This window comes from Schistocerca americana, chromosome 5 (assembly GCF_021461395.2).
Source record: "Schistocerca americana isolate TAMUIC-IGC-003095 chromosome 5, iqSchAmer2.1, whole genome shotgun sequence".
Lineage (NCBI taxonomy): Eukaryota > Metazoa > Arthropoda > Insecta > Orthoptera > Acrididae > Schistocerca > Schistocerca americana.
The window spans coordinates 45983034-46127212 of record NC_060123.1 but is presented as its reverse complement, the minus strand read 5'-3'; positions in this window follow the sequence as shown (position 1 = coordinate 46127212).

The following is a 144179-nucleotide window of genomic DNA, read 5'->3' as shown; positions in this document are numbered from 1 at the left end:
TCAATATTAGCAAGGTGTACCGGTTTCTTAGGCTCTTCGTTATATCAGCAGCTGAGGTGGCTGCTTGTTAAATTGCCTTAAACAGATCTTTTATGCTGCAGTGTTGTCATTAAAATGACAGGGTCGCCACCGGTCGAAATATTGACGGTTGTCGGCGACGTTACCCGGCTGCAATCATGTAATACATGTGGACATTTTTTATCCAAGCAGAAACTCACGGTAATATCATTGTTTGATCGAGAAATATGCTCATGTGAATAGGAACCCAGATCTCCTGTCCAGCGTTTATTAACGCACTACCTTACGATCGTCAGAACATTTATTTTGCATTTTTATCTACGTCTACGTGATTACTCTCCTATTCACGATAAGGGGCATAGCAGAGGGTTCAACGAATTACCTTCAACTATTTCTCTACCGACCCACTCTCGAACGGCGAGCGGGAAAAAACGAGCACTTGAAATTTTATTTACGAGCACTGATTTCTCTTGTTTTATCGTGATGATCATTCCTCCTTATGTAGGTCGATGCCAACAGAACGTTTGCGCAATAGAAGAAGAAAACTGGTGATTTGCAATATTATGAATTACGTCACGTCCTTGTTTAATTTAGTATATAATCTGGCTCTTTTATCAGCATTTTGGAGGCTACAATTTAATTACTTCAGAGATTCAGGGCCATTTTAATATATCCAATCAATGATTTATATTTCTAAGCTACCACCTCCAATAAACGCCTGAAGACAACAAACATCTTCAGGAAAGCATGTATGTAAACACACCATAAGGTAACTTGTGGAGTCTACGTAAAAATAGAAAAATGCGCTGTACATGTTCACAAGCGCGTTATACGATACTTAAATACATCACGAGTACTGGGAGAACAAAGTCAGGCATATTATGACTGACACTGGTCCTTCTTGGAAAACGATCACTGTAAACAGAAAATATTTCGCGTGTGCGAAAATTTACCGTGCAAGTCTCTTTTGTGTGTCACGTTTCGTACACAGTAGTTTCCTGAGGTGCTCGGCAAATCCTGTCTAGTAACCCGTAACAGACTGCCATAGAAACGATTGATTTGGAGGAAACTTTGCGTGGCATAAATACACTGTTGAAGCCAAAAGCATTCACGCAAAATGGTTCAAATGGCTCTGAGCACTATGCGACTTAACTTCTGAGGTCATCAGTCGCCTAGAACTTAGAACTGATTAAACCTAACAGACCTAAGGACATCGCACACATCCATGCCCGAGGCACGATTCGAACCTGCGACCCTAGCGGTCGCTCGGCTCCAGACTGTAGCGCCTAGAACCGCAAGGCCACTCCAGCCGGCAACATTCGTACACTAATATAGCAGATTCAGTAATGTGCAGAGTATGATTTCTCCTTCTTGGTGCTTGGCATATTAGCAGCTGTTAAGGTTAATGATGGGCCACAAGTGGCTTATATCGTACGCCCTCATACTTCATCTAATCTTAACTTTAAGGATAGACGTATGGAAAGAACGTGTTAACAGGGGAGTTATAGTGCTGTAAAACCCATACGTTGCGTACAGACGTACTCATTTCATGAGTGATTGTGTCCCACGTAACGCGTAACTGAATCGGTTGAAAATTAACACCTCAGATGCTGTTGACAGAACTCGGAATGGCTATTGGCGTAATTAACTTATATTCGGTCCAAGTGGTAATAAATTTTCACTCTACTGTCACAAATTACGCAGTCGACACTTGCGTAACCTAATCCGTCTCGACAAACAATAGTCGTATGCAAGTACTGAAGTCTAGCACGAGTTCCAGGCCCTGCGTTCCGCTTCAAACAGTACACCGCACCTTTGTGGGGTGGATTTCAATCCGAGTGCCCGGAATGCTGCTCGAACCAGCTGCAGCTGCAGTAGGGCTTTTTCTCGCAATCACGGCTCATGCCTTGTAATTACGTTTCCAATCAGGCGGTGTTTACACTGCCACCCGCTGGGACCATAGCTGCCCGCTACCGGCGCCGCCTGCACCCTCTTTTGATGGAGTCTCGCCCGCAGGTGGCTGGCTGGTCGGTCACTGGCGGCTGGCGACGCCTAAAGCCCCATCTGGAGCCGTGATGGGTTGGCGTCTCGTGTACTTTGGCTCCGTTTCGTCCCAGTGACAAAAACCTCACCGTTGCACCAAATAACAGGAAACGCAGCGCATTGGCCACCCTGCGGGCTCATCTCCACCTTACATAATTTCAGAGATAATTTAAGGGTATGTTGAAATATGTCTGGTAATGTTACCAATAACAGAGCCAATAAAGCGAAATTTCTAAACACGGCTTACCAAAAGTCTTTCACCAACAAGGGCGAAATAAATGTTCGAGAACTTGAACTGAGAACATGACAAGAAACGGTAATCAAAATATCCACGGGTGTGCTGCCGGTCAATAGTGTCCAAAGGGCACAATATCTCTGACACAGAGAGTCTACCCCAGGAATTGGAACATCTGAGAACTGTATTTCGGAAAAATTGGTACTCAGAGTGGCAGATTCAACGTGCTCTCCGCCCAACCACTGCAGCACAACCTGTTGAGATGGATGAAGTCACGAGAGAGGAGGTAGGCACTGCATTTATTCCATACACAGGCGCACTCTCGGGGAAAATCGCCCGCATTCTGAAGAAACACCGAGTAGGAACTGTGTTTTGTCCTCCAAATAAAACTCGTGCACTGGTGGGGAGAGCCATAGATGACCTCGGTTTGAGGAAGGCCGGCCTGTACCAGATTCCGTATCAATGTGGAAAGTTGTATATTGGTCAGACGACGCGTACCGTCGAGGATCGATGCCGTGAACACCAGAGGCACACTCGGCTGATGTATCCGAGCAAGTCGGCGGTCGCTGAACATTGTTTGTCGGAAAATCACGCCATGGAGTATGACCGCACGAGGATTCTGGTACAGACGTCGAGATACTGGGACAGCGTTGTTAGAGAGGCCATCGAAATTCGCACCAATGACGACCTCATAAACCGTGACTGTGGCTATAATCTTAGCAAGGCTTGGGAACCAGCGATTGGGTTAATCAAGAATAAATCCAGCAAACGTATGGTTGTGACGACCACGGTGGACAGAGCCATCACACCGACGACATCTCAGACGCCGTCGCAATCTGTTCCACCGCGCGACCGTGGCGCGGGGCGCGGACGGCGGAGGGAGCGTGCCGCGGGCGGAGGGTATTTAAATCGGCCGCCGCGACCGAACCCAGTTTCCTCTGAGCAGCCATAGCGTACGGATCTCCGTGCCGGCACGTTCACAGGAGCTCAGTCCGTCAGTTCACCTGATGATGGCGACATGTATGATCGCCGAAATATTGTGCCCGTTGGACACTATTGACCGGCAGCACACCCGTGGATATTTTGATTATCAAATACCCCGGGAGAAACTGAAGAATCACATGACAAGAAACGGTTTATTAACGAAAGGTTTTAAATAGATGTAGTTCAGTAAAGCACGATTCGTTTGGAGCTGCCTTACAGGTCATCACCAGTTGGTACGTCCGCAGCTCGTGGTCTAGTGGCTAGCGTTGCTGCCTCTGGATTACGGGGTCCCGGGTTCGATTGCCGGCCGGGTTGGGCATTTTCTGTTCCCGGGAACGGGATGTTTGTGTTGGCCTTATCATTTCATCTTCATCATCGTGATAAGTCGTGACAGTGGCTAGACTGGTAAAAAATTGGACTGTGTGAAAATTTGGACTTTCTACGGGCGCCTATGACCGAGCAGTTGAACGCCCCATAAACCAAACATCATCACCACGTGGTATGTGTATACGTTGATTTTTGTTGTAGTTTTGTGAGGCTTATTGTCTAGCTGCGGCAAGACAGAAAAAGCCTGCAAACAAGCGCTGCATGTGGCACGGTTTCATGTAATATTTACAATGTATGTTCTACGTGAAGGTGTTACTTACAGTTAACAGTGTCCGCCTGCTTAGCTGGGTGGTAACGTGCTCGCCTCCCATGCAAGCGGGACCGGGTTCGATTCCCGGCCGGGATGGAGATTTTCTTCGTTCTGCGTCTGGGTGTTATGCCGTCCTCATCATTAGTTCCCCCTCATCACCGGCTTGCAAGTCGCCCAGTGTGGCGTCGACTAAAATAAGGCCTGCACTTGGCGGCCGAACTTCCCCGGATAGGGACCTCCCTGCCAACGATGCCATACGCTCATATCCACAGTTAATAGATTCTGCAGATGTGTATTTGCTATGCGTAGCACTTTGGATAACATTATTTACGTTTTATAATTGCTTTCACACTTTATAGTTAACAGACGTTGCCACAGACACCAGCTACACGTATTAGAAATTGTAAACAATTTAAGAGAGTGATTAAACTACAGGCTGAGAGATTTTGTGTTGAACCGAAGACGTTGTTGGTTGACACTCACGTCGATGTAGGTTATATCTTACTTGCAGGGAATATGAATGCCAAATTAAAGTAATATACTTTTTTCATTGATGAATGTAGTATCTGCCTTCTTCTGTGGTCATCAGTCTACTGACTGGTTTGATGCGGCCCGCCACGAATTCCTTTCCTGTGCTAACCTCTTCATCTCAGAGTAGCACTTGCAACGTAAGTCCTCAATTATTTCCTTGACGTATTCTAATCTCTGTCTTCCTCTACAGTTTTTCCCCTCTATAGCTCCCTCTAGTACCATGGAAGTCATTCCCTCGTGTCTTAGCAGATGTCCTATCATCCTGTCCCTTCTCCTTATCAGTGTTTTCCACATATTCCTTTCCACTCCGATTCTGCGTTGAACCTCCTCATTCCTTACCTTATCAGTGTACCTAATTTTCAACATTCGTTTATAGCACCACATCTCAAATGCTTCGTTTCTCTACTGTTCCGGTTTTCCCACAGTCAATGTTTCACTACCATACAATGCTGTACTCCAGACGTACATCCTCAGAAATTTCTTCCTCAAATTAAGGCCGGTATTTGATATTAGTAGACTTCTCTTTGCCAGAAATGCCTTTTTGGCCATAGCGAGTCTGGTTTTGATGTCCTCCTTGCTCCGTCCGTCATTGGTTATTTTACTGCCTAGGTAGCAGAATTCCTTAACTTCATTGACTTCATGACCATCAATCCTGATGTTAAGTTTCTCGCTGTTCTCATTTCTACTACTTCTCATTATCTTCGTCTTTCTCCGATTTACTCTCAAACCATACTGTGTACTCATTAGACTGTTCATTCCGTTCAGCAGATAATTTAATTCTTCTTCACTTTCACTCAGGATAGCAATGTCATCAGCGAATAGTATCATTGATATCCTTTCACCTTGTATTTTAATTCCACTCCTGAACCTTTCTTTTATTTCCATCACAGCTTCCTCGATGTACAGACTGAAGAATAGGGGCGAAAGGCTACAGCCTTGTCCTTGTCTTTTACTCTTCTTAATACGAGCACTTCGTTCTTGATCGTCCACTCTTATTATTCCCTCTTGGTTGTTGTACATATTGTTTATGACCCATCTCTCCCTATAGCTTACCCCTACTTTTTTCAGAATCTCGAACAGCTTGCACCATTTTATATTGTCGAACGCTTTTTCCAGGTCGACAAATCCTATGAAAGTGTCTTGAATTTTCTTTATCCTTGCTTCCATTATTAACCGTAACGTTAGAATTGCCTCTCTCGTCACTTTACTTTTCCTAAAGCCAAACTGATCGTCACCTAGCACATTCTCAATTTTCTTTTCCATTCTTCTGTATATTATTCTTGTAAGCAGCTTCGATGCGTGAGCTGTTAAGCTGATTGTGCGATGATTCTCGCACTTGTCAGCTCTTGCAGTCTTCGGAATTGTGTGGATGATGCTTTTCCGAAGGTCGGATGGTATATCGCCAGACTCATATATTCTACACGCCAACGTGAATAGTCGTTTTGTTGCCACTTCCCCCAATGATTTTAGAAATTCTGATGGAATGTTATCAATCCCTTCTGCCTTATTTGACCGTAAGTCCTCCAAAGCTCTTTTAAATTCCGATTCTAATACTGGATCCCCTATCTCTTCTAAATCGACTCCTGTTTCTTCTTCTATCACATCAGACAAATCTTCACCCTCATAGAGGCTTTCAATGTATTCTTTCCACCTATCTGCTCTCTCCTCTGCATTTAACAGTGGAATTCCTGTTGCACCCTTAATGTTACCACCGTTGCTTTTAATGTCACCAAATGTTGTTTTGACTTTCCTGTATGCTGAGTCTGTCCTTCCGACAATCATATCTTTTTCGATGTCTTCACATTTTTCCTGCATCCATTTCGTCTTAGCTTCCCTGCACTTCCTATTTATTTCATTGCTCTGCGACTTGTATTTCTGTTTTCCTGATTTTCCCGGAACATGTTTGTACTTCCTCCTTTCATCAATCAACTGAAGTATTTCTTCTGTTACCCATGGTTTCTTCGCAGCTACCTTCTTTGTACCTATGTTTTCCTTCCTAACTCACGTGATGGCCCTTTTTAGAGATGACCATTCCTCTTCAACTGCTCTGCCTACTGTGCTATTCCTTATTGCTGTATCTATAGCGTTAGAGAACTTCAAACGTATCTCGCCATTCCTTAGTACTTCCGTATCCCACTTCTTTGCGTATTGATTCTTCCTGACTAATGTCTAGAACTTCAGCCTACTCTTCATCACTACTATATTGTGATCTGAGTCAATATCTGCTCCTGGCTACACCTTACAATCCAGTATCTGATTTCGGAATCTCTGTCTGACCATGATGTAATCTAATTGAAGTCTTCCCGTATCTCCCGGCCTTTTCCAAGTATACCTCCTCCTCTTGTGATTCTTGAACAGGGTATTCGCTATTACAAGATGAAACCTGTTACAGAACTCAATTAGTCTTTCTCCTCTTTCATTCCTTGTCCCAAGCCCATATTCTCCTGTAAACTTTTCTTCTACTCCTTCCCCTACAATTGCACTCCAGTCGCCCATGACTAATAGATATTCGTCCCCCTTTACATACTGCATTACCCTTTCAAAATCCTCATACACTTTCTCTATCTGTTCATCTTCAGCTTGCGACGTCGGCATGTATACCTGAACTATCGTTGTCGGTGTTGGTTTGCTGTCGATTCTGATTAGAACAACCCAGTCACTGAACTGTTCACAGTAACACACCCTCTGCCCTACCTTCCTATTCATAACGAATCCTACACCTGTTATACCATTTTCTGCTGCTGTTGATATTACCCGATACTCATCTGACCAGAAATTCTTGTCTTCCTTCCACTTCACTTCACTGATCCCTACTATATCTAGATTGAGCCTTTGCATTTCCCTTTTCAGATATTCTAGTTTCCCTACCACGTTCACGTCTCTGACATTCCACGCCCCGACTCGTAGAACGTTATCCTTTCGTAGATTATTCAATCTTTTTCTCATGGTAACCCCCCCCTTGGCAGTCCCCTCCCGGAGATCCTAATGGGGGACTATTCCGGAATCTTTTGCCAATGGTGAGATCATCATGACACTTCTTCAATTACAGGCCACATATCCTGTGGATACACGTTACGTGTCTTTAATGCAGTGGTTTCCATTGCCTTCTGCATCCTCATGTCGTTGATCATTGCTGATTCTTCCGCCTTTAGGGGCAATTTCCCACCCCTAGGACAAGAGAGTGCTCTGAACCTCTATCCGCTCCTCCGCCATCTTTGACAAGGCCGTTGGAAGAATGAGGCTGACTTCTTATGCCGGAAGTCTTCGGCCACCAATGCTGATTATTTATCAAAATTTAGACAGTGGCGCGGATCGAACCCGGGACCGAAGATGTTTTTGATTATGAATCAAAGACGCTACCCCTAGACCACTGGTACATCCAATGTCAGTCTTAAAGGAAATATAAATGCCAATTTAACTCAAATTAGTAAAGACAGAGCCGCGAATTAATATGTGTATTTTAAAAGGGGTGTGAAATTATATTCTTAGATGATATTTCTGTTACAATAAATCTGGATTTATTTTTGATGATATTTCTGTTACAATAAATCTTATTTCATATAATTTGTAAATTGGACATATTAATTAGGAGCTCAGTTGTTACCAATTTCAGTTGACTTGGCTTATATATTTCCTGTAAGAAAGATACAATCTTCACCAGTGCAAAAAATATACTGCTCTAAATTAATTTGGCATACATATTCCCTGTAAGTAAGTTATAACCTATATCGATATGAGTGTTAAGCAACAACGTCTTTGGTCTAACAAGAAAACTTTCAGCCTGTGGTTTAATCACACTCTTTGATTTGTATACCATTCCTAAAAGGTGTAAATTGGTGTCTGTGGCAAAGTTTGTTAATTTTAGTGTGTGAAATCAATGCTAAAACGTAACTAATGTTTTCCAAAGTGCTACACATAAACATACATCTGCTGAATCCATTAAGTGTAAGTAGTGCCTTTAAGTAGAACTTATATTGTAAATATTACGTGAAACTGTACAACATGTAGCGCTTATTTGGTCTCGTTTTCTATGTTGCCACAGATAAACAACAAACCTCACAAAGCTACAATAAAAAGGTGCTGAATGTATATACGTACCATCTGATGATGAGCTTCTGGGCAGCTCGAAATGGATCCTGCTTTACTTATACACATCTACTTAAAAAGGAGAATGGTGGTGGTAATTTATGAATACATTTTTATATCACAGTCTCAGTGTTCCACATCCACAATGGATCAAAGTTTTGTTTTGTTTTTTATTCTGAGGGTTCCCGACGGTCCACGCTTCGCTTCCATGTAATGCTGTGCTCTAGACTTTCACAATGGGTAACTTCTTCCTCGTTTCAGTGTCAACATAGTATAGCCGGTGAGCTCTTCTGCTAAAGACGACTTTATTTGCCGGTGCCAGACTAATTGTTCAAGCCTTCCCGAATAACGGTGCTCCGGCAATGAAAGAATTATGTTTCGCATCTTCGACTTGCATCTTTTTCTCAGCTCTGATGTTAAGGATTTCGTTATTCTCTCTACTAGGCCTACTATTTGGCACGTTCATCTTACTTTAAATAATTTCTGTGCGCTTAGATCTCCATCCGTTTCAGTGGGTCTCCTTGGCCTTCCTTATTTCTGGGGAAAATGTTGATGTCAACCTGTAATAATTTAAATTTGTATCTGGCTGACACACACTTTCATTCATTTTGACAAATTTATTTCACTTTTCCTCGTAAATTGTTCGACTCCCAACTTCAACAGCTGAAGTGGTAAGTTGTAATCTTCCGTTACCCATTTTTTGTAAAGGATGTGTCTTCTTTGAGCTGCCACTTATATTACTTCCACTTTCGTTATGTACTGGACAGAAATCGTTGGTTACTCTCGGTTCTTAAGCAGCAACTTGCACATAGATGGTGAATATCTTATTGCCTCGTTCATTACCGAAGGCTGTCTCTAGGTTTCCATACTCGTAGAACATATCCTGATTTCCCTTCAATCTGTCTTCCACTATTAAGTGCAACATAAGATATGTAATTATATTATTGTTCATATGATTACTCACTCTTCAGAATTTCAGTTGTTTTTTCTAAAATTTAGCAAGAACTTGTTACTAATATTTCAATAGTTAGTACTTCCAATGATGAAATGAAAAGGCAGACAAGGTCCACATGAAGTCTACAGGATGCAGAAGATGCCGTACAGAGTAAAACAATAAGACAGGACTTTTGTTTTATTTATTTTAAATTTTTTTTAGTCATCAGTCTTCTGACTGTTTTATTGCAGCTGGCAACGAATTCCTCTCCTGTGCCAACCTCTTCATCTCGGTATGCACTTGCAACCTGCGTCCTCAATTATTTGCTGAATGTATTCCAATCTCTGTCTTCCACTACAATTTTTACCATACGGAGCTCCCGCTAGTACCATGGAAGTTGTTAATTGATGGCTTCACTGATGTTCAACCACCCTGTCTTCTTCTTGTCAATATCTTCCATGTATTAGTTTCCACTACGATTCTGCAGAAAACCTTCTCATTTCTTACCTAATCAATCTAATTTTCAACATTCTCCTGTAGAAAAAACTTCAAATGTTTCATGTCTTTTTTTACCGGTTTTTCCACAGTCCATGTTTCACTACCATACAATCCTGCATTACAAACGAACATTCTCAGAAATTTCTTCCCGACAATAGGTTCTATATTTGATACTACTAGAATTCCCATGGCCAGGAATGCTCTCTCTTTTGTCACTCCTAGTCTGCTTTTTATGTCTTCCGTGTTCCGTTCGCCACGGATTATTGTGCCTCCTAACAGCAGAATACCTTAATTTAATTTACTTTGTAATGTTTGGTTTCTCACTGTTCTGATTTCTGTCACTTGTCATTACCTATGTTTATTCGGTTTACTCTCAACCCACATATTGCACTCATTAACCTGGTAATTACATTCAACAGGTACTACAGTTCTCCTTCACCTTCACTGAGGACATCAATGCTATGAGCGATCTTATCATTGAAATCTTTTCACCTTGAATATTAATTCCATTCCTGAAACTTTGTTTTATTTCCGTGATCGCTTCTTTGATGTACAGATTGAACAGATGGGGAAGAAGACTATGTCCTTGTCTTACGCCCTTTTTAATCCGTGAGAAAAAACAAGGCACAACCAATAATTTTAAAATACAGAAGAACTTATAAAGGACTTTCACAAATTATACTGCGTAAATACTACAACTTCAAGCGCTTTCTATATCGTCCTCTACATTTTTACAGCATCGGCTACTGCAAACAGTAATTTCCTCCAATTTTAGTAGATATTTGAAACAACTGCATTTTACAGCCAAGATTTCACTGATGCATTAATAAAACCGAAACAGCACTGATTGGCATTTTGGATGCAAGTTGTGTATATCATGAGAAATACATTTTTAATGTAGCTATGTGTCAGCTCCTTATACTAGAACACAAACAGTTCTATGTCGTAAATACACTCGTAACTAGAGTACACTTCGGAAACAAGTTTATGTTAGGTATCGACGACTCACTCTCTCTGAAACGACTGTAATATTCTCTCGTTCACATGTGTAGAAAATTTTCGGCCACCAATTGTTTTACATGTGAGAGTTAAACATTCTTGCGAATAAAACAATAGTCTCCTCTTGGAGACCTATTATTAATATCCTCTATTGCCTGATTTTTGTGAATATAAAGCGACATATATTCTCTCTTACCCAATATATAAGGCACATTTGACTGCTGTTAAGGAGGTTGACAATGGTTGAACCGATGGTCCGGAATCTTGGCAGTAGATCTATCTTGCAGTTATTCTGGTGAAACAGCACAGTTGCCACAGATCTGTTAATGACGCGTTTGCACCCTATATAGGAAGGGAACAGCTCTCTTTCCAACACTGACAGCCTTTGTGTATTGTACTCGCCAGACTTTTCAAGTTTTGTATCATGGAATTAATACTTTTACATATTAGAGTAAGTAACCTAAAAGTAGAGTATGTTTTTGTATAAATTCCTCTTTCTGCACTAAGCTTTTTTTTTCGAAAATAGCGACTTAGGTATTGACTCTGCAGGATCAAATGGTAGCTACTAAACGAGTCTTTTTTTCAGTCTTTATAGGTCTCTATGCTAAGTTACTAGAAATTTATTATTTCATGCGCCGAATCGGGTACTGTGCAAGAAACATTGCCAGAAACACGTATTCCTCACAAAACAGGACATGCAAGAAAAAGCGAGCAGAAACTTTCATAACGTTATCCCAGTCAGCTGTTTCTTCTTCGGACTACAAGGCTCTACTGAGCTATAAGAGGCCTTCTCCACATTGTGATTTATTTTTATTGCCAAGAGACAATTCTGCGCACATAAAAATTAAATACAAGAGCTCGTGTGTCGGCGTGGTAGTATGTGCGGCAACGTACTTGTAAGAGGTAACATAAAAGAAGAATCCTAAGGAAAAGCAATCCGAAAACAAAGGAAGTAGGTTACAGTACGGTTGTTCGCCCACTGCTTGAATACTGCTCAGCAGTGTGGGATCCGTACCGGATAGGGTTGGTAGAAGAGATAGAGAAGATCCAACGGAGAGCAGCGCGCTTCGTTACAGGATCATTCAGTAATCGCGAAAGCGTTACGCAGACCATAGATAAACTCCAGTATAAGACTCTCCAGGAGAGACGCTCATTGGCTCGGTATGGGCTTTTGTTCAAGTTTCGAGAACATACCTTCACCGTGGAGTCAATAAGTATATTAGTCCCTCCTATGTATATCTCGCGAAGCGACCATGAGGATAAAATCAGAGAAATTAGAGCCCACACAGAGGCATACCGACAATATTTCTTTCCACGAACAATACGAGACTGGAATAGAGGGAAGAACCGACAGATGTATTCAAAGTACCTTCCGCCACACACCGTCAGGTGGCTTGCGGAGTATGGATGTAGATGTAGATGTAGAAAATGTAACATATTAAGCTAAGATTTCATGTATGTTGATGAGATGTTCTTGGGTTTCCGTCCAGATGGCTGCACCGAAGAGCCCGAAAAGATTTCATCAACAATATCAGCCGGAAATGTCTTCATTCATCTCTGTATATAAGCTGAAAATCCTGACTGACCGACTGATTGTCGGACCGACAGACTCACTCACCATACCCCTGCCGAAACCGCTAAAGACAGAAATCAGAAATTTGAAGAAGGTCTTCACTTCATACTTTAGATGTTGTTTAAGAAGAGATTTTTCAGGAACATAACGCTTAAGTGGGTGAAACAGTTGATGGAACTTTGTTTTAAATATGTCGCTATTAAGGTAATTTTGCTGCAAGAATGAGCCGTTCTGGGGCTCGTGTTGGTGCTGTTTGTAGGTTTCCGCCCTCTGTTGGAGACCAGACCGTATCCTTTAGTTGGCATGGTTGCTGTTGTTTGTCTTCTTCTCGTCTTGACTGACGCCACTCGTTTCGTAATCGTTGCCTGTCCGCTAGTGGCAGTTATCGATATGTAGTAACTGTTGCCCTATCTTTGGGGCGACGTAGTTGTTTTTCCAAGTCGTGTGAGTGTGGCAGTTCGGTTGCGGACTCAGGGAGAGCCAGGTCCGTGCAGTGCGCCAACACGCCGGGACCGCTGGCGGAGCGCATGGACTGCCAGATGGAAGGGCTGCGGTGTGGAGGGTGCAAGACCTTGTTGGAAACTAGATTCTGCAGGCTTTAAGATGAGTGCACTTCAATTCAGGTAGAGAAACCTCTACCATTGTGACATCTCGCGATTCTACAGTGACTTGGGATCGTGTTGCTGCTCGTAGTGTCACCGGGGTGAAGAGCAGCGAGTGGAGGGTTTGAGGAAAGCAGATCTGATTAGCTTACTTCGACTTCTTATTATTATTTACTGCATTCATCTTGTTACAGTTCATTAAGTTCAACCAGGGGTATTTTTCCTGTCTGGTGGCCGGTAACGCCCCAGTTACCAGCCCCGGGGTTTAGTGTATGTAACAAAAGTTTACGTGTCCTCGCTTTGCACCTGCTGTCCGGCAAGGCGTGTAGCTTTTACAGCTTTCTTGATTGTAAGCTGTTAAGATGTAAGATGTTAAGTCCCATAGTGCTCAGAGCCAATAGTGCAAGCCAAGTTGGCCGAGCAATTCTAGAAGCTGCAGTCTGGCACCGCGCGACTGCTACTTCGCAGGTTCGAATCCCGCCTCGGGCATGGATGAGTGTGATGTCCTTAGGTTAGTTAGGTTTAAGTAGATCTATGTTCTAGGAGACTGATTACCTCGGATGTTAAGTCCCATTGTGCTCAGAGCCAATTGACCCATTTTTTTAAAGGTATTGTTTTATTCGCAAGAATTTTTAACTCTCACATGTAAAACAAATGGTGGCCTAAAATGGTCTACAGATATGAACGAGAGAATATTACAGTCGCTTCGGAGAGGGTGCTTCGTCGATACCGAACATAAACTTGTTTCCGAAGTGTACGCTTGTTTCAAGTGTATTTACAACATACAACTGTTGGTGTTCTAGTATAAAAAGGTGGCACATAGCTACATTAATAATGTATTACTCATAATACAAACAACTTGTATCCAAAATGCCAGTCAGTGCTGTTTCGGTTTTATTAATGCAGCAGTGATATTCTGGCTGTAAAATGGAGTTTTTTCAAATACCTACTCTAATTGGAGGAATTTTCTGTTTGCAATAGCCGAGCAGAAGCTGTAAAAATTTGGAAGACGATATTGAAAGCGCTTCAAGTTGTAGTATATAAGTTGTGAAAGTCCTGTATGAATTCTTTTGTATTTTAAAATTATTGTTAGTCTCTTGTTTTTTCTCACGGATTAAAAAGGTCGTAAGACAAGGACTTAACCTTCTGCCGCAACTGTTCAATCTGTACATCGAAGAAGCAATGACTGAAATAAATCAAAGTTTCAGGAATAGAATTAAAATTCAAGGTGAAAAGATATCAATCATAAGATCGCTCATAGCATTGATATCCTCAGTGAAAAGTGAAGAAGAACTGTAGTACCTGTTGAATTCTGGTGGTAGTGATTCCTTTCACGTTCCGGGTGCTCTAAGCACAGTATTCCGGGTTGTGTAGTGCAGTCCGCCAGTTCCAGCTTTGGTGTGTTCTTCCATTCTTGCATTTGGTTTGTTGAATATCAGGTAGCTTCAGCAAGATTATCATTAGCCACTCGTTACACTGCCACTAGTCTGAGCTACCATCTTGTGATGTGAATGCATTTCTTTGCTTCCTATCTCATCGCTCGCGAAAGTGTTTGTTGCCGGTCGTTCTCAGATGTAGATTCCTGGACCACTGTCTGAGACTGGTCCTTGTGTTTTATTATTGTATTATTTATTACAATGCCTTGGAATGCCTACATTAAAGGTTATTTATGTTTAATTAATGTTTCTGGTCGCCTTCTGGAATAAATGTAGCAGTGTAAGGATGGTGTTACATGGTTGATGATGAGGACGTTGAAGTCCCAGACTCCGTAGGGAACTATGCGCGAAAAACACACCGCCGTATTAGGCAAGATCCTAGCGAAGGTGGTTTGCCATTGCCTTCCACCTACCGTAATGGGGGTTATTATCACCATATTTCACACTTTTGCTGGTCAGTTGCTTGCTTCTTTCAGTTAACCTTTGCTTGTATTTGCTGTTTTACAGTAGGTGTCTAATTTTTTTATATAATTGCCATTCCTGGTGTGAAAGGTGTTCAGCCTTGATTGTGGTCATTTGCTTTGAAAAAAATTATTCGATATTAGCATTTTAGCAGTACACCTTAAAACCTTATTTACTGCCATTCATGGCGTCTGATAGCTTCTGCTGTGTTTGCGGTCACTTACTTTTTAATATTTCAGTACCTGTAAGTCGCAATTGCGGCTAGTTTTGAAACATTCATAATTTATTGCCATTCTTGCCGCCTAAGGCCTTCAGCTGTGATCACATTGGCTTGTTATTTTTTTAGCATTATCTGCACCTGTATGTTATGGTGATTCGCTAAATTGTAAGGCACTGAAATCACTATTATTTACGTAGTTGTTTACTACTTAATTAACAATATGTGAAATTTTTTTATTTATTGTTGTGTCTGAAATTACTGTTCTAAAAATAAATGTGTGTCACTGTAAAAGACAACCAATAGTAACAGATTACGGCCCCGTCCACAACCGAAACCGAATCCTGCCTTCCCTTGATAACCAGGTTTCTGGAAAACTGTTTATTTGGTTCCTTGGTTAGAAATAAAAAACTACATGCTTCAGCGTTTATTTGGAAACTGAACCCTTACAGAGTTGAAACAGAGGGCGAGAGATTCTTTTAAATAGGTCATTATTAAGCAGCTAGTAAAGAATTTTGAAAGTTGCATCAATGGAGATATGTATTCGTCTTCTCGGTTGGAAATAAGTTACACATGTTTCAATGTTTTTAAAAATTCAACGCGTAAGGTGGTGAAATAGGGCCTCACTGAATCGCGAGCTTATCATCGCTGAGCCCAAACTGCTAGGGTTAAAACTTCATATTTGAAGAGGGTATTGATCTTAACTGTACACATAGTATAAAGAGAGGTTTTTAGAAATTCCACTGCTAAAGCATTGATGTAGACGATGATTAGCTTTATTTATTTATTTAGAAAATATGTAGATTTAAGGTAATTTTGAAACTAAAAGTAAGAAAATTTGTATATAAGTTACGCCGTTTGACCGTGTGTATATTTACATACGAAAATGTGGGTAACAACATAAAAATTCGATTAAAGTATAACAAAAGAATGGGGTACCATAAGGAATGTATTTTTATACGTGAAAATTGCAGTGATTTCATTGGGTTGTTGTGCAATTGCTGTCCGTTAATACCAAAATTTTCGAAAACTACTGAATGAATTGGCGTCAGTTCCAGCGAATATTACTTTCACGAAAAATATAACATATTAGCCTGTATTTTGATGCAGTTGCCTATTTATTGCAAGGACTTAAGTGGCGTATTACTGAACACTTGCTACCGGCCCGTACTGCACTGTAGCATATGCTGACTTTATCAAGGAGGAAGAGGGAAACCCGCTGTCTATTACGACGGTATTAGTTTACACATGTGTAGCAAGTGTGGTGTCGTACTTGCTTCCCAACATGCTGCCAAACCGATGTTACTGAATACGAAGCAAACAGTATGAAAAACGGTGTGTTCTTCATTCATAAGGACGTCCACCAACTGGGTACATCAAACGTAGTTACGATTCTCATTAACGTGCAGAAGAAATTGCAATACGTACCTTGCTAGATATACGTCAACACACAAACGTGTTGACACTGATCAACAACGTCCTAAGTTTAGAATAAACAACCAAATAATTTATATGAATCAAAAACTGGAGAACGTATTTCATTAACCGCCGGCTACTGAAGAAAACACGGAAAAGAGTTAAACAGCCATTTCGCGGAATACGAAAATATATTTTTGATACATTTTTCCATAAGGTATTGTGATTCTTGAAAAATTGCGCAATATAACGTTAATTCGAGAAGTGGCGAAAAAGAAAATGATATCTACCCTTTTTGCAATGGAAGAGAATAAAGCATAGAGGTTAACCGTTACGACGCGATTTTCTCTAAGCAGGGGACTGGGGAAAACTCGTGACCCAGATTTAAGAAAAATAATGCAACAGGGTAAAGCAGCGTTATGTGACAAAGGGCCCCAAAAGGACAGTAAACATGGATTGTGACTGTAAAATAATAAAATAAAGAATACGGCTTCCCCGTTTATCTAGTGGGTCGTATAACGAACGGACCAGAGCTATAAACCACAAAGAAAATGGAACACTGTAGCCATCGGATGTATAGACGTACAGAGGTTATTAACTGCTGTGTGTACCTTTCTATTTTTTAGGGTTTCTCTCTCTGTCTCTCTCTCTCAACTGAAAATTGTGGTAGTATTGGACTGTGTGAATAGTATTAATCTTCTGTGGGGCCTCCATTAGCTTTTAAATGTTTTGTGGCAAAACTAAGCACTGATGTCATACTTATAAGCGAATTTATTAAATTTACCAGAGATACTGATGTAACACGCGGCCAGTTATAAACCAAAACCTGTCGCCTTACAAGCTGAAATTACTCGAACAGACCTTCACACTCTAGTTATCTCTTTGCTCGGTAGGAGCAGAATGACCAAGAGCGGCCAAAACAACCCCTTTACACTTCTCCTAAGCCCTGCAGTATACATAAAATAAAGAAATTAGACTACTATTTAAAGTACAAATACTATTTACATGGTGAGAATAGCACTACGTTCCACCCATTTTTCCCAGACCACCTAAACGCAACATGTAATTGAAATGTAAATTCTATGCACACACACTCAACATAAATGGTGTAGAAAACATTTTAAAAAAGAATTTGTAATGAATGTGGTCAGCTTAATAGAAGTGACACTTTCACTTCTATTCGATGGTGGTGTCACGTTTTACAGAAGTAGTAGCTCCTTCATGTGCCTAAGTGACAAATATATTTACAACACTTCAAATTAATATTTAATTACTTCATTTAACCAATTAATCAATCAATAAGGATAAAAAGTATATCTTTAAAAAACTGATGAACAGAGTATGGTTCGGGGTACAGTATGCTACCTTTGTAGTAATAAGTATGTGTGTTGGTGTGTGTGTGTGTGTGTGTGTGTGTGTGTGTGTGTGTGTGTGCGGAAATCATCGTTCTGATAAATATGCACAATTTTTATTAATTAGAGCATGTTGTAATTAGCAATAGTAGTGGAACAAGTCTTTTACTAACGAAGTCTGTATTATGACAGATCTCTCCAAAGGTCGAAGGCCAAATTGCACCCTCCCTATCCACCTCCAACCGTTTCTGAAAATTCAGTGGCATAAAAACGGAGGGAATTCTAACATTAGTGTTTCTGTTGGCTGTAGCAATGAGCTCAGCAGGCGTGGTTGACCGATTTGTCCTCCAATCAAGGACTATGTGTGCGCTGTTCCCCATATCTCTTGGACAACTGTGTGTCGTAAAATCGATAACCTTTTACTTTTATCAGCACTATTTATTACCCAATCAATGTAATTAATAACCTCTTACATTCATTACTACTATTTGTTACCAAATGGAGGGAAAGCCGTAGGTGGTGCTGCAATAACTTTATTTGCACAACTTACCACTTTCCCACTACTTACCCAGGCATACATCCATCAGATGCCGCAGTTGTGCTTTGTGTACTGTAGTGATGCTTCAGGAAACACCATACCACCTATCCCTCTTCCCAGACGACCAAACACAGGGTACAAGACATAGCTAAATTAACATTTCTTACTCCAGAGCTAACCCAAGATAGAGGTATAGATCATTTGAATTACAAAAAATTTCGAGTTGTGTGCTATTGGTTATTATCCGGTTATTTTGCAATAATTTACTTCATAATTTAATATCCCTATATAGCATAAAATAGTTACTCAGATGAACACGAAATGAAAACTTCGGAACAGTATTTCATACACGTACCATATGCACGTTGACAGCAGCTCATTCTTCCACCCGCCCTGGTTTATTGCTCTGTTATTCTGTGATATTTTATTTCCAAGTTTATAAAATGCCATTATCTTCACAGTGAATGTGTAGCCAGTGAAAATATAGGCCATAAATTCATTCCACACTTAATATTTTTTTTCATAATGTGGGGCCACGGTCATAATATATTTCTTAAATGTCAGTACCGCCATTAGACTGTTTTTTATTTGCAGTGTTGCATTTTAAATACGACAGTATGAAATCTTAGGCACTCTGTAACACTCAAACACTTGATAAAGGTACTTTGAAGACGAAATCATGATCGTGTAAATGTAACACTGCAAATAAAAAACAGGCTGATGGCGATACTGACTTTAAAGTCATTCCACACTGCCTGCATCCACAAACTGCGCATAGGACATCAACCATCCTGTTGCCTCTCTACACTGACACAATGTACAGCCCAGTACTATATCAAAAACAGTGGCTACAGCAGATAATATCAAGTACATTCTTTCCACAACACAACATAACTACAGGTCACATAAGAGACATCGTTAAAATGGCATAGCTACGAGTACCAGAGGTGTTTCTTCTTAACGCAGTCGCGCTGCAACGTCTCGTGTGTAGGATAGTTATCAAATGGATGTATACAAATGGATATTTGTTATGAAGCTACGATCGCTTGATTTTAAGGCCTTTATTCCAATTGCCGGTTTCTACAGAACCGTGCTGTCATCGTCAGATTGGCATTACACTGTGCGTATATCTTCACATACATGTGTCGTCGACGTTTTGACAACAAAGTGTAAATACATTTCCTGAATGAGATTTTCACTCTGCAGCGGAGTGTGCGCTGATATGAAACTTCCTGGCAGATTAAAACTGTGTGCCCAACCGAGACTCGAACTCGGGACCTTTGCCTTTCGCGGGCAAGTGCTCTACCATCTGAACTACCGATGCACGACTCACGCCCGGTACTCACAGCTTTACTTCTGCCAGTACCTCGTCTCCTACCTTCCAAACTTTACAGAAGCTCTCCTGCGAACCTTGCAGAACTAGCACTCCTGAAAGAAAGGATATTGCGGAGACTTGGCTTAGCCACAGCCTGGCGGATGTTTCCAGAATGAGATTTTCACTCTGCACAGGTTTCTAGCCTTGCGCCTTCTCCATGTACAACTGCATTATCAGTGATTAGTGTTATGGAATTTCTGACGTCATGCACTATATCTGTATACAGCACAGTCTACACTTACTCCCGTATGCGTCAGGCCGCAACGCAGTACATTTTGGAGAGTCCCTTTACCACTACCATTATAGTCGTTTGCTTTCTTTCCTATATGCATCAGAATGAGCCCTGATTTCTCTTGTCTTCGTCGTTATTACGCCCTGATTTCTCTTGTCTTCGTCGTTATTACGCCCTGATTTCTCTTGTCTTCGTCGTTATTACGCGAGAAGATCATCAGGGTCAGTAGAATTCTTCTGCAGGCAGTTGGAAATGTTAGTTCTGTAAACTTTCAAATAATGGTTCGTGAAAAAACAATATAGTCTACCCTCCAGGGATTCCCATTGGAGTCAAAATTCTTTCGATGTCTTCCTTTAATCTGACCAGCTGGGGATACCAAACCCTCCAGTGTATTGTGCACGCTCTCCTTTGGATACAAACTACACCAACGTGTCTTCCCTACAACGTATGCATTTATTTATTTCTTAATTCATCTGCAGACAATTTTCACTGGATGTGGTCACTTCTGTAGGTCAGAAATGGAAAAAGGAGGAGTTGCCACATTCATCATGAAATGTCATAAATTTAAGAACGTAGCCATTCATTAATTTTGCCTAGAACAGCATATGGAAGCATGTGCAACAGAAGTAGAATTTCACAAAAAATCCTTCATAATATTAAGTGTATATCGAGCACCTGCAGGACACTTTAATCCGTTTGTAAACCACCTTGAAGCTATACTGGCCAATTTAACAACCAAAAACAAAGAAACAGTGGTTGCTGGTGATTTAAATGTATATTTCGTTAACGACTCTTCCAATAAGAACTTATTTGAGTTAGTAACACTATCATTCAACTTAATTCCACTGTAAAGTTCCCTACTAGGGTAGCCAATTGCTCACAAACAGCCATTCATAATATATTTATAGCAAAGTCCAATGAACAAAATTATATTACAAAACCAATAGTCAATGGGCCCTCAGATCATGACATATGACATGCACCTCCTTCTGTTAAATGTTAACACTGAACGGGATATAAAATCTCTTAAATCTGAGCTCAAGAGGGTAATCAATAAGCCAAAGATTGACTATTTTAGGCCAGTCCTCAGAGACATTCACTGGACTGATGTTTACAGTGCTCATGGCATGAACGAAAAATATAACACTTTTGCTAATAAAGTGCTTACCTTATTTGAACACTGTTTTCCTCCAAAACTTACCAGGGTTAGAGCAAAGTCTACAAAGAAGCCATGGATTACTCAAGGAATAGGGGTATCTTGTAAAACAAAAAGAAAACCCTGTCAATCCGAAATAGTTCCGATGTTGATGATATACCACATTACAAGAAATACTGAAAAATATGAAAGACTAATATGGACATCAAAGCAAAGATATTACAAGGAAAAGATAGTCATATCAGACAACGAAATGAAGACAATATGGGATATAGTGAAGGAGGAGACCGGTAGAACGAGGCATGAAGAGGAGCAAATAGCATTAAGAGTAAACGATACATAGGTAACAGATGTGTATGGTATTGCAGAACTTTTTAACAAACATTTCATAACTATTACTGAAAAGATGGAATTGTCAGGTTCTGTAGATGCTGCTATGAAATATCTCAGACCAGACATTTCAATTAACTTCCATAATAAGAATTTGACCCTCACTACCCCAGCAGAAATAATGTCCTTCATAAAATGTTTAAAATCAAAAACATCTAGTGGGTATGATGAAATATCAACTAAGCTAATTAAAGAATGTGATTATGAGTTAAGTAACATATTAATCTATCTGCGTAGCCAGTCGTTTATCAGTGGAATATTTCCTGAATGGTTAAAATATGCTGAAGTTAAGCCATTGTTTAAGAAGGGAGATAAAGAAATTGCATCAAATTTCAGTCCAATTTCACTTTCGCCAGCATTCTTTTTATAAACATCTTATCTCAAATAACGTACTGTCAAAGTTTGGATTTCCAAAGGGTTCTGATATTGAGAAGGCTATCTACACTTACAGTAAAAATGTGCTTAATTCATTAGATAAAAAATTGCAGGCAACTGGTACATTTTGTGACCTGTAAAAGACGTTTGACTATGTAAATCTCAATATCCTTTTAAGTAAATTAGAATATTATTGTGTAACGGGAAATGCGGCAAAATGGCTCAAATCTTATGTCTCTGGCAGGAAACAAAGGGTGTTATTAGGAAAGAGACATGTATCAAACTATCAGGCATTATCCAACTGGGAACTAATTACATGTCGGGTCCCACAAGGTTCCATTTTAGGGACCTTACTTTTTCTTGTGAATATCAATGATCTTTCATCAGTAACATTACCAGATGCCAAGTTCGTTTTGTTTGCCGGTGATACAAACATTGCAATAAATAGCAAATCAAGTGTAGTCTTAGAAAGATCAGCTGATAAAATATTTGTGGACATTAATCACTGGTTCCTAGCCAATTCCTTGTCACTAAACCTTGAAAAATCAAACTACATGCAGTTCAGAACTTGTAAGGGGTGTCCCACGAGTATATGCCTAAGATATTATGACAGGCAGATAGAAGAAGAGGACAGTGTTAAATTCTTGGGATTACAGCTTGATAATAAATTAAACTGGGAAAAGCACACCACAGATCTCCTGAAGCGTCTTAGTAAATCTCTATATACAATGCGATTTGTGTCAGCCATAGGGTATATAAAAATGAAAAAGCTGGCGTACTATGCTTACTTTCATTCCATATAGTCATATAGGATTATATTTTGGGGTAATTCGTCATGCCAAGCTAAAGTAATCTGGGCACAGAAACGTGCAGTTAGAGTTATATGTGGTGTGAACTCAAGAACATCCTGCAGAAGCCTGTTTCCCAATATATTTATTCTTTAATGAAATTTGTCATTAAAAATATATCACTCTTTCAAACCAACAGGTCAATACGTGGAATCAATACTAAAAACAAGAATAATCTTGACGCTCCCAGCGCTTAGTGCAGGTACTTGGGGTAAAGGAGCACATCCACGTGCTGACGGTGACAGAGGACAAATGTAAACATAAGAAGAATGCACACCCGTCATTCCGTCAACCATCGTCAGTTGAAGAGTTGTGTGAGTAGAATGTACACCAACGAAGAGAAAGTAGAAATGCTACTCACCTATGGCGAATGTAAGTGAGCAGGACAGTAACAGAAATAACGTTTTCTTATGTACAGGTACATTTAGTACAGTAGTTTAGTCCTTTTAAATACTATTCTGTAGAGTAGGCATACAGTAAAGGCTGTCCTTCCTACAAACTGCAGCGACATAAAGTTTCTTTTATTGTTCCTATTGAAGATAGGCGTAAGGCTACGCAGGCTGCGGAATTGTATAGAGAGCGATGTCCTTACAAGAATCCACCTTCCTGACTGATATTTTCTCGTCTTGTTGCGACGCTTCAGGAAACGGGAAATATCGACTCACGACAAAGCAATCATCGTAGCACTCGCACAGAAGTTACTGTTCTCAATTCCCTTACTATGAATCCACATGTTTGCACACGACAGCTTGAACACTACATTGGCATTCCTAAAACCAATGTACATCTTATTCTTACACGTCACCTTTTCCGTCTTTACCATATAGGTACATCTACATCAAGAATTGCATTGGAATGATTTCCAGAATCTTGAACAGTTCTGTCAGTGGGCACAGCAGCAGATCCTCGCCAACCCGAACTACTTCTCCGATGTTCTATTTACCGATGAATTTTCCTTCTCAAACAAGGGACAGGTAAATACATGGAACATGCATTATTGATCCAGCGACAACCCACGATGGCTTAGGCAGGAGAAGCATCAGCGTCAATGGAGACTTAAAGTCTGTTGTGGTATGCATGGTACTACAATTATTGCCCTTATTTCATAAATGGTAGACTAAACGGCACAGCGTATATCGACTTCCTCAGACGAATTCTTCCTCCTCTTCTGGATGAAGTGCCACTAAGAACCAGAGTCCTTATGTGGTACCAACATGATAGATATCCAGGACATAATGTCTTGCGTGCACGTCGTGTTCTGAACCAAAGGTGTCCTGCCAGATGGATTGTTCGAGGAGGAACAGTTATTTGGCTTGCTAGGTCTCCTGATTTAAATCCTCTCCGTTTTGTTCTTAGGAGATGCATTAAAGTCTCTGTCTATCGCGTTATACCAGCAACTCCAGAGGACATGCAGGAACGTATCGTGCTTTCTTGTAATTCTCTCCAGCAGGTGACACTGGGAGCAGTAAATAATTCCTTCATTCAACGAGTGCCCCAATGTGGCGGTGTCAAGGTTCATCACTCTGAACAACTTTTAATGTTCTACTTCTGGGCAATGGTCCAGTAGAGTGAAAATCAGTTTTGTGTTATGTTTTTGCTTGGTTTTCATTTGTTGTCCGGCAACCAGCAAGTGGTCGAATTTGTAACTGTTCCAGTGAATGGTACACTGCGATACATTTCTGAATAGGTCTTTAGGAGAGGAAATGAATTACCGAATAAAAAATACAGGGTTCCGTTTAAAAAAGTCACACCGCTGTTCATATCTTTGTAAAATACAAAGCTACAACGAAGGCAATCATGGTGATTGATGTCCCCCTGATGGCTTGAAACATTTTGTAAAAATCTCATCTGGACAAACAGTTATTTTGGGTGGTCAAGATAAACGGGACACCCCACATATATATATATATATATATATATATATATATATATATATATATATATATATGTATATGTATATATATATGTATATTATGTATATATATATATATTTACACACACACATATATATATATATATATATATATATATATATATATATATATATATATATATATATATATATACACGTCAGTAAAGTACACCATGGACTGAGTGCTCTATAACGTCTTACACTCTGGTAGCCTCATTTTGTAATATCATCTCTTTCAAGAAGCCTGAAACAAAAAACCCAAGCAGTAGCAGGATCATTCTTATATAATAAGACAGTACATGTATTTTATATTCGTGCTAACTGTCTTATGGATGGATACACTTCTTATGACAGCCTCTCTGTTTGAACAAGTTCCTCTCTACTGCTTAGTTTCTAGGTATTGATTTAAACTGTATAGGGCAAAGCTGAGTATACAACCTTTTAATTTGGTTCTGAAAGCAGATGTATTTTCAGGGATTTTTATTATGGGTGGCAATTTGTAGCTTAAAATTCACCAAGCAGTTATTGGATCTTTTTCGGATAACTTGAGCTGCATACTGTGTAGATGGATTATTCCTATTTATGGTATTGTAATTTTGTTTATCTCTATTCAGCTGGATAGCACTATTTGGTTTCATGTGTACAATTCTTCGAATATGTATAGTGAAGGGACTGTCATGATACTAACTTCCCTGAATTTATTTCTGCAGGACTGTCTTAGAGGCAGATCTACAACTCATCTGACAGTAAAATGCAGTATGATAGAGGGGGGGGGGGGGGTTACACCAAACCATTATACGTTGTTAGTAGTATGTCTATGTTTACTGTCTTAGATATCTTCTTCACTGAGAATATGTTGTTGCTAAATTTTGAGCATATTTTGCTGACATAGTCCTCTCGTATCAAATGATTATCCACAATCATACTCAAGAATTTGTAGTTCCTTACCTCTATGAGATGTGCATCACCCAGTACAAGGGAAATATTGTCTGTGTTAGCAGTTTTATTTACTTGTAGTTTTAAGTATGTTTACTTACTCGCATTTACAAGCACGCTTTTTCACAGAAATATTTGTAAGCCTCACTCAGGTTTGCTGAAGCATCTGACTCCATTTCTTTTACTTAGTCACTTTTTCCTATGAGTGGAGAGTCATCTGTAAACATTACTACATTGTCACCCACTGCTTATGTCTTATCATTTATATATGGAAGGAAAAGGAGACACAAAACTTATCCATGAGGTATACTACACTTATCTGTCTGTAAATTAGAATATATGTTTACAATAGCGCCTCTCATTTCCTACTTCTATACATTGCACTCTGTTTTCTACAAATTATTTCATAATGTCTGCTGCCTTACCCCTGGCACAATAACTGTTCACCTTGTGAATTACATTGCAGTGACACACACAATCAAATACCTTTGAGAGATCAAGGCAAATACCACAGACATTTCTGTGCTGATCTAAGGCTCCAGAAATATTGAGTAAAAGTTTAGCTTTGGCTGTGGTGGTAGATCTATACTTTTTAAAACCATACTGTGCCTCATTTAATATGTTATTCTTCTCTATAACATTTAATGTTCTGCCTTTCAAGAGTCTCGCCACAATTTTAGATGAGTGTGTAACCTCCCCACACAAAATTCTTTCCAATTTGTAACCTCCCTACAAAATTCTTTAGTGTAACATCCCCAAAAAATTCTTTAGTGTAACCTCCCAACAGAAAATATTAACACAAATAATATTCACGTTTAGTGTAACCTCCCCACAAAAATCGTTCCCATTTTGTAACCTCCGTACAAAATTCTTTCTCATTTAAACTCCCCACAAAATTCATTCACATTTAACCTCCCTACAAAATTCTTTCTCATTTAATCTACCCACAAAATTCTTTTCTCATTTAATGTAAGTTCAAAGCAGAAAAATTCCTAAACCTCTCAACAGTAAAAATTATAATTATGTCGTTCACATTCAGTATAATGTCCCAACAAAAAAAATTAATTCAGTAATCTAGTAATAATACAATCTAACTAACCTCTCAATTAAATTGTCGCTCATTTATAACTTTTCAATAATTGACTGTGAATTTAACCTGGTAAATTTTGGACGTCAGCAGTGCTGCGTCATGGCCCTGAAAGATCATTCTGAATAAAAAGGAGAAAAATTGTTACCTCAATAAAGTCGCCGGATAACGCATATATATCTGCTCTTAAAATAATGTTTTCTGGCACAGCCCTGTGCAATGCTGGCCGATAGATTTGTCATTTATGAAAGGAAGCAACTGATTTTTCTTTTGCAACAATCGGGATGATCATGGATGGGAGAAATTAGTAAATTCTTTAAATTGAAATGAATGGTTGTTAAAAGTTACTTTTTATGAGAAAGATTATTACTACGAGATTTTTAAAACATTTACATTACTACATAGGCGTGAGGCTGCTTTTTACCTTATACAATAATACTCAGGCTCCGGCATCGCTGCACCGCGACCAGCCACATAACACGAGCAGACCAGAGCAGACTGCGGACTAGCAACAACTTACTGCTACAGCTACACAGTTCCTACTGCAGTCAACACTGCCTCCGGTCAGAGATTCTCTTATACCTAGCATATCGTAGGCAGCGCATGAGCAATACATCGAAATTACATCTGCTTGGACCTCTTACATAACCCTCCACTGGGGGGGCAAAATTCTGACAGCGATGGTGAGTCAATTGGACTTGCCATGAGCAAAAAATTTTTCTATAATCTACTTAATTAACTAAGTCTACAGTCACAGAGTATATACATATATATAAGTGCAGGGCATGAAATGAAATAAAGTGCACATGCGCTGAGTACAGAACATATCAAGAAATGACAAAATGTATACGCAATGAGTACAAAACATATTAACAAATGACATAATGTATACGCAATGAGTACAAAACATATTAACAAATGACATAATGTATATGCAATGAGTACAAAACATATTAACAAATGATATAAAGTGCACACACACTGTATATATTTTTTACCATTTCACAAGAACTAGGAAAGGAAAGGGAAGGGTTGCATCATGGTTGTAGCACAGTAGGTTGCACGTAACTGCACTGAAAGTCTATATCTTTCTACAGAAGCACAACACCAAGTGAGACAATCTGGAGTTTTCTTCCCTGAAGTATTAATCAGTGGAGCGAAGACACTGAAATGTTGTATTAATGTTCAATGTTATCATTTTGGTAGTGCATTAGGTACACCAAACAGTAGGACCGTAATAACATCTCCATCGTTCAAGGTGGTGGACAGAATGATGTGTCAACACCACACTCTTGCAGAATCCATACTCTTTCACCAACGTAGAATTAGTGCTAAATCCAAATATAGTGCTCCATGATCATGAGGATAAATGGATTTTGCAGTAATATCTGGCAATTAGGTCGGAAGGTGAAGGACATTAAGTCTTATGCTAGTCATAATTGAGAAATACACTAGTCTATCAACTGATTTGAGTAATTGTTGGCACTCATTGCCTAGTTACTAAACATTTCTGTACTATGTATGGAGTATTACAGAACATTATTCACAAGTCATTTGATTACAGTAAACATTGTAACTCATTGGCCAGTTACAAACCATTTTTATGCATTGTTCAGAAGTCATCATTCAAAACAAGAGTTAATTAATGGCATAGCATTTACATAATTCATCTAATTATAGTAATCATTGGCACTCATTGGCCAGTTACAAACCATTTTTATGCGTTGTTCAGAAGTCATCATTCAAAACAATAGTTAATTAATGGCATAGTATTTACATAATTCATCTAATTATAGTAATCATTGGCACTCATTGGCCAGTTACAAACCATTTTTATGCATTGCTCAGAAGTCATCATTCAAAACAAGAGTTAATTAATGGAATAGCATTTACATAATTCATCTAATTATAGTAATCATTGGCACTCATTGGCCAGTTACAAACTTTACTACACAGGTAAGTATCCCATAAAGACACTCCGATTTTTTTCCTTTAGAATGTGTATTGTTTTTGGTAACTTTGATTCACTTGTTGGCATCAGAAAGGTACGTTCTATAATATTGGAAGTGTTATACGTACTGCTTTGCTTTTCGCACCTGTTGTTATGCTTTATTAGTTTTTACACTACTTCAGCATTATGTAGATTAAAAATATTGTTCATATCATTTAGATGCCTAAATTTTTTAGTATTGTTCCCTAAAACTACATTAATACCGTCATTTCTAATAGACGGTATCCTGCACCTATTTATGTAAGTCCACACAGTCTACGCATTGTTTATAGAAGTTGAAACTTCATTCGAGTAAAATCTGTATTTAATTTCTCTTATAACTCTATTATTGCATCTCATCTTCTCCTTCTATGTGTCTATGTAAGTTGTGGCTTTGTTTATTCAGCTGTTTTCATCTGCCATTATTAGCACCTCACTTGATTTTATAATATCTCAGATGATCCACTTCGTAGTAACTCCCGTATTTAGACTTTTGGATACAATGGGGAAAGCAATATTTATATAATAGTGTAGTGTTGAACTCTCGTCAACATCGTATGTGGAGTATGTCTCCTTCCACTCTTCTCCCATTAGCAATGTTTGTAGTCTACTCTAATTTTCTAGGTCTAGCTGTCTAGACTGTGGCAGAATATTTTCATATTTAACATTAATTCCTACTCTTTCAAGTACTTTCCATAGTGGTCTGAGGTAGAAGTGTGATCACTTGCACTGTTTGTGTGCTCTGAGAAATATTTTTAATTACATGGGCTATCAGTGTTTGTGGTGCCTGACAACATCTTTTCGCGCTTTTTACACAAAACTGGGGATTGTAGGCATTGATCTCATCTCATAAATTTCTAGTATAACATTTATCTTTAAAAGTATGAATATTTAGATCCCCCACAACAACATTATAGGGATTCAATTTATTAATTATCTATAAATACTTCTAGTTCCTTAAAAAGCTAATTATTGTTGACTTAGGTGATCTGTACGGCCCCCTCCCTGCAGCTTTATTTGCATAGTTACTGCTTCGAAAAACATTTCTGAATTCTTTCCGACTGGCCACGGAGGTATCCCGTTCGTCTCATTGCTTACGTATGCTGCAGTTCCCCCTCTCTTATGTTTACCTGTGCAGAAATAGGTTGATTTTAATAAAGTTGTCGAGATTATAAACATACACTCCTGGAAATGGAAAAAAGAACACATTGACACCGGTGTGTCAGACCCACCATACTTGCTCCGGACACCGCGAGAGGGCTGTACAAGCAATGATTACACGCACGGCACAGCGGACACACCAGGAACCGCGGTGTTGGCCGTCGAATGGCGCTAGCTGCGCAGCATTTGTGCACCGCCGCCGTCAGTGTCAGCCAGTTTGCCGTGGCATACGGAGCTCCATCGCAGTCTTTAACACTGGTAGTATGCCGCGACAGCGTGGACGTGAACCGTATGTGCAGTTGACGGACTTTGAGCGAGGGCGTATAGTGGGCATGCGGGAGGCCGGGTGGACGTACCGCCGAATTGCTCAACACGTGGGGCGTGAGGTCTCCACAGTACATCGATGTTGTCGCCAGTGGTCGGCGGAAGGTGCACGTGCCCGTCGACCTGGGACCGGACCGCAGCGACGCACGGATGCACGCCAAGACCGTAGGATCCTACGCAGTGCCGTAGGGGACCGCACCGCCACTTCCCAGCAAATTAGGGACACTGTTGCTCCTGGGGTATCGGCGAGGACCATTCGCAACCGTCTCCATGAAGCTGGGCTACGGTCCCGCACACCGTTAGGCCGTCTTCCGCTCACGCCCCAACATCGTGCAGCCCGCCTCCAGTGGTGTCGCGACAGGCGTGAATGGAGGGACGAATGGAGACGTGTCGTCTTCAGCGATGAGAGTCGCTTCTGCCTTGGTGCCAATGATGGTCGTATGCGTGTTTGGCGCCGTGCAGGTGAGCGCCACAATCAGTACTGCATACGACAGAGGCACACAGGGCCAACACCCGGCATCATGGTGTGGGGAGCGATCTCCTACACTGACGTACACCACTGGTGATCGTCGAGGGGACACTGAATAGTGCACGGTACATCCAAACCGTCATCGAACCCATCGTTCTACCATTCCTAGACCGGCAAGGGAACTTGCTGTTCCAACAGGACAATGCACGTCCGCATGTATCCCGTGCCACCCAACGTGCTCTAGAAGGTGTAAGTCAACTACCCTGGCCAGCAAGATCTCCGGATCTGTCCCCCATTGAGCATGTTTGGGACTGGATGAAGCGTCGTCTCACGCGGTCTGCACGTCCAGCACGAACGCTGGTCCAACTGAGGCGCCAGGTGGAAATGGCATGGCAAGCCGTTCCACAGGACTACATCCAGCATCTCTACGATTGTCTCCATGGGAGAATAGCAGCCTGCATTGCTGCGAAAGGTGGATATACACTGTACTAGTGCCGACATTGTGCATGCTCTGTTGCCTGTGTCTATGTGCCTGTGGTTCTGTCAGTGTGATCATGTGATGTATCTGACCCCAGGAATGTGTCAATAAAGTTTCCCCTTCCTGGGACAATGAATTCACGGTGTTCTTATTTCAATTTCCAGGAGTGTAAGTCTCAGTTTTAAGAACTTTTAATTTTTAAAAGAAATGGCAAATTGTCTTTATTACTACAGTCTTTTAATTCCAAGTAAATGATTGAATAGGTGACTTTGACACTCCAGACAAAAAGTTTAAATTGGAATGTTTCCATCACTGGGAGGCTTTCATTTTTTCCACAAACTACGACACTCGGTAATCATAGTTCAAATGGAGAGGAACCTGAGAGGTGTTGTGATAGGGAAAAAATCAAGGTAGGTACTTGAATTCAATTATAAGTTACCTTATATTTGAGCACACTAACACATCCAATAAGCTGATCCTTCACTGTACATTATTATGGTATTCCCTTACAGTGATTGCGCGATGTGGTGGCAACTGCATGTTGGTAGGTGGATTTGCAGGCAGAATTGCTGGACTCTGTCCCTTCTTGGTTGCGATGATGGATCCCAATTCCAGAATCGTTCCAGCTATTTACCCATCCATCCGAGGCATTGGAAAGTGGCAGGCCTCTCTCGGAACCAGCACAATATACTACTTTTACATGGGCAGTTCACAGTTTGGTAGCTCGTCCCCGACTGACTCTTGGTTCCACCTTTTCTACCTAGGCCAACCACAATTTGCGCGCGCTACTGAGTTCCTTTCCCGAGGGGAACCACGCTGCCTCTTACACACAAAATAACTTAGAATCCTAAGTGACGGTCAACAGTTAACATAACAGCAAACAAACATTTTAAATAAAACAGAACATTTGCACATATTAGTATTTCTACAAAAAATTACTCACCCAAATTCCAAATGTCTACAGTAAGTTTTGTCTCCCTGCAATTGAGAGAAAGAATTTAAATGACAGACATACTACATTGCATAGAATCAAACCATGACATCAAAGTTTTTACAAAGAAAGGAGTATACAATTTTATTTTATCGATTCAACCCTACAACCTTTACAGATACTCAATGTTATAACATCAAACCAAAACAAAAGGCAAAATAAACCCGTATGGCATTAGAGCTATGGTGTTACAGTATGTGCGTCCGCTTGATTTCGTGTTGTGCACTGCATAATGAAGTTCTAATTTTCCTAACACAGTGTTCTCTTCTTGCATTAGTGCACCAGTCAAAATATCGGCTATTAGTGAAGATGTCAGCCAGATGCATTCCCATAAAGTGTTTGAAAATCTAACTGTCTGAAGAAGCTCAAGTTTCCAGGCAGGAGAGGGAAAATTTACCTACTACACGATTGAATCAGCTATGAATTAATTGCTATTTCATGCCGTACGTAGATTACAAAGCGGAAGAAAGCTTGCATTTTCACGATCCTATATAACCATATTAGATTGTGCTGCAGCTTGATACTGTGATGCATCGCAAATTAAATAGCCGATTGTTGACGCTTCATGACTTACGTTGTACATGAAGGCTTAAACATTTCATTGAACTGCTAGTAGTTACCGACAGTAGGTATTCATGCGACGAAAAAGTGGCTTTCTACGTTACTAGGTTTCGGCGTGTAATCCTCATGAGTCTCTCTGTAGTTCGGGAACAGTGCCAGAAGGGACATCTGACATGACCTTCTGGAGCTGGCGACCTTCATGACGTTACCCAACAGCGCACCCTCCGTGACCGAGGTACTGTGAAGGCTGCGCGTGTGGTCGGGGCCGTTAGTCATGCTCAACGAACAGCATGGCTGCACGATGGCGCAGACAGTTCCCGAAATCCCGATACGATGTGGAAGACGAAATGCGGCAGCGGCCATTGGGTCTCCGTTACGACAGAAAAGCTGTACCTTGGAGTGTTTGCCGTCGCGCTGCGGAAAGCCGAAGGTCGTAAATATATCTCATAATTCATGCTCTCCTGCGCCCGATTCTGATTCTCCACTCGAAATATTTTGCAGTACTGTACGAAACCACATTAAGAAACTTCGGTGCCACGTAACTACTACCTTTTCGGCTCGGGGTTGTTATTCATCCTCTTCTTCAGTCACTGCACTTCGGTAATTAGCCGCTGTCGTAGAAACAATGATGCCTCTTCGCTTGCAGTTCTCATACATAGCTTCCTGCTATGTCATGTGGCATAAGTGATTTGTGAAGTATGTCTTACAGGAAATTTGTTGACACTTATCTCTAGCAAAATACCGTGCATTCAGTGTATTCAAAGGTTAGTGCATGCAGTTTCTGGCACGGATTTATTGTAGAAGCAAATTTTATGGTGATGACATGACCAAATAATACGTAAAGCCGAACAGCGTAAATTATTAGGACTGAAGCAAAGATGAAAAAGTAGCTTGTAAGTACTTGGTTCGGATGTTGTGGAGTAACTAAATCCTCCCAATTTTATTACAGAATTAATCCCCATTACCTATGAGACTGGAAAAGGAACCTATCCTTATAAAATTTTAGAACTTGGTGCAAAGCGTTGTTTAAGCATCCTGGTTTCCTAAGTTCCTTAACTCTACATTCATATTTCCAAACCAAATTTCTTGCTATTAATGTGGACCAATTCGAAAAACCTGCCGTAGACTCTCAATGAACGCTACCTGGAAAAACGATTCACACTTGGATACCATTCGTCTAATCACTATAGAGAATGGAGAGCACTTTTCGTTTATTTCATTACTAGCACACTTCCTTCAGAGCTGGAAAATGTGGATGTTAAACCCCATACTTTCAGATCAAAAATCAAAGGCTTCCTTCTGGTGAATGCATTTTTTCCTGTAAAAGAGTTCCTAGCCACACTTTACAGTACTGCACTGTTACACATAGTACATACTACTGAAAAATGCGTTTTGTGGTTTTCTAATTTTAATACACTACTTTTCTGGTTTTTAAATTTTTAACTAGCTTTCCATACAATACCTAGTGACTCACTCCTTGGTTTTGCTCCCGTCGTCCCTCACAGCCTGATGAATTAAAAAAAATGTATTGTTTGCAATTAAACGAAAGGCAGTTTCTTTTTACCGTAAGATTTTCGGTTCTAGTATTTGTAGGTCTCTTCAGTGGCCTATAATAGGTAGATGTTTCTTTATTGTACACGATAAATGCGTTATGACGTAGCTACAAGTAAGTTGTTGCATTACGTTTTCTCTTGCTATACTCTCTTTTTCCACGTTAAAAATAACTTAAGTAGTTTCGTGATATTAAATTATGTTTCAATTTCCGACATTTTCAGTCCATCTGCGTCGTCCAGGAAACGTAGTTACTCAGCCTGCGTTCTCCAGATGCCTGACACTCGGCGTTTTTACAAGTAAATGTACTTCAACACTTCAAATTCCCACTGTGTATTGAATATGCATATATACAATGTTTAGAGTTGCCAGCTGTCACTGTTAACTTATCCTTCGTTTTTTGTGTTCTTGTGTGTATATGTTGTTCTACATTTGATTATTTGTTATGTATGTGTGAGTGTGTGTGTGTGTGTGTGTGTGTGTGTGTGTGTGTGTGTGTGTGTGTGTGTGTGTGTGTGTGCAAGAGACTGACACAGTCAGACACAGAGAGAGAGAGAGAGAGAGAGAGAGAGAGAGAGACAGAAAGCAAGAGAGACAGAGACAGAAACAGAATAATTTTTTATTTCGTCTGGCTATGATTTTTCATATCTGTTTGTTGTTGTTTTAGTGGCAAACATGATGAGTGAGTTATTACTTAAATTAATTTGGTTATTAATCACTTTATTTTTCATTGACAGTGCTCTACGCATAAAAAAAATTTCCTGTAGTATCAGGAGACTATTGTTGTAATTGTTCACTCTAATAAATTTCAAGTCTTCTGTGATGTTGGGTTGTTCGTTTTGGTATTAATCAGGTATTCAGCGAAGGTAGAATGAATATTTTCATATTTGTAGCTTCTTGTATGTTCTTGATATCCAGTTTTGAAGCTCATCCCTGTCATTCATAGATAAGCAGAATCACCAACTTGACGTTCTAATTGGTAAACACCTTCATCTTGGTATTTATCCGATTTGCCTGTTGCTGTTTGTATGTATGACTCTACTGTGTTCTTTGTTCTGTAAGAAATCTGCAAATTTTGTTTCTTTAGTATAATGAAATTCCGTGGGTTGTGTTTGTTCGTTAAGTACCATTTCTTTCTCATAGTAATGTCGTGATTGTTATTGAAGGGACTAAGAAACGACGGAAAACGAAAATGTAGGTTCCTCGAATAACCTCCGTCAAATGCGGGATAGCTAAGCCGTTTATCCTGTCCTATCGTTTGAGTTAATACTTGCAGTTCTCGATTAAAGATGTAACTTCTAATTTGTGGTCTTATATGTTTGTGATCTTATATATTTGTGTTCTCTTATACTTGTCTTCTTTCTCGGAAGAAATAAATCATTGGGAAGTAGTAAATTGTATATATATTGATTGTTGCCGTAATTTAATTTCTTAATATACCTTAAATGGCAGGAGAGAATTATCAGTATAAATGTTAAAGTGGGGCTGAATCGAGTCTTTAATAGATCTTAATGCCTCGACATTTAAAAGTATAGTTATATCCATATGTTAGTCTTTATATGAAGGATTCTTCCAGTTCACAATAATTTTGGAGTCTTGTCCACAGTCTTTTTATTTAAACAACTGGATCCTTTTTCGGAATAAACAGACGCAGAGTGAGTCTCTAGGTACGACTAGAACATGTTTTCTACAATTTTATTCGACATCGAAACATCTATATGAGACAGAACTTACATAAAATTGCTATGTTAGGAAAATATGATACGACACCCACTTTATTACCAAAATTTAATGTAACCTGCAGTTGGTTTATCCCTGAGTAATTGTCACAGTTGCTACCAGCTCTTTCTACTGAAATGAATATAGCTGAAAGGCTTCAAATTATCTGTATGTATTTTCCCATACTGATGAGACAGGTTAAGGAGTTTTTAACATAGGAAATTATCTCCATAATTTAAGAAGCGTTCAAGACTGTCTATTAACTGGACTGTTTTTCGACGACTATAGGATAATTTAATTATTTCCTTCTTGTTCCTCTTCTTCATCTACTGTTTCCTGCTGAATGCATCTAAAATTATTGCAGATTACATTTAAATAAGTTACACCTTTCTATAGTCCAAACTTCATTCATGATTCATTATTTCAAGCACGATATCTCTCTGTTTTTCCCCCAATTTTTTACTAGGTTCTGTTATCACCACGGTAGCTCTATATGGACGACCATTATTTAGTAAACGTCAGGTAGTCGTCGTAAGATACCTCAGCTGAGATCGTATTCTCCTCACTCTTGTAGTCGCTTCATCTCAACGCCTATACAGTTCTATTACTTTTCTGAGGCAACGGTAATGTGATCACATACAGGACGTAAAGGACATATTACGCTTAGAGCCCTTTTTCGCGAGTTCAGAGGAGACTAAAACAAATTTTTATCTGATAAAAAGTTTCCGACAGGGGTCCATGAAAGTTCTGACGCTAGAGACTTTCAGAGACGGTATTCAGAATGCTGAATGCTAAATATTATTTTGGTGAAAATGTCGTTTCTTATCATTAATTGCCAAACCCCACGTTTTCAGATCCTAAATCAAAGGCTTTATTCTCGTGGAAGAATTTTTTCATGTACAGAGTTTCTAGCAATACTTGTACTATAACTAATCTTATACACATACAAATTACATTTAAATAAATAACACCTACCTCTATCAAAATTTTGAATTGCATGCTCATTATTGTCTAACACTGTCGAAACTAGCTAGGTCGGCATCACCTCTTTCAGAGTATCTAATGGTGTCTCATGTACCAAATGCTTCATCTCTCCTCCGAGAAGAAAAAGCAATCAAACCCTTAGGACATCAGCAATATCAACAAATCAATATATATCCCACGGCAGTTTGAACACCATCTCTGAACATCAGTAGTACTATAGTGTTTATGGACGCCTAATGGGGAAACACTGCCCCTGTAACACTTTTGTCGCATAAAAATGGTTTCATTTTATATCAGTTAAAGATTCTATAGTTCTGCATGAGTAGTTTTTCCACGGCATTCGTAACATTACCTTACTACACTTCCGCACGTAAGAGAAAATACCTCTTAGATCAAAGAAGGGATTGCATAATGTATGTTATATACAGAGTAAAGTAACTCAGTATGTACGGAATCACGTCTCCTACATGTCAAGCCAACAGGAGACGGCTTAGTGTATCTGCTAAAATCCGTGGGGACAGAGGCCTTTCATATAACGGTTCAGATCGTGTGTTGTTTGTGTTTGCCACAAAGTATCCCGTCGCAGAGAAGTGGGACGGCACCAAGATCGCGTTCCGTTTGCATTACGCTTGGCTGTGCGTGCGGCACATTACAGGCCACTCAAAAGCATAAGGTAGGGACACAGCTCTAGTTTCGGGGGACATTTGGGTAAAGCGCGGTTCCTCACCAGCCAGGAACAGACACACACCCCCGTTGACCAAAGGGGACTGAAGTTACTGTGAACGCTCCAGGAAGACTGCTGTAGCTATTCGCATCGCTGTACAGGGCGATTCTGAACAGTGTGGTGTAATTCCTGCACTCAGTTCCGTAGGGGACGAGGGTCAAATGTAGCTCGGTAATACACATATTCTCTACTAATAGATTCGTAATTCATGCAAACTTAGGTCACAAATCAGTTGAGGTGCGTAGAGATTTGAAAGTCGTGGCCGGAATAAGATAACTTGTGAAATACAAATTGTTCTGAAGCCCACTCACGACCCAGAGACATTGGACTAAATGACAAAAAATACAGCTGACCTCTTTGAATTCGTCCATATTGAAGTTAGTATCTGTGAGCATCTGTCAGTCGTCCAATTGGTGATTACTATAGTACGGAGATCAGGTAAATGCTCAGAAAGCTTTCAATAAAAGATAACGCAGCAGTAGCTTCGTATTTCTAAGATGAACATAATCATTTCGCTCAGGACAAACGCATGTTGTTGTTGTGTGTTGTTGTGGTCTTCAGTCCTGAAACTGGTTTGATGCAGCTCTCCATGCTACTCAATCCTGTGCAACCTTCTTCATCTCCCGGTACTTACTGGAACCTACATCCTTCTGAATCTGCTTAGTATATTCATCTCTTGGTCTCAATCTATGAATTTTACTCTCTACGCTGCCCTCCAATACTGAATTGATGATCCCTCTTTGTCTCAGAACATGTCCTACCAACCGATACCTTCTTCTCGTCAAGTTGTGTCACAAGCTCCTCTTCTCCCCAATTCTAATCAATACCTCCTCATTTGTTATGTGATCTACCCACCTAATCTCCAGCATTCTTCTCTAGCACCACATTTCGAAAGCTTCTATTCTCTTCTTGTCTTAACTATTTATCGTCCACGTTTCGCTTCCATACATGGCTTCACTCCATACAAACACTTTCAGAAAGGACTTCCCGACATTTAAATCTATACTCGATATTAACAAATTTCTCTTCTTCAGAAACGTTTTCCTTCCCATTGCCAGTCTACATTTTGTATCCTCTCTACTTCGACCATCAGCAGTTACTTTGCTCCCCAAAAAGCAAAACACCTTTACTACTTTAAGTGTCTCATTTCCTAATCTAATTCCCTCAGCATCACCCGACTTAATTCGACTACATTCCAGTATCCTCGTTTTGCTTTTGTTGATGTTCATCTTATACCTGCCTTCAAGACACTGTCCATTCCGTTCAACTGCTCTACCAGGTCCTTTGCTGTTTCTGACAGAATTACAATATTATCGGCGAACCTCAAAGTTTTTATTTCTTCTCCATGGATTTTAATTCCTACTCCGAATTTTTCTTTTGTTTCCGTTACTGCTTGCTGAATATACAGATTGAATAACATTGGGGATAGGCTACAACCCTGTCTCACTCCCTTCCCAACCTCTACTTACCTTTCATACCCCTCGACTCATATAACTGCCGTCTGCGTTCTGCACAAATTGTGAATAGCCTTTCGCTCCCTGTATTTTACCCCTGCCAACTTCAGAATTTGAAAGAGAGTATTCTAATCAACATTGTCAAAAGCTTTCTCTAAGTCTAGAAATCCTAGAAACGTAGGTTTGCCTTTCCTTAACCTTTCTTCTAAGATAAGTCATAGGGTCAGTATTGCCTCACGTGTTCCAACATTTCTACAGGATCCAAACTGATCATCCCCGAGGTCGGCTTCTATCAGTTTGTCCATTCGTCTGTAAATAATTCGCGTTAGTACTTTGCAGCTGTGATTTATTAAACTGATAGTCCGGTAATTTTCACATCTGTCAACTCCTGCTTTCTTTGGGATTGGAATTATTATATTCTTCTTGAAGTCTGAGGGTATTTTGCCTGTCTCATACATCTTGCTCACAAGATGTTAAAGTTTTGTCTGGACTGGGTGTCCCAAGGCTGTCAGTAGTTCTAATGGAATGTTGACTACTCCGGGGGCCATGTTTCGTCTCAGGTCTTTCAGTTCTCTGTTAAATTCTGCACGCAGTATCATATCTCCCATTTCATCTTCATCTACATCCTCTTCCATTTCCATAATATTTTCCGCAAGTACATAGCCCCTGTATAGACCATCTGTATACTCCTTCCACCTTTCTGCTTTCCCTTCTGAACAATTTTGGCACGAGTTTAGAAGAATAATTGACCATGCACTGGAACGTACTCTATGTAGCCAGTGAAATAGTTCATGATGGGACGACCCTCCGCGGTATACAGTGACTGTTCAGCAACTTGAAAAGGAACCTCGACTGTTGCATAACAAGGGTAAAGGAAGTATATATAAATGTAGCTGCGCGACCATTTCAATGACTGCCGCAGAAAACTTTTATCCATATATCTGTTACGTAACACAAAGAAATTCTAGTCATATGTGAAGATTTCGGTGGCACCGAAGTTACCGTCTAGACATTCATGGATGGTAAAAGAAATTGCTGAACTTCGTTTGCAAATATTCCGTGCTTGGAAAGATTCAGAAGAAGTACTGCCTCAAATTAATTCTCTCACACATAGTTATCAAAGTACCTTCGCATTCGGAGAACAAAGATGGAGTGGAAATTTCGTGGGAAGATTTCTCCGGAACGAAAAACACCTTTGTTTTAATGATTTCCACCCCAAATCCTGTATAATTTCATTGACAATCTCTCACCTATTTCGTGATAATACAAAACGAGCTGCCTTCCTCCGAACTTTTTCAAAGTGCTCCGTCAGTCCTATCTAGTAGGGATCCCACACCACACAGAAGTATTCATACAGAGGACGACAAGCATAGTGTAGGGAACCACTTTAATAGATCTGTTACATTTTCTAAGTGCCCAGTCAATTACACTCAGTTTTTGGTTAGCCTTCCCAACAACATTTTCCATCTGCTCCTTCCAACTTGAGTTGTTCATAATTGTAATTCCTAGCTATTTAGTTTAATTTACGGTCTTTAGATTTAACTTATTTATCATGTAAACGATGTGTAACCGATTCCTGTCGCGTGCACATATTTATTCAACATATAAAAGTCGCTACAGATATTGGGTTATGACATGTTCGACATGCCTGCCATCATTGGCCATAATGTGGCGCAGACGAATAGAGAAATTCTGCTTGACGCACTGAAGTACCGGAACATAAAAAAAAAAATGGTTCTGAGCACTATGGGACTTAACATCTATGGTCATCAGTCCCCTAGAACTTAGAACTACTTAAACCTAACTAACCTAAGGACAGCACACAACACCCAGTCATCACGAGGCAGAGAAAATCCCTGACCCCGATCGGAACATCGATGCAGTCGATGTCCGCCTGGCTGGCTGCCTTCATCTCACCAATGGTTTTGGGGTTATTGCTGTACTTCGTGTCTTGAAGATGACCCCACACAAAGGAGTCCCGTGTGTTCATATCCGAAGAATATGATGGCCAATAGAGGCCCATCCCAGTGGCGTCAAGGACTCTAGAACCAGAATGCGATCCCCAAAGTGCTCCTCCAGGAGTCAAACACTCACCTTCTTCGATGGGGTCGAGCTCAGTCTTACATTCGCCACATCTTGTCGAAATCGGGATCACATTCTTTAATAGGGATGAAATTATCTTCCAAAACTGTTCGTTGCATTAAGGTATACCGCAACGCATTTTCCGTGACTGGACATTGCACAGTACAAAGTCATCCGTTGAGGGTGAAGAGCCTTCTCGATTGCGAAATGCGGATTCTCAGTGCCCCAAATGCGCCAATTTTGCTTATTTACGAAACCATCCAAATGAAAGCGGGTTTCGTCGCTGATCCAGACCATACAGCGCACACCAATTGCCATAATGCCCCGCAGCCAACCGTACACTTTGAATGTCCTAATGCCAACCGTTCAGATGTTACGACGATTTTATATCATGTAGTTCACTGATTGTCAGACTCTATTTGGATAGAGCTAATAGACAACCTCAGCGGTACCTGTGCAATAAATATTTGGTGATTTTGGAATGGCGGGAAGGTTCAAAATTTAACCTGTCAGTGAAACATGACTGTCTTTTGCAGCACGCAATAAATATTTGACGATATTGCAATGGCGGGAAGGTTCACAATTTAACTTGTCAGTGAAACATGACTGTCTTTTGCAGCACGCAAAACACAGTTACGGATACAGGTAGATAAACGACAAGCCAGGCTAAATGCTAAGTTCACCCAGCACTATAAATGATAAAGTTTTACATTCGAATACAGGCCACACACACTTTTAAGAAAGCCGCTCGCACTAAGATACACAGTGTAAGAAGAGCATTAGCTCAAGTGCGGCAGTCAACACCATTGTCACTCAATAAAACAGACAAAGAAGACATCAAAGACACCAGAAAGTAAAATACATAGGCTCCTATGTATATGATCAAACTCTTCCCGACCGTGAAGAATCAAAAATAATGCGAAGACTTTTATTTTAGCGCGATGAATTATTAAGGCCGAAGTAGTATACGCTGCCTGAGACAATTGGACGGTGAATTACTATTGCTAAGAATAGTATAGCCTACCTGCGAGAATTGGACGTTCAGTGCAACGCACGTATCTCTCTGGAATAAGTAACCTTTGGGGGGACTGTCTGAACCGAGTACAGAGATCGGACGTGTTTTATGTTGGAGAGATTTTCCTATTGATGTGCGACGCTATTAAGCTCCATTGTGAATGATCAGTTAGTCTATGGCACAATAAACTAATTCAAGAAAATAACACGTATTCAAAGTGTGTATTTATCAATTTATAAAAATTAGACAAACATTCTTCAGGTATCACGAGAGGTAGATCGATCGGAGGAGCAGTGTGGAATGATAGTCCAAGCCTGTATCTTATCAGGGTCAATATTCTTCGAGAGAATATCTCAGAAGCAATAAACTTTTCGTTGATGAAAAAGTTACACACATCAATCCATACGCATCATACAACATGGTACCTAGTTGTGCCGAACGATCTTCGTACCCAAATATACATTTTAGAGATTTGAAGTGGAGCAGTTCCAATGAGGAGTATCAGCTAGATCGACTCTGCGGGACATATATCTAGCACTCCTGTGGTATTTAAAACCAAAGACTTATATTCTTTAGCTTTTAAAAGACTGAAGCTAAAACCTAAACAAAACCACTGATATTCATAAGTAAAACTACCAAAAATGAATAAGAAGCAGAGAATTTTCTTAAACAAAATTCTCAAATAAATTAATTAATTAAAATACAATAAAATGTCGTCCGAGTACAGGACGGTCAAGAATTAAAATTGTATCATAAATTTGTGCATGTTCTAATCCATATATTGTGTGTGTGTTTCATGTACAATGCAATTGGTGGAGTCCGGTCGTGTGGGCTGAGCAGTCCCGAATCCAACCGCAGAATATCAAATCGCCGCAAGCTGGATAAGGCAAGCGCACACAACTATCAGCAATTTCACCTGAATTCGGTATTTTAAGCTGAGTAGTCTCAATCTTTGTAGTGTAATATAGTCGTATATTTTCACTTCATTCCTGTATTTTCTTCAGAAGTAGTCATAGACACTTATTTGGTGCATTCTTATCAGGAGGAATATGAGACAGTATAATTAAGTGTGTACAAAGACATAGCTATTTTATGTTTTCTAATTTTGTTATGGTCAAAACTATATCACAATTTAAAATGTATAAAGAGGAAGTGTTAGATATTCAGGAAATTGGTGAAAATACGAGTGTAGAGGAAATAGCAGCTTCGTCTCAACAGGAGACAAATACTATGGCTCAAATCTTAGAACCACGAAGACTTTTTGATCACAAAAGCGAGCAGACTTGTGTCAAAAAGGAAACAGACATGAAAGCTGCAATTCAGGCATTCGTTAGCCACCAACAACAAATCTCAAATGAGAAAACCGAGTTGCGAGATGCGCAAAAGCAGTTACCTTTGAAAATTAAAAAGGATTACCGAAGAAATGCAAAACATGAAATCGAAGCAGGAGGAAGTGGAAACTTCCGTAGTGGAATTAACAGGAACTGTGACTACCATAGCCTCTGGATGTGATCATTTGATACGAGAGAGTTTCAGTAAACATCAACAGAATTTCGCTAAGAAATTAGATGAATGGGCATCCGCTAAGGAAAACCAGATGCTGCTATGTGTGTACATGCAAGTATGAAAGGAACTTTCAGAAATTTGCCTATTAACAGCTTAAAAATTGCAGAAATTATTAAAGATGACATTAAAGAGGTAAAAGAACAATTAGGGGCGAATTTCAAACAATGAAAAAACAAAATAGTTCACTCTGTTGAAAATACGTCCAGAGATATGGAACAGATGCGAGGGGCAGAAAAAGACTGTAGAAACGAGCTGCGTGAAGTAGAACGAACGCAGGGCTAAAGCCATGAATCATGTTATGGTATAGGGCATGCTTCACCGGAGTAAAATGTAAATTGTAACTGAATGCATGCAGATCTGCAAGCTTATAATGTGTACGATGCAACGCTAATGGAGGAAAAATGGCTGAAACATAGGCAGTTTCAGACGTTCTCACCTGACCGAAAATCCATAAACACAATGGTAATTATACAAGGATTTCGTGGAGTACTACCAAGGACATAGACTGAAAAGCAAAAGATCAGTTACGTTTCAGGATATATTCAAGGTGATGGTGCGTTGTGGGCCACGGATATGACGGATACATGCGAAACGGAAGAGGAATTTGAGAATGCGTTTCTTGCTAAGTATTGGTCACGGGGTGTGCAAGAACGATTAAGAAAAGAGGTCATTAACCCGGAGCCGTTTCATGTAAAAGCAGGAAGTCTGAGACGATGCTTTGAGAAGTATTTAAATAAAGCAAGATACTGGGAAGAACCTGAAACGCACAACGATATTCTGCGGATTATGAAGGCGAATCTTCCGGCTGAGAGAGAAGTTAATACTCCCATCGGAGGAGAATTTAGACGAATTCATGTCAGTCTTGGACTCCACTGATTTGATCCAAGAAGCTATTAAGGCAAGACTAGACAGACACAGCGCGTACTCGCAGTCGAATAGTGGTTACGACAGCCGAGCGAGCAATCAGCTGATTCAGGAGACAAATGCAAATCGCGCTCCGCCGCACTGCAACTATTACGAACAACATCTATTTCCTGTTCCTAGAACGGAAAGGCAGTCTTGCATCGATTTTTCGTCGGTTCATAGAGGATCAGTCGATGAATTCTGTGTCGTTACTACATTTATTAAGGAAGAACGTGCATTGGCATTGGACTGAGGAATGTCAACGAACATTTGAAGCAATCAAGGAAGCTTTGTCGATTGCAATGATTCTCTATCATCCGGATATGTACGTGGAATTTGCATTAATGATGGATACCTCATCTGTTGGTTTGGGCATTTGTTTGTTCCAAATTCTAAAAATAAATCGCAAGCCCACCTCTTGCCCAATAGCTTTCACTAGTAGGACAGTGTCAAGTTGCGAGATATCGTATTCTACTACGGAATAAGAGGCTCTTGCAGTAGTGTGGGCATTTAAAAAGTTTAATTATTATATATATGGAGCAAGAGCCACTGTGTATTGTGACCATCAAGCTCTTAGCTTTTTACAAACATGCAAACTATTACATACAAGATTATGAAGAGTATGAATTTCGCATTGTGTACAAACAAGGGAAGGAGAATATAATAGCAGAATGATTACAAAAAGGCATCATCTTGGATGAAAATGAAGATGAATTTCCAATTTATTTATGAGAGACCAAATAAACTGAAGATACTATTTAGAGTTATGTGGTGATATGACGAGATTCCAAAATAGTGATCGTAGATGGATCAAGATTCGACAGAAATTAGAAGAGCCACAAGAAGATACAATAAACCAGTAGTATAAGGCAGTGAATGATGTACTAGTCCATCGCCAGAGTTTTATGACTCATAATTTGTGTGTATGTATGCCCGAGGAATATGAGGGGAAGTTACTAACGTATACTCGCAACACTTGGGGACGCTTTGGTGTCGCAAAATGTGCGAACAAACTGAGACTGTACTGTCACTCCCCAGATTTACGTAGAAAAGTATGGAGACTACTGAGAAAATGTGTAATATGGCCAAAACAAATCCAAATAACAGAGGCAAAAAGGCCTGTTACATGCCATTATTCCGGAAAAGCCGCTAGCTATTTTATCACTGGATGTATGTGGACCATTACCAAGGGCTAGGGGAGGTTGCAAATACAATGTAGCTTTCTTGGACATATTTACAAAATATGTCAAATTCTATCCAATGAAAACTGCTACAGCAACGCCAATTCTGAGCCGTTTATTCAATGACTGTATTCCGTACCTTGAAAAGACGAACCCAGTGTTATCTGACAATGCTACTAATTTCACTAGATATAGGTGGAGGCATGCATTAGCTCGAGCCAACTTCACACAAATATTAACATCCAGATATAACCCGGGCGCGAACCCGATCGTGAGAACTTTTCGCGAATTACATAGGCACGAGAGACCGATGGACACAGTGTTTATTGATTATGTAGGTCCACTGTCTCGTTCCCAGAAGGGTAACGGATATGTACTTGTCGTCTTTGATGTTCAAAATGGTTCAAATGGCTCTGAGCACTATGAGACTTACAGGGTGTTTCAAAAATGACCGGTATATTTGAAACGGCAGTAAAAACTAAACGAGCAGCGATAGAAGTACACCGTTTGTTGCAATATGCTTGGGACAACAGTACATTTTCAGGCGGACAAACTTTCGAAATTACAGTAATTACAATTTTCAACAACAGATGGCGCTGCGGTCTGGGAAACTCTATAGTACGATATTTTCCACATATCCACCGTGCATAGCAATAATATGGCATAGTCTCTGAATGAAATTACCCGAAACCTTTGACAACGTGTCTGGCGGAATGGCTTCACATGCAGATGAGATGTACTGCTTCAGCTGTTCCATTGTTTCTGGATTCTGGCGGTTCACCTGGTCTTTCAAGTGTCCCCACAGAAAGAAGTCACAGGGGTTCATGTGTGGCGATTAGGGAGGCCAATACACGCCGCCTCCTGTATGTTTCGGATAGCCCAAAGCAATCACACGATCATCGAAATATTCATTCAGGAAATTAAAGACGTCGGCCGTGCGATGTGGCCGGGCACCATCTTGCATAAACCACGAGGTGTTCGCAGTGTCGTCTAAGGCAGTTTGTACCGCCACAAATTCACGAAGAATGTCCAGATAGCGTGATGCAGTAATCGTTTCGGATCTGAAAAATGGGCCAATGATTCCTTTGGAAGATATGGCGGCCCAGACCAGTACTTTTTGAGGATGCAGGGACGATGTGGCTGCAACATGGGGCTTTTCGGTTCCCCATATGCGCCAGTTCTGTTTATTGACGAAGCCGTCCAGGTAAAAATAAGCTTCGTCAGTAAACCAAATGCTGCCCAAATGCATATCGCCGTCATCAATCCTGTGCACTATATCGTTAGCGAATGTCTCTCGTGCAGCAATGGTAGCGGCGCTGAGGGGTTGCCGCGTTTGAATTTTGTATGGATATAGGTGTAAACTCTGGCGCATGAAACGATACGTGGACGTTGGCGTCATTTGGACCGCAGCTGCAACACGGCGAACGGAAACCCGAGGCCGCTGTTGGATCACCTGCTGCACTAGCTGCGCGTTGCCCTCTGTGGTTGCCGTACGCTGTCGCCCTACCTTTCCAGCACGTTCATCCGTCACGTTCCCAGTCCGTTGAAATTTTTCAAACAGATCCTTTATTGTATCGCTTTTCGGTCCTTTGGTTACATTAAACCTCCGTTGAAAACTTCGTCTTGTTGCAACAACACTGTGTTCTAGGCGGTGGAATTCCAACACCAGAAAATCCTCTGTTCTAAGGAATAAACCATGTTGTCTACAGCACACTTGCACGCTGTGAACAGCACACGCTTACTGCAGAAAGACGACGTACAGAATGGCGCACCCACATACTGCGTTGTCTTCTATATATTTCACATCACTTGCAGCGCCATCTGTTGTTGAAAATTGTAACTACTGTAATTTCGAAAGTTTGTCTGCCTGAAAATGTACCGTTGTCCCAAGCATATTGCAACAAACGGTGTATTTCTATCGCTGCTCGTTTAGTTTTTATTGCCGTTTCAAATATACCGGTCACTTTTGAAACACCCTGTAACTTCTTAGGTCATCAGTCCCCTAGAACTTAGAACTACTTATACCTAACTAACCTAAAGACATCACACACATCCATGCCCGAGGCAGGATTCGAACCTGCGACCGCAGCGGTCGCGCGGTTCCGAACTGAAGCGCCTAGAACCGCTCGGCCACCTAGGCCGGCGTCTTTCATGTCTTGGTGCGATTTATGTGGGTGAATAACAGCTCGACTGACGAGTAGGCGTCTTACTGAAGCGGTGTCCATATTTGGGCCACATAAGTGAGAATGCACCTGCTTTTGGGTGGAGGAAATTTAAGAGACATTGCTTTAAGGATGGTATATCTCACACGACGATGATACCTCATTAGCCTTAGTTGTTTTCCGATTACATGAACTGTAATAAGAATTGTGTTCTAATAATATCCCATTCTTGAGCTCAGAAAGGGGCAGGTCAGTCCACTGGTTGAGCCTAGAGTTTAACACCACCACTCATAAGACGACCCCAGCAGCTCAAAACGTTTGCTTACACACTCAATTCGTCCCTGTTGAATCTGCAGTCAGTGAATGACCATCTCTCAGAGCAGGTAACCCACGGAGTCATCCAAGTTAATTGGAGGCAGGCAAAGATTAATATTGATCATGGGCTTCCGAGGGAGGTGGAGTGATACAATCAGGGTAGCACCCCACCAAATACTGAAGATATACAGGGTGTCCGAAAAGTCTTTCCCTGATTACATAAATTGATAACTCAGGCTAGAAGTAAAATACAAATATAAAACTGGTGTCTAATTGTTTACAAACTATCAAAGTTTTTTCACACTTCAGTAAACTTCCGCGTGAGCACCCTTGGCAGCACGTAGCACATCTAGGCGATATTCAATTTCCGTCCACACTTTAGCCAACATCACTGGAGGAATTGATTCAACGACTGTGGTTATCCGTTGCCGCAGAGTTTCAAGATGTGGCACACGAATTCGGTAGACCTAGTCCTTGATATAACCCCATAAAAAGAAGTCTAATGGACTTATGTCAGGGGAGCGTGGAGGCAAAACAATTGGTCCATCACGACCAATCCATCGCCCAGGAAAGGTCATATCGAGATAGGCACGGACGTCCAAGCCCAAATGAAACGGTGCACCGACTTGCTGAAAAAAGACATCGGGGTGATCCTGAAACAGCTGAGGAACAGCATACAGTTGCAACATATCCAGATACACTGCAGATGTGATGGTAGCCTCAACGAAGAAGAATGGCCCGATAATTCGATCGTGCAATGGCGAACAACAAACATTCACCTTTGGACTGCCTCTGGTGCACTCCATGACCTCGCCAGGGGGTTGTGAATCCCAAATGCGCGCGTTATGGTGATTTACTACTCCACTGACAAAAAAGGTCGTTTCGTCGGAAAAGGCAATTCGTCTGAGATAACCATCACCATCCTCAATACGTGATAGCATTTCGACTGCAAAGTCATATCGACGTGTGCTGGCATTGGCCAACAAGGCCTCAACGATTTGCACTTTGTATGCACGAAACAATAAACGTTTGCTTTTTGGCATCTGTAATTCACGTGAGGCCCTGCGCACCGATTTCTTCGGACTTCGCAGAAAAGACTGCCTTATAGCTTCCACCCTGTCTGCTGAGGTTCTTGTTCGACCAGACCTCGGAAGGTCAGCAACCGATACTGTGTTCTTCAACCTCTCATGCCAGGCTTTAATGCTCCTGACATCAGGTGGATTCCTTCCAAATGTTGTCTGGAAGTGTCTCTGCTCTGTGGTTGGTGATCGTCTATCATGGTACCACAGAACACACTGTGCCTTCTCCTGATTGGTTAACATGGCTTCTTGGGCACCGCGAACCTAAAACAGAGAAACACTTTGATAGTTGTAAACAAGTCGACACAAGTTTCATATTTGTATCTTATTTCTAGTCTGAGTTATCAATTTATCAGGGATAGACGTTTCGGACACCCTGTATTTTATTACGAATTTCAGTGTCCATCGTAATGTTGATAACAAAATTACTAATACGTTGCCACTCCATGTTGTGTGACCCTGTAGGGTTACAAAAATCATCAGCTCAGTTAAACTTCTAGTTGAGAACCAGTCAGTAGATAAGATGCAACAGTGCACCATGTTCACTTAACCCATTTTAAGACTGGTTGGTACTTACAATTTTGGAAACTCCATCCTTCGGCCTTTTTTGGTCTACTTGGGGGGAGAGGGGAGAGAGAGAGAAAGAGATAGAGAGTTAGCTGTGCTGGGTCCTATCGATATTGTGTAAGTTTCTGCTCTTTCATTGTTACAAAGCAATGGCTTAATGCATGGCGCCACAAAGGGCATATGTGGCGAGTTATGAGCCTTTTACAGTCATACAAGGCTGGCGAGGTGGATATTGGTGTGGTACTGAAGAGGAAAAACTCCGGCCGACATGCGAGGCACAATCTCCTGTTGGAGCATAAGAAACGAGCGGGCTCCCACACTGTAGTGTTTGACCAGGTGCCTACGTCGAAGCCTACGTGAGTCTGCAGGTATGAGGCGAACAGGGCAGCTGTACGTCAGGCGAAGGAGCCACTGGGCTACTGACTGCAGCACGAGGAAGACTGGTGTACCAATGGCCACCTGGGACAGACCCTGCTAAGCCAAAAGATCTAAATCTGATTAGCCCGCATAAGAACTTTGCTGTTGCTGTGAGTTTGTGACCCGAAGCTGACTTTGACATACATATCAGTCTGTTCAGTGCTATTCGTCGCACCTTGTACCCTACTGAGCTGCTGCTGGTCTCCACTAGGTGTATGTTAGTGTTCCCAACAGACGTGAGAGGATAGTCTATTTATGGTTGCATGGTACATGTCTTCAGACCATTAATTTGTTTTTGTGATCGTGGGTCAGGATTAAAAGTTTTTTGTTTGAAGGCCTGAAATGTTCATTTAAGAGGTTTTTAACGTCTTTGCAAAATTGATTTGTTGTGCTCTTTATTACTTGACTGATTACGTGCATAATTTACTGTTACAAGTACTCTCTTGCTTCTCAGTTATTTCCTTCATCTTATCTTTCGGCTTCTTGCTATCATTAATGATCTTTTTGTCCATCTCTACCTTTATTTCTTCACACACTTGTACGTGACCATTAACTGTTGCTCGGAATTCTCAAAATGTTCCTCATTTTGATTCAACTGTTCTCTGTCCTGCTAAACTGTGCGTCGCCCTTCCGGTTTGTTATTTATTTATTAACGTTTGTGCCGCGAAACTTTCTTTTGTCTTTCGAAGAACTCTTCCATCTTTTTAGAACGTTATTTGTCTTTTTGTAATGCTCTTCCATCCTTTCGTGCTGTTCTTCTCTTCCTTTCTAGTGCTCTGAAATTTGGGGACACTGGTAACTTTCCTCGCACCAAAGCTTGTTTTCCAAAGCCATCTCAATTACGAAGGACTGGAGATCAAAAGGTAGCAGTGATGAAACAGTAACACCATGTTACTCTCTCGCATGGAGTTTTCCGTTGCCTGTGACATCGTCACATACTCTGCACGTAACGACTCTCAGCAGACAGTTCTCTATTAACTTGCATGTTATTTTATTCACTATCTGTCACTACTGACCCTTAAACATTACAATTACGACTTTCCCTAACCTCAGTGCTCTCCGAATTGTCTCGCTCGACTTCCACAGTATATTCATTGTTTGGAATTATGGACAGCATTAGCTACTTGCTTATCGGTTTCCCCTAACTTGCCAAACTACTAGCTCAATCATGATGAACCTCGACATACCAAAATACTGATACAAATGAAGTAGTTCCTCATGTTGCAAACTTTTTAATCTATACACGCCACAGAACATGATGACATCCTACCAGAAACACGTTAACATGAAATACATCCCCCAAAAGTGCAACGTCGCGACGCAGGACAACGATTGACTCCACTTACCTGACTTCATCTTTTGACATAAGAGAAGCACAGATTGGAACAGCGTATCCACATTAAGTGTAATTTAAATGCTTCATGTTAGTTATTGTTGTAGCGTTCATAAGTAATTTCCTGGATTAAAATGTGATCAATGGGCAATTGATTCAAATAGCACGCAGCAAATTCTTATGGACCAACCTATAGAAATGAGCGACAATCATAGGACTGCCAGTGATATGATAAATTCTGACCAAGAGACGACACATGCTCGTGTGAGCTGTCAGTTGAGCTGTTTGGAATGCCTCCGAGATGACAAAGATCCAGTCCATGGTCTACAGGGAGGAAAAGCATGCAAATTTAAAAGAGACGAAGCTGCACAACGGATAATGTCCTATTGTGTGAAAATATCTAGGCGTGCCCCAACTAAGCATGAAAGTATGAGTACCGCACCTCACACAGACATGCCAATGAAACAAAAACTCGTTCTTGGAGAAGAAGGAGTTGTCCAAAGTAAATGATTTTAAGCTGTATTTAAATCTCGATCTGCTACCTGCCAGACAAGTTATGTTGTTGGGAAAATGATCAAAGATATTTGTTGCTGAAGGACTACATTATTGAGCAACAAAAATCTTTTATCATTTTCCAAACAACATAAAGTGTCTGGCAGGTAGCAGATCAAGTTTTAAATACAGCGTAAAATCATTTCTTTTGTACAATTCCTTCTACTCCATAGACGAGTTTCTGTTTCAGAAATCGTAAAAAATATTGTACCTCTAAATGTAGTTGTATGTCTAGAACTAAAAATTTCAATAATATTAATATTAGCACTATTCATTTGTGCATATATATCTCGTAATCAGACTTTTTCCCTATAATATCGATAAAATAATCGGTAAAACGATCTGCGGAACATGACATAGCTAAAACTAAAACTAAAACCAACGCACTACAAATGGAAACTAATGATCACTATAGTAGACTGGTTTATTGCCAACAGATGACAGTAAATAGATTTACCCACTGATAACATTCTTATCAGCGGACAAGTCATTACAAATATCGACTATAGCCTTGGCACTGGTGTGCGACCCTCAGAATTACGTTACAACACTGTTTAACGAATAGGGCCAATGATTATGGAAACTGTAAGTTCTTTAAAGAGGAGTCCTAGGAAAAATGTGGGCGAACACCAAAGCGCTCGCCTAAGCACATGATGGGCGCAACTAACTGGCTGTGAAAATTTCAACTGTCACCTCGTCTCGGTGAATGCATCCATGACATTTGGTTACTGGGCTGGCCGGTGTAACCGAGCGGTTCTAGGCTCTGCAGTCTGGAATCGCGCGACCGCTACGGTCGCAGGTTCGAATCCTGCCTCGGGCATGGATGTGTGTGATTTCCTTAGGTTAGTTATGTTTAAGTCATTCTAGCTCTAGGGGACTGATAAACTCAGCAGGTAAGTCCCATTGCGCTCACAGCCATCTGAACCATTTGAACTTGCTTACCACTCTGAAGCTGTGATAAGACAGAATCAGCTGGAGCACTGGCTACAAATTTTGATTTCAGCTCGGCCTCTGTACTCTTAAGTGAGAGACATCTCGCTCTGAAGCTCTATGACCCTGCGTACTGTCATAGACAGAGTCCCGGAAGCGACTCTCTTGTAACTTTTCGTTATAAAGGATAGCTCGTTCTGCCAGAGTGGGAATCTCGCCAGCCATTTGCAACACACCATGCATGTCTCGACCAATGATAATTTAATCAATTTCAACGGATACGTGCCCGTTTGATTGTATCATGGATAGGCAGTAAGACGTGTTTCTCCTATGGTGCGGGGAGGAAGGCAGAAAATTTCTTGCTTTACGAAACGGATTTTCAGTGCTGGCAAATCAAAATACTTGCGTATGCACGTTTTCGAAATCGCCCATGTAGCCATAGAAATTACTATGAGCCAACCAGAGGACCGCTTACTACAAATCCAACAAACATTTCAACAGGCTATGCCTGAGCTTAGTGGCTGCTCTGACGGTTTATGGGCTCTTGTTTTCACCTCCGTTTCAGAGACCTGCCTTAGCTAAAAGTATAGCTCGGACTCCTTGCACGTCCCACTTTTGTGGTGTGCCGCCCGACCTCCTAGACACTCAAGCTGGGCTGGGATCGCAGGCGTTCCTCCACTGCTTTCCCCCTGCGCACAGAATGACTTGCAATGGAAAACTGCTTCACAATTATTCCATCTCGCTAAGTGAAAACTTCCCTTTCGCAAGCTAGCTAAAAAAACGGTTCCAATGGCTCTGAGCACTATCGGACTTAACATCTGAGGTTATCAGTCCCCTACAACTTAGAAGTAACTAACCTAAGGACATCACACACACATCCATGCCCGAGGCAGGATTCGAACCTGCGATCGTAGCGGTAGCGCGGTTCCAGACTGTAGAGCCTAGAACCGCTCGGCGACTTCGGCCCTCGCTAGCTAAAATACCAAGCCTACTGAAGTAAGAATAGATCCTCACTGTACTAAGAGTAAAGCCGCGCGGGATTAGCCGAGCGGTCTAGGGCACTGCAGTCATGGACTGTGCGGCTGGTCCCGGCGGAGGTTGGAGTCTTCCCTCGGGCGTGCGTGTGTGTGTTTGTCCATAGGACAATTTAGGTTAAGTAGTGTATAAGCTTCGGGACTGATGACCTTAGCAGTTAAGTCCCATAAGATTTCACACACACTTGAAGAGGAAAGAAGATATGAAGATAATTATTCGTAGAAACGCAGTCATGGGGAGTAGTGTAAGTTGCTTGCATTTTTCATGCTTTGTGAGGGATAAAACTTGACTGGCTATTGGGATCTGCATATTCAATTATGAAAGACATTACAGGTAAGTTTTGCAAAAAAAAAAAAAAAAAAAAAAAAAATGGCACGTAGCTATATCGCCATTGGGGGCAATATAGTGTCACATTAACGAGAGTGCACTTTGTGATTAAAGTTTATCATTTCTTGGAGCTGACGAATACAATGTACCTATTCTGCATTGATTATTTAGGTCTTCGTGCTATTATCAGCTCTACTCGGCAGTTATCACGAAGGAATAAAACATCCTTATTCTCTAGCATTTACTCTGTCATTGACCTCTGATGTGTGCTAATCGGACTAAAAGAAAGGTAATACCTTACGTAATTAAGTGCTTGGGAAGAGTATTCTTGGTGCCATATTGCCTATCCCCATAATCCTAATCAATGAGATATTTAAGGACTTTATAGGAAGGCTGAATACAAGTAGGCTGTTTAGGTTTTAATGTTGGTAACGCCACATAGCGCTCTCTATGAAAATCACTAACTGTGCTGTGTGCAGTCTGTGGCTGATTTTCATTGTTGGAATATTAGCTATTGTAGTATTAGGCAGTTGGATGTGAAAAGCGCGTAGCGTTGCGCAGTTGGAGGTGAGCCGCCAGCAGTGGTGGATGTGGGAAGAAAGATGGCAGAATTTCGAGAGCGGATGATCTGGACGTGTGTCCATCAGGGACAGTAAATTTGTAAGACTGGACGTCATGAACTGATATATATATATATATATATATATATATATATATATATATATATATATATAATGACTTTTAAACACTATTAAGGTAACTACACTGTTTGTTCTCTATCAAAATCTTTCGTTTGCTAACTATGCCTATCAGTACTTATTACCTTCAGTAGTTAGAATCTTTTATTCAGCTGGTAGTATTGGCGCACGCTGTATTGCAGTAGTTTGAGTAACGAAGTTTTTTGTGAGGTAAGTGATTCATGAAAGGTATAGGTTATTGTTAATCAAGGCCATTCTCTTGTAGGGATTTTTTAAAGTCAGATTGCGTTGCGCTAAAAATATCGTGTGTCAGTTTAGTGTTGATCAGAATAAGTAAAGAGCGAAATGTGTGAATACGTTCAGTTCTGCTCAGCTGTTTGAAAATCAAATAATGTAAGAGGTTTATCAGCATAGTAATTCATTAATTTTTCTAATGGGATGTTTCATACCATTACCACTGACGTTAAAAAAATGTTGCAATAATAGCGCGCCGAACATTAGTTTCCTATTTGGCATTAGTTTGCTTTCATAACCATTAATAATTCTTCCATTTAGTGACAATGGAAACTGCACCTCAGATACGAGTTCGTTTCAAAGATTCACTTTAACATCATTTGCATTAAAATCCAGATTTATTAAAATTTAGTTAACATGATCCGACTTAGGCAGTGTATACCATCACATAATTATATTCTGTTCGCTTACTGCATGGTGCGCTGTACTCTCCTGCAGACGTAGTCTCTCACAGCGTCAGGATTCACCGACCTCTTAGACTCAAAGCTGCAACTATCTCTTAGTGAAGCTGTGTAATCGTGCAACAGTTCCAGAGCGCAGCTTACCGTGACTGGCACGTCTCCTTTGCTGTCAAAACAGAAACGCCATAGTCGCATCTGCGTCGCCCGTCACAACATAATATGCACGCCGGGTAGCGTCTGCTTCTGAAGTCTGCATTAACTTGTATAGCACCGTACCCTCATAAACCCTAACCTTAGATATGTACTTATGTTTTATTTATTAAGTAAGGCGAGAAATAATTTTTTTCTGAAACATAGGATTTTAATGTTCCTAGAATACCTTCTTCATCAAGCCTACACTTATTCAGCGCAAGTGCTTCACAGAAAGCGCTATAAAATTTGAATAATCGATAACAGGTATTTTCGTTGATGGAATAAACAGAAATCAGCTGTTCTTCTAGTCAACATGCACAGTGCCTGTACGCCATTGACAGTTATGGGCGTAAAACGCGTCGTTATGTCAGAGTATTGTCTTCGATCTTTGAAGAAATACAGCGATTCTCTTTCGCGCTGGCTTTTTCTAAGATAACTGTTTCAACGTCCGTTTTTTACAACAGAAAGCTACGAATAACTCGAAAAAATTAGTAAAATTTCTTTTCCGTAGCTATCTTACGATATACTCAGCGCTTTTGGTCAAATACAAATGAATTGTCACGAGCATTACACACTGCTTAAAGGAGGTAATTCACCAGTCTGTTTCTTTCTAACTAACCACTCCCGATAACAGTAGTAAAACATTACAGTAAATATTAAAAAAAAAGAAAAGGACATTGCCTAGAGGCGTCATGGAACTTGTCCTCACAACGTCCTTGGCCCGAGTGGCAGACTCAACAGCGGCCAATCTGCGATAACTGGGAGACGAATCCCAGTCGGATGCGACCCTTGCACGTCTCATATGAAATAATAACAAACAACAACTGTAATCAAACCCTTGTGAAGGAAATGTTAAAGATATTTAATAATAGGCCAGTAAACACTGGTATCCATCAACTTTACCACACAGATACATAACGAAGCTAAATGTGACGTTACTTCTGAAAGCTCCAGCAGTACAAGTATAAGTGTTTGAGTCAATACTTTTGTGACACTATTAGTAGTTACTGTCACGTTTTATTATGAGCTCAATATTTCACAGTTCGTCACCGCTTTTATCGAAAATACAGGGGGTGGTCAAAAACATGGAATCATCAAGAGAAATGAATGCATGAACATAAACACAGGTAGTAGCCAAGCCTTTTAATGTCAATGCTAATAATTTGTACCACCAGTGTATACGACAGTGACCGAGATTTATGAAGTGATGAATATCTTTCCAGAAATGACTTTCAAACCTATATGTGCAAACTGAGAAAAGACTTATTATTATATTGTGACTTGTTATTATACTGTGAAATGTACATAGCTTCCAACAACAGTACGTTTTACTATTTTTATGAAGTTTATTGCAAAGAAAAATGATATAACAAAAGATAATACCACTAAAATCATAAATTGGCTTCGTATTGTCTGTGAAATTTTTTTTCTTCTATTGTTCTCTATGCTGTATGAAGCGGCTGAGATCGAAGATAAGCTGAGGTCTGTTTTCTAAATATTGTAAAAAGCAGTCGTGTTGTGTGAAGTGCAGGTTATCAAAAAAATACAACGTACAATTTACAAAATGGAGTTCTAGTGTACAGCCTTTTGTTTGTAACTACATAACCTACCATGGATGTTTTATGTTTTTTGTCGGCAGCAAACAGGAATGCGGCCATTGGCGCCTGGTACGGTGATACTGAATTATTGGTAACTGGTGAATAATATTGATATTGTGAACAGTTAGAACAGTGCAAGATTCTGGCATTTATTTCATCCAGCATAATGGGAAAGGTTGATGTTACTCATTTTCTACGAAAAAGTACGTTGGTGAGATTACCCAGTCCAGACTGTGTTTTGTCTGTCGCTATTACGTGAGCGTATGGAGCAGCAGTTTAAAAATGCATGAATAATGAGACATTAATTTTTTGGATCGATATTACTAAATTTGAAATCCAAGGGCCAGAACCCAAAGAATTTATTATTATTCTCTTCTAACAGTGAAAATAACTTAATGTAAATGAAATAGTTTTTGTGGATGGTGTGTACGACTAATTTTTCTCAGAGTAATTTATCAGACACATTAAATAATAACATTTTCGACACTAGTGTTGTTATTGGAAGAGATTGTGGTGTGATATATTAATTATTTGGTGCAAACATTATAATGTCATTTACTGAATTAATGAAAGAGCATTTCAGTATTTATTTATATTGGTAAGGTATGGCAAAATAATTCATTATAGGTGGGCTCAGCAACACATAAATAAGAATTATCAGGTATTATTTATTTCTTGCAAATAATACTGTTATTCTTGTTGCTATATTTTCATACGTTTTACAATAATGCGTACGCACAACCACAACTGCTTTAATTAGAGCAAAGCCCATCACAGCAACCCTGCAGGTTAAGCTGCTGTATTTGACCACGAACTATACCTGTGCAATATCCTCGAGCCCTTTTAATTTTCAGTCCTCGTCAGAACAGTGTTCTGTGTAGGTGTGAGTGCATTACGACATGGCCAAGTAGGTCCGAACGTGAGCAGACTGTTTATGTTAGTATGGCGGGTAGTGTCGAAACCGAGGAAGGCGAAGTGTTAAGAGTTTCAAGGGGCACCGTCTAGAAGAGTTATACTGCATACTAAACAGCGGAAAGTTATCGTACGCCAAGTTCTAATCAGACGGAAGCGTGAATTGAGATGGTCACTAAAGAGGACGTTGACGAAGAATAAGTGGTCAATAACTGCCAAAGTCATTACAGAAATGATTGACGCAATCGTGAATAATGTCTGCACCAAAGCAACACCTATGGAGCTCTATAAGCAGAGAACAGTAGAGCGAGCTGGAATCCCAAAACCACTCTTTAGTGATGCAAATGGCCCTAAAAGAGCAACGGGGTATCAAACCCTTAAAACCTGAACAATACATCAATGGAAGAATGTCTTTTGGTCTGATAAGTCTTGTTTCATACAGTTTCCAACTTCTGGCCATGTTTACATACCAAAACCGAAACATGGCGGAGGTTCGGTGACTGTATGGCCAGACATATCGTATTCCATGGGCCTCATGATTACTATGCAAGATCGCATTACTGCCAAAGACTTTGTACCAATTTGTCTGGTCACGTGCATCCCATGGTACAATGATGACAATGTTAGAAGACAAAATCTCCGTTTCACACAGCTCGCATAGGCCAAGACCGGTTTCATGAGCACGGGGATGAACTGCTGCATTTCTCTGGTCACCACAGGTACCAACTGTCAGTACCATTAAACCTTTGTGGTTTACTGTGGAGAGAAGAGACCGTGATCGCTATCAATCTACGTCACCCTAACCTGAACATGCCACTGTTTAGGCTCACTGACATGATGCAAGTCTTTCAATTGGACATGCCACTTCGGTGATTAACTTGTCCCTAACCTATCCCAGTTACTCAGCAGGGCAAAGGGGACGTACATTTTAACGGGTAATCTGAACCACGTGTCGTTTCTCGCGACTCCTCGCATCGTTGAGAGGTGAAGGCCAGGTTAAAACGCAAGCTCGGAAGTCCAAGGTCCGAACGGGAATCGATTTCGCTTTGCTGCTGCCCGACCCTCCCCCCTCCTATTCATTTGTTCGTCATTGTTCTCGACATTTGGTGTGGGCGGGCGTCACGTGATATACCTTCTAGCTCGTCATCGAATACTTAGGTTTCTAAATAGCTACCGGCCGCAGGCTATATTTCATTATTGACTAAATAGTGTCATGTACGTCAGATGTTCTGAATGGAGACTCACTGATTCCTGAAGATGAGCTATGCAAGCGAAACATTTAGTAAGTGTTTTGTTGAATTAGCGTCTTATACTACAAATATTATTTTTACGCCACTGGTATTATTTCCCTGTTCCGACTTGATTTGACCACTAGGAACGGCAAAGGACATGCAAGGAAAGGCCTTGGTCCCGAGTTCGAGTCTCTGTCCGTCACACAGTTTTAATCTGCCAGGAAGTTTCATATCAGCGCACACTCCGCTGCAGAGTGAAAATCTCATACTAGAAACTCCTCCGAGGCTGCGGCTAAGCCATGTCTCCGCAGTATCCTTTCTTCCAGTTCTGCAAGGTTCGCAGGAAAGCTTCTGTGAAATTTGGAAAATAGGAGACGAGGTACCAGCTGAAGTAAAGCTATGAGGACGGGGTGTGAGTCGTGCTTGGGTAGCTCAGATGGTAGAGCACTTGCCTGCAAAAGGCAAAGGTCCCGAGTTCGAGTCTTGGTCCGGCACACAGTTTTAATCTTCAGGAAATTTCTTATCAGCACACACTCACGCTGCACAGTGAAAATCTCATTCTGAGGTTCTCTGATTCCTGTCTACCACCTAGATGGTGTTAGCAGTACTAGAATTTTAGAAGTGTATATTACACATGCGATGGGGTTGTATGATGGTAGACAGTCTTGTCTTGCTTTCGATCAGTAGCTATCTTTAAGCTGATATTTTGAAAGAGTCATTAGAGTGTAGTTACTGCGTAGGCTGATAACTGTGATAGCTTAGAATAACGGACCAATTAATTCCAGGAACTGATTTCAGCAAAGACATAACTGCAATATTTACATTTTTCAGTTGGGACAACATATATTAAAAAGATAATTCGCGACTCGTCGCTAGTGCTGGTTGCTACATTAGTGTACAAAAGAGGCACTACTTGCTGTATGTACTCGCATTTTTTCCCCGTGAAGTTTAATAAACATCGACCTGTCTCCAATTCAGGTATGTGAACTTTAGCTCCCTCATCCTGTTTGAAATATCAGGTAGATTTCTTCTGCCGTCAGTCTACTGTCTATTGTAATTCGAGTCACCATGATACATCGTCCTTTGACAGCTCTTTCCTTCTGATTGGTATTCAAGCACAACATCCTCAATCGTTGGTGCTTTTCATTCTAATACTAGCAGAAGCCGACTTCGGAGAAGAAAAATTTGCGTTCTGGAGAAATGTCAGGAAATGAAAGGCATATTCTTTAAACGACTAATCTTATAACACAGACTGAAGAAAGGAAAACACACATTAATAGATTTCTTTATATAGAGAAAGTTTTTGATGTTGCTGATTAGAAAAGCCGCTTTCAAATTATGCACATAGTGGGGATAGACTGCGTGACTGGAAGAGTACCTACAATATCCACAGAAACCATGCCCCAGTTATCAGAGTCGAAGAACATGAAAAGAAAGCAGTAGTTGAGAAAGAAATGAAACTGGATATTATTCACTCTGTAAACTTTGCAAGCTGAGAAGGACACGTGGGCAATAATTAGTACAGACTAGAAGATAGCAGAAACATTAGAAATGTGCTGTTACAAGAGAGCAGTGAAGATTAAAAATATGAATCGAATAATAAGTGGAGAAAGGCAATAAGATTAGAGTTGAACTTATGGTCGAGGGAAAGATCGTTAGAGACGAAACACCAGCTCGACTTCTGGAAGCAAGGGGAAAAAGATCGGCCGTGCACTTTTTCGAAATAAATGTCCCGACTTTCGCCTGGAGCAATTTAGGAAATCACGGAAATCCTAAATCTGCATGGCCAGACGGAGATTGCGATAGTTATATTCCTGAATGCAAGTCCGTAGTGCTTCAAAATTACGTCACCTCGCTCTGTGATAACCTGTGAAGGCGAACGGAAGCGAGATGGAGAGAAAAGAGCTTTGTCGCTCAATTTCACTAGAGCAAAGGATAAACTGATAAAATACAGCATGAGAAATCGGGAAAAGCTAATTTTGATAATGAAGGTAAATGTGAGGAAAGGAGGAATAAGTCAATGCCTTATTAGTGTCCATAAAAATTGTTGATTATTAGAGGTGTTATAACGTAAACGGTGATTAATCAATGTGATAAAAAACGACGCCACACCCAGAGATAGTGTACATGTGTCTCAAGCGTTGAAACTAAAAAAGTCAATATTTATAACTGATATGAAGTCAAATACGTAACTACGGCAATATTTCATTTGAGATTTCGACAGAACTCAGACCTAAATTTCTAAATAGTCTGCTGTAGTATGCTATGCAATACTACCATGTAATACTAAGAGAAAAGACAAATACAGTAAGCACATTAGTATATTAAAATTTATTTCTAACTTCTGCATTAGGTTCAAACTGACGGCTGCCAGAAATAGTTTATAGTGTTGTAAGTTGAAAAATTGTGACTGAATGTAGTGTATATTCTATGGTTTAATAAAAAATGAAGTTACTTTCTCTGCCAGCATGAAAACGAGATTTGTTTTATCCAAAGTAGGTAGTTGAATGCATAGCAAGAGATTGAGTCACTTTTCGACTCTTTCTTCAAAGAAATTTTGTATTCGTAAATGCGAAGAGTATGACCATAGGACTTCATTAACTCAGTCACTTTCGTGGTTTAACGGCTGGTGCGGTCATAGAGACGTCAGGTGAGATTACTAGTAGAAGCTGGGAAGTTCTTGGACGGAATGATACAGTGCGCCCAGTTCTGATTACATAATGATCGCTGCAAGGAATTTTCCGTGGACTAGCTGAAGAACTGGTGTCACCATTGGTCATCTGTGATATCAGAGCATCATACAAAACCTCATTCAATCAACGAATACGCAAAGTTTGCTCACACTGCTTCTGTTGGTGTGAGTTTTCATAATGCCCGTGACACAGTGATCGAAGAAATGCAATAATATCATTCAATGCTGTTGGAACTGACGCATGTTTTCGACTGAAACGTTACGTGTACAGGGAGACCGCTGATGTTCTAAATTACATATATACTCTGCAAACCACTGTACAGTACATGGTGGATGGTATATGTCGCCTGTTATGGTAACTTCCTGTCTTACTTAAGCCGGCCGGTGTGGCCAAGCGGTTCTAGGCGCTTCAGTCAGGAATCGCGAGGCTGAAGCGCCTAGAACCGCGAGACCACAACGGTCGCAGGTTCGAATCCTGCCGCGGACATGGATGTGTGTGATGTCTTTAGGTTTGTTAGGTCTAAGTTGTTCTAAGTTCAAGGGTACTGATGACCTCAGATGTTAAGTCCCATAGTGCTCAGAGCCATTTGAACCACTTGTCTTACTTAGTTCACCTATTGAGCGAGGGTAAATGACTGTCTTCATAAAGCGTCCCCAACATCTGTCATCTCGTTCTCATCATCCCTGCGCTAGATACCCGAGGTTTGCAGCAGTAGTGTAGCACATTTCGCCTCGCAATGTAGTACTGCGAAACACTTTTTGGTCGTTGCAAGGCTTCTCTGAATTTGTTCATCTTATGTCACGCCTACTCCAGCGGAACTCTAAAAGTTGATGCAGTGTTTGAGAATTGGTCGCAATAACGTTTTATATATGATTTTATTTATACATAATATGTTCTATCCCAGAGCTCTCTCTATACACTTGAACCAGTTACCATCAACAGAACGGATTTCCGTGTTTGTTCTATTTTATACGGCTTCTTAGTACTACAGGCAATTATTTAAAGAATATGAAGGTCTCAGAAAATTGGTCACTAACTTTTTAATCAGCTCTTTCCGTTTGTTATGGAGCAGACTCGCAGCTCGCGTAGTTTTCGATACATTCAAGATTTTCGTCAAGAAATAATGTAACAGTGATTATTCTGTTCTTGCAATCGCCGAATAGCTGTGTTAAAGACACAAGGCTTCTACTGGACGAGAAAAGGCTAAAATGCATAGCAGCTGAGGAACTGTTTCAGGATCTAACACCGAAATGAATTACATTGGCCTACCAGACGATAATGCTGCACTATTAAAGGGACAGCTGCTCTGAAACCAAAGACTAGTTTCAGTACGACATTGGTTTACCAAGAATACACGACATGCCTTCTTAAACATCGTTATTTTACCTCACTTAACCAGTAATGGGGACTGTATGGATTGACGTGGACTCTGATCCGCATTGCAACTCTTCGTTTTTGACATTACTACCAGCATTTAAAGAAGCGGTTGGCCGACTGAGGAATCAAGCTTGGAGCTTAGGGTTTGCAGCAAGCAACTTTTCGACTAAGATGTCGAATCACAGATGCATTATCACGTGTGATAAAAACAGAAATGACCTCCTGTTCTATATTACTCCCCAGTAAACTCTGTGATACTTCGGTGATTCCGGAAGGCAGACGTATTTTAAGATGTTAATACCGAGTCTCTACTAAATTAAATTAAAAATAAAAGGAATGTAGCAAATTACAACTGTTGGGGATGTCTAACTTACATCTACCTCTGATTCATTTGTTGTAGATGTAATTTTTTTGTGACCTAATGTTCCTTTCTTTTCCCGTTTCTGCATCAGCGTGATTACTCTGCAGTTTACACTTAATTGTTTGACGGAAGGTTCAGAGAACTATTTTGATACTACTATTCGACAGTTCCACTTTCGAATAGCGCATGAGGAGATCTGATTCCTCCCTACGTAATCAGGATTCAGCTAAGAATTTTTGCATTCGAAGGAATAGACTGGCGCGACAGAAATTTCGACTCAGCCAAATTCGCCTTTCGTTTTGTTTCTGGATTGTTACAATTTTTACTTGACAAGCCCCGCTCATAAATGCCAGCATATTTTATAATGTATAAAATGATATTCTTTGACAGGGCATTTTCAGAGAAGTAATGTCAGATCGCTTCATTATTTGGATTTACGATATGAAATTTTGTTACAAGTATTTATGAAGGAGATGGTTTACAAACATCGGACACAAGGTAAAATACTGAATAAAACCACCTTTGGTAGCAACTGGTTTTTCTGCGTTGATTCATTTAACGATTTCTAATCATTGCTGAAACGAAGCCATGTTAAAAATATTGAAGCGGTGTTAAAAATATCAAAATACGTCTTTGTTTTAATGTCTGACTCTACAACTCTGTTAACGTACTCCTGACATTCTCTGCGCCATTTCACGATAATACAAAACTGCTCTTCTTGAACATTTTCAGGTCCTCTATGAACCTTACCTGGCAAGGCCCCATAGTGCATAACAGTGCTCCAGAAGAGGTTGGACAAACTTAGTGTAGAAGTGTGCTCTTTGATTCTCCTTCCCCACATTTTATAGGCTATGGGATGGTTTCAAATTAAATTAATTGTGATTTTAATCTCTAGACACTTAGTCGAATCTAGAGCATTTACATTTTTGTTATTCATCATGTAAGCCGAATTTAGAGTAATTGTGTTAGTACTCATGCGGAGAAATTCACATTTTTATTGTTCGTCATTGCCAATTTTGTATTATGTAGAAATCTTGCTAAATTCACATTGCTATTTATTTTGATTTTTCCGTAGTTTTTCAGTTTTATATGATAGTCACAACATCAATCTCGGGAGAGATGTCACTGAGAATATCATATTGCAAATATCTCACGATCCTGTAACCTCTACTAATATGAAATTATAACGTAAAATACAGACCTTTGTACAGACACAAACGTTCCAGATCAAAGACATTCATTACGAAAAAAAAAAGAAAGAAGAAAGGTCATGGCGGTACCAGTAACTAAGGTGTAGCGTATACACTGAAATGGTACATTTTAGTGGTATGTTATCTTACATTTCTCTTATTGGAATAAGTAGATCAATGAATTGACTCATATGCATTAGTTCTTCATCATTGACTTCCTTTTAATATATTCAGTGAGTTCCATACCATTCTTCCAGTTTCTTCTCACTTGTGTTTCGTATCGTTATGAATGATGTTGGTTCAGTAACTTGTTTCAATTTGTTACTTTATAGTGATGACGATACATTGTTATGCAAATGTAAATCCTTTCTACCTTTCCCACCATTCACTATTTATAAACAATGGAGTCACCTTTCGTGTTTCTGATTGGCAATGCGTATTTTCTTTCCTGTTACTTGAACTGTACACACAAAGAAGAGTTTTAGGGTATTATTATTCGTTTTTAACACAATTTTAGTATTGTTTTATGCCTTTATTAATATGTCTAAGAGAAATGGCATGTCACCTAGACTTATATAAAACACCATTTTTATTCTAATGTCTGGTATTGATATATAATCGAAATAACCGTGCATATTTTAACATCATTTGTACTTGTTTGTACCATAAAAATTATTAATGTCAATGTAAAATGAATGAAATGTAACTACTTTTAATAACTTCATCCTGTATATATATATATATATATATATATATATATATATATATATATATATATATATATATATATATATATATAATGTTTATAATATATTTATTTTGTACACTAGCTCACAGACCACTGATGTCTCACATTGTTAGTTTTATGTATAGTGTTGTTATATTGGGCCTGAAGATGGCGTTGACGCAACGTCGAAACTAGTAGCCAAACTAATATAAAATCTTAAGTACAGTGGAAGAGGTTACATTTTCAACAAAAATTATACCAGCTGCGTCCCACCTTCATCTAATTTAAATATGGATGTACGATTATTAATATATATATACGCTTAATTATGGTTATTATGCTACAATACTTTCTCCATGATCTCAAAGACTTTGGTAACTAATAACTGTTTAGAAAACGAAAAAGGAACGGAAGAGGAATCCACCGATTCATGATATCTTTAGCTGGTGAGTGTTTTGTCACAAATACGTTTGTTGGTGGCGTCCGGAAAGTGTGTCTGACGGACAGAAGTCAGAAAACCCGGATTATAGGAGCCCTCGAGCACAGTGTGATAACCAGTTTTAAGGGACTGAGGGGGGGGGGAGGGGGGAAGGGCTTTGTACGATACTAAATGTACAGGGGGACGTTGCGTAGGATAACAACACTTTCCGAAAGTACAGCAAAGGAATTTCAGCCAGTCCTTCATCCAGTGTTAATAACGACCGAAGAAGTGAGAAAAATTAAACGTCGTAGCAGATCTGAAAGAGAGCCCTTGGACGAAAAACGACGCAAAGTATTTTCCTAGTAAGGGATAAAATTGTTTCGCTGTACTCTACTCTACCTGTATTTCCCTGTCCGGGTGAATGAACATGTAGCCCGCATGGAGGAGTAGCGAAAAGTAGCAGTAAAAGTGACAATGACACAACAGTTCGCCGGAGGAGCTCTCCGGCAGATTTGAGTCGCCACGTTTCGAAGAAGTCGCCGAGGCGCAGCAGGTGAGCGCTTGCCTCTAGCGGCGCCCGGCCCTGGTACTTTTTCTCTTAGCGGGATTTGCGTTCCTCACCTCGCGTCTCAGACCCTCCCTGTCAGGACGCTGGCGCTCTGAATACAAACGCGCTGGCCCGGCGCGCTGCGAGAGAGAGGGGTGGCTGAGGTTGGGCAGAAGACTGGCAACAACGGCTGTAGCAGAAATTCCTTCCGCGTGACTTCTGGGAAGCGAACTCGGATGAAGCCCAGCTCGCTTCGTCGGATGCGAGGAAGAAAGGAGAAAGCAACGAAGCAGCGACGTTCTTACGAAAAGGAAACACGCTCCGTCATGAAATGCGAAGGATTTATTAGAAGGGACGAAATTCGGTAGATGCGATGTACATGCACAGACAAACAAGCGATTACAGTCTCAGAATAACTGTACGATCTATCCAAGAGAAAGAGCTTCATAAACTGTGCAAGTCCTTAATGCGTTGGTCCACCTTTGGTTCGTATGCAATCACATATTCGGCTTGGCAATAATTAACAGAGTTGTAGGATGGCCTAGTGACGGTACGTCGCATAAATATTGACTTTTTATCGATTGTAAACCTTAGTTAAGTATTATTTGAATATAATTAGTGTAAAAGATATAGTTAATATTCTTGAAACAACTGATATGCAGCGATAGCATCTTTATTTAATGTCTATGAAAATAAAAAAGGATCGAAACAGACGCGATTGTACGGCCGAGGAGGAAGGACGTATTTTGTGGGACACACACTGTTTTGTTTCGCTATACGGAAGGCAGCCATTGAGCCGCTAAACATATTTCATGTACGTCATTCGTATTTATTGCCAAAATAAACTTGTTATTATTACAAGATGAATTTCTTTGTAATAGTTGTCACCTCAAATGCTCGCAGTGGCTAATTATTTTTAATAAGCATTTTTTTCAGTAACTTGCGCTGCGAGAACCTCATCTTCAGATGCAGCCTCTCGTCGGCCATTACGCGCCGAAGTATTAATTTATTTTTCAGTGTTAACAGTAATTGTAAATGCGAGAGATTTAGTTATAAGAACCTTTTTAAATTGCAACTGATAATTAATTTACGTTATAGTTCATGTTTTTAAACTATACAGTTTCCATGAGTTCAGTAAGTTTTATCTTGGCCGCCCCACGGCAACAATCGAAATTCTCTCAAGCCTTGCTTTGTAATCAATAAATAGAAATTAACAGAATAACATTCAATTCAGTTAACGGCAACTACATTTTAGTCATCACGTTCAAAATCTAAAGTTGGTACATGAATAATTGAGGCCCTTCAAGAACCCGTTTCATATTTACTTACGCACGTAAGGAAAAGTGATAAGAAAAGACAATATCCCTGAGAGAAAGAATCATGCTGATAAATTATATATATATATATATATATATATATATATATATATATATATATATATATATATAAAATTTTTTGTATACGACGTAACGAATGCCAACGACAACACAGCCACCTGAGAGGTATCGTGCCAAATTCTGTCCAATTGGCGATATAGGTCCTCAAAAGCCCGAGACGGTCGAAGGGACCTACCAATAATGCCCTAAATTTTCACAACTGGTGTGAGGTTCGAGACCCTTACTGGCCACACTGAGGAATGCGAAGGAAGAAGACAAGCTGTGCACGGCCGGCCGTTATCTTGATGATATGTAAGCCTAGGATACTTCCCATTAACGGCAACAACACGGGACATACAATATCACCGACGTACGATTATGATGTAACAGTGCCGCTGACGACAACCTAAGGGGTCCTGCTAGTAAAGAAATGGAACACCAGACCGTCATTCATGGTTGTCTGGCCATATGGCGGGTAGCAGCCAGGCTGGTAGCACACTTCCATCAGGAGCGTATGCAGCCAGGACTTCGTCGCTCATCGGTGTTCAGTTCGAAGTGGAACCCATCAATGAAGACGATTCTACTCCAGTAAAAGAGATTCCAGACCCAATTCGTGTCTGGAGAGGTGCCGGGGCAACATGGTTGTCGCCCGCCATACAGCCGGGCAGCCGAAGGCGACGGTCTGTCATATCATTTTGTAACTTCTTTATTAAAATTTTTACTTAAACTGCAATAACTGGGAAGGCGAAATTTCTAAATTTAATGCTGAAACTGCTGACTGAAATTAAACATCCTAGCGCCTTTCTTATCTTTATGAAAATGGTTCAAATGGCTCTGAGCACTATGGAACTCAACTGCTGAGGTCATTAGTCCCCTAGAACTTAGAACTAGTTAAACCTAACTAACGTAAGGATTCACAAACATCCATGCCCGAGGCAGGATTCGAACCTGCGACCGTAGCGGTCTTGCGGTTCCAGACTGCAGCGCCTTTAACCGCTCGGCCACTTCGGCCGGCCTCTTATCTTTATCGTATCATTTCTGACCTACAGAATTATTCCTGGCAAATGCAAGTCAAACGCAACCTGACTGCTCGAATAATTAACACAAAACTATATCCCTGAATTAGAAAAAATACTAGCAATAACCTGTACATTTCACAAGACACTTACCTCACAAAAATCTTTATTACACGATCTACAGCGACACAGTAAGCATCAATAAAGGCAGCTAAATGAAAGATTCTAACTACCGTAGACTCTAACCACTAATAGGCATGTGTTTAGCAAAGGAAAGATTTTGTAGCAAACAATGTACTTAGCAACCTTTACCTTAATAATGTGACATCACAGTTCAAAAAATTATATAATCATTTGTGACATCCAGTTCCAAAAGATCATATAATCATCAACAATATTACATTTCCGTGACGGACATGTCAAGACCGTCCGCTCGCGCTAACACTTCAAACCTCTAACCTCCATCATGGCTAACTAACGTATTAACTTTCAACCTCCATCACCGCTGGCTGTTCACCTCCAACTGCGAGTCCCACCAGCCACAGAGTCTCCTACACAGAGCGCACAGCGCTGCCAGAGTTATTAATGCAGTCTATCGCGCTGCCAACATACAGACACATAAACAGGCTACGTACAATTTCTCTTCATAGCAGGACTCCTTTGGTTGTCATCCGTGGCACAGTTACAGCACAGCAATAGGTCGACAATATTCTGCGTACCATTTTGTTGCTGTTCATGGCAAACTATCGTCAGCTTCCTTTCCAGTGAAATTACTTGCCCTCTCCGGGCGAGAATTTCTACTGCTTGTCTTCGGTCTCGCCAAACCATATCTTAGCCAGCAAAGTCACCAGATCTCACCCCATTTAAGAACGTTTACAGCGTAATAGACAGAGCCCTCCAAACACGTCGCCTGCCGGAGAGGCCGAGCGGTTCTAGGCGCTACAGTCTGGAACCGCGCGACCGCTATGGTCGCAGGTTCGAATCCTGCCTCGCTCATGGATGTGTGTGATGTCCTTAGGTTAGTAGGTTTAAGTAGTTCTAAGTTCTAGGGGACTGATGACCTCAGATGTTAAGTCCCATAGTGCTCAGAGCCATTTGAACCATATTTGAACCAAACACCTCGGCATGTGACGATACCGCGCCAATTGGACACAATTTGGCACTATGTTCCTCAGCAGGGCATCCAACAACTCTAGTAGTTAGTGCTATGCGTAATAACTATTTGCATAAGGACCACAGGTGCGACGCGCATTATTGACGTGTCCAATTTGTGAAGCTCTATCCGTTGAATAAATGATCCAATTTTTCTGAAACTGTAAAAATTTGTTTTTCTGTGTTTCTACCGCATATGTACCGATATCGTTCAATTTCGGACAATTCCTTGGTGGTGTGTCCTTTTTTTGTGTTAGTGTATTCTGTTGTGGTTATTGCATTTTTAAGACACTGAAGGAATTTTTGGAACTACACGTTATGTTGATGAGTTACAGTTTGTTATATTTAAAAGTCATCTCCAAACACCGCCCAGTCCAACTCACATCAGTGGTAGAGTTGCATTATCCTGAAAGCACATCCTCCTGCATGGTAAATCGGATATGTAGGCCAACTAACTTCGGCTGAAATTTTTACATGCAATTTAGGTGCCATTACATGTCACCGTCACTCTTGGGAGTAGGGGCCTTCTAGTCCCAAATACGTGTACCAAGCAACGTTATAATTGTTCCTATGTTACCCTTTGATAGTGTCAGCCACACTGCTAAAAGATTCAGTGTTAGCAGAACTTTGACCAAACAATCTATCAACTCATTACACTGGTTCCTCCAGTTCTTTTAAACTTACGTGAGCTTTGGGGTGGCTTAAACTATTAATAACATATGTACTGCAGATGTTTGCTCGTCAGTGCTCTGAATTTAGTGGACGTTGATATTGGCACTAGAGAGTTTAGTTTACTTGTTCTCACTATCCGCACCCCCAGGCCAATAAATACACAAACTACGTTATTCTTAACACGAAGCTCTTTGTCCGTTGGTACCTTATCAAATGTGTACAAGTTTGTTTGAATCTGCTGCGGGCCTATGTAATCTCTCTCTCTCCCTCTCTCTCTCTCTCTCTATCTCGCACCCACAAACACACACACACACACACACAGAAGCATATATAAAACAAAATTACGAACACACGGAGAGAACTAGAATTACACTCCTGGAAATTGAAATAAGAACACCGTGAATTCATTGTCCCAGGAAGGGGAAACTTTATTGACACATTCCTGGGGTCAGATACATCACATGATCACACTGACAGAACCACAGGCACATAGACACAGGCAACAGAGCATGCACAATGTCGGCACTAGTACAGTGTATATCCACCTTTCGCAGCAATGCAGGCCGCTATTCTCCCATGGAGACGGTCGTAGAGATGCTGGATGTAGTCCTGTGGAACGGCTTGCCATGCCATTTCCACCTGGCGCCTCAGTTGGACCAGCGTTCGTGCTGGACGTGCAGACCGCGTGAGACGACGCTTCATCCAGTCCCAAACATGCTCAATGGGGGACAGATCCGGAGATCTTGCTGGTCAGGGTAGTTGACTTACACCTTCTAGAGCACGTTGGGTGGCACGGGATACATGCGGACGTGCATTGTCCTGTTGGAACAGCAAGTTCCCTTGCCGGTCTAGAAATGGTAGAACGATGGGTTCGATGACGGTTTGGATGTACCGTGAACTATTCAGTGTCCCCTCGACGATCACCAGTGGTGTACGGCCAGTGTAGGAGATCGCTCCCCACACCATGATGCCGGGTGTTGGCCCTGTGTGCCTCGGTCGTATGCAGTCCTGATTGTGGCGCTCACCTGCACGGCGCCAAACACGCATACGACCATCATTGGCACCAAGGCAGAAACGACTCTCATCGCTGAAGACGACACGTCTCCATTCGTCCCTCCATTCACGCCTGTCGCTACACCACTGGAGGCGGGCTGCACGATGTTGAGGCGTGAGCGGAAGACGGCCTAACGGTGTGCGGGACCGTAGCCCAGCTTCATGGAGACGGTTGCGAATGGTTCTCGCCGATGCTCCAGGAGCAACAGTGTCCCCAATTTGCTGGGAAGTGGCGGTGCGGTCCCCTACGGCACTGCGTAGGATCCTACGGTCTTGGCGTGCATCCGTGCGTCGCTGCGGTCCGGTCCCAGGTCGACGGGCACGTGCACCTTCCGCCGACCACTGGCGACAACATCGATGTACTGTGGAGACCTCACGCCCCACGAGTTGAGCAATTCGGCGGTACGTCCACCCGGCCTCCCGCATGCCCACTATACGCCCTCGCTCAAAGTCCGTCAACTGCACATACGGTTCACGTCCACGCTGTCGCGGCATGCTACCAGTGTTAAAGGCTGCGATGGAGCTCCGTATGCCACGGCAAACTGGCTGACACTGACGGCGGCGGTGCACAAATGCTGCGCAGCTAGCGCCATTCGACGGCCAACACCGCGGTTCCTGGTGTGTCCGCTGTGCCGTGCGTCTGATCATTGCTTGTACAGCCCTCTCGCAGTGTCCGGAGCAAGTATGGTGGGTCTGACACACCGGTGTCAATGTGTTCTTTTTTCCATTTCCAGGAGTGTATAATACAGCCAAACTTGATGTTCACGGCTATTTTATGCATATTTTGGTATACGTGAATAGTTTTCATCCACTGATACCTGCAGAGTAATTGCATTTATTCAGATTTCTTACGCTGTCATTATCTGTGCATCTGTCTTGCATTAAAAATTTAGGCACAAAAGCGCCAGTGTCGATGGTATGCGCGGTCTACCTTGTTTGATAAGAAGCATGATCGATTCTCTCACGGTACTTGCTACTGAAATCACTAGGGTCCACTCTATTATGTGCCTCGAAGTTTGCAATTCAGTGCAGCTTTTTTCTGCCTCGGGTTTATTTTTCCGGCATTTTTAATTGCACATTAACAGTAGGTGTTCACTCCGCAGTGAACATGTTCGATATGTTGAACAATACCATTAGTAGAACTGTGTATTATGAGACACGTTTTTGTGATCGCATCTTACAGGCTTTGTCACTGTAGTGAAGTTATTTTGACATCAACAGATGTAACAGCGGTAACAAATTGATTACGTGATGATTAGACAACGCACACCGTCAACGTTTGCATTGTTGTGCCGACATTTTCCTTCAATACGAGTACACAAACGAAAAGGAAAAAAAAATAAAATACATTGGAAGCGCAAACAGCCAAGGCGTAATGGGTGAAGAAAAAATTTGAATGAAAAAGAAAGAGAAGAAAATGGATGTTCGAAGGACAAATTCTCCTATTACAAAAATAAGAGAACAACCTTGCCAAAAATTAAAAACAAGGATTTAACATTAAGACTGGACCGTGCAAGCTACGGTTAAAAGCAAACGAGCGTGCGGATAGGAGGTTAGAGTACACAGAACGACTCTATGACTTGTAGGACTTGTCTGATAACATGAGTCATGATGAAAAGGGAGCCGATAAGGAATACACATGGGAACCCGTATTAGAGTTTATTAGAGCTTTATAAGAGTTGTACTCGAATATGATACAGGAGATACATAAAATTCCTTCAAAATGTCTGTAATGGTAGCACGAATAGGCATTCAAGCGACTGTTCGAAATGGTGAGTAGAAACTGTGAGTGTGGACACATTCATCCTACATTTTGAATAATGTCATCCGTACACTTCCATAGGCAGCAGGTAAGTACGTGAGCTATCGCACAGTCAGCCTAACGGGTCGTGTATCGAAATCGCTGACTCGACCAATGTATAGGAGGATGGAAAAGAAAAACGAGGAGCTGCCAGATGACAGTTAATTGGCTTTCAGAAGTGTAAAGGCAGCAGAGAGGAAGTTTTGAAGTTTTGCTTAATAAGTAAGGCTGGAGGAAAATCCGAAAACGTTCTTAAACGTCATCAACATGAAAGTAAGAGTACGAAAAAGTAAAATAATGCAAGATGTTCGAAATACAGAGAAAAATTGTAGAAAGCTATTCTGGAACACGGGTAATATACACTACTAGCTATTAAACTTGCTACACCACGAAGATGACGTGCTGTAGATGCGAAATTTAACCGACAGGACGAAGATGCTGTGATACGCAAATGATTAGCCTTTCAGAGCATTCACACAAGGTTGGCGCCAGTGGCGACACCTACAACGTGCTGACATGAGGAAAGTTTCCTACCGATTTTTCATACACCAACAGCAGTTCACCGGCTTTGCCTGGTGAAACGTAAGGAGGAGAAATGCGTACCATCACGTTTCCGACTTTGATAAAGGTCAGATTATAGCCTATCTCGATTCCGGTTTATCGTATCGCGACATTGCTTCTCGCGTTGGTCGAGATCCAATGACTACTAGCAGAATATGGAATCGGTGGGTTCAGGAGAGTAATACAGAACGCCGTACTGGAACCCAACGGCCTCGTATCACTAGCAGTCGAGATGACAGTCATGTTATCCGCATGGATGTAACGGATCGTGCAGCCATTTCTCGATCCCTGAGTCAACAGATGGGGACGTTTGCAAGACATCAACCATCTGAACGAACAGTTCGACAACGTTTGCAGCAGCGTGGACTATCAGCTAGGAGACCATGGCTGCGGTAACCCTTGACGCTGCATCACAGACAGGAGCGCCTGCGATGGTGTACTCAACGACGAACCTGGGTGCACGAATGGCAAAATGTCATTTTTTCGGATGAGTCCAGGTTCTGTTTACAGCATCATGTTGGTCGTATCCGTATTTGGCGACATCGCAGTGAACGCACATTGGAAGAGAGTATTCGTCATCGCCATACTGGAGTATAACCCGGCGCAATGGTATGGGGTGAACTTGGTTACACGTCTAGGTCAACCTTGTTCACATTGACGGCACTTTGAACAGTGGACGTTACATTTCAGATGTGTTACGACCCGTGGCTCTACCCTTCATTCGATCCCTGCGAAACTCTACATTTCTGCAGGAGAATGCACGACCGCATGTTGCAGGTCCTGTACGGGCCTTTCTGAATACAGAAAATGTTCGACTGCTGCCCTGGGCAGAACATTCTCCAGATGCCTCACCAACTGAAAACGTCTGGTCAATGGTGGCTGAGCAACTGGCTCGTCATAATACTCCATCACTAATCTTGATGAACTGTGGTATCGAGTTGAAGCTGCATGGACAGCTGTACCTGTACACGCCATCCTCTATTTGACTCAATGCCCAGGCGTATCAAGGCCGTTATTACGGCCAGATGTGGTTGTTCTGGGTACTGATTTCTCAGGATCCATTCACCCAAATTGCGTGAAAATGTAATCAGATCTCAGTTCTAGTATAATATATTTGTCCAATGAATACCCATTTATGATCTGTATTCTTCTTGGTGTAGCAGTTTTAATGGCCAATAGTGTACAATGTAGACAAGCATCAAGAGCTACCAATAGGACAAAAGAGGAAGAAGGAAATATACGAACTTGAAATGATGTAAGAGCTGAAAGTAATATCTCTCCCCTATTAATCAATCTATATATCGAAGAAGGGACTAGACAGGGCTGCATCAAGAGGTATGAAACATGGAGAGTGATACACTACCAATTAAAAAAGAAGAGACAGTTGTCAATGTAAATACAGAATACGTAATGTACTTAAGCAATGTAGTACTAATTTTATCTTATTTTATTAGTTTTGTTTATTAATAGAAACTGTTATGTAGGCATGCTATTCCTATTTTGTGCTAAAGGTTTTCGTGTCAACTCCATTGTTATATATGTACTGTTCAGTTTTTACTATTTCACTGCAAAGATGTTACTTACTGTATGTTTCTACCTCAGTCTAGATGTGTTGGTTGGTTGGTTTTTTGGGGAAGGAGACCAGACAGCGTGGTCATCGGTCTCATCGGATTAGGGAAGGATGGGGAAGGAAGTCGGCCGTGCCCTTTCAGAGGAACCATCCCGGCATTTGCCTGGAGCGATTTAGGGAAATCACGGAAAACCTAAATCAGGATGGCCGGACGCGGGATTGAACCGTCGTCCTCCCGAATGCGAGTCCAGTGTCTAACCACTGTGCCACCCCGCTCGGTCTCTAGATGTGTTACTTCTCTTCCAATGTTGTCTGCTAACATTTAACTTCTTTGGTGATAATACTCAGTAAATGTCTGAAGATGGACTTGTAAGCCGAAAACCTGTTAGCATTAAAAGTAATATTGTAGAACAAAAGCAAACTGGTGCTTTTCATTTATTATAATGTTGTTCTACCAAGAACAGACGGAAGATTCTGTTAATATAAAAACAGCTCTTATATCTGTAATTTTCTCGTTGTGGTTATTTCGCGAGATGGACAAAGGAAATATATTGCATGACTCTTTTTGGAACGTACACCACCCGATTTTTTCGTTCAACGTCTGTGTGCTGTGCAACGTTTCTGTAGTAACGTTCACCACTGGACTTTAATAAGGGCCGTGAGAAAAGTCTCCCATGCCCTAAACGAACCCGTGACGAAACACGTTGCTGTTCTTTGGCTCTTTTCTGTATCCTATATTAAATCCACGTGGTAACGTCTCTGACTAACGAATAATACTCGAGAATTAATGGAATGAGCATTATCAAAGCCACTACATTAGTATACTTTTCGAGTGAAACTCAGCTTGGTGTCTGTTGGTCCTGAAACTACAGTAATTTTTATTGGTCTTTCCACTTACGGACGCTGCTAACCGAAACGCTGAGAGCTTTTACTGCTGTCTATACTGTAAGTCATTTACCACTATTCGTTTAAAAGCATTTTAATGCTCATTCTAACTTTTTATTATCAGAGTTGAGTCAGAGATTCCAGTTTCTTCATCCTCTTTAGGTTCAAATGGCTCTGAGCACTATGGGACTTAACATTTGAGTTCATTAGTCCCCTAGAAATTAGAACTACTTAAAGCTAACTAACCTAAGGACATCACACACATCGATGCCCGAGGCAGGAGTCGAACCTGCGACCGTAGCAGTCACGCGGTTCCGGACTGCAGCGCCTCGAACCGCTCGACCACCGCAGCCGGCTCTCCTCTGTAGGCCTTCCTCCATTTCGCTCTCAGCAATACCCAGCAAGGTAGTCTTTATATGGTTCACCTCAGCCGCAGATGAAAGTGAAAACTGTTCATTAATGACCAGTCGATGAAGTATTCGCTATACGTAGCGCTATTTCGGCAAAGAGAGGGAGACGGCCGAGCTCTATTAAAGGCACTCATCTCAGCATTCTCATGAAGCACGAGAATGGGTCACCGAGCGAGAGGCGCAGTGGCTAGCACACTGGACTCACATTCTGGAGGAACACGGTTCAATACCGCGTCCGGCTGTCCTGACATGGTTTTTCCGCGATTTCTCTAAATAGCTCCAGGGAAATGCCGGGATGGTTCCTTTGAAAGGGCATGGCCGACTTCCTTACCTGTCCTTCCCTAATCCGACGGAATCGATGATCTCGCTGTCTGGTCTCCTCCCCCAAACAACCCAACCCTAAACACCGGCAATCTTGCATTCTATGTCAGCGGCCTTTAACAAAAATAAAACAAGGGCTTACACCTATATCTACATCTACGTGACTAGTCTGCAGTTATACTAAAGCACTCGGCAGAGGGTCCTTCGAACTATCTACAGTTTTCCTGTAACGTTCTACTTTACAGCAGTGCGTGGGAAAAAATAACAATTAAATCTTTGTGAATAGCTCCAGATTTCTCTTTTTTTTTAGATTATCATTTCACTCTATGAAGGGTGGCCACAATTAAATATATTCACATTCAGAGGAGAAACCTGATGATTGAAATTTCGTGAAAAGATTTTGCCGCACTGAAAACACCTCTCTTTTAGTGGTTGCCACCCAAACTCTCGAGTCATGTCCGTCAGTACAAAGCGAGGGGTCCTTATTTGAACTTTTTCACTATCCTCCGTCACTCCTTCAGGATCCCAGACAGCATGGAAGTACTCTAGCTGAAGAGGAATAAGTTCAGTGTAGGCTGTCTCCTTAGTAGACCTGTTGCATCTTTAAAGTGTTCTGTCACTGAAACGCCGTTTTGGTTTGCCTTCGGGACATTATCAACGTGATCGTTCCCATTTAAGTTGTTTGTAATTGTAATTCCCAGATATTTATTTGAACCGATACGCTTCAAATTTGTACGATTTTACTGTGTGAGCGAAATTTGAAGTATTTCAGTTTGTAATCATTTAAATAACTTCAGACTTTTCCTTATTCAGACAGAACTGTCGTTTTTCTCACCATCCAAATATTTGCTAAATTATTTTTCAATTGGTTCTGATTTTCTGATGACTTTACTACACGGTAAATGACAACATCACGAGTAATAAATCTACCAGAGCTTGTCTCCCAACCCACTTACATAGCTTAGGGGCAGCAGAGTGCCTCTAAAACCTCTTTGGAGAAAGCCAGGCATCATATATGTTTTATTCGATGATTTTTAGTCGGTTACGACGTACTGTGACGTTTCTGACAGGAAATCAAGACACCATCCGCACAGCTGAAAAAATAGTTCACAGGCACGCTAGCTGATTACACGTCTCGTGTGAAGAACGTCGTCAAGAGCCTTCTGAAAATGTAGAAGTATGGAATTAATTTGACATGTAGTATCGATAGCAATAATGAAATAGAGTCAACCGAAGATTAGGAAATTAGATTATGAAATGAGATACTAAAATGATTAGACGAGTGTTGCTATTTTGGCAGCAAACTACCTGATGGTGGCTTATGAAGGAAAGATATAAAATGCAACTTCAATAGCAGGGAAACCTTTTCTGAAAAAGAGATATATCTTAATATCGCAAATAAATTTAAATCTTGCGAGACCTCAATGTATTTATTTGCAGCGTAACACTGTACGGATGTGAAATGTGGACGGTAAACACTTCAGAAAAGAAGAGAATAGAAACAGCTGGTGATTAAATGCGTAGATCGAATAACTAATGAGAAGGTGCGGTACCAAATCGGGGCTAAACGAAATTAACGGCACAATTCGAACAAATGGATAGATCGTTTGTCTGGACACATTCTGTGGCATCAAAGAATGTTTAATTTGGTGATGGAGGGAACTGTGACGGGAAAAAGTGCAGGTTTAGATTAAACCATAAATAAAGTAAGAAGGCTTGAGATCTGCGTGGGCTGCAGTAGTTACTCTGAGATGGAGACACTTGCACAGGATTAACTACCGTAGAGAGCTACATCAATCCAGTATTAGTACTGAAGACCACGACGACAATATTGCACCTCTGTCAGCTCTTCAGTGACGCAGCAGCTGATTTACCGACACTGGGGGGATTACCTGAGATCAGCAAATGGGTTAAAACTGGCACAGTCTCTGAAAAACGTGATGCGGTAGGCGAATCCAGACGAATGGGAGAGGCAGTCAAGTTCAACATGGTTCAAATGGCTCTGAGCACTATGCGACTTAGCATCTGAGGACGTCAGCCCCCTAGAACTACTTAAACCTAACAAACCTAAGGACATCACACACACTCATGCCCGAGGCAGGATTCGAACCTGCGACCGTAGCGGTCGCGCGGTTTCAGACTGAAGTGCTTAGAACCGCTCGGCCACTGCGGCCGGCGGCAGTCAAGTAATCAAATACAACAAGACGGTAGCTGCCACCTTCAAAGTGTATGGGGCAGGAGGACAGCAACTTCCACCTGGATATGAAGATGACGTTTGGTTGTGGTGCTCTCAACTGCGCAGTCATCAGCGCCCGTACGAAGTTCCTGTTGTTACACAGTGCCCTTTTCTTAGACAGTCCAATCTAGCCACTGTCACGAATGATTATGATGATTACGTGAAGTGGACAACACAGACACCCAGTCCGGCCGGGAATCGAACCCGGGATCCCGTGATCCAGAGGCCTCAACGCTAGACACTAGACCACGAGCTGCTGACGCCATCTGGATACGACGGTGTTCAGAGTTTACAGGTCGGCCTTCGTGCTCACCCACTCTGTCGGCAACCTTGTAAGTAGTCACGTGAGCAGACCAAACACGTCCATTGACTGTTGAGGAGCCTCAGATTGAGATTTCTAGTTGGGACAATGCAAATGTTGTTCCCTCATTTATGCAGCGCTGTCACCATTTCCGCTTGCATTAGGTGTACCGTGTTCAGTGACAACGGGAGGGCCTCAGACTCGACTAACTAATTCGTCTCATATTTTGCTGATAGCTTATGTACAACCTAACAAGAACCGCATCGGTTTGGAAATAACCATCTTTAAATGTTCATGACGCAGCATAATATATGGGGGCCGCTAATGCGTACTATGTTCCTAGAGAGGAACGTGACTGTTACAACTACCGCGTATATATTCTTGAAGTAAACGCAGTTCAACGAAATCACCGCTGTTGTAGGGACCAAGGCACCTAGTTGGAGAGCTGAAAAACTGTGCTCGAATTTAAAATACGTTCTGCAGTCTTTATGTGTTTTCTCCGCATCGAAATTGGTAGGCATAGCAGAGTTAGTTAAGGGAACTATTGGTAATGGAAATGCCATGTGGCTATGGCCTCCCGTCGGGTAGACCGTTCGCCTGGTACACGTTTTTCGAGTTGACGCCACTTCGGCGACTTGCGTGTCGGTGGGGATGAAATGATGATGATGAGGACAACACAGTACCCAATCCTTGACCGGAGAAAATCTCCGACCCAGCCGGGAATCGAGCCCGGGCCGTTAGGTATGACGTTCTGTCGCGCTGACCACTGAGCTACCAGGGGAAGACAGGGAACCATTAAGTAATAGTAACAATGTAGACAAAGGAATTTCGGAAAGGACTTTGAGATAGTACCGTTTTGCAACAACTATCAACTCATTACCTTGTTTTTCGCTTACAGCGCGATCTATCACTAAACGGAAGAAATGTTTCACACAAAAGTTACATATTTTTTCACGGAGAATTCAAATCCGCAATAAAAAATGGGGGTTTCTATTTCAGATATCAATGTTACCATGCCATCCGCATACCGGGGATGTTACACGGGGTTCCAGCGTTATATTGGTGGATGCCCATCTTCAAGGTGAACCACGTTATTATCACATTTTTTAATCCGAAGCGAATTACACCAAATATTGCTGCAGACAGTTTTAAGTGCCTCACCCTGTATATCAAACAAAGAAGATATTCACACTTCAAAGTTCTTTTTTACTAACATAAAACGGTCGTACATTACGTTTCAAAGAAGAACAACAGCTCGTCCTGATGAGCACAATGCACAACAGTGATGAAATAAGCTACGGAGTAGACAAGAAACCCAAAATGATGTTGGACTACAGAGCAAGTCAGGGAGCAGTTGACGCATTCGATAAACTTACTGGCACCTACTCACGCAAGTGGAAAACCAGCCGCTGACCAAATGATTGTCTTCTACAATATTATTGATACTGCTGCCCACAATGTCTTTCTACTGTGGAGACAAATAAATCCACTGCTGAAAAATATCTTTACAACAGAAGAACATTTCTGGAAAAACTGCGAAGGTTCCTAGTTACTTCTTACGTTGTAGCTAGAAAAACACTGCCACAAATGAATTGTGAGCGGCCATTTGTAAAAGAATAGAAACCAGTAGTCTGTCAACACCTAGGTCCGGTGGTGGCAACCATATCTGCAGATTGATATTCTGTCCATCAAGATGAGACGATTAGATACCAATGAAGTGTTCATGCTGTGACAAACATGTCCGTAAAGTAAAATTTACACAAATGATCCCTCGGTCACTATTAGTTTTAGTCTTATTGACCTGGTTTCAACACTTCTAAGAGTGCCTTCAACAGTATTAAAACATTTAAAATGGCATATAACATAGTGTAAGACGTATGATTTGCCGGAGATGTGCGAGGCATGACAGAATCTCTGACCAGAGAGTAGTTTATTGTTAGTTGTTGCTTGTCGCGAGTCTGCACTAGTCTGCGCGAGTCGACAGTAGTAGTCAGTCGGATACAGTAGTAGTCGGTCGGCTTTAGTAGCGAGTGGACGGTTGTAGTCTGCGGGAGTCGGCATGCGTCAGCTGTGTGCTCTGCTCGCGACTCTGGTCAGGACTCTGTAGGATGAGTATTGTTGTACAAGGTAAAGAAGCAGCATTGCGCATATCTAATAATGTATGTTAATTGTAATTAATTTGTTCAAAAAAATGCCCCAATAATAATTTTTTTTATGAAGTAACTCTTTTAAAGAAAAACATTCAATTCAATTTAAAGAGCACTTCCAGTGGATCATAACTCCTTTCAATAATCCAATACATATATATATATATATATATATATATATATATATATATATATATATATATATATATATATACGCCAGAATTGCACGAAGCTATGTCGAAGAATGTATATTTAAGAGCAGATATAATTGCAGTTTTATTGAGGTAAGAATTTTTGCTTGTTTTATTCAGAATACAGGGCCAAAGGTCAGCGCTGCTGTCCTTATAAAATTTACCAGATATTATTATTTCTGTTGGGAGGTTACATTTGCTTAATGGTTCATTATTTAATTAATATTATTGTGGGTTTATGGTCAATTTTCATTCCTTAAATTTTTGGGAGGTTACATTTGGGTCCATTATCATTCCTTAAATTTTTTGGGGAGGTTACGCTTGGCTCCATTTTTTCATTTCTTATTTAACATTTTTGCTGGGAGGTTACACTTGTCGACATCCGGCCAGGATCGTATTTCATTGTGAATCTTTTGATAAGTAGTCATATATCTGCTCTTATTTACTTAAATGTAATTAGCATTTGGCGCATCGCATTTACTAATTTGTCACTCTTTCTTCCACAGATCATCGGAAATTTGTTGCTCTTTGTTATAATTGTGTTTGTTGCAATTTGAATTATCTTTGTTTTATTTGTGAATAATTTTGATTAGTGAAAAATACCGCGAAAAACAGTTAACAGTACATCGCGTTGTGTAATGAGTGAAATAGACGACTCAAATAATTTGAGCGATAGTACTTGCGACACGCAGTGTAATGATGACAATCCTCCATTTACAGACAATTAGTGCGTACCGACCACTTGTAATGATTTTGATCCTAATGATGAGCAAATAAATTCAATTGTGTCCTCTGTTAATTTGACGACAATTGATGACGCTGACGTTCTGTTACAATGAACGCTGCCCAGCTTGACACACCCGGTTTGCAAAATTTACGTAATGAACAGACAAATATTTCTAACGAAAATGAACAGTGTAATCAGAGTACGACAGACTTATTTAATTCCGAGGTAGTGACTAACAGTACACATCCGATTGGCAAACCCTTTCAAGAATCACAGAATATCCAAATGGATACACAAAACGTGACAACTGTAGGTACACCATCAAACAGCACAGAGAATAGAGTAGGTAATGTTACTCTGGATCAAGTTATGGCATTATTGCTACAAATCAAGAAAGAACAAGGCGCCTTTCTCAAAAAACTTGATGAACAGAACAAACAACTTAATGAACAGAACAAACAATTCAATGAAAGCTTTAAACAGCCGAACGAAAAACACGACAACGTTAATGAACGGAACAAACAACTTGGTGAACAGATTACAGCCATTGCTGCGCAATGTCATGATACTAAAGAACAGTTACGTGACGAAATTGGGGCTTGTGCTAGTAACAGTAGTGAAGAAATTAGATCTGTTGCACAAGAATTAAGTAATACAGATGCAGCCATAACAGAATCAGTTAGAGAAGAAATTAGTGCAGTCGCTGAACAATGTCCTGAAAACGCAACACAGATACGCGACGCGTTTAATTTATAGTCACCATAACTTTCACACACTCTGGGTACGGAAGTCGACAAGAAATGTGAACAACAGAGCAACCAAATTGAGGAACGTGTTAAAGTAACAGAAACAAAAAATGTTTCAGTCAATAACACGGCACAGCATACGCCACATTCCGAACATTTCTCACACTCGTACAGCCAGTATAACTTAGGTAATTTACAGAGACTACGTGAGTTAAAATCCGAAGTGACACAGACAAACAGATTCTTATGTAATCGTGAACCTCTTCACACATTCAGTGACGAGAACGTTGATTTATTTTTGTACTTTCACTGCCATTACCCGTAATGCAGAAACTAGAATTAGCAAGGATACAGCAATTTGCTTTTGAATTTTCACTGGCGTTGCCTGTAACGCAAAAGCTAAAATTTATTTGCAGCGCGTAATGGACCTCAGGGGATTCATTACGCTTTAATGAATATGTGCCGTAGCGTGCACAGGGCCCCGAGCCGTAGTTTTCTGCACTGCTGCCTTCTCTTCTACTATCCTTTATAACTGTCTGAACAGCTCTTCAACTATTGCTCTATCTAGAATTAAAAATGAGTAAAGAAAAACCGATATGACAAATTTTACCGAAAGTAACAATTTTTTCATTAGACGCTCCAGAAATGATAACCACGAGAACTTAAATAACAGACAAAAATTTAATCATCAGTATGTGCAAAATTTTCAGCAGTCGCAAACACATTTTAGAAATAATAGAGGTTTTTCACCGCAACAGCATGAAAGCCAGCCGGTTAGCATAACTAACCAACAATGCGGTCTACAAGGTCAACCTAGCTTTAATGTTTCGCTGCGTGCACGTATAGTCTCAGCCCCAACAAATAGTAACGAACAGGAACAAGGGAATCAGTACGTACAGAAAACACATCATTTTAACTCGTATCGGAATGCACGGTATAGAAATGACTATGATGACAGACGTATAAATAATGAGCACAATTTTCAGCGTACTTTCAATAACAGTCGATCTTATCAGCAGCAAGAACATTAGCATCAACATATTATCATGAATGAACCAGACAGTAGATATCATCCAGAACGTAATACGTCAGAAGGAAATAACAGAACAGTACAAATAGTGGAAGTGCCGCAGCATCCTCCTGAAAATAATAGCACGTCAGATAGACTTTGACTAGATACAGTACAGGTTGCATCTTCCAGCAATACTTCAGATACACAGAACATTGCTCACAAAAATGTTATTACTTTCGACGACATCAGAGACACTCTTTTGCAGGAAAGACCAGTTGCTCAAAAAAACCATTTCACACCCTGTCATCGAATTTAAAATTGGATCATCGAAATTTTCAGCAGTAATCGATTCTGGATCACCTATGTCAGTTATAAATGAAGAAACTTTCAACGAGTGTAACAAGGAGAATACCTATCCTACGTTACCATTAGGCAAAACGAAAGTCAAAGGAGCAGTATCTAGTAAGGGAGTAGATGTAAAATTACAGACGCATTTATAATTTCACTCAAATTTTTGGATTATTCCCTTATTGACAACAGACGTTATTCTAGGTACGAATTTTCTGGTACAACACGACGCAATTATTGACTTTCTAAATTCCTATTTAATGTTGAAGGATGAAAATGTACAACTGGCTTTAGAATTTCAGCACTCTTTATCTGTGGAAGAACAAACAATTAATCGTACAGAGGTCATTTCCGCATCACGTAACATAGACTGTAATTCCACATTGTTCTGAGATACGTACGTACACAACTATAATACTCCAGACGAAACCGACTACGACGTTATACAGATGATTTCCGATAAAGTTAAAGAGAGCAGTGCAAATACAGACGACGAACGCAAGCAACTACACAAAATTCTTTTACAGCAAGCTCCAGTTTTTGACAACATTCCTGGTACTATGTCCGGTTTTATGTATTAATTTCAAGTTAAACAGCACCACACATTTAAAGCCAAGCATTATCCCATTCCATATATTCATAGAGAACAAGTTAAGAAAGAATTGCAAGCTATGCTTGACCAAGGAATTATTGAACCGGCAGTTAGTCCGTACATAAACCCGCTCCATATTGTTAAGAAAAAGGATGGTTCACTTCGCCTCGTACTTGATTCGCGTCACATCAATGACATTATTATTAATGAAACAGATCGCCCACAGACACTAGAAGAACTTCTACAGAAATGTCATGGTACTGCTATTTATTCCACATTAGATTTGAAATCGGGATTTTTGGCAAATTCAGCTCCATCCGAACTGCAGAAATTACATAGCATTTCTCTGTTTTGGTGACTGTTGTCAATTCTGTAAATTACCGTTCGGTTTAACTATTTATTTAGCAGCTTTTCTTCGTGGTTTGAATACTTCCGACAAAACTTAAAGACAGAATCACAACGTACAGACGACATTCTAATTGCAGAATCTAACTGGTCTGAACACAATCTGATTCTTGAACAACTGTTGCAAACCTTTCGTGCACAAGGACTCACAGTTAATCTCAGTAAATCGCACTTTGGTAAAACTTCTATAAAATTTCTTGGACATGTAATTTCAGCAGAGGGCATTACGCCTGACCCGGAAAAACTTCAAGCTTTACGTGACATTACTGTTCCTACGACGAAGAAACAACTACGCAGTTTTCTGGGTTTAATTAATTTTTTCCGTAAATTTATTCATTACTCTGCTTTAGACACCCCTGGATTATGTCAATTGACAGGTAAAACACTATTTGGTCTTGGGATAGGCAATCACATTCTGAATTTGTGAACCTGAAAGAAGCCTTGTTGAATGCACCACTTTTATCGCACTCAGATCTTACTAGAAATTTTTCCATTGCTACCGACAGTTCTATCACCGCTTTAGGCGTACATATTTTTCAGGAAATTGAAGAAGATGGTTGTACAGTAATTGAAAACATCGCTTTTGCGAGTCGCATTCTGTCACCTGCTGAACGCAATTATTCTGTTACAGAACTTGAAACATTATGTGTTGTATGGGCATTTACGAGATTTCGGCATTTTCTTTATGGAAGACATACCACCGTTTCCACTGACCATAGAGCTATACAGTTTTTACTTTCGGCTAAATTTACACACGACAGATTAAGCAGATGGAAACTTTATTTACAGGAATTTAATTTTACTATTGTTCACATTCCCAGCACACAAAATATTGTAGCAGACGCACTATCCCGTTCTCTTAGCAACAATCAGCAAGACATCGCAACCAACTTCTGCAAAGCAAATTTCAGTCATGTACATTCAATAAGATGCATTTGGAAATTTCATTTCGTCATCATTAGAAGACATAGCACAAGAGCAGAGTAAAGACAACGTATGGAAATAAATTAAGCACCTTTGGCAAGATAGGAATAATGTTACCATTAGAAACCATTACACTGTACGTAATGACATTCTGTTTCGCCGCTCTCATCCTGACAGCAACAATTGGGTATTATGCATTTCTGACGAACTTGTTAACAAATTAATCTGGTATACTCATTTAAGTTACGCACAATACGGAGCCAGAAAATTTTTTCTTAACTGAGACAGAACTATTACTTTACCAACATGGAGAAACGTATTCGACGAGTTTTAGCGTCATGTAAAATCTGACAGAAATCTAAATCAGACACGACTTCACTTATTCCTCTATTACATCCCATTGTACCTGTTAAATTAAGACACATGGCCGCTGTAGACATTTTTGGTCCGAATCCCAGAACTAATAGTGGTTTTTGCTACATCTTTGCCGCTGTTGAACTCACTTCAAAATATGTTACCTTCACTCCGTTACGCAAAGCTACTGCTAAAACAGTTTCGATAGCATTTATAAAACATTTTCTATTTCATGTAGGGCATGTGTTGAAAGTAATTTCCGACAACGGATCACAGTTTCGATCTGCTATATGGACACGTATGTTACGAGCTAGAAACATTTCTCCGATCTATATATCCAGATACCATGCTTCTTCGAATCCTTGTGAACGATTAATGAAAGAAATTGGTAAACTGTGTAGAATTTACTGCCATAAAAAACATATTGATTGGTACACACACATACGCTCATTCCAGGATGTAATTAATTCCATACAAAATGAATCTACTATATATCTACTATATATCTCCGTCTGTTATACTGAAAAATGTTGAACCACCTAACAAAATTAAAGAACTAGTAACCGTTCCTACATCTCGTCGACTTCGACACCATGAAATAATTGACATTGCGCTGAACAACATCAAACGTGCCGCAGAGCGCCGGAGAAGACAACAAAAACAGGTTTATATACGCCGTGACTTTCACATTGGACAGAAGATATTAGTATGTACACACTATTTATCCAATAGAAGAAAAGGTAGGCATAGTAACTTTGAACTTTTATACACAAGTCCATATCGGATTCGCAGTATTCCTCACCCCAATGTAGTTCTCGTCGAAACGTTGAGAACCAGAAAAACCAAAGGGAACCACCACATATCCAACATAAACCTTTTATTGAATGTACATGCGTTATGATTTATCACACTGTAATGCCATTTCCTAATTTTTTTGACCACTTATGCAATTATATTTATGTGACTACTTACTGATGATTATCGTATTTTTTCTTGGCAAGTGCCCGGCAAGATAAGGTTAGCAGGTCGCTCTTCTTGTCGTTACACATTAGACCGTGCATACATTTCCAGATGAACTTATACATTTTTATGACCACTTATGCAATTATATTTATGTGACTGCTTACTGATGATTGTCGTATTTTTTCTTGGCAAGTGCCCGGAAAGGTAAGGTTAGCAGGTCGCTTTTCTTGTCGTTACACAGCAGACCGTGCACATTTTCCATTTTTCATGTATGTATGATTGTTTTCCTGTTTTGTTTGTATGCACTATGAAACAGTTAAGATATAACAAACACCAGTTGACTTTAACATTTTGCCTTATGATATCTCAACGTCGTGACTATTTTACACTTATTTTGTTGCTACATTGTGTTACTCTGTGTACATATTTTGCTTCTGAACACTGTCGACGTTTTTGACGTATTATGTTTTCTGTCATGCTATGCTGTATGCTCAATTATGTTACTATAAACTAGTTTTTATCTAATGGTTATATGAATTAAATGCCAGACATTAATCTTTGTTCATCATTTTCAGAAAGAAATAACGTGTAAACGACAGAAACTAAAGAGAAATGGGAATTTCACCTTCGGAATGAACGAAAGAGGATGCAATACCTCGTGATGAAGAGTAAATGGATCAGAATTAACAAGCGTTAACAAGAATATACTATACACATCGTAGAATAGCAGTCTTAACTATTTTTTTCTTTCAGAATACGAGGCGATTGATGCAGGCTGTCAGACAGAACTACACATCTTAGTTTTAGTGATGAAATATGCAAGCAATAAGGAATAATTGTATAATGAATAATGAAGTGACTTTTTTGCAGATGATAATGAATGGTGATGAATAATGATGAAGAATATGCTACTGTGGATAATGAAGTTTTTCTTTACAGGTGATGATAATAATGGAGTTATGATGATATGGATAATGAAGTTATTTCTTTGCAGATGAGGATAATGTTGAAGTTTATGTATTTATGCTATGTAGTTATTTAAGTATTTGTTGCAGTTCGTTTTGACAGTATGTCCTTATATCGCATGGTATGATGACTGAAGGTTTTGGAAAGGACAGCTAGAGAACATATATATTTTTTATACACATTTCACTACCTGTTAATTCGAAGTTCACTACTTTTAAGCATAATATGCGTTTCTTCTTTCAGTTTAATAATCCGTTTTGTATAATTTGCAGGATAAATTATTCATGAAATTAATGTGCTACAAGCAGTTGTTTATTAAAAATATGTCGTTTATGAATGTGATCACATATACTCTACTTGTTTCATAACCTTGCTACAGTTGACTCATGACGAATGACGTTACACATCTCCATTTGCAGCAAGAACTCAAAAGCAAACAAAGGAATTACCAGTCCCAAATAATGCTACTAGTTTAAGAGAGTTCTGAGTAATACTGATCAGCTCTGAATAGTATGTCACTTCAATAATGGCTTCTGAATAATACATACAAAAAAAAAATGCTTTGTAACTGGCCAATGAATGCCACTGATTACTGTAATAAGATGATGACCTATGATGCCAATGATTACTATAATCAGATTAATTATGTATAAATGCTATGCCAATAATTAACTCATTTTGAATGATGACTTCTGAAGAATACAAAAAAAAATTCCTTTGTAACTGGCTATGAATGCCATTGATTACTGTAATAAGATGACCTATGATGCCAATGATTACTATAATTAAGTGAATTATGTTAATACTATGCCATTCATTAGCTTCTGTTTTGAATGATGACTTCTGATGGTTTGTAACTGGGCAATGAGTGCCAATAATTACTATATTCAGATAATTTATGAACATTATTCTGTAATACTACATACATGGTACAGAAATGTTCAGTAACTGGGCGATGAGTGCCACAAATTACTCAAATCAGTTGTTAGACTAGTGTAATTCTCAATGAAGACTACTATGTGACTTAATGTCCTTCACCTTCTGACATAATTACCAGAAATTACTGCAATATCCGTTTGTCCTGTCTATCCTCATGATCATGGAGGACTATATTTGGTTTTGGCACTAATTCTACGTTGGTCTACTTTACAAGAACATGGTGTTGACACGACATGTTGTCCAGCACCTTGAACAATGGAGATGTTATTATGGTCCCACTGTTTTGTGTACCTAGTGTACTACCAAAATGATAGCATGGAATATTATTACGACATTTCAATGTCTAGGCTACACTGATTAATACTTCAAGGAAAAGAGCTTCAGATTGTCTCACTTGGTGTTGTGCTTCTGTAGAAAGATATGGACTTTCAGTGCAGCTGTGTGCAACCTAAAGTGCTACAACCATGACGCAATCCTTCCCATTCCTTTCCTAATTCTTGTGAAAAGATAAAGACATATACACTGCGTATGCACTTCATTTCATTTGTTAACAAGATCAGTTGTCCTAAAAATGCTAAAGACTTCTATAGTGCGTGTGCACTTTATTTGATTCCTTGATATGTTTATTTGTTGTAAAAATGCTAGAGAGTTTTACAGTGCGTGTGCATTCTATGCCATTCGTTAAAATGATTTGTACTCATTACGTATACATTTTGTGATTCTCAGATATGTTCTGTATTACAGTGCGTGTGCACTTTCGTCATTTTGTTAACATGATTTGTATTCATTGCATATACATTTTGTGATTTGCTGATATGTTCTCAACTACAGTGCGTGTGCACTTGTGTCATTGCTGAATATGATTTGTACTCGTTGCCTATATATTTGTGTTTGCCTGATATGTTCTGTACTCAGTGCATGTGCACTACATTCTATTTCATGTTCTGCACTTATATATATATATATATATTGCGATTGTAAAGTTAATTAATTATGAAAAATTTGTTGCTCATGGCAAGTCCAATTGACTCACCATCGCTGCCAAGTTTTTGCCCAACCCCCCCCCCCCCCCCCCAGTGGAGGTTTATGTAAGACGTATGATTTGCCGGAGATAGGCGAGGCATGACAGAATCTCTGACCAGAGAGTAGTTTATTGTTAGTTGTTGCTTGTCGCGAGTCTGCACTAGTCTGCGCGAGTCGACAGTAGTAGTCAGTCGGATACAGTAGTAGTCGGTCGGCTTTAGTAGCGAGTGGACGGTTGTAGTCTGCGGGAGTCGGCGTGCGTCGGCTGTGTGCTCTACTCGCGACTCTGGTCAGGACTCTGGATGATGAGTATTGTTGTAGAAGCTAAAGAAGCAGCATTGCGCATATCTAATAATGTATGTTAATTGTAATTAATTTGTCCAAAAAAATGCCCCAATAATAATTTTTTTTATAAAGTAACTCTTTTAAAGAAAGACATTCATTTCAATTTAAAGAACATTTCCAATGGATCATCACTCCTTTCAATAATCCAAATATATATATACGCCAGCATTGCACGAAGCTGTGTCGAAGAATGTATAATTATGAGCAGATTTAATTGCAGTTTTATTGAGGTAAGAATTTTTGCTTGTTTTATTCAGAATACAGGGCCGAAGGTCAGCGCTGCTGTCCTTATAAAATTTACCAGATATTATTATTACTGTTGGGAGGTTATATTTGCTCCATGGTTCATTATTTAATTGATATTATTGTGGGTTTATGGTCAAATTTCATTCCTTAATTTTTTGGGGAGGTTACATTTGGCTCCATTATCATTCCTTAAATTTTGTGGGGAGGTTACGCTTGGCTCCATTTCACATTTTTCATTTAACATTTTGCGGGGAGGTTACAATAGTTACAAATATATAGGAAAAGACATTTTTTTACCAAAAGTGTAAGTATTGAGTAACAATAAAAGACAGAGGCAGTACTTACATGTCACGTATAAAATACTTAACAGACCAGAGGGCTTAAGTCACAAAATATATAATAAGGAGTGCATGAAGGCGGGACACTATGGGCTGCTCATACGTGTACAGACACAGGTTGCAACGGACTGAGGCGCCTGCGTTAACTAGTGCGGGCAGGTGAACACGAGACGCTGCAGCGAGAGAGCCACCTAGTAGCCGCAGGTACAACTTGGCTACTTAACATTCAAGTGTAGTAGACAGACGAAAATTATAATGAATATTGTTCAGTGCATAACGTAAAAAGCAATATTTGGTGTAAAAGCGACAGATAAAGTAACATTTTGTCTGCATCAGAGCTTAGAAGTACAGTTTGAAGCACAAAAACTTCATTATAGAAAACACAGGAAGGGCTGAATGACAGAGCTTGCAGAAAGCGATATTACATGAAATACAGCCAGTAAACCATTTTATGAATGAAAAATTATGACTTAACTTAGATGGAAAAAATAACATTTAGGTAAACTGCACAAGGAGACCCGAAATTAAATGTCAAGTAACGGCTTTATACCGTTGAAGAAGTTTTCATTGCGCAACTGCAGCTGTTCACTGTGAATGAAACTATCATTTCGAGAAAGATGTTTAAAAATCTCTAATTCTTCCAGAATATCTCATTTACGCCCTTTCTTCTCGATGTGCAAAATGTTGATATCGCAAATAGCTTTAGGTGCGTTACCTGTAATCAGAAGATGGTCGGCAACAGAAGAATTTTGGGGGCTAGAGCCATTTTTTCTTAAAAGGTAGTCTTTATATCTAGTAGTAAAGGTTTGTCCTATGTAGTAAGAAGACCAGGTATCGCAGACAATCTTATAGACGCCACAACTTTCTAAAGGGGAACGAATCGATTTTAAATTGTGAATCAAGTTTTTTTTTTTTCAAATTATTATTGCTAGAGAATGCAACGTAGCAGTTGTATTTATTACGAAGAAGGCGTTGGATCTGATAGGAGATGGGCCCCACGAAAGGAATAGAGAAATACGTTTTATGGGTTGGATTCAGTGATAGAGGTGCCGAGCGTAGTAACTCTTTTAGAAGTTTTCTTTTTAAGGATGTCTTCTACTATGCTAGGTTTATACTCATTTTGAGTAAACTGATTTCATCGATGAACGTTTCTTTCGAAAGTGGAATGGAAGTAGCTCAGTGAATAGCTGAATGAAAGAAGGCGTTATTATGAGACTGTGTATGAATGGAAGACGCAGGTACGATCTGATCAGTATATGTTTCTTTACGAAAAATATTGAATGAGATTATATTATCTCCTTTCTAAACGTCACGTCAAGAAAGTTTAATTGGCGGGCCTCGTTTTCAAGTTCGATGGTGAAAGATATTTCCTCATAAATATCACTGAAGAGATATAAAAAACTGTCAATGCCACCACCAGGTCCCAAGTAGATGATTAAAATATGATCTTCGTATCTGAAATAGGAGAGAATGCCTAGTGATGTAGCTGAAAAACTGTTAAAAACTTGTTCTTTAGAGAGTACAGGGACATTAGTATAAATATTTTTTATGTTTAATGAAGACAACTTGGTGTCTGAACTGTATTCTAAATCTCTTACTTTTTGGACAAAGACGTGACTGTTGCAACAACTGTTCTCGAAAACGAATATTTTTCTTCAGAATGTCATCTAGAAATTTGGCCAAATCATGGTACGCACTATTCATACTATTACATATCGGGCGTATCGGAAGGTTAGGTTTGTGGATTTTAAATTGAGACCGAAGTTTTGAGTGCTGAGGGTTCTATTAATGAGGATTTTCTTCTGAAAAGGTTTGATTAGATATTCAGCGTTATTGATGGCTGACCTAACATCTTTTTGTAATCCTGGAAGCGGATCATGATGCATTTCCGAAATATTATTTACGCTAAACAAATTTAAGGTTTAGGAAACATATTCAGAATTGTAGGTGATAACTAAACAGCAAACTTCGTCAGACTTAATAATTAGAGCATCTGCTTCTTTAAGTTTATTATTAATGTTGTTGTTGTTGTTGTTGTGGTCTTCAGTCCGGAGACTGGTTTGATGCAGCTCTCCATGCTACTCTATCCTGTGCAAGCTTTTTCATCTCCCAGTACCTACTGCAACCTACATCCTTCTGAATCTGCTTAGTGTATTCATCTCTTGGTCTCCCTCTACGATTTTTACCCTACACGCTGCCCTCCAATACTAAATTGGTGATCCCTTGATGCCTTAGAACATGTCCTACCAACCGATCCCTTCTTCTTGTCAAGTGGTGCCACAAACTTCTCTTCTCCCCAATCCTATTCAATACTTCCTCATTAGTTACGTGATCTACCCATCTAATCTTCAGCATTCTTCTGTAGCACCATATTTAGAAAGCTTCTATTCTCTTCTTGTCCAAACTATTTATCGTCCATGTTTCACTTCCATACATGGCTACACTCCATACAAACACTTTCAGAAATGACTTCCTGACACTTAAATTTATACTCGATGTTAACAAATTTCTCTTCTTCAGATACGCTTTCCTTGCCATTGCCAGTCTCCATTTTATATCCTCTCTACTTCGACCATCATCAGTTATTTTGCTCCCCAAATAGCAAAACTCCTTTACTACTTTAAGTGTCTCATTTCCTAATCTAATTCCCTCAGCATCACCCGACTTAATTAGACTACATTCCATTATCCTCGTTTTGCTTTTGTTGATGTTCATCTTATATCCTCCTTTCAACCAATTTTCTATCGTTATGCGTAACATTATGAAGAGGAGCTATGTTTCTGCTGAGAGCCGGCCAGAGTGGTCGTGCGGTTCTAGGCGCTGCAGTCTGGAACCGAGTGACTGCTACGGTCGCAGATTCGAATCCTACCTCTGGTATGGATGTGTGTGATGTCCTTAGGTTAGTTAGGTTTCAGTAGTTCTAAGTTCTAGGCGACTGATGACCTCAGAAGTTAAGTCGCATAGTGCTCAGAGCCATTTGACAATTTTTTGCTGAGAATGTTAGCTACATCATTAGCAATTCTAGTTTGACGTGCATTATCTATTGTTTGTAAAGCTCCCTTTGGATACCGCTGCCCAAATTCCGGAATACTAAGCCTAACTCTATTTTTATTTTGCCCGTGATTGATAGTTTATACGCTAAGCAAAACTCTATTGCACAACAGTACGTTGATTTACATCACTGTTGAGACTGTTGGCACATAATACTGTAAACGTAGTTTATATTGTAATAAATAAAGCTATATTTAAAGCTACAATAATTTTTAACAAATCACAATCGTAATACTATTCAAACACCATACTGGGTCATTATGATCCGAAAGAGCATTTACGTATAGCTTTTTTAAGGAAGTTATTAAGGTTAAAATTTGAAGCCTTGATGTATGAAAACGATTCGCATCAATAATGCTGCGAATTCCTCTTGAAGGACCACAGACAGCGAGGTACCTAACGTTATTCGGTTTCAAAATTGCAATGTGCTCCCTAGAACCCGGCGTTAATTGCTTAACCGCGTATATGTAACAACGATTCATAATACAATTCATGATCAAATTTCAGCCCATATTTTTGACGCGATGTGATCGTACTCATGGAATTCAGTTAAGATTAATTACCGAGGGAGACAATCGATATCTGTTTCTGCCAAATCTTAGGAAGAAACGATGTAGTTGGGTGAAGACTGCATTCATTACATGTTCTTGGCACCTTGAGTACATTGGCTTCGAATATTTATATGACGAACGCCATCCACGTAATTGTTCGAAGGAGAGGGAAGACATGTAATTGTTTGTGAAAGAGCTTTTGTACAGCAGCCAGAATTAAAATTAATTACCACATTGTTATTATTCCTATTTCTACCAATTTCGATAGGGAAAAGGTATAGAAGATGAAGTGAAGGATGCATTTGCGAATCTAACACAGGTTCTCCACTCCCCAGCCAGAGCCTTTCGTCGCTGCATAGCACCAAGACGTTCTATCTAAGAATACACAAGCGGCCATCGAATCAGACTTTTTCCTCGTTTGCGCCTCCACCTTTGATAAACGATCGGTTTTCAGTTATGTAACGATCGCGCGGATTTTTAGTCGATTACGCCTCATGAAATTTAGGGGCACTTTTCTCAAAAAAGGTTGCGAGCGGGTTGGGGTGGGGGGAGTGTTGACCAAAATATCTTTGTTTCATTTTTGGTACTAAACAGGATATCTGCCAAATACGAGGCAAATCGGTAGGCCGTGCCTAAGGTATTCGCTTTGTGAACTCTGTGGGCCAACAATGGAAGTTGCACAACAAACCGAACCGTAAACCCTCTCATGCAGGAACTAAACTGGTCCTATGACTAGGTACAGCCACGTTCCAGTTCAAAGTAGTGACTGTGCTATCTCGCAATGCCATTACGGAAAGTGAAGTAGTAAAATGCCTTTGCGGGCAACCGCGACAGCTGGATTTTAACGTCATTATGTTTATTGAAGATGATAAGTAGTGAAGGGTGATCTTTTTTCAGAAAAGGTGACTGAACGTCTCAGCAAAACGTTTAAGATGCGTATGTCGATAATGTTCTATTGCTGGCAATAGAAACTCTATGTTGACCGAAGTGGGATTAGACTTCCCTATCGTAAAGAAAACGTAGAGGATTACGGTACATCAAATCAAAATGCCTTTGATGAAATGAGAGAACGTGTTATTAGGCAGCAGTATCTGTGATATAACAAACCATAAAAGGAAATATTAACTTTTTGAAAACTACAGAGATTTTTAGAATCAGGTTCAGAATATTTTGCTATCTATAGTATTTAGTTTTGACAGGAGGCGGAATGACAGACCCACATTTGCAAACGAGACGCCATGGTTTCCAAAAAGGCGAAAAACGTCTTTTTTGTGCGAAAAGTATGAAGCTGAATGTATTTTATTCAGACGAAATGTGGATTAATTTAAAAATTTCCTTTCCAGCAGGCCCGCAGCTAGCATGAGATCGAAGAACAACACATTTAATTTTCAGTATAAGTTATTTGTTCCACTATTTATTTTTATATTTTCCTTTAATTTGCGTGATCTTGTTAAGTTATTTTTCACTCGTTTTTTGACAGCTCCAGCTCTAGCGATGCTATTTGTGTTCAATGAAATATCTATTTCGCGGAAAATCAGTGATTGCGCTTTATTTTTCAGAAATAATATGTTGTCGTTTCTACGTGAATTCTAAGTTTTTATCGCGATAATTTACCCTTTTTCTATTATAAAGTACGTAAATTTATAAAATAATTTTTATGTTTAAAATCTATTAACACGTTAAGGATGTCTTACGTGTATTTTTCTGTAAGAGCTACGCATGTTTTACAGTGGTTTTAAGTGGATATGACGCTTCGGGCTCCCAGCGTCCCTACCCTTCGTCGGGAGATACATTCAACAATTTATAAAAGATTTTTGTATCACCAACTGGAAGACGGTCATTTTACAGCGAGATGGTTGGTGCACCCGCACTGTGCACAACTCAGTTTTTGATTCACAATCTGCCACTAGTCGTCCCTGTCAGCAGGAGCGCTTTATCTTTGCCAACACTGGGAAGTGAAGTAAAGTTCTCTTAGTGCAAGGCAAAAACTTTGACCGATGGCGGCCAACGAGAGCACTAGGCGTGAATCGTATGGTTAATTTGCTTGTCCTATTTCGAATACAAAAACACTCCCGCCACGTTCTTTAACCTGTTCACACATAATCAGGAGCGTCCTTTGATAAATCTTGCGTATTATATACGGATTCATACGACCAGCGACCTTCAGCATAATAATGAGATTACAGCAACCTATGTGCATTCCAGGTGCCTTAAGATGATTGGGAACTGTGATGACACTGAAGGTAGGTAAAATCGTATTCTGTGCAAGTTATCTTTTACTTGTGGGGTTGCCGTTGTTCTCGGTTTCTTTTGCTTCAAAACACGTGGTCATTGGTAACAATCGATGAGCTGGCAGTCAGTAAATTTAAATAACTTACAAAAAGCTTCTCGCACTCGCATACGAATTTCTAAACCACTTGGAAAGTTATTCTATATCAACTTCCTGTCATGATCTTCTGAAGGCAATTTAAATGATTTGATTTAAAGTTTGTTCGTAACCGCAATAACTGATTTGTATATCATACCTAAGGTTTTGCCCAGAGTTGGGAATTGGCGATGTATTATCTTACACCTTTTCTTCGATCACAACCTGTACCACGTCCAAGACTGAGTATTTAATTTTTTTTTTTTTTTTTTTTTTTTTTGCTAACGGAACGTGCTCCATTCACTTAAATAGCAAAATATGGTTCAAATGGCTCTGAGCACTATGGGACTTAGGTCATCAGTCCCTTAGAACTACTTAAACCTAACTAACTTAAGGACATCACACACATCTCTGCCTGAGGCAGGATTCGAACCTGCGACCGTAGCAGCCCGACGGTACCGGACTGCAGCGCCTAGAACCGCACGGCCACCAAAGCCGGCACTTAAATAGCATTCACACCAGACGCAACGCACATCGTACATTTATTTTACGTAAGCATTCCAGTAGGGCGGCGGTGATACAATGTTTTAAGGCACACGACAGCAGGGACGACATCATGGTAAATTAGCCCTTTCACCACATAACCTCACTTTTTCAAGTTATCACTTAGTGTATCCACAGGAGACAATAAAATTTGATCCAGCCCTAAATGGACCTGCAAGCAACAATCTCATACACTTAAAGACAGCGTAACTCAAAGTTTGTAGTTCATATTCAAGTTCCACATTCACTTGTGTTACTTTAGAGTAAACCCCACCCCCCACCTCCTTTTCCACCGTCCCTTTTTCCCTTTCGTTGCGCTTTGTGTAAGCTTTTCCATCTCGTATTTCTATTCTAAAGACGGATGGTGTGTTAGTGGGTCACATTCGGTGTCCGAGGATGTATTACAGAGCATAAATCGAATTCATAATTTTGAATAAGCAATCGGGTCTAGTTTTTAATGGATATGAGGGCTCCATATTCTCTGCTGTAGGTCCGGGTATTCAAGCGGTTCTCGTCCTGTGCTGTGTGTCGAAGTTTAAAAAAAACCTGTTCTACCAATGACACTACTACTGTAGCGTCTATTTTGTCTGCTAATTCTTATCCCGCGGACGCTCAACACAAAAACAGTTGAATAATAGCCAAAGGTCGCGCCAGCTGTGTTCCTGACGTAAATGAAAATTTGTGCCACCAGTTAAGAGAATAAATTTGAATATCATTAGTCGAAGGAATACTGAGTACTACTACAGTCTTCTCTATTTAGTAAAAATGAAGAAATAAATACAGCATACTGAATGGAAGAGACACACAAACACACACACACAAACACACACACACACACACAGAGAGAGAGGGAGAGAGAGAGAGAGAGAGAGAGAAAGAGAGAGAGAGAGAGAGAGAGTACAGACAGAACAATTACCATTAATCTTTTCAAACGAATTAAGAAAGCTCTGAGCTTCGTTTCAGTTAGTGCGAAAGTACATAAGTAGGTTACTGCTTGGGTGAACTAGAAACTTGGAATGATACTGTAAAACGCGCATCATAAATGAGATTAAAACATTAGCTGGTGCTTAAAGTTCCAATATCAATAGAAAGAATTCGGGACGCAGCTCCTGGCAGATAACAATATCTATTGAAGTTGATTCAAAATTTTTCGAAAGACATCACCGCATTGCTTCTCAAGCGAAGTTCTACAAAGTGATTTAGAAAAAAAACATTCCGTCAGTCTTCATCGACTTGTGATTCGCAGAAAAGCGTCTTCTTGCGTTATTCCACTTATTTGCCAACATTCAACAGAATTCCGTAACTTTTCGGGATTGCAACTGGATCACGTCGACTTCCTGCCACGATATTTCGGCTGACAACCATTCATCCATCCTCAGGAGAATGTTTTGCACTGGAGGTTGATAGTTCACATCCCTATACTTATAGCAAAAGATAGTCGTGAAGGCACATGCGTAAAGACAGTATCTGATCGACCTCTGTCGAGTTAGGCGCCCTCTTCAAATACAGTATAAAGGTAGCAATGTCAACTAGCAATCTCCAGCAAAAAACACACACCTGAGGATGGCTGAATGGTTGTCAGTCGATGTATAGTGGCAGGAAGTCAACGGTATCCGACTGCAATCCCCAATACATTACAACGGGAAAATTTCGAGAATCACAACAATATATCTTAAAATAATCCAATCAAAGCAAAAAGTCGGCATGCGACACTTCCCACATGTCGATGAAACATTCGAACAGCTGCCAAGCAGTTTTAGATGCTGTTGCCACTATGATCACAGAAGAGACGTCGTCGACTAATATCAAGTGGAAGTTTGACAGTCGACCACAAGTTATGCAAACTGCTTCTAATTACCTGCGGAAGCACAAGTATCTATACGCTAATGTCGGTCCTGTCAATTTCCAATCATTCGAAAGTTCAGAAATTGTTGCCTTCAAAGCAGTCGTCAAAACCAATGAAAAAAGCAGGAAGACGAAGAGCGCTGCGTTAGGAACCGCATTTACGGAGGGTAGCAGAAATAGAAACGTCTACGCATATCTTCAACTTTCCATACAGAGTTAGAAAATGTTCATAGACGTTCCTTACAGAGGTAAACTTGGGGCGCTTACTTGAGGACTCTAACATGTACGCAACAACTGCAGCTGCGGATGTTTGTGCATCAGACTTGAGAGAGATCAGCTCATGGTGAATGCGTAATTTCGACGTTATTTTATGGAGTGCAGGTGTCATTTACAGAAATAAGCGACAACAGTCTCCCCTCAGGAGACACCACCTTAACGAAGCACTGTCCGGGTGGGCGATGGGGTTTGTGTGATCCATTGAAGTGGAGGGCCTTGCCTGCGGTGGTGTAACTACCAGCAGTACCTCCCAAGCCGGAAAGGTCTCTATAGAGGATGAAGACAAAGTGTGTCTCACAACGTCCCGTCTAGTGTCCTGTCCTGTCCTGTCCTATCCTATTCTGTTTTGTCCCATCCTATGCACTCCCTTCCTTTCCTTTTCCTCCTTGTGATTGTAAGCTATCTAAGGAGTAAGGCCCTGAAATAAAACCTTGGCAGGTGTCCAGGCCATGAGGTGGCAGCCCCACCAGGACACTCGGGGGCTGTGGGCTGATAACCCGCACCACCAAAATACACATATCACAGAAACTAAAAGGAGAAGTAGCCGGATGGATCTTAAGGATATGACATTTGGCCTGAAAAGGAAAACCCGTATCTGTTTTGGGAATGTAAGGACGTTAAGAGAGGCAGGGAGACTAAGACAGGTTGAAAAAGAGATGGAGAACTATCGACTAGATATATTGGGACTAAGTGAAGTAAGGTGGCCAGAATCTGGGGAATTCCAAACACAAAATGGTGGAGTGTTTCTGTCACACAGGTGAGGACGCAACGCATAGGAATGGTGTAGGGCTCTTACTATCTAAAAGCAGCAAGAAGAGCTTACTGGAGTGGAAACCAGTCTCAGAATAGATAATAACACACGCTTTAAAACAAATGTACGATATGTCGCTGTAATTCAATGCTATGCACCTACTGAAATAGCTAAAGGAGAATTAAAAGATGCATTTCATACAGAGCTTAACGGAGTCCTTAGACAAGCAAATTCTAGGGACACAAAAATTTTAATGGGTGACTTGAACGCAAAAGTTGGTTCAGAAAATGAAGGGCTTGAACATATCATGGGCGTGCATGGAATGGGGATCAGGAATGTAAATGGTACATAGATACATGCGCTGAACATGACCCAGTCATTGGAGGCACATTGTTTCCGCATCGTAACAGCCATAAGATAACGTGGGTTTCTCCAGACCACGTTACCGAAAATCAAATAGACCACATAGTCATAAGCCGCAAGTGCCAACACTCACTGTTAGGTGTCAGAAATAGAAAGAGGGGCAGACGTTGGAAGTGACCACCACCTAGTTTTGACGGAATTCAGACTGAAGATAGTTGCAAATAGAACCAAGCTCAATCACAGGTGCAAGAAAATAGATGTGGCAAGATTAAAAGACCAACAGATCAAAGAAACATTTGCCCTTGAACTACAAAACAGATTCCAGGTCCTCTCTGAAGAAAACTTTATGGAAGAGAGAATTGAAACATGCTGGCAAAAAATCAAAGACAGTTATTTAGATGTGGAAGAAAAAATCTTAGGATTGCAGGCACATCAAAGGAAGGATTGGATCTCTGATGCTACGTGGAATGAAATCAGCCACAGAAAAGAACTAACATTTAAGTTAAACTTTTGTAAGACAAGAGCGCAGAAGAGCGAAGCGCATAAAGAATGCACGGAGGCGAACAAAAAAGTGAAAACATTGCTATGTCGAGATAAAAGGAAATGGATATATGAGCAAGCAAAATTAGTAGAAGTGGCAGCAAGACAAGGATATACGAAAGAGCTCTACAATATTACCAAACGGTTGTCAACGAAGAACTTCAGACATGAAGGACCAGTTAAGAACAAAGATGGGGTGATGCTTACAACTCAACAGGCACAGCTACAGAGATGGGAGGAGCACTTCAAGGATCTGTTAAATTGTGAAGGCAACCAAGAGGATCAAGTAAGAGATGTTCCAGAGGAAGTCGAAGAAGATCAAGATATAAATTTCCAGTGCCCCACAATGGACGAAATTAGGAATGCCTTGAAAACACTAAAAAATACAAAGACTCCACGCCTAGACAACATTGCACCGGAGCTCTTAAAAGCTGATATTGAAAGTACTGTTAAAATGCTCCATCCTTTGCTGAAGCATATTTGGCTTCAAGAGAAAGCTCCAAAGGAATGGAAAAATGGTTTGGTGGTAAAGCTCCCAAAAAAGGGAAATTTGTCAGCCTGTAACAACTGGCGTGGTATTATATTGTTATCAGTGCCCAGTAAGGTCCTCACCAGAATTACTTTAAACATAATTAAAGAATCCCTTGAAAAGCGACTGCGTAAAGAACAGGCCGGTTTTAGGGCACAACGCAGTTGTGTTTATCTTATTAACACTCTAAGGATCATTTTAGAGCAAAGCAAAGAATTCCAAGCAACTATGTACCTGACATTCATTGATTTTCAAAGGGCCTTCGACTCCATGAAACATGGTGTGCTATGGCGGGTATTGCGGAAATATGGCATACCACAGAAGATCTTAAACATCATAAAAGATCTATATGATGGTTACAAACGGTGCATACTCCACAAGGGAAATATGACAGAGCCCATAAAAAAAAACAACTGGAGTCCGTCAGGGTCGCATTTTGTCACCAACACTTTTTCTACTCGTTCTTGACTGTGTTATGATAAGAGTCACAGCAGGCAGGAGACGAGGAATCCAGTGAGGGATCCACGAACGTCTGGAGGATTTGGATTTGGCAGACGACATAGTTTTACTACCTCCAAGGCTGACTGATATACAGACAAAATTAAACTTGCTGGAAGAACATGCAGAGACTGCAGGCCTCAAGATAAATATATGCGAAACAAAGGAAATGAGGGTAAATTCAGGGAACACGGAGGTGCCATTGTTAATAGGTGAGCAGCGGGTGGAGACTGTCAACTGATTCCATATCAGGGCAGTATAGTGGCGAAAGATGGTGGAGCTGGAGATGATGTGAAAAACTGCATGAAAAAGGTAAATGCTGCCTTCATAAAACTGTATCCAACACGGAAAAATAGAAATATCAAGTATAAAACAAAAATCCGTATTTTCAATACAATTGTGAAGGCTGTCCTTCTGTACACCAGTGAAAGCTGGAACATGGATAAAAATATAACATCCCAGTTACAAAGCTTCATAAATAGATGTCTTCCACGCATCATGAATATCTGGTGGCCAGAAAAAGTATGTAATGAGGAGCTCTGGCGAATAACAAACCCGATACCTATAGAAGACCAGATACGAGAGAGAAAGTGGGGATGGTTGGGGCACACCTTAAGAAAACCAGATGGAGCCATCGAGAAAAAAGCATTGGAATGGAATCTCCAGGGATCAAGGAAGTGAGGAAGGCCAAAGGGCACATGGAAGAGGACAGTGGAAGGGGAAGCGAAAATAGTTGGAAAGACCTGGGCAGAATTGAGGCAAATGGCCAAAGACAGAGACGGATGGTGAGTTCTCCTGGATGCCCTGTGCCCCAATAGAGGCCAAAGGAATTACGTCAAGTCAAGTCAATGTCAACTAGCAATCTCCAGCGAAAAACACACACCTGAAGATGGCTGAATGGTTATCAGCCGATGTATCGTGGCAAGAAGTCAACGGTATCCGACTGCAATCCCCAGACGTTATGGAATATTCACTACAACGGGAATATTTCGAGAATCACAATAATATATCTTAAAATAATCCAATCAAAGCAAAAAGTCAGCATGCGACACCTCCCACATGTCTATGAAATATTCGAACAGCTGCCAAGCAGTTTTAGATGCTGTTGCCACTATGATCACAGAAGAGACGTCGTCGACTAATAACAAGTGGAAGTTTGACAGTCGACCACAAGTTATGCAAACTGCTTTTAATTACCTGCGGAAGCACAAGTACCTATTTGCTAATGTCGGTCATGTCAATTTCCAATCATTCGAAAGTTCAAAAATTGTTGCCTTCAAAGCCGTCGTCAAAACCAATGAAAAAAGCAGGAAGGCGATGTGCACTGCGTGAGGAACCGCATTTACGGAGGGTAGCAGAAATAGAAACGTCTACACATGTCTTCAACTTTCCATACAGAGCTAGAAGATATGCGTAGACGTTCCTTACAGAGGTAAACTTGGGGCGCTTACTTGAGGACACTAACATGTACGCAACAACTGCAGCTGCTGATGTTTGTGCAACAGACTTGAGAGAGATCAGCTCATGGTGAATGCGTAATTTCGACGTTATTTTATGTAGCGCAGGTGCCATTTACAGAAATAAGCGACAACAGTCGGGTCACAATATGTTTAAGAATCGTCAAAGCAACATCTCAACGGCATGTGGAGCGTTTCTCTCCTTTTCTAGGCCAGGCAGAGAATGAATGTCTATCAATTGCTTCAAAAGTAGTGAGCTGTCAGAATAGGGTGGAGATCCATCACCACTGCTTGGTCTGAAAACCGAGATCAAGTATTGAATGGGATAGTGCTTTCTTTGAATATTTCAGTGGCTATCTATGAACCACTGGTGAAATTACAACTGGGGCTTTGCATCATCGTCATAACGCCTTACGTCATTGACACGCGTATCTCAACTCCTGCTTGTTACCGTTCGATATCTTCTTTAGTATCTGCTATCGTGATTCGTGGGTCACTGGAAATTGTTTTCAGATGATTTCGAAAGAACTCCGCGGAATACAGAGCTCCAAATAAAATGATTTTCATTGTTCGTGTCAGACCAGTTGAAGCCCTTGCAGATGCTGCTTCAGACTTCACTGAAATTGGAACAGTTCCTTACACATCTGACGAGGACGCAACCGCCACTGACAAACAAGTTCTGCTACAGAGTAAAGAATTCCTTCCGTCAGTCATTGCAGAAATACTGCAAGTAAAAGAGAGAGAGAAAAGAGGCAGTTTCCAGAATGAAATTTTCTCTCTGCAGCGGAGTGTGCGTTGATATGTTCCCCCAGGAAGTTTCAATAGGCAGTTTGTCACACAAAGTGAAATAGGAAAAAGATTATGTTTGGAAGAACATACATTCTGGCGTCTTAATACAAACAATAGAAATGTATTCGCAAATGAACACGAAACATGAGTAATGCCCTATGAATATTTCCAGCACCAAGTTATTGGTAGCGATAAATAAGTCTGTTCCACTGAGTATACTTTTTACGATCACAGAAGAGTTGAAGAAGAGCGCGTGAATATCAGCAGCAATGTCTTGAGCAAAATCAGCCTTCCAGGACCAAGATCACCAAACGTGGTGAAGCTCACAATTCACATTTTGAACTTACGTTCTTATCGGACGTGCTGGAGAAACGTGTCAAGCTACTTGATCATAATGGCGATTCATTTACGACCTGCTCTCTGGTTCCTCACCTCCAGCTCATTTGACAGTTTCTGGACAGCGCTGTCATCATGAGATCCTGACACTGAGTGGCAAGGTGGTCTTATCAAACTCCCTCTTCATGTGACTCGGTAGTTATTTATTTTTTTATCGTCGCAGATTGAAGACAGATGTACTGAGAAACGACGTCATCGACTACTTGATGCGTTCCGGATTTCGGATGAGAGATTCTCAGTACGGTCGTAGTGTCCTCTGAATTAATGATCCTACTGAGCTGTATTCAGCTGCTGGACTCTTGGACACTGGAAAGGTGATGCACTCCAGTCTTGCAAAGCATGATGATAATTGCACCAACTGGTTCAGAAGTATCAGTCACACAGTCATGGAAACACATGCAGAAACGGGATTGAACTCCTCAGATTCGATTTTAGTCTCGAACCTAGAGAATACAAACGTCCTGAAAACTGATGACATAAAAAACGTGAGCACTCAATTATTCAGTTGCAAAAGAGAAGCAGACGTGCAGTGATCAGTTAATACAAAACTGACATTCTCGAGGAATGGCAAGTAACCAGCAGGTTCTGAGATTGGTACGGCCATCTGTGTTTTGAAATATATTGTCAAAGCTGAGAAGCCTTAATCAGCAATAATATCCTGCTCGCTGTAAAAACAACTTTGTGGAAAGAAGAAAAAATGTAGCTTTTAGGCTTAAGACAAAAAACATTTTGGACAAGCAAGAGAAGAAGCAATTGTAAGGCATTGTAATCTATATCGAATAGAGTAGCTGAACTCTATTTACAAAGGGGGAAAGTCAAGGCTGTTTCGTTTTGGGTAAGTGTTGGGCGCAAGCCTTTTGGGTTTTTTTTTTTTTTTTGTTTGTTTATTTGGCCTTTGAGTGTGTACTCAATTTAGCCGTCGGCAACACATAGTGACAATGTACACATAATTGAATAAACAAATGCAGAAATGCATATTTACAAGAATAAAAAGCTTAACTGTTACAGTTTTGTACATAATGTTTTAAAAATTGAATTGAATTGAATTGGAAAATAATTAAAAATGTCTTGGCTTACAATTCACACCAATTCTGAAATATCTTCATCAGCAAGACATATTTATAATTGACGTACACCATTAAAACCTACAGATTGTGACCAGTACTCTTGATGAAGTTAACGATCACTTTATATAGACGAACGACTTTAGTACACAAACGAGAGGAAGCTGATTGAGGAAGATGGTAGCCCATACTCAGCAATATCTTCAAAAAGACCAACCCTTCACGGTCAAATTTGGGGCACATAAATAAGATGTGGTTGACATCAGCTTCCGACTCAGGATCACACTCACATGCTGGTGCACTGTAAACGTTGATCCGATGTAGGTGTTGTGGGAAAGAGGCATCATTGAAGCGGAGTCTTATGATGGTAGAAATCGTTGATCGGTCCAGATGTGTCCTCATGAACTACGGCTGCGTAGGAATCCGAGGTTGTAGCACTGCGTAATAACCGCCTCTTGTCTGTTGAGAAACGTTCCACATTTCCTGCCATTGTTGTCTTGCGTGATCCTTGACTGCTCGTAAGTAATCTGTATAAGGAAGCTGCAGATCCAGGACGGTGCCTAACGTTGCCGCTTGTTTGGCTAATGCATCAACTTCATCATTATAGAAGATACCAGAGTGGGAAGGTACCCACAACAAATGGATCGTCCGGCCCGTGCGTGTGCTGCGAATATATTCAGATATCACATCCAAGATATAACTGTTGGTCGTTTTGTTCCATCGACTGTACTGAATGTTTTTAAGAACGCTTTGCGAGTCAGATACTATCAATGTCTTTGGGAAGGAAGTGCTAGACAGAAACTTAAGTGCTTCAAAAACTGCCACTGTCTCCGCCGTAAAAATAGAAGTGCTCGTAGGCAGTCTGAAGGTTTTGCGGATCTGGATCTGAGGGCAGAAAAAAGCGCATCCTGTACACTCTTCTTGCGGAATTTTGGAGCCATCGGTATATACACAGAGAAAACCCGGCCATTGTGCTTGAACGAGACGATTGAAGCCAACGTTGACATTAGTACTGTCCAGGCAGGTCGTACTTAAATAACGGACTGGGATCTGAGAGCAGAGCGTTTGAAGATCATATTCAATAACAGGTAGATGCGTTGAACGCCGTATAGAATGTATGACAGGTGACCAAGTGTCAAAGCTGGCACAAACGGCTGGCACTTTATTCCTTCTGTGGGATGCAATCCACAGTCGATAAATGCAGTCTCTACTTTGATAGACGGAACTGTCCATAATGGCCATGCCTTGAATGTAGAATTTGTCCGATAACATTTGGCGCCTAATGCTCAAGGGTATCTCCCCTGCTTCTATTAAAAGGGCGTTGGTGGGCGTTGATCGCATGGCTCCAAGAAAGGGAAGAATGGCTCTATATTGAAGAGTAATTTGGAGAGATGAATCTTTGACGCAGTGTGGTAGAATTGACAGCCATAGTCTAATCGAGATCGAATTATCCCTCGGTACATGGTGAGTAAAACACTCTGATGCGCTCCCCACCAGACACGAGTGAGTGATCTGATTACATTTAAACCTTCTTCACACTTGGTAACGGTGGATCGGATGTGGGGCGCCCAGCTTAACCGAGAGTCAAAAATCGTCCCCAGAAATCGAACGTGAGATTTTATTTGGAAGGTGTGCTTGCCACAGGTAATGTGATCTTCAGTGCGAGCTGTCGTCGACTTGGAGAAGGGAACGACTGCTGATTTCTCAGCCGAGATCTCAAGCCCATTGATAGAGAGCCACTCATCGATGTGTGCGATGGTTGTGGTTAATGCCGTTTTGGCCTGAAGATATGAAGCAGCAGTAGAATAAACACATATATCATCAGCATACTGTAGGATTTGTGTGGGGGGAGTAAGTATACCTTCTAGGTCGTGCGTATATAGAGTATACAGGAGAGGACTTAAAATTGCACCTTGCGGCAAGCCCTGGGAGACATAAAAAGGTCCGATCATCCGTGAAGGAATTCCGAATCTTGCCAGCTTGTCCAAGAGTATCGGTATTTGTACGTGATCATATGCACCCTTAACGTCAAGAAAAGCTGCCACTACTGTCTCTTTCGTTTGAAAGGCTGACGTGATATTCATATTAAGCAAAAACAGGTTATCCATGGTCCCTTTGCCTTTTCTGAAGCCGTATTGACTCCGAGGCAACAAATTACTTTTTAAAGCCACCATTCTAGTCTCCTTTTTACCATTCGTTCCAGTTTTTTTGCAACACACGACGACAAGGGAATAGATATATAATTAGTACCGACATTTGGATCTTTATCACGTTTGAGAATTGGAATTATTACCATGTTGATATGAGGTCTTTCTTCATCCAGTACTGATTAAAAATGTTCAAGAGAAAGTCTTTCGCTTCTATAGGCAGGTGTGCAAGCATAGAGTAATGTATGTGATCAATGCCAGGGCAACTGTCGCTCGATACTTTAATAGGTTCGTTGAGTTCTTCTATAGAGAAAGGACGAAGGAGAACATGATAGCGGTCTTCTTCAGCAGGGAACCGATGGTTTAAAAATGGCACCGTGGGAGGAGCGATTGTATCTATGAATTCCTCTAACCAGGCCGTGGTAGCAGGAGGGGAGGAAGACAGTCTTCTTATTCTAAAAGCTTTTATTTTATGCCAGATGCTTGCCATACTGGTTTCATTATTTAGGGACAGGCAAATTTCTTTCCAACTGTCCTTCTTGGTTTTCTTCAGGAATTTGGTAACTCGCGCATTCACTTTTTGTACAGCCAAGAAGTTGTCCAATGAAGGATTCTGACGATAGGTTTTCAAGGCGAGTCGTCGCTTCGAAACTTCCCGAGAGCATTCCGAATTCCACCAAGGAGGAGAACGGTGCTTCATTACTGTAACCTCTTTTTTCTTAGGGATGCTGATGCCAGCTGCGACGTTCATAGCATTGAGTAAAACTGAGTATGCATCTTCGTCCCGTAAGTCACGTCTCGTATTAGAGAGTGCCCGCCGAACCGTTTCCTTATAAGAGGCCGAATTGGCTTCCTTGATTTTCCACGTACTATTAGAGTAACAGATGTGCGTAGTATCGACGTTGATGTTAATGTGAAACTCTATTGGGAGATGATCGGTTCCCATTGAATCCTTTTTAACGCACCAATTAGATATTTCAGTAAAGCAGAGGGTGCAAAGAGTTACATCAACTGCGGAGGGTCTACGTAGAGGTAAAGTTATCACAGTAGGAGAGCTATCGTTGAGTATCACTAGGTTATTATCTTCGATAACGCTTATCAAGGTCCTGCCGTTCCTGTCTGTCACGTCTCCTACCCACGCTACATGATGGGCACTTACGTCTCCAGCTACGATAAAGGGAGGACGAAGCTGACTTATTAATTGTCTCCAGTCGTCTTCCACGATACTGTGGTGGGGAGCGTTATACAACGAGACAACTGTAAAGGTTTTGTGAGCAGTTCGTATCTCCACAGCAACTAATTCAAGGTTGGTGACAGGTACGTGTAATGGGTGTGATCGATGCGGCAGCGAAGTTTTTACCAGTATAGCTACGCCGCCCCACCCATCGAGACGGTCTTCCCTTATTATAGAATAATTTTGAAAGCGAACAGTTCGTTCGAATTTGAACCAAGTTTCACATAACAGATCGATATCACGCTGACTTACGAACAGTTCTCGTTGCAAGCTTTCTCTATTAGAATTAGCCGATGTCGCATTCCACTGCAATACTTCTAAAGCCGCCATAATTTAGGGAGAGAGAGATTGAAATATGCCAGTAACGAGGTGCCGGATATCGGAATTGTTCATAGCATTAGTTTGTCTCATGTTTTGCATGACGATATCAATCACATTTATTATCTTATCTATAAGTTCAGCACGACCTTGAGGCTGTCGTTGATTCGGCGCTTGTGGGGATGCTAATCTGTGAGCTGCAGGCTGGTATGGATTTTGGCTGATAGGAGTGAATGAATGTTGCATGGGATATAACAGGCTGCGGTACTGAGACCACTCACGAACGTTACTTTGGTTGTTTACTAGCGCCTGCCGCCGGGGAGGTCGGTAAGCGACGTGTGTCTGCTGGGGCACCACACTGAGTTGCGTCCCAACTTCCGCGTTGTTGACTCTGCATGCTTGCGGCGGGCAGCGGCGGGAAGAGTTGTGGGTTTTGAAAGTCCGGAGAGCTCAAATTTGTTGGAGCAGGAATGATCGGAGCCGGCAAGTGATGTTGTTGAACCCCGGTGACGGACGCATAGGTTGACATACGAGCAATAGACAGCGCATCCCTGAAGTCAATGTTGTTGAACGTAGCTAATTCTTGAGCTCGTCGCTGTATATGGTATTCCGGGCAGGAACGATCCGTGGATGCGTGTTGTCCCCCGCAATGAGCGCAAATAGTGATAGGTGAGACACAGGTTTCAACATTATGTGGACCACTACATGTAATGCATCTCATCTGAGATCGACATTGTTTGCTGATGTGCCCGTAACGAAGACAATTAAAGCACTGCCTGACAGTTGGTACATACAAGATCTACGGGACATCTTGTTCCGTGAATAGACACGGCTTCCGGTAAGGTTTGAGACTCGAAGATTAACAAACAGGTCTGCAATTTAACGATTTGGTCTTTACCATATCTCTCCGTAAACCTCCGAACGCCTACCACATGGAAGGTAGATTGTACGACTTCCAAAATCTCCGCTTCTTCAAGGTTGGTGTCTACTTTCCTGATTACTCCCAGCTTATGGACAAAAAAGGAAGGAATGTAAACTTCTATATTTTTTGACTTCAATACCTCACTGGCAACTAGGAAATTAGCCTTGTCTGGGGTTTTCAGTTCCACCTTAACTTTTGTTTTTCCTGCTGCTTCTGGCAAGGAAATATGCAATAATTTCCCTAGTGCCATAGGGTGCAAGCGGCCTAAGTTTTTGTCCAAACATTCCATATAAACGACGAATTGTCCCCTATCTGTACGTTTGTAAACGTTGAAAGACCTCGGAGTAGGTGCAGGTCCCACAGGAAGGGTGTTAGTTGCAGCATGTTGGTTAGGAGTGAGCCCAGAAGCAGTTGCCACAGGGGGGGTCAGCTACGTTTGAAACGTCAGTTACAGGTAAGAGTTGATTAGCGTCTGCTGTGAAGGTTTTGGAATTTCTTAAATCCAGACAACTCACTTTGTCGCTTGTTTCTCGTAGTGGAGAAGCTGGAGGAATCCTGTTCCGATAAATCCATATGCTCTTCTGCCGGCTGTATTCCAGATTCTTCCCGAACAACTGCTAACGAGTGGCTGATCACAGCCGTCGTGTTGTCCAATGTAGTTTCTGGAGGAGCTGGTAAGGGTGCTGCATCTGGATGGAGCCGCTGGGCAGTTGGTTGTTGTTGATGTTGTCCCATAGGGGCATCGAAGTCACCACCCCCTTCTCCATACACCCCACCATACAAGGCGGGGCTTGCCGTCACCGATAGTAATGTCAGGTGTTTATGTGCCTAACAGAAAACCGTACCAAACGAAAGCTGTTACGCGCGTGCAGTAGTAGGTAAACACAAGCGCCACGCCGGCCGTGGTGGCCAAGCGGTTAAAGGCGCTACAGTCTGAAACCGCGCGACCGCTACGGTCGCAGGTTCGAATCCTGCCTCGGGCATGGATGTGTGTGATGTCCTTAGGCTAGTTAGGTTTAAGTAGCTCTAAGTTCTAGGGGACTGATGACCTTAGAAGTTAATGCCCATAGTGCTCAGAGCCAGCCACAAGCGTCACACGGAAGAGCAACCGCGTAGCACGTCTTAACACTTCCGCGTCTGCAAGCGAACTGAAGACTTTTGGGTTCAATTATAGGAACATATGAAAATAGTTTAAAAAACTTGGAGAACATTTGCCTCAAAGACTTTGCAACAATTTATGGACCGGTCAATATATCCACGCAATCAAAGCCCATTTATGTTGACATTGATGTCGCGGATGACACTGAAGGCGCCAAAATCGCACTTTTAGATGGCAAAACGAAGATGCAGAGAAGGAAGCACTCGGCAGTGTTTGAAACATCGCATAGGAGAATTAACTACTGTAGAAAGTACCATGTCTAAACAGAGAAAGTTTTGAATAGGCAAATTTAAAAAAGAAGAAGAATTTTTACGTAGCAATAGCAACACTCTGATTAGAAGCTCTCAGGAAACATTCAACTGAAAAATAAATAAATAAATAAAAATTAAATTAAATCTTTGCTGGCAAGATCGTTTGCTAGCATAGAAAATCAGGAGGACAAGCATTGTGAACTGTGTACTGGTTTTCAAGCCCCTAGTATACTGGGAGGTAAAGACTGTAGCTACCTGCGTCAAACTTTCGAAGGTATATCCGCTTCGGAGACTGATTTTGATGTGGACATAGACTCCAACATTCCAGTCGTGCTCAGAGGTATACCAAGCACACCTGATAAAACAAAATTTAATGCATTCAAGCACGTCACAGTAATTAGTAGTGTTTAATTTCGAATAACTTGAGGGGAGTAATAAACAATCGTGGTCGTTGTTCTCCCTATTGTACTTCAAACCAGGCATGCTTCATCAATTTCGTAAAATTTGCTGATGGCAACTGACAATGCAGAGATGACTAAAGCTTAACTTTAACAGCAACATACAGTTATCTGAAAAATGACATACACTGTTGAAAAAGTATGTTACTGAGAGACTGAATCAAGGTGTTAGGCTCGGGAGGAATCCGAATTATATTTCGTCGCCTTCCATGGTACGAGCTCAAAATAAGCAATGAATTACTTTCTGCGATAGGTACGAACAGGTTTCGGATGTAACGTTGAAATTAATTCTCTCCCATTTTTACAGATTTTGTTACATCCATTACGAGATATTGCCGAGCAAACAGTAAAAACTTCAAAAACAGTTCAAACACAGTTCATAGCCTACTTATCACAGTTCTCATGCAGTTGACTAGTGCTTCACATTTCACATAAATCGCCATCCATAAGTAGTTCGCTGGTCGGTTAAAGTTCACAGTTTCGCTTGTAACATCTCGCCTGATAATTCTAATGCACTTGAACTTCAAAGATTTTCCCCAGAAGACTGAGGGAGAAGCGGGGATATATATACGTGCGTATGATAAATTCCTTCCCTCAAAAGTATTTCTTTTCTTCATAACTCCTCTGTATTACCAAAGATAACGTGTCACTGATATCATTTGTACTAAGACTGCAGTACACGCGAGGTGCCTCTTTCCTTCCACCGCCCAGAGTGGAATGCACACGTCCTAATAGAAGTTCTCACAACCTGCAGTCCTGTTGTTCCCTGCGTTGAGAACAGCTTGTAGGAAGTGAATCCGTAATCTTTCGGCTGTAAGAAACTCTTAGCGAGACACTGTTGTTTTAGAAATGATAAATTTCCAATCAGTCTGTTTCAATGGTATGCTACTCGCTTTTTATTAGCAGAGCATGAGAAACTCCACATTTACAGTCACAGATGAGTTCTATTCAACAAATTCATGATCTGCATATTTCTGTAGTTAGAATCACACTATTCTCTACTACATATTGGTTTAGGCAGTCTTTATCTCGGTACCCGTACTGGACAAACTATTTGTCATCGGCACCTCACACCACAATAAGTCATCTTACCACAGCTGCCTTCTCAACTGCTCTAAGAAGAGCTTCTTCAGCCAAATATGATGCCTACCAAGCCAGAAATATTACACAAGCCCCTCCTTCCGAGATTTCCAAAAATTGGACTGTTCTCTCAGACAACAAACAGTTTTGGAAATAAACAAATTTGATTCAAATTTTTACAAATTTTTCAGTTACCATTTCTCAAGAGCCATACTATTCCACTATACTTGTAATCTGTTATTGTTGTTTCAAAAGTTGAATCTTCTTTATAACTTTTCATTTTCAGATTATTAATCGACTTACATAGTCACTGACTTAACTATTTTGTGATTGAAAGAAACTAATTGTTACCCTCAATAAATTTGTGTATATCTTTATATCCCAAAATCGTTAATCTTTTGTTACACTTTGTATACTGAATATACTATTCTTTAAGTGGTAAACATTTTCAAATAATGTGATTATGTGTAAGTACATCAGCGCACCTGATGATGGCAACGTGGTCGATTGCCGAGATATTGTGTCTTATGCACACTCATACCAGGCTGTTCACCCGAGATTTATTTCGTCATTTTCAAATAATTCTGCACCTTAATGTTGTTAGTAGTATTTTTACTATTTACAGTCTGTCATTTTTGCTAAAGTAATCTGTAGCAATCCTCTATCTCCTAGTCACTCTTCAATTAATCATAAATTTTATAGTGCTCTTAACCTGCTATCGGCGCACTACCGTTCATTAAGTTCAACGAAATATTTTCCGAGAAGCTACACTCTTACACAATTATTATCCGTGTACAGCCGCCCCTTCAGTTTGATGAAACATACTTTACAGTTTACACGTCTTCAATATAATGTCGGCACCATGCAGTTCGGCAATTGTTTATATGAATGCGTCATAAAGACGTCCACTTATCAGGGCTACAAATAAAGCAAACGCATCACCTACACATTTCACAAATACGAGGAGACGTAAGAAATTTACACACACATTCTACCAGAACATACGAAAGGAGCCCAAAACAGCAACCCATACTGTTGATTCTATTGCCCATGATGTGGTCTTGCGTTGTGATACTCCAGATATTCCAAAGTGGTGTTGAGATCAACCACTTTCAATCCATTCTCCCATCTCTAATCTCAGCATGCAGCTCCAGTACAATTCCATGAAACAATGGAAAATGCCTTAATTTACTAATGATTTTGAACAAATTTAAATAAACACGTTTTCATGCATTATTACAAAATGGTTCAAATAGCTCTGAGCACTGTGGGACTTAACATCGGAGATCATCAGTCCCCTAGAACTTAGAACTACTTAAACCTGACTAACCTAAGGACATCACACACATCCATACCCGAGGCAGGATACGAACCTCCGACCGTAGCAGTCGCGCGGTTCCGGACTGAAGGACCTAGAACCGGGCGGCCACCGCGGCCGGTGCATTATTACAATATAAGTACATAATACATAGTGATTTTCTCTGATTTATTGTTTTGTAAACAAATCCGAAGCTTATGTCATACAATTACAGTGATTCATCATTGTTGTTGTTTTGGTCACAACTATAGCTACTTACAGCAGGGTCAATGCCCTTCATCTTCTTTAAGAGTTCTGCGCTTGCTCGCACCATCTGTTACTACCGAACCAGTTCCCAAACGAGTCACGCCGTTAGCCAACGTCACCTGCTACGCACTTTAAATTTTATTTAAGAAGTCTTATTAGTGATTCACAGATACACTGAGGGAACCTTTTAGAATCTTACGTCAATATTAATGCATAACTTCGCAGTTAAGAAATCGTTGCTTCATTCTACAGTATGAAGTATCATTCCACCTATATTTGAGTGTCATTGTTGCTGCAAAATGTACTAGTGGAACTGTATTTGTACAATGACAGAGTATTTTCTACTGACATTCATGTAAGAACATTGTGTGACTTTGTAATCTGTAGAGACTAAGTATTCTCAGCTAAATATTCGTTATTTGATTTAAAGTTTGTTCGTAACCGCAGTGACTGATTTGTATATCATATCTAAGGTTTTGCACAGAGTTAGGAATAGGCGATGTATTATCTTACACCTTTTCTTCGATCGCAACCTGTACCACGATACCTTTCTTCCAAGATTGGGTATTAAATCTTTTTTTTGTAAACGGAACGTGCTCCATTCACTTAAATAGCATTTACACCAGACGAAACGCAACGCATGCACGCACATCCTACATTTATTTTTGTTGTGGCGTAGCAAGACAGCCACGCCACGGAAGTAGCCGAAAGGCACGCGCTATAAGCTCACGCAGGATGGCGTGAGGTCTGAAACAGGATACGTAATGACTGCTATAAAGAAAAGTACGTAGCTTCTGGAATACTTAACTTTAATCCATCCTTGTGGTACATCGCTCTTGATGAGACAAGTGAGACTCTTTAGATACATGCAATGTTACTAATGGCGCCTTGCTAGGTTGTAGCCATTGACTTAGCTGAAGGCTATTCTAACTATCTGCTCTGCAAATGAGCGAGGCTTCGTCAGTGTGCATCGCTAGCTACGTCGTCCGTACAACTGGGGCGAGTGCTAGTCAGTCTCTCTAGACCTGCCGTGTGGTGGCGCTCAGTCTGCTATCACTGAAAGTGGCGACACGCGGGTCCGACATGTACTAATGGATCGCGGCCGATTTAAACCTGCCACCTAGCAAGTGTGGTGTCTGGCGGACACCACAATTTTACGTAAGCATTCCAGGTAGGGCGGCGGTGATGTAAGGTTTCAAGGCACACGACAGCAGGGACGACATCGTGGTAAATCAGTCCTATCACCACATAAACTCACTGTTTTCGAGTTATCACTTAGTGTATTCACAGGCGACAATAAAATCTGATCCAATCCTAAGGGGATCTGCGAGCAACAACCTCTTATAGTTACAGACTATGTAACACCAAGTTTTCGGTTCATATTCAAGTTCCACATTCATTTGTGTTTCTTTAGAGTAATCCCCCCATCCCCTTTTCCACCATCCCTCTTTCCCTTTCGTTGTCGGCCGGAGTGGCTGTGTGGTTCTAGTCGCTACAGTGTGGAACCGAGAGACCGCTACGATCGCAGGTTCGAATCCTGCCTCGGGCATGGATGTGTGTGATGTCCTTAGGTTGGTTAGGTTTAATTAGTTCTAAGTTCTAGGCGACTGATGACCTCAGAAGTTAAGTATTATAGTACTCAGACCCATTTGAACCATTTGAACCACTCCTTTCCTTGCACTTTGTGTAAGGTTTTCCATCTCCTATTTCTATTCTAAAGACAGATGGCGTATTAGTGGGTCACATTCAGTGTCTGAGGATGTATTGCACAGCGTAAATCAACTTTATAATTTTGAATAAGCGAACGGGTATAGTTTTGAGTGGATATGATGGCTCCATATCGAGTGAGTCTCTGAAGATTCTCTGCTGCAGGTCCAAGTATTCAAGCGATTCTCGTCCTGTGCTGTGTTTCGAAGTCTAAAAAAAAACGGGTTCTACCAATGACACTACTACTATACCGTCTATTTTGTCTGCTACTTCTTATCCCATGGACGCTCAACACAAAAACAGTTGAATAATAAAATGTATCAAATGGCTCTGAGCACTATGGGACTTAACTGCGGAGGTCATCAGTCCCCTAGAACTTAGAACTACTTAAACCTAACAAACCTATGGACATCGCACACATCCGTGAACGAGGCAGGATTCGAACCTGCGACCGTAGCGGTCGCACGGTTCCAGACTATAGCGCCTACAACCGCTTGGCTACCACGGCCGGCAGTTGAATAATAGCAAAAGGTCGCGCCAGCTGTGTTCCCTGACGTAAATGAAAATTTGTGCCACCAGTTAAGAGAGTAAATTTGAATATAATTTGGCGAAGAAATACTGAGTACGACTACAGTCTTCTCTATGTAGTAGAAATAAAGAAAGAAATAGAGCCCACTGAATGGAAGACACACACAAACACACACACACACACAGAGAGAGAGAGAGAGAGGGAGAGAGAGAGAGAGGGAGAGAGAGTCCAGACAGATCAAGTACCATTAATCTTTTCAAACAAATTAAGAAAGCTCTTAGCTTCGTTTCAGTTAGTGCGAAAGTACACAGGTAGGTTACTGCTTGGGTAAACTAGAAACTTGGAATGATACTGTAAACCGCGCAACATAAATAAGATTAAAACATTAGCTGGTGCTTAAAGTTCCAATATCAATAGACAGAATTCCAGACCCAGCTCCTGGGAGTTAACAATATCTACTGAAGTTGATTCAAAATTATTCGAAAGACGTCACCACATTCCTTCTCAAGCGAAGTGCTACAGAGTGAGTTTGAAAAACTTTCCGTCAGTCTTCATAGACTTGTGATTCACAGAAAAGCGTCTTCTTGTGTTATTCTACTTATTTGTGTGTGTGTGAAATCTTATGGGACTTAACTGCTAACCTCATCAGTCCCTAAGCTTACACACTACTTAACGTAAATTATCCTAAGGACAAACACACACACCTATGCCCGAGGGCGGACTCGAACTTCCCCCGGGACAAGCCGCACAGTCCATGACGGCAGCGCCTTACACCGCTCGGGTAATCCCGTTCGGCTCCACTTATTTGTCAACATCGAACACAATTCCGTAGATTTTTGGGATTGCAACTGGATAATGTCGACTTCCTGCCACGAGATTTCGGTTGACAACCATTCATCCATCCTAATGACAGTGTTTTGCACTGGAGACTGCTAGTTCACATCGCTACCGTTATAGCAAAAGATAGTCATGAAGGCGCATGCGTAAAGACAGTTACTATTTGACCGACCTCTTTCGAGTTAGGAACCCTCTTCAAATATAAAGGTAGCAATGTCAACTAGCAATCTACAGCGCAAAACACACACCTGATGGCTAAATGGTTATCAGCCGATGTATCGTGGCAGTAAGTCAACGGTATCCGACTGCAATCCCCAGACGTCATGGAATATTCATTACAACGGGAAAATTTCGATAATCTCCACTGGATACCTTAAAATAATTGAAAAAAAGCAAAAAGGGGCATCCGACACTTCCCACATGTCGATGAAATATGCGAACAGCTGCGAAGCAGTTTTAGATGCTGTTGTCACTATGATCACAGAAGAGTTGTCGCCTACTAATATCAAGTGAAGGTTTGACAGTCGACCGCTAGTTATGCAAATTGTTTTTAATTACCTGCAGAAGCACAAGCATCTACATGCCAAAGTTGGTCCTGTCAATATCCAATCATTCGAAATTTCAAAAATTGTTGCCTTCAATGCCGTCGTAAATACCAATGAAAAAAGCAGGAAGACGATGTGCGCTGCGCTAGGAACCGCATTTACGGAGAGTAGAAGAAAAAGAAACGTCTACGGATATCTTCAACTTTTCATACAGAGGTAAACTTGGGGCGTTCACGTGAGGAGATGTACGCAAGAACTGCAGCTGCTGCTGTTTGCGCAAAAGACTTGAAACAGATCAGATCATGGTTAATGCTTAATTTCGATGTGATTTTATGGAGAACAGGTGCTATTTACAGATATTAGCGACAATAGACGGGTCACGATATGTTTATGAATCGTGAAAGCAACATCGCAACAGTATGTGGAGCTTTTCTCTCCTTTTCTAGTCTAGACGGAGAATAGTGCATATCAATTGCTTCAAATGTAGTGAGCTGTCAGAACGCGGTTGATATCGATCATCACTGCTTGGCCTGAAAACCAAGTAATGGATTGGATACTGCTGCCCATGAAGATTTCAGTGACTATCTATTAACCTCTGGTTAAAACACGACTGGGGCTTTGCATCACAGTCTTACAGCATTACGTCATAGACACGCATATCACAACACATGCTTGTTACCGTTCGATATCTTCTTTAGTAACTGGTATCGTGATTCGTTTCTGACTGAAAATTGTGTTTACATGATTCTAAAAGAATTCCGTCAAATACTGAGCTCAAAATAAAATGATTTTCATTGTTCGTGTCATGCCAGTTGATGCCCCCTGCAGATGCTGCTTCAGACTTCGCTGTAATTGGAACAGTTTCTGACACATCTGACGAGGACGGAACCGCCATTGAATAACAAGTTCTGCTACAGAGTAAAGAATCCCGTCCATCAGTCATTGAAGAGATACCGCAAGGAAAAGAGTGAGAAAAGAGGCAGTTTGTCACACAAAGTAAAATAGGAAAAATATTATATTTGGAAGAACATACATTCGAATATCTTAATACAAATAATAGAAATGTATTCGCAAATGAACAAGAAACATTAATAATGCCCTATGAGTATTTCCAGCACCAAGTTATGGGTAGCAAAAAATAAGTCTGTTCCAGTGAGTATACTTTTTACGATCACAGAAGAGATGAAGTAGAGTGCGTGGATATCAGCAGCAATGTCTTGAGCAAAATCAGCTCACAATTCACATTTTGAACATACGTTGTTATTGGACGTGCTGGAGAAACGTGTCAAACTACTTGATCATAATGGCGAATCATTTAGGACCTTCTCTCTGGTTCCTCACCTCCAGCCCATTTGATCTTTTCTGGGCAGCGCTGTCATCATGAGATCCTGACACTGAGTGGCAAGGTGGTCTTATCAAACTCCCTGTTCATACGACACCGAAGTTGCTTATTTTTTTATTGTCGCAGTTTGAAGACAGATATACTGAGAAAAGACGTCATCGACTACTTGATGCGTTCCGGATCTCGGATGAGATATTCTCTGCACGCTCATAGTGTTCTTTAAATTAAAGGTCCTACTGAGCTGTATTCAGCTGCTGGACTCATGGACACTGGAAAGATGATGCACTTCAGTCTTGCAAAGCATGATGGACTATGCACCAACAGGTACAGAAGTATCAGTCACACAGTCATGAAAATATTTGAAGAAAAGCGATCCAACTCTACAGATTCGATTTTAGTGACGAATCTAGAGAATACAACACTCCTGAAAACTGATGACATAAAAAACATGAACACTAAATTTTTCAGTTGCAAAAGAGAAGCAGACGTGCAATGGTCAATTAATACAAAACTGACATTCTCGAGGAATTGCAAGTAACCAGTTGGTTCTGAGGTTGGTACGGCCATTTGTGTTTTGAAATATATTGTCAAAGCTTAGAAGCCTTAACCAGCAAAAATATCCTACTCACTGTAAAAACAACATTGTGGAAAGAAGACAAAAATGCAGCTTTTAGGCTCATGCAAGAAACATTTTGAACAAGCAAGAGAAGAAGCAATTGTAGGGCTTTCTAATCTATACTCACGTCTCTCGAATACACTAGCTGAACTCTGTTTACAAAGAGGTCAGGGCTGGTTCATTTTGGGTAAGTGTTGGGCGCAAGCCTTGTGGCCTCAATTATTGTCGAAAAATATGAAAATAGTTTAGAAAACTTGGAGAAGATTGGCCTCACAGAGTTTGCAGCAGTTTATGGACCGGTCAATACATCCAGGGAAACAAAGCCCTTTGGTGTTGATATTGATGTCGCGGATGACACTGAGGGTGACTTTTAGATGGAAAAACGAAGATACAGAGAAGGAACGGCTCAGCAGTGCTTGAAACACCCCATAGGGAGATTAACAACTGTGGAAAGGACCATGTCTAAACAGAGCAAGTTTTGAACAGTCAACATTTAAAAAGAAGAAGACTTTTTACGTAGCGATATCAACACCCTGGCTAGAAGCTCTCAGGAAACATTCGACTGAAAAAGAAAATGTTTGCTGGCAACATCGGATGCTTGCATAGAAAATCTGGAGGAAAAGCACTGTGAACTGTGTACTGGTTTTGAAGCCTCTAGTGTACTGCGAGATAAAGACTGTGGCTTCCGGTCTGAAACATCCGCACCCGCTTCAGAGCCTGATTTTGACTTAGACGGCAACATTTCAGCAGAACTCATACCGCCTGTTGAAGAACACAGTCACACGAGATGCACCGAGCGATGTGGTGCAGTGGTTAACACACTGGACTCGCATTCTGGAGGACGACGGTTCAATTCCGCGTCCGGCAATCCTGATTTAGGTTTCCCGTGATTTCCCTAAATTGGTTCAGGCAAATACCGACTTCCCAAATCCGATGAGGCCGATGACGTCGCTGTTTGGTTTCTTCCCCCAAATCAATCCAGCCCAACCCCAAACGTAATGCACACACAATCGAGCAGAGAAAAGTCTACGGCCTTCTCTGCGTTTAATCATTTCTGGAGCGGCTGCGATTGTCAATAGCTTCTTGCTCAAAGCTATGCGCGAAGTGAAACAAACTGCGTACAGCATTGTTGATGCTGTTCTTGTCGTTGCACTAAATGGTGCTGCAGCTAATAAAGTTAAGCGGAATCACTTGCTATCCCGCTGTCAGGACTGTAAATGTCGAGAAGCGGCAAATCAATGTGTGCCATGGGTTGGTGAGCGACTAGAGAAAGTAGTCGCAAAATTCAATGACGTTCATTGTATCTTAATGCAGGAATGAATGCTCATAGTTCTTACACGAGGTGTTATCGACAGGCGATCAAATGAGTCAGACAACGGCAAAAATAGCGAATTCTGTATTTAAATATTGTTCTCATTGAAGACATGTTTCTCTTGTAGCCCGTTCTCGGCTCGGGGATTTTTTTATGAGCATAATTTAAGTCTGTGGCACCAGTTCGGTTTCATTTAATTCCATCAGAGTAAGTGACAATAAGATAGTGTCTTCACTGAACGGCGTAATCAAATTCGCGAAGGCAGCTTCACTTCTGATGTGATGTAGCTCCGCTACGACATTTTTATTTCAGAAGTTAATTTGAGATCGGCGAGCGAGAAGCGGCTATTTGAAATCTACAAAAAAAAAAAAAAAAAAAAAAAAAAAAAAAAAAAAAAATTCTCACTGTATTGCCTGGAAACAGCAGTGGCTTAGAGAGCTGATTGCAAACATTTATAAAGCTTGGGCCATCATAAATACTCTGAAACCTATAAAGTTGAAGGAAAGCCAGAGCTGAAAAAGGATCTGTAGTGTCGCTAACCAGTCTTTTAGCAAATTTAATAAAGTGTTGTGGAAATCCGCCTTAAAGTATTGCATTAGTAGCCGGAGGCTGGCAGCCGCTGTGTGGCGACGTATTAGTCAGAAGAACAGGTACGCGATATTACGAGAAGGGACTAGCCACACATTGTGGAAAACTGCACCACGCGGGTAATCAGGTGGGTTGATGTCACCACACCAGTGTCTTCTTATCGACGCCATGACTGGACGGCAGATTTTAGGTGACCAAATGCGCCTCACGGCAATATAAAAATGCCTCAGTTTTGGGACAAAAGCATTCTCGTCACCACAGTGCAGTACCACCACCACTACGCCAGAGCGACGACAAACAGCGATACGACGGGGCATCACCAGCAACGCTCATGGGTTCGAGACCGGTCTAGGCCTGTTTCTGCCAGCTCCAAGTTCCTCACTGGACTTACTGCAATAGCACCATCATGCTTCTGTCCTCACCTGCTGTTCCCAGCACTGAGTCAAAACCCCCTTTCTCCCGAGGCTTTCAAGAAAATGGCTCAGTGCGACGTGCCAAAACCTGGCAGAGGGTTCAGTGAGCCACCTTCAAGCTCTCTCTACCTTTCCACTCTCGAACGGCACGCGGGAAAAAGGAGCACATAAATTTTTCTGTGCGAGCCCTGATTTCTCTTATTTTATCTTGATGATCATTTCTCCCTATTTGGGTGGCTACAGAATGTTTTCGCAGTCGGAGGAGGAAACTGGTGATAGAAATTACATGAGAAGATCCCGTCACAACGAAAAACGCATTTGTTTTAGTGATTGCCAATCCATTTCACGTATCATGTCTGTGACACTATCTCTCCTATTTCGTGATAATACAAAACGAGCTGCACTTCTTTGTAGTTTTTCGATGTCATCCGTCAGTCCCACCTGACGCGGATCCCACAACGCACAGCAATACTCCAGAATAGGGGAAACAAGCGTGTTGTAAGCAGTCTCTTAAGTAGATCTGTGGCACCTTCTAAGTGTTCTGCCAATAAATCGCAGTCCTTGGTTTCCTCTTCCCATAATATTATCTATGTGATCGTTCCAATTTAGGTTATTTATAATAGTAATCCATAAGTACGTAGCTGAATTTGCAGCATTAAGATTTGTGTGACTTATCGCGTAATCGAAATTTAGCTGATTTCTTTAAGTACTAATGTGAATAACTTCACACTTTTCTTTATTCAGGGTGATGGCCACTTTTCGCACCATACAGATATCTTATCTAAATCGTTTTGCAAGTCGTTTTGATCATCTGATGACTTTACAACACGGTGTATGACAGAATTGTCTGCAAACAATCTACGACGGCTACTCCGATTGTCTCCTACTTCGTTAATATATATCAAGAACAATAGAGGGCCTATAACACTACCTTGGGGAACGCCGGATATTAATTCTGTTTTACTCGATGACTTTCCGTCTATTACTACGAACTGTGACCTTTCTGACAGGAAATCACGAATCCAGTCACACAACTGAGACGATACTCCGTAGGCACGTAGTTTGGTTAGAAGACGCTTGTGAGAAACAGTGTCGAAAGCCTTCTGGATATATAGAAATATAGAATCAATTTGATCTACCTTGAAACTTTCACGCATGAAGAATACACCGAAGGAAATGAATTGTCAAAAATTCAGCAATTAAGATACACTGCAAGTATTTAAGGAAAATGTTAGTCACTCACTATTGCCACACGAAGAATGACTTATGACAGCGGTTAGTACAGACTTCGTTGCCCAGCACGAGAATATGCGAAAAAGCAGAGGCAGCTGTGATAAGAGCACGTAGCACAAAGTCCGACGTCAACTTCAACCGTACCAAACCTCTCTCAAATCATAAATGTCCTTAGTAAAATGTATTTAATATAGACAGCAATATGTAGCAGAAATATGATTGTTACACCAATGACTAGCAGAGTAAAGAAAATTAGGGGAATGTATGATGTTACATTACAGGGAATGTTCATTAATCGAGACTTGTTGATATAAAATATTTGATAGCATAGTTATTATAAAAAATTTTGAAATTGTATACTTCGCTTACAGTGGAATAATTCCTTGTTTATTCCCTGCAGTCGTCACAATAATTGGAAGTATCTACTATGTGACGGAAACAAGTACTTTCAGTGCACCAAGCACACCTGATAAAACAAAATTTGATGCAGTCGGGCAAGTCACAGTACTTACTAGTGTTTTATTTAGACAAACTTGAGTGGAGTAAGAAACAGTCGAGGTAGTTGTTCTCCTTATTGTACTTCGCACCAGGCATACTTCATCAAATTCCTAAGATATGGTGATGGCCACTGACGATGTAGAGATAACTGAAGTTTGACTTTGTCATATATAGTTATCTGATAAATGGCTTACACTGCTGAAAAAGTATTTTATAGAGAGACTGAATCAAGGTGCTATGTTCGGTAGGAATCCGAACTATATTTCGTCGCCTTCCAGACGTGACGCTATGTCCATGCTAAGAGCTCAAAATAAACAATGAATTACTGTCTTCGAGTGAAACGATGAAGTTTCGGAAGTAACATTGAAAGTTATTCTCTCCCATTTTTACAGATTTTGTTATATCCATTACGAGACATTGGCGAGCAAACAGTAAAATCTGCAGAAACAGTTCAGACACAGTTCAAAGCCTACTTATCACAGTTCTCATGCAGTTGATTAGTTCTTCGCAGTTCATGTGTATCGCCGACCTTACGTAGTTCGCTGGTCGGTTACAGTTCACAGTTTCGCTTGTGAAAACTATCCTCATAATTCCAAAGCACTTGAACTTCAAATTTTATCCCCACTAGGGATGCCTTGCACCTCAAGTTGAAAGAGAGAAGAGTGAGGGTGAGGCGGGGATATACATACGTACGCATGATTAGTAGGGAGCGAAAGGATATTTACAATTTGTATAGACACCAAATGGCAGTTATAAGAGCTGAGGGGCACGAAAGGGAAGCGGGATGTAGGGGCTTATCTCACTACGGGTAAGATAGATACTGCCTACAGGAAAATTAAAGAGACCTTTGCAGAAAAGAGAACCACTTGTATGAATATCAAGAGCTCAGATGGAAACCCAGTTCTAAACAAACAAGGGAAAGCAGAAAGGTGGAAGGAGTATATAGAGGGGCTATACAAGGGCAATGTACTTGAGGACAATATTATGGAAATGGAAGAGGATGTAGATGAAAATGAAATGGGAGATATGATTCTGCGTGAAGAGTTTGACAGAGCACTGAAAGACCTAAGTCGAAACAAGGCCCCGGGAGTAGACAACATTCCATTTGAACTACTGATGGCCTTGGGATAGCCAGTACTGACAAAACTCTACCATCTGGTGAGCAAGATGTATGAGACAGGAGAAATTCCCTCAGATTTCAAGAAGACTATAATAATTCCAATCCCAAAGAAAGCAGGTGTTGACAGATGCGAAAATTACCGAACTATCAGTTTAATAAGTCACGGCTGCAAAATGCTAACACTAATTCCTTACAGACGAATGGAAAAACTAGTAGAAGCCGACCTTGGGGAAGGTCAGTCGGGGATCCGTAGAAATATTGGAAAACGTGAGGCAATACTGGCCCTACGGCTTATCTTAGAAACTACATTAAGGAAAGGCAAACCTACGTTTGTGGCATTTGTAAACTTAGAGAAAGCTTTTGACAATATTCACTGGAATACTCTCTTTCAAATTCTGAAGGTGGCAGGGGTAAAATAAAGGGAGCGAAAGGCTATTTGCAACTTGTATAGAAACCAAATGGAGTTGAGAGGCATCAAAGGGAAGCAGTGGTTGGGAAGGGAGAGAGACAGGGTTAAAGCTTCTCCCCGATCTTATTCAATCTGTATATTGAACAAGCAGTAAAGGAAACAAAAGAAAAATTCAGTGTAGGTATTAAAATCCATGGAGAAGAAATAAAAACTTTGAGGTTCGCTGGTGACATTGTAATTCTGTCAGAGACAGCAAAGGACTTGGAAGAGCAGTTGAACGGAATGGATAGTGTCTTGAAAGGAGGATATAAGATGAACATCAACAAAAGCAAAACGAGGATTATGGAATGTAGTCGATTTAAGTCAGGTGATGGGGAGGGAGTTACATTAGGAAATGAGACACTTAAAGTAGTAAAGGAGTTTTGCTATTTGGGGAGCAAAATAACTGATGATGGTAGAAGTAGAGAGGATATAAAATGGAGACTGGCAATGGGAAGGAAAGCGTTTCTGAAGAAATTTGTTAACATCGAGTATAGATTTAAGTGTCAGGAAATGGTTTCTTAAAGTATTTGTATGGAGTGTAACCATGTATGGAAGTGAAACATGGACGATAAATAGTTTGGACAAGAAGAGAATAGAAGCATTCGAAATGTGTTGCAACAGAAGAATGCTGAAGATTAGATGGGTAGATCACATAACTAATGAGGAGGAGTTGAATAGGATTGGGGAGAAGAGAAGTTTGTGGCACAACTTGACTAGAAGAAGGATCGGTTGGTAGGACAAATTCTGAGGCATCAAGGGATCACCAATTTAGTATTGGAGTGCAGCGTGGAGGGTAAAAATCGTAGAGGGAGACCAAGAGATGAATACACCATGCAAATTCAGAAGAATGCATGTTGCAGTAGCTACTGGGAGACGAAGCAGCTTGCACAGGATAGAGTAGCATGCAGAGCTGCATCAAACCAGTCTTAGGACTGCAGACCACAACAACAACAACAACATGATAAATCCCTTTCCTCAAAAGTATTTCTTTTCTTCATAACTCCTCTGTGTTACTACGGATAACGTGCCACTGTTCACATTTGTACTAAGATTGCAGTACACGCGAGGTGCATATTTTCTTCCACTGCCCAGAGTGTAATGCGTAAGTCCTAACACATGTTCACAACCTGCTGTCTTGTTGTCCCCTGCGCTGAAAACAGGTTGTAGGACTTGAATCCATAGTCTTGAGGCTGTGAGAGACTCTTAGCGACAATATGTCGTTTTAGAAAAGATTAATTTCCAATCATTTTGTTTATATGCTATGCTACTCGCGTTTTATTAGTAGAACACGAGAAACTCCACATTTAAATTCCTTTTTAGAGCCACAAATGAGTTCTATTTTTCAACAAATTAGTGAACTCCGTATTTCCTTAATGAGCATCACACTTTTCTCAATTACATGTCTGTCTTCCGACACTGCCGAACCAGCTCTAATGTTACACACTAGACATTGCTACCTAAATTTAGCTTGATACCACAGCGAACAACATGTCCGTCCTCCAAGACCGCCGAACGGAGTCTGATCTTAGAGCCGAACCACTTCACCCGCCATCCAAGTTTGACGCGATCCGAAGGTCACCGAAGTGCTTCGTCTGCCTTTTTTGTTTTGCAGTTGTTTATTATATTGCTAGTTGTTAATACTTGTAAAATAATGAAATGATAGCACTTTATTAAGAGATGCTTTAATTTGAAGTTCAAGTAAATACGATGTTTAGCTGGTTTAGTACTAATAATAGAAGACAGCCATTTTGGTTCGCAACTACCGAATACCGCAGCCAATCGCAGAGAAGGACCACAATGTTAGCGGTCTTTCTCACGGTACCCATACCGAACAAACGATTTGTCATTGGTATCTCTCACCACATTACGTTATCTTGCCACAGCTGCCTTCTCAACTGTTCTAAGAAGATCTTCCTGTGGCCAAATATGATACCTACGAAGCCAGAAATATTACACATGCCCCTCCTTCTGAGATTTCCAAAAATTGGACTGTTCTCGCAGACAACAAACAATTTTGGAAATAAATTTTGATTCAAATTTTTATAAATTTGTCAGTTATCATCTCTAAAGAGCCATACTATTCCACTATTGTTGTAATATGTTATTGTTCTTTCAAAAGTTGAATTTTCTTTATAATTTTTCATTTTCAGATTATTAATCGACTTACATAGTCACAGACTTAAATATTTTGTGATTAGAAGAAACTAATTGTTACACTCAATAAATTTGTGTATAACCTTATATCCCAAAATCGTTAATATTTTGTTACACGTTGTATACTGATTACACTATTCTTTAAGAGGTAAATATTATCAAATAATGTGATTATGTGTAAGTACATCAGCGCACCTGATGATGGCAACTTGGTCGATTGCCGAAATATTGTGTTCTGTGCACACTCATACCAGGCAATTCACCTGAGATTTATTTTGTCATTTTCAAATAATTCTGCACCTTTATGTTGTTCGTAGTCTTTTTCCAATTTACAGTCTATCATTTTTGCTAGAATAGTCTGTAGCAATCCTCTATCTCCTAGTCACTCTTCAATTAATTATAAATTTTATAGTGCTCTTAACCTGCTATCGGCGCACTGCCGTTCATTAAGTTCAACAAAATATTTTACAAGAAGTTACACTCGTACACAATTACTATCGGCGTATTGCCGTCCTTTCAGTTGGATGAAACATTATTTACACTTTAACTTCTTCAATATTATGTCGGCACCATGCCGTTCTGCACTTATTTATATGAATGCGTCATAAAGACGTCCACTTCTCAGGGTTACAAACAAAATAAACGCATCACCTACACATTTCACAAATACGAGGAGACGGAAGAACATTAAACTCACATTTCACCAGAACATACGAAAGGAGCCCAAAACAGCAACCCATACTGGTGATTCTATTGTCCATGATGTGGTCTTGCGTTGTGATACTCCAGATTTTCAAAAGTGGTGTTGAGTTCAACCACTTTCGGTCCATTCTCCCATCTTTAATCTCAGCATGCAACTCCAGTACAATTCCATGAAACAACAGAAAACGCCTTAAATTAATTTACTAATAATTTTGAACAAATTTTAAATAAACATGTTTTCATGCATTATTACAATATAAGTACATAATACATAGTGTTTTTCTCTGATTTAGTGTTTTTGTAAACAAAGCCGACGTTTAAGTCGTACAGTGACAGTGATTCACCAACGTTTTTATTTTGGTCACAGCTATAGCTATTTGCAGCGGGGTCATTGCCCTTCACGTTCTTTAAGTGCTCTGTGCTTGCTCGCACCATCTGTTACTACCGAACCAGTTCCCAAACGAGTCACGCCGTTAGCCAACGTCACCAGCTATGCTTTTAAAATTTTATTTACGGAGTGACAGCAGTGATTCACAGATACATCGAGAGAATCTTTTAGAATCTTACTTCTATAATAATGCACAAACTCTCAGTTTATAAATCGTTTCTTCATTCCACAGTGTGAGGTACTATTCCATCTATATTTGAGTGTCATTGTTGCTAAAGAAGGTACAAGTGGAACTGTATTCGTATAATGACAGAGTATTTTCTACTGATATTCATGTAAGAACATTGTGCCACTTTGTAAAGTGTAGGGACTAATTATTCTTAGCTAAATATTTGTTATCCTTTCACATTTGAAAACAATTGTACGTTGTTCCTCTCAGTACTTCCTGTTACGTGGCTTTCTGTGTAGACCTAGTTACATACGTTTCTGTCTTCAGGAGATTTCCATGTCATAGTTGAGTCCAATGTCGACAATACGTCTATCCTTTGTATTTCATAAAGTAGTTGGCGGAAACCACTTCGTCCATAAATACTACTTAATGGCCGATTTGAAAGTCGGCTTTTGCCTTTCCTCCCTCGCTCTTCTTATAACATTTTCCGGCTCTCCTATCGCCTAAAAACAATACTTCTGCTTTCTCCCTCTATTTAAATAATTGGCCGACTTTTCTGTGGCCTAATAAGCTGAACTCTCCACTTACCTCTTTCTCTCGTCGTAAATAATTGGCAGACTTTCCTATCGCCTGCTAGCCATAACTCAACAATTACCACAAATGTCGATGGCAGGACTATTCGTAGCCTATCGCTGTATCCTAAATCATTACAGAGGTAACCACTTCGCCGTCTCAATTTATACTAAAGAGTAACGAAATATCTATTTTGAGCCAATCTGAACTTAATATCAAGACAACGTTTAATTATTTCCATTATTTTTGCCACAAGAAGTTCTGCTATCGTGCGTTATCATATTCTCTTACCTGGTATAGAGTCGGATATTATCTGTGTAATAGTCTCATCTTGCTTTCGTATTCTTAAAATATTTTCACGCATAAAAGTTTAAGTATCGTTGTTGTAAATATTTAAAAAATTCTTCCACAAAATACTGTGCAATATGTTTTTTTTAATGTTCATTGCTATGGTTCTGGTGTCTTGTTGTAACTATATGCTGCGTTCTTTTGGTGGTGTGTCTGTAATCCCATATTTCGTATATTCTGACCTGTTGCATTCCGTCAAACGCCTGTTTTTCACCCGTGCTATGCAGATGTTAATCTGCTGTGTTAGTTTGTTTCTGTCATAGTTTGTTTCTATGTAGTCGCTTTCGGTCTAAGGAAAGTTCTTGATCTTTATCTTGATAGTGAAGAATGTTAAAGAAAACAGATACTAGTTCTGAATGAATGAAGGAGAGGAACAAACAGCAGGAAAATGAAATAAAGTGTGCTATCAGTTAACTCGGGCACATGGTTAGCGTCAGTTACCTAGCAATACAAAGAATGTTTTTTCCCCTGAGGTTAGTATTCATAATATTTTATCCTGTCGCTGATCGGCATTTCATGTAATAACTGTAGTGGTGATATTTCCGTGGTATAATGATTCAACTTCATTCACATCTTCCTCAAATTCAATCACGTAATGTACTCCCATAGACGAATAAAGTATATATTTGGCTATTTTTGCTACTGGCCTAGAAGCTGGCTGTCAAGTCTATATTTATTGATATCTTGACACCGCTGAACTTCTGTACGGGACCTTCTCGTATCTTACTATAATAACTTTTCCACCATAAAAACCTTCTGTCGGATAATACTTCACCTTCCGCTCTGTTTGCTGCGCTGCAGTACCGATCTTGATTCGAGAATGCTTGAACAAATTCTTTATATGTTTTACACGTGTTACTGACCCTTATTCCCCATGATTTTGTTTCTCCATCTAATCTACTGTCCACGAATTTGATTTTTTTTGTTCAGTCTTGTTCTCAGGAATGATGGCCTCTAATTTTCCAATAAAGGCTACTGGATATATAGTTACATTAATAGATAAATGATGGAATGTATACACATGAACGTAAATTTCTACGTCACTCATGTCATTAATACCTTCATTTCTTTCCAATTCACAACATTTTTCGACTGTTTATTCAGCTTAGTTCTCTATTTTGCCTTGGTTCTCAGGAAGTACTTTTCGCTCTATTTCTATCAATTTACCCTGAATCGCACATGTGTGCCTGTACAAGACGGTCCTGCATGTGAATTGATACATTTCCTTTTCATTTTTGATACTTCGTAAATTATTCCATTGAAATGTGTGCTTATGCTGACATACTTTTATAGCTTTGCATTGCTCTTAGTTTGTTGCTAACGTTATTAACTACTGTTTGTATTACCCCATTTTGATCTTGCAAATCCTTATTTAACTTTTCAATTTCATAGTCAACCTTTTGATCTAGTTCTCACTTACATACTTCTTCTTTTTTACCCCATTCTTGTGTTTCATAATCTATGTTCTTGCCACATCGCTCAGTTTTAGCATCAACATTCGTATCATTTTGTTCCAAAGCATCGAACTTAGCAATAGTATGATCTATTCCTAACTTAGCTTACAAAGAAGGTGCCTCCTAGAAGATTATGAGCCTAAAGACTGAAGACAGACACAATCTGGCGTACCCTGGAAACGGTGAAAGATTTCACCGGCTAATCCTTCTAACACCATATCAAGTTAAAGTCCAAATCTGAATTAACATCAAGATGCAACGGCCTTTCTCAAGACCACCCCATGTGACGATCTCGAGGGATTCTCTAGTCATAAGAGTGTTTTATTAGCAGACATGTGCTATAAGCATACATGCGACGTATTGTTGGTACAGGAAACACACCGGGGAGCCACTAGGCACAGACCTAAAATAGCAGGAATGGATTTGACCATTGAAAGACCTCACAGTAAGTATGGGAGTGTGATTTTCATCAGACCCGGCCTCAACGTAACGTCAGCCATGGTGACCGAAGTAAATTACATTGAAGTACTTACCATTCGCGCCCAGAAGTCCTCTGTGACGTCTGTGTTCGAACCACCAGATGTGGACTTTGTTTTCCGTGAACCAAACAATTTTACATACGACCATATTAATTTTGTCATGGGCGATTTCAACTGCCATGGTGAAGCATGGGGATGTAATGAGACTGATGAGAATGGTGTACAGCTTGAATTCTGGGCTGACACTAATGACCTACAACTCATTCATGACCCAAAACAGCCAGCATCGTTCAACAGCAGAAGATGGAGAAGGGGATATAATCCTGACAATATCTTTGTGAGTAGGAAGTTGGCAGCACAGTGCATGAAGCTTGTTGAAGAACCTATCCCAAGTACACAACACAGACCCGTCGTTTGTGTTGTGAATACCATGGTTAAACCAGAGGAGGTGCCTTTCCGAAGGCGGTTTAATTACAAAAAGGCAGACTGGCAGAAATTTAAAGAGCAATTGGACGAAGAGATTGAGAAAATCCCTCCTCGGCCAGATGAGTAAGGTAGATTTATCGATCTTGTGAAAGGGATATCAAGGAAAAACATCCCAAGCGGTTGCCGTACCCAGTATATCCAGGGTCTAACCGGCAGCAGCAAGGTCTTACTTGACAGGTACAAAAGCTGTTCACTCAGGACCCCTTCAGCGAAGATACGATGGAGGCTGGGGAGGACCTAATGCAGGCTACTGCTGAGGATAAGAGATCACGGTGGTGCAAACTAGTCGAGAATCTTGACATGAAACAAAACAGCAGACGTGCATGGAAATTACTGAAAAATTTAAGTGGCGACCCAACTGACCACCAGCAGAAGAACAACGGGGTAACAGCAAAACAGATTGCTAGCCAACTTCTGAAAAGATAAAGGGAAATAGTTATACCCCAAGAACAAAAAGATTACGGACTGCTCAATGCTTCATTCACAGCAACCGAACTGGAGGACGCCATTCAGAGTATGTAACTGAATAAGGCCGCGGGAACTGATGACCTGAGAACGGAGCAGATAAAACAGTTTGGGCCCAAAAGCTCGAAACTGGTTACTACAAATGATGAACACCTGTATTAAAGAGCTGAATATTCCAAAACTATGGCGGCAGGTGAGAGTGGTGACTTTACTAAAACCTGGCAAGGGGATAAAGGACCCCAAAAGTTACAGACCAGTGTCACTTCTATGCCATCTCTATAAGATACTGGAGCGGATGATTCTCAACCGGGTGGCAGAAACTATAGATGGAAAGCTCATAAAGGAACAAGCCGGTTTCAGACCAGGAAGATCTTGTGGTGGGCAAATACTTAATCTGACGCAACATATATAAGATGGGTTTGAAAAAAAAATTAATAATTGGAGCAGCTTTCATAGATCTTACTGCTGCATACGACACGCAAACCACAGAAAGCTATTGCGCAAATTATATCACCTCACTGGGGACTGTAGGCTGTCGATGGTTATTGGTAGTCCTTTGCAGAATCGAAGATTTTATGTCTCCCTAAATGGTAAGAACAGTAGATGGCGACTGCAGAAGAATGGCTTACCACAAGGAAGTGTACTTTATCCCATCCTTTATAATATGTACACTAATGACCAACATATACCTCAAGATGCAAGACTGTTTGTATATGCTGATGACACAGCTGTGGTGGTCCTGGTGTCCAATTTTGATGCTACATCAGGAAATCTCTCTAGAGCGCTTGAAGAACTGGCTCAATACTACGATGTCAATCACCTCAAGCCAAACCCTGACAAAACCCAAGTATGTGCTTTCCACCTGCGGAATAGAGATGCTGGAGTTGAGCTCGACGTTGCATGGCAAGGTAAGAAGCTAAAGCACTGTCCAACACCTACATATCCTGCAGTTGTACTTGACAGAACGCTTTCCTTCAAGCAGCATTGCCAAAACACCCCAGGCTCAAGTCTGCTCCAGGAATAACATCATCCACAGGCTGACAACCTATGAATGGGTAGCTCAACCATCAGTACTGAGAACATCAGCACTTACTCTGTGTGTTTCCGCAGCAGACTATGCAGCGCCAGTATGGGAAGCATCTGCACATGCTAAACAGGTTGATGTAAGTGTAAATGAGACATTGCGAATTGTTACAGGCTGTCTCAGACCCACACCGACGGATAATTTGTATCTAGTTGCTGGAATTGCCCCAGCCAAGATCAGAAGGCAGGTGGGAGCAGACGCTGAGAGAACAAAGAAAGAAACAGATTCTCGACACCCACTGAATGGGCACGTCACTCAGGCTCGGAGGCTTAAGTCTAGAAATAGCTTTATTGCAAGAACCGAGAACCTTGACGGTTCACGGGAATTGCCCCAGCCAAGATCAGAAGGAAGGTGGGAGCAGACACTGGGAGAACAAAGAAAGAAACAGATTCTCGACACCCACTGAATGGGCACGTCACTCAGGCTCGGAGGCTTAAGTCTAGAAATAGCTTTATTGCAAGAACCGAGAACCTTGACGGTTCACGGGAAGATAATAGAGTCCGTAAATGGGAGAATGAACGAACCGCACTGCAGATAATACCAAAAGAGCAAATGGCAACTGGAAACAAACTTCCTTATACAGTAAGGAGAACACTAAATAGGCTGAGGGCTGGTGGACCCAGATGCAAAACTAATCTGTGCGAGTGGGGACTGCTGACTAACGATGACGACGTTCTTTGAGGATGCGGAGAGGTACAAGACGAGGCACATCTGCTCAAGTGCCGACTACCGCCGGAGCCCTGCAGTTTTCGTGACCTGCTACAAGCCAACGACAAGCCGTAAAGTAAAGTAAATAAAGTAATTTAGCTAATTTAAATCCTCTATTTATTTCCTCTAATTTATTATGTAACTTCTCCTTATATTCTAATAACTCTTTACCTATTTTAATTCGTGCTTTACTTAATTGCTCTTGATGAATTTTACTATAGACCTGATATCCTGATCATCAGCCTGAGTTAGTAACGTGTCAGATGATGCTGTACGACTTGCTTTCTTTATCCCATGCATGTTATTATAACTGATGTTGCGATTACAATTATCAGACTGATATACGCAAGCCCTACACTTAACTATAATAATCACATTGTCGTGTGAGATATCAGACCATTATCTTCGATATGTATAGAAGAAGGAGATCAGTACTTAAGAACATCTTATGTGTCTGCATCAAGACAGCAGGGAAGAATTAATCTACAATGGGCAAAAAGATGCTTAGCTTGGTGTGTGGAGTAATATACTTCCGGTGTCAACTATATGGTTGGAGATTCATGGTAATGATGGACGATGCTGCTCTGAAGTGGTTAGTAGGGTTGAAGGGCCTATCCCGTACAATGACAAGATGGGCATTAAAACCCTGTGAGATCCACAAATCAGTGAAGAAGCATTGAGATACAGTTGGTATATGCAGAAAAACAGAAGTAGGCAAGCACTAAGTTAGACACGTGTTCAATGGTAAACAGAACAGAGTGCTGACAAGGAGTGTAAGCAGTACAGCAAGCAACAACAATGTAGCATGTATGATAGATTACTGTGTAGAGAAACGAATTTAGGACCACGGATGGACGTGCTAGCAGAGTAGAAGTAAGAAATACTACATGAAATGCATGATCGTATCTTGTTGGGCCATGGGTGACGAATGGAAGTGTTATGGTAAAGTTCTGGTGGATGGAAAGGAAGAAAGATATCGGTCAGTAAGACAAAAGTTGTGCATGGTGTTTGGATTTTAATCGGAAACTGATATTGTTGCAGAGGTTTCCAAACGCAATAGAACTGTGTAGTTTCATTGCGTTTGGATTGTTTGGACCACTCGGCTGAACACCAGCAGGTAATCATTTTTTGCTGACTATAGTAAACCATTTTTCTCGTAACGCCGAGGTTGTGATGATCCTCACACAGGCCTTAGTGAACAGGTGTGTAATGAAATTTTGGATTCCAGAGACAATAATTACAGACCAAGGGACTTAAATCATGTCATAGCTGGTGAAAGAGTTGTGTCAGTCAAGAAGTAGTTTATCTACAAGCTAATGGAAGGACGGAACAAGCTTTTTAGACCATTGGGAAAATGTGTAGTCATTACGTGGATACATAGCATTCACATTTAACCATCGGATTTACCATTCTTAGTGGATGTAGACAACTCGAAAGGTGACTCTAGTAGAGAGTTGTCTCCATACGAAATGGTGTATGGTAAGAAGTTATCGAAACATTCGACACGATTGGTAGACAGGAATGGAGATTTCGTTCGAGAACCTGCAAGAACTGTGAGGGAAGTGTGGAAGAAGATGCATCCGGCAAATACTAACCAACTGGAGAAGAAGGAAAAGGCAATAAAGCTAGTGAGAACGGTATCTCAATAGAAAGTATACCAATGAGTGTTACTGTTGCGTCGATATACTCCACAGGGGAAAACGAGAAGTTTGTAACACGGTACGAGGGCATATAACAAGTAATTCAAACCATGTCACCGGCATATATTCGGCTAAAGTTGCCAACGAGATTTACGACTGTGCATGTCGGGCATCACCGACCTTCCAAGGATGCGCTAAAAGCAATTCCTCGAGAAGTATTTGGAGGCAAGGAAGACGAAGCGGAAAAAGAGCAATGGTAAGGAGAGGCCAATTTGCTTCAGGCTTGGTACACATGAGGTCAATGAATTAGTTGAAATGTACTATGTTACTGTGATTTTGGGTATATTTCTGTTGGTGTATCGGTCACTGGGGTTATTGCGCATTAGGTTACACGTTTTTTTTTTTATTATTCACTAAGGTAGGAATTGTCTTAAGTGTTATAAGGCGTGCTCTGGGAGACAGCAGGCTTATGATGGGAGGGGAGGCGATAATGGCCTTTGTCTTCAGGATGCCAAGACGAGAAGGTTGATAATGATGCTAGTTTTGGCCGTGCTGTTCCTCTTCGCCGGAGGGATAGTGGAGGTGGTCAATCATCATCATCAGGAAGAAGGAGCTTTCTTTTTCAGGCAGCAAGACGTACTGAAATCCAGCCCTAGATGGTTATTGGCTCTATACATTTAATGCGCATTGCCAAACGAAGAAGAATGCTGGACTATGTGTTATCTGGTGGTACAACAGTTAGCGAATAGTTTTAATATTCCTTAATATTACATAAGCTAAAAAGCGTATTTACGTAAATTTCAAATTAAAGCACCTCTGAATAACGTGCCATCATTTCATTATTCCACAAATGTTAATAACCTGCAGAATATATAAACAACTGTAAAACGATAAGGCGACGAAGCACTTCGGTGTTTCTTGGATTGTGCTTAACTTGGATGGCGGGCAAAGTTGTTCGGCTGTATGATCAGAGCAAGTTCGGCAATCTCGGAGGACGGATATGTTGTCCGCTGTGGTATCAGTTAAAAATTAGTTACCAATGTCCACTGTGTAAGATCAGAGCTAGTTCGGCAGTGTCGGAAGACAGACATGTAGTGGGTAAAAGTGTGATGCTAGTTACGAAAATACCAGTTGTAACCCCCCCCACCGTAAATTTTAAAAGGAAAAAAGACAATACTTAATACAAATGAGAGCCGAGTGTAACCTCCCCACAATAATTTAAAAGAATGGACAATATTATTTAGGAATGCTAATGGACATTGCTCTAAGCGTAACCTGCCCACAATGAAATGTACTGACAATGACAACAAAAATGTGAAATTCGCAATCTGACTCAAATACAAATTCCTCACAAAAAATTAAAGTCCATTCAGTGATAAGGAAATTCAATTAGACCGGAATATCGGTCTTTGGCCCTGTGCAAAACAATCAGAATTGAAGTCTTACCTCAGAATAAATGGATGTCACATTTCTGCTCTTATCTTTCCGCACGGCTTGGAGGAACTGCATTGCAAATCATAATATTCCCTTTTTTTTTTGATTTTACTGAAATTTTTCTTTAACGGAAGTGGAATGAAAGGGGAAGTGCAATTAAATCTTTAGTTCAATAAACAATAAATTTTTTTATAAAAATGCTTTTGAAATCAAAATTATTATTGGGGCATTTGTTGGAAATTAATTACAATAAACAAATTTTTTCATTATCTAATGATTTATTAATTAACAGTATACCTCATTCAGCATCTTGACCAGTGTTGCCGACCGCCTACATCACACAACCGCACTGGGCTGCTACTACTGACCGACCGCTCTGCATGACGACTATTAGCGTACTGCACTGCACGACTACTACTAGAGTACTGCTCTCAACTAGACAGAGCTACAGACTCGCAACGACTGCAGACAGAGTACTGCCCTCCACTAGACACAGCTACAGACTCGCAACGACTAACTCACAGACTGAGAACCGCTCGCAACACTCGCGCGGTCAAGCGCAAACTCTCTGGTCACAGATGCTACAATGCCTCGCCATCGCTGCTATGTTACATACGTGTTTCATAACCCTCCACTGGGGGGGCAAAAATTTGGCAGCGATGGTGAGTCATTTGGACTTGCCAATCGCGGCAAAATTTTTAATTAATTAATAAACTTATACAATTTACAGAATATTTAGATGTAGTACATGAATTAAATGTTGTGCACACGCACTAAGTACAAAATATATAAGACAAAGACAAGATGTGAGTACAAAACATAGTAGCAAATCAGAAAAATGTATATACAAATTATTTGACAGAAAACAAAGTGCAGAGGCACTGAAAAAATTCTTTAGCATTTTCAGAACAAATAAACTGACTGGCAAAAATATTATGTTGACAAGTGACATGAGTGCACATGCACTGCAGTTGAGAACATATCAGTAATTGATGAAATGTATGTACAATTAGTAACAAATGACATAAGTGCATACGCATTAAAGTATTGAATATACAGAATAGTAGAAATCATATTGAAAAATGAGAAAAGTGTACAGGCACTGAAGTTCAGTAGAAAACATATTAACACCTAACATAAGTGCACATGCACTGTAGTTCAGAACATATCCTCAAAAAAAATAAAAAAATGTATATACAATATAATAGACAAGAGTGCACATATACTGTACTTCAGAACAAATCGAAAAATGTCTTTAGCATTTTCGCAATAAATAAACATAATGGCAAAAAAATCATGTCCAAAGTGCACACACACTGAAAAATGTCTTTAGCATTTTCACAACAAATAAACATAATGGCAAAACATCATGTCGACCAGTGCCATAAGTGTACTCGCACTGGAGTTGAGCAAATCAAAAAAAAAATGTATAGCCATGAACATAAATAATGTTAGCCAAAAAATTTTTTTCCTTATGTGACAAGAATCAGAATAGGAAAGGGAAGGACTGCATCATGGTTGTAGCACTTTAGATTGCACATAGCTGTTCTGAAAGTCCATATCTTTCCACAGTAGTACAACACCAAGTGACACAACTTGAAGTTCTTTTCCCATCAGAATTTATCAGTGTACCCAAGACACTGAACTGTCGTAGTAATGTTCCATGTTTTCATTTTGGCAGTACATTACGTACACCAAACAGTGGGACCATAATAATGTCTTCATCGCTCACGGTGGTGGACAGCATGTCGTGTCAACACCACGCTCTTACAAGGCACACCCACGTAGAATTAGTGCAAAACCAAAGTTAGTGCTCCATGATCATTAGGATAAACAGGACAAATGGCCATTGCAGTAATTCAGGGTAGTTAGCTCATGAGGTGAAGGACATTAAGTCACATAATATTGTCAATTACAGTAGTAGTTTGCGGCATTCATAGCCCAGTTATTGAACATTTCTGTACCATGTATGTAGTATTACAGAAAAATGTTCATTAATTGTTTTACATAGAATCAGTAATCTTCTTTTCCTAGTTACAAAGCATTATTAAATAATCGCATTCTTTTCAGTTACAGAGTATAATTAAGAATCATTAACCTTCTCCTAATTACAGTTAATTAATCATTTGTCATTCCAATAATAATCATTAGCCTTTTCCTAATTACAGTTAATTAATCATTTGTCGTTAATTAATCATTTGTCTAATTACAGTTAATTAATCATTTGTCGTTAATTAATCATTTGTCATTCCAATAGTAAGAATCATTAGTCTTCTCCTAATTACAAAGCATTATTAAACAGTCACATTCTTTTCTGGTTACAAAGTATGAACATTGAAAACAAGAGCTAATTAATGGCATAATTAATAACAATTCATTAAGTGACACTAATTATTGGCACTCAGTGGCCAGTAATAGAACATGAAAAATCATCATTGAAAACAGGAGCTAATTAATGGCATAATTAATAACGTAATTCATTTAGTGACATTAATTATTGGCACTCAGTGGCCAGTAATAGAACATGAAAAATCATCATTGAAAACAGGAGCTAATTAATGGCATAATTAATAACGTAATTCATTTAGTGACATTAATTATTGGCACTCAGTGGCCAGCAAATATTGAATAGAATAAAACATTGTTCATCATTCAGTATTATTCAGATCATTAAGAAGTCATTATTAAAAATCAGCTAATTACAATCATAGCATTAATAATCACGGGTATTATAAGTAGTCTCATTACAATAACCAGTGGCAATTACTAGCCAGTTACTAAGCATTATTTTATATATATGTGTATTTTTGTTGTCTCATTAAGAAGTCATTACTCAAGTGACATACTATTCAGAGTTAATCAGTATTATTCAGAATTTTCTCAAACTGGTATCACTATTTGGGACTGTTAATACATTTTTTTTGTTAGCAATGCATTGCGTTGGGATCGATAATTAATTGCTGAGGCATAACACTTTTTGCTTTTGACCTATTGCTGCAAATGAGGATAGGTAACGTCATTCGTCATGAGTCAGCTGTAGCAAGGTTATGTAACAAGGCAGTATATGTGATTACATTTATAAATGGTAAACACAAAAGGGTAAAAAAAAAATGCAAGTACTAGAACAGATATAATAAGTAACAGGTTTAGTAAGTATCATGAAAAACTTCTCCTGGAAAAAATACAAAATGGATTATTGACCTGAAAGAAGAAACGCACACTATGCTGAAAAGTAGTGAGCTTCGAATTAACAGGCAGTGAAATGTGTATAAAAATAAGTTCCATAGCTGTCCTTTCCAAAACTTTCTGTCATCCTACTATGCAATGTAACACCTGCTGTCAAAGCAAACTGCAACAAATACTTAAATAACTACATAGCATAAATACATAACTTCAACACTATCCTCATCTGTAAAGAAAAAAAACTTCATTATCAATACCATCATAACTTCATTATCATCATCACCTGTAAAGAAAAACTTCATTATTCACAACATCATATCCTTCATCATTATTCATCAGTATTCATTATCATCTGCAAAAAATCACTTCATTACTCATTATACAACTATTCCTTATCTCTAGCATATTTCATCACTAAAACTAAGATGTGTAGTTCTCTCTGACAGCCTGCATCAATCACCTTGTATTCTGAAAGAAGAAATTAGTTAAGACTGCTATTCTATGATGAGTATAGTATATTCTTGTTAATGCTTGTTAATCCTGATCCATTTACTCTTCCTCATAA